This window comes from Diadema antillarum, unplaced genomic scaffold, assembly GCF_040938485.1.
Source record: "Diadema antillarum isolate AM-2024a unplaced genomic scaffold, OU_Dant_1.0 scf00000110, whole genome shotgun sequence".
NCBI classification, from domain to species: Eukaryota; Metazoa; Echinodermata; class Echinoidea; order Diadematoida; family Diadematidae; genus Diadema; species Diadema antillarum.
The window spans coordinates 457,568-565,340 of NW_027270999.1; the positions used below are offsets into that span (position 1 = coordinate 457,568).

General features: G+C 39.4%; 3 protein-coding genes across 3 annotated transcripts; 1 reads left to right on the top strand and 2 right to left on the bottom strand.

The window, feature by feature from the left end:
• Nucleotides 1–24,432: 24,432 nt before the first annotated feature.
• On the top strand, nt 24,433–40,960 carry LOC139719402 (monocarboxylate transporter 13-like). Its single transcript, XM_071630822.1, has 7 exons — nt 24,433–24,794; nt 29,626–29,991; nt 30,244–30,537; nt 30,728–31,134; nt 36,026–36,251; nt 37,682–37,825; nt 39,336–40,960. Exons 2-7 carry the CDS (start codon nt 29,640–29,642, stop codon nt 39,665–39,667), a joined length of 1,755 nt encoding a protein of 584 aa, XP_071486923.1. The 5' UTR covers nt 24,433–24,794; nt 29,626–29,639; the 3' UTR covers nt 39,668–40,960.
• Nucleotides 40,961–46,384: 5,424 nt separating this feature from the next.
• On the bottom strand, nt 46,385–93,282 carry LOC139719390 (bone morphogenetic protein 1 homolog). The gene is made up of 20 exons (XM_071630807.1): nt 92,665–93,282; nt 79,920–80,096; nt 73,126–73,260; nt 68,173–68,289; nt 63,592–63,721; nt 62,257–62,435; nt 59,790–60,023; nt 58,435–58,653; nt 57,954–58,070; nt 57,095–57,240; nt 55,525–55,720; nt 54,890–55,015; nt 54,003–54,163; nt 53,338–53,518; nt 52,772–52,897; nt 52,022–52,149; nt 51,539–51,752; nt 51,010–51,095; nt 49,990–50,154; nt 46,385–47,540 (listed from the first exon to the last, which is right to left on the bottom strand). The coding sequence occupies exons 2-20, from the start codon at nt 80,035–80,037 to the stop codon at nt 47,394–47,396; spliced, it is 2,925 nt and encodes a 974-aa protein (XP_071486908.1). The 5' UTR covers nt 80,038–80,096; nt 92,665–93,282; the 3' UTR covers nt 46,385–47,393.
• Nucleotides 93,283–101,671: 8,389 nt separating this feature from the next.
• LOC139719414 (carbohydrate sulfotransferase 9-like) lies at nt 101,672–102,448 on the bottom strand. Its single transcript, XM_071630830.1, has one exon. It carries the CDS (start codon nt 102,446–102,448, stop codon nt 101,672–101,674), a length of 777 nt encoding a protein of 258 aa, XP_071486931.1.
• Between the last annotated feature and the right edge of the window lie 5,325 nt (nt 102,449–107,773).

A 107,773-nucleotide genomic window follows, 5' to 3' on the forward strand; every position in this document is an offset into this window, starting at 1 on the left:
GATGCTTCATAGTGAACTGCAAGCTTCTGATCCCAAGGAGACATGGAAGCCTACAGAACTATTTTTAGTTTCCCATTTAATTCAATCTACCTTGTAGATGGAGACAGATACTAGAACCAGCATCATTAAACATCTTGCCATTTCATTTTTGAAGGGTTTAGAGACAGATATTCCAGAAATTTTACCTCAGCATTAGTTCTCCAGGATTGGAAGCAAGTGTGGCAGATGGCAGTCGATGTTGATGTCTAACACCACATTGCCATTGGAAGTGGGGGTATGGTTTAATTTGAAGAGAACAATTTGGAGAGTTCCTTCTATTTCCCTTCAATGATCAAGCCACTTTGGAGTTGATGTCAAGAGATGAGAGTGCTCAATTTCCAAGTGATTTTCAAGAATGTCCATTTGAAGAAAGAAAATCTAGAATGCTGGAAAAAATGGGTTATTTTTAAATGAGGTAACCTTTAACTCTTTTCCTTATCAATGCCCCACCCCCACCCTCCCTGTGCAAAGCAAATATTTTACTGAGAATATTGATATTGTTACATGAAGGAACCTCATCATTATGCAAGTACAAGTGTGCTTTACCCCATGTCTTATCTCTTTCTCCTTACCCCCCCCCCCCCCCCCCCCCCCGAAGAGTTCTAAGATGAGTTTTACAATGAAAGCAGATGTTTCATTTGTGGAAACCTGCAATTCATCATTTCAAAGACAATAATCACCATGGGAATGTGAGACATGGCAAAGATTAGACCATGTCATTGCAAATCTCTGTCACTGACTTGTGTTTGTCATTTTCTGAATCAAGTAAAGAAAGATATATTTGCACCATCTTTTTAAGGGGGTTGGGGAGGAGGGGGTTTAAATAAATGTCATCATGGATCATACTTCTCTGGAGTATGCATGAAGCCATTTTCAATCATTACAATTGATTTCATTAATTGATCCAGTATTGTAACTTTTTAGGACAAATTGACCTTGATTAAGACACCATTGCCAATTATGATCTAATTACTGGCCGATCTGCAGACACAGATGTACTGGGGGAGGGCCTTTTAGCTGTTCAAGGCATGTCAACTTCTCTTGAGAGCTGTCGAGCCAGTCAAATCTCTGATGATTTATGTCTGGGACTATGGATGCCGGAAGTCAGTTATCAGAGGAGAGTGTTCAGATTGGGTTTGATGGAGGGATACAAATTTTTTATGAGCTAAGAAGCTGAGAGAGAACAAGGAACATGATATTGAATACAGGCAGAAATGTGTGCATACTGACTACCAGGTATTTGATTTCTTGGGATACTTGTAAAGTGATTCCTGTGATTATCCATGCCATTTTAATTGTACATGGAACGTTTTCTGGAGTGATGTATTTTCTGTTTAATTTAAGTATGGACTATACATTGTATTATATTTGGGTTTATGGACTGATTGACATTCTATGCATTTTCCCCCCTTTTACTTTAAAAATCCCAGTGTGTACATCAATACCAGCTAACCCAACCATGAGTGTCATAACACCTGCTGTAGCCCAGAAATTTATGCTATCTTTGTAGACAATGTATGTGCAATTTAGAAGCCATTGCAAACCAAATGCACGCCAAGGTGTAATTCATAGAAGATGTGCTTCTAGTAATGACATGGTATTTTTTATATTGTAAGCAAACAGCTATTTAAAGACATGTATTGGCCCAAAGTATTCCCTGATTATCTACTCTGCTTTACCCGTGTGTGAGTGTCAGACGTAGTCAGGATTATTGTATTTGCATAATGCACAAGGCTAACCTGACCTGTGTAATGCTAAAGTATGTCTTGCTTTTCATTTTTTTTGCTTTTTGTACTTCACTTGCCAAACTTATGTGTGTCTTTGTCTTCTTGTTGTCGTCAGTACTCTTTCTCTTGAGTAAATATTTAATGTGGACATTAATTACTGTTTCTTTTGAAAATTAGGATTATGCTTCCGTAGATATTTCTGGAACATTCACCATGTTTACAGCTCTACACATAACTTTTTAATGCCAAATTTGTCATTTTATTCATGCAAATACTTCTTCAAACTTGATTGGGATCTCCTTTGCAATCATGTGATGTGATGTGATGTGATGTGATGAATGTATGCTTGGAAAAAAAAAATGTGTACCCACGTTCCCATTTCATGCACAAATATACTGACGGGTGTAGTGTTGGCCTGTGACCCTCGTACTGTATGACCTCTGAAACACAACACACCTAGAAATGTATCATGTCAAGCACTGCTTTGCAGTTTTCATGTTGAACTCATAAAAGCTGAATGATATTATTATCTGTAGGACATTCTTACGTACTATGACATATGCTAAAGTTATGTATCCACTTTGATATATCATGGCACTAGAGAAGATGGTCTTGTAAGATATATACAACATAGCTTGATGTTATACTATTAATATATCTATTATCAGTGTATGAATCCATCATTTTAAAGACAGCAATACTTCACTACTATTATTTTATCTGTAATATATATGTCCTTTTTCCTGTTGAATTTGATTATTTCAAACTATTTCAAGAAAGAATGAAAAATGTGTGCAGTGGTTCAAATAAAGACAAATGTTACTAGAGAAGAGAAAAAAAAAATCCTGAATGTTGTTACAAAGTCTTCATTTGTTGCAGGCTGAAATGTGCAACTTTGTGTGTCTGTGTCTGTCTGTGTGTGTGTGTGGGGGGGGGGGGGGGGGGAGGGAATGGGGGGATGGGGGTAGGTCCTATGCATGATGTTGGTGAGAATGTATGCATGTCTTTGCGTGGTTTAAACCCATTTCCTGGAAGATTCTGAATCTTCACAGCCTTGCTCAGAACTCACAGGCAATGATCATAGTTTCAGTTGGAAGTGATGATTTTGTTTGTAAAGTGTGTTAGCAGCAAATGTGCCTCCCCCAAGCAATAAAAAGAAATGAAAAGTAGAAACAACTAAATGATGTAATATAGCCATATTCACCTGAAGCTACATGACGTATTATGGTGAAGTCAGCGATTCTAAAAATCTGATTATCTTGCTGATTTCATATTACTCTAAGAATAGCTAGAAAAGGAATGACAAAATATGACTGAAACTGTGACATTCGAAGACTGGCTACATCACATTGATGTGGTAGTTATGTTTTGATATCAAAATTAAGTAGGGGAAAATGAGCTATAATTCAAGAGCACGGGATAATTAAAAATTGTTAAAATCAGAGTCACATAATACTATTGAGAACAACCGATCCAATTAGCTACAGTAAATGAGAAACCTAAGATTTTCATGGCATCTGAATACAATGGAAGACGTGCCAGAAAATTGCGGGGAGAATCCGGAGGGATATCCTGTGGTAAATTAGCACAGGAGATATAGGTCAGGATTATATCCAAGATTTACATAAATGGCAAAGTGAAGGTCATTGGAAGGTATTATGTGGGTGTCCCATCATGCGATATTCTTTACCCGAGACAAACACTGCTAGGACCGGTCAACATTGAGAAATATGTTGGGTATCTTTTTTTTTTCTTCTTCTTCTTTTTCTTCTTCTTTTAGCCCTGAACTTTCACATAGATACGAACGTTTGCACACACGCCTACCTGCGTACTACATGTACTAAACATCTTGGCAATGATGTCAATTTTCTCTCCCTCCTTCGCTCTTTCTTTCTCTCTCTCTCACTCTCCTGTCCTCTCTCGCTCTTTCCCTGGCTCCCTTTCTTTTCAATCGGATGGGCTGACCTGTGATAAGTTGTATATGTAGAGAATGATAATATGCCAATCAAATCCGAATCACACAGAATCCATTTGTCGCATGACAAAGCGAAGTATTCACACGAGCAAAAAGAATTTGACAAACAAAGACTCTGCGGCGACTTCAGGGACGTCTCCGAATGAAGACGTGTCCAAAAAAGTGATAATTTCTTCTTCCAGAGTTGCGGAGACGTCTCCAGGGGTTGTTTCATCAACGTTTGTCAGCGCTGACAATTTCAGCAAAATCCTTGGTTTTGATTGGCTGAGACTGACTGTTACTATGGTGATTCAAGTTGTCAGCGCTGACAAACGTTGATGAAACACTCCCCAGGAGGTCGCCAATGGTCGGGTCTCCGCAAAGTCGCGGAGATGTCTTGGAGACTTCGCGAATAAAATTTGTCTCCGCGACGTAGCCGCGACTAGAAGGAGACGTCGCAGAGACGTCTCCGCGACCAGCCCGAAAAAAAAAACAGCCCCAAAAAACAAAAACAAAACAAAACTGAATATGCATCCTCTCCCGACTCCGATGGAGATTCACGGCTACATTCCAGGAGACGTCGCGGAGACATCGCGGAGACGACTCCGTGACTAGGGAGAATCGTGTCGCCACCCCGGTCGCCACCAGGTTGCCAACTCGTCTCCAGCCCAATGAGATACCCACTTTTGTCTGTCTCGTCACTCAAGACTGAAAAGGGAAGGCCAGAAGGGTAAAGCAAGGAAGACCAGCCGAGAGGTGAAAATTGATGACAAAAATGTAAAGGAGAGGAGAAGCAAGCATAAAAAGAATCAAATGGATCAATAAAATGACTTTACATTACACAGTGACAGAGATTGGAAAAGTTAGAATTGATCAAGCGAATTCAAGGTCATTACGGTTGATGGGGCGTTAAGGCAGCCCATACATGGTAACATTTGATTTTTGAGAACAGGGGTTTGTGAAGAACATCACCTGTAGCCCCCCCCCCCCCCCCCAATCCAGTGGGGATGGGAGAGGAAAAGGGGACGGGTATGAAAGGCAACGTGATGAACGTTATAACTAGCTCTCCCTTATAATACCCCCACCATCATCAGCATCAAAAGCGATGTCTGTATAACTGCGTTATTGGCCGCGTGCACTGCCTCGGGCAGCCCGACTTGGGATTGTGTGTTTTTTTTCTTTTGCTTTGTTTTATGGCATTTTCAGTCATAAGTATACTTACATACCAGCTGCTTACCGGATCAAGCCACTGATTTATATTTAATAGTATATTTATATTTAAATTTATGTAGAAATCAGTCATCGAATCAAGCGTACCGTGTCGGCATTTCCTCCGACGTAGGGGGCTCTCGGTAACTCTCGTCTTCTTACTCGGAATTGGCACCACATCCACAGTTTCCAATGTATGTATGATGATACTACCTATGACACTACAGCTCAGTCCCGCTGTCACTGCTACTTGTTACAATGTTGCATTTCTCACCGTACCCTGACTATCAGTGATGCATGATCATCATTTTCACAGCAAACATGCAATTTAGCAGCCTACTACAAACAGTATATTGTAACTTTCCAGTGATAGTGGTGATCTCTCCTGCGAAAGGCTCAAAACGGCGGCACTATACCCAGGCAGGCTTAATGGTCTCACACACCTGTAAATAATCTCCCAAACAGATGTCGTTAGAAATAGATATCGATTTTTTTTCTTAATTTTTTGACACACACACACACACACACACACACACACACACACTCAATTCTAGCTCTTCCTGGTCGGTTTTCAAGTAAATCAACGTGTTTCAATTCAGTCATCAGATTTCCAAAGGAGGTCTTATAAGGGGTCCTAAAAGCTAGACTATAATTACGTGATGTTTCACTCTGAAATTCCTAAGAGGTCTATTTAGTGCACCTAGGACTACGCATAAACAAAATGACTATAGTTTCTCTAACTTTCAAAGAGGGAATTCACCCCAAAAATGAATAAACTTCAAAAGAAAGAGAAAACTTTCTCTACAGCACGACAAAAATGACAAAAATCGGATAAGAAATAAGAAAGATATGAAATTTTGAAATTTCACATTTTTTTCGGAAAACACTTCTCAAACAGACGTTATAAATATTCAAATAAGCAAGTTGGCGATGTCATGCTCATACATTTTTTTGTTCATTACGTATACAGAAATGACCAAAAATATCATATTTCAGGTGTTTAGATATAAAAATTGCCTTAACCCCCCCCCCAAAAAAAAAAACAAAACAAACAAAACAAAACAAAACCAGACGATAACCAGATGATGATAGCTTCAAACAACAATTTTTGCGAATTACATATATAACTTATACATGAAAAAAAAAAATCATCAGCTCACTCATTTGAATATTCCTAAGGACTGGTCAAGAAATGTTTTCCGAAAAAGATGTAAAATTTCAAAATGTCATATTTTCCTTATTTCTTTTCCGATTTTTTGTCATTTTGTATCGTTCTGTAGGAAATATTTTGTCTTTCTGTTGAAGCTTATCTGTTTTGGGGTGAATTTCAGACATTCATATTAGATGCATCCTGTATAGAAAAAAAAATCTCCCTCATTAACCACAACTCAAAAGTTCATCAATGCAGGGAGATATGTTCGTTGTGTTGTGTTGTGTTGTGTTGTGTTGTATTGTTTGTATTGTGTTGTCTTGGTTGTGTGTTCATTTATGCTCCATCGAGCATTGTACTTCCACAGGTATGATATGTACTTTGTTTCATGGCAAATGTTAATAGTTTACATATAAAAACAGAAATACCAAAAAAAAAAGTTCATCAGCCGCTACCCCTAAGTTTGCACATAGCTTATACGCCCCCCTTTTTTAGTGAATTCACATCCTTTTACATTTGATCTTTGGTACGAATTTGTGAGAGCACCAGGGCAAGCCCTTTTTTATATTTACAGATGTGAGACCACGAGGACAGGCATACTAATGGTCTCCGCTGGGTTCATGTCTTCATTTCATTTGACAAATTTCTCTCACCTTAATGCCGTTGTTTGTTTGTTTGTTTGTTTTTTGTACCAACTCACAAGAAGGCACGCATTTCATTGCCATGATTACATGGTGTATTGCGTTAGTAAGATTTCTCTTTGATAATTATTCGTTTTCGAATTGACTTGATTTTATATCTGCATTATGCAAACACAATGAAAAATGCAATGCTTAGATATAATCCGATAGCAAACATCAATAAATTTGTGAAGCATTATAATTTCATTATCTTGGGAAAATGAGGGATTGGTATTTATGCAACTAAAAAAAAATGTAGGAGACCTCCGTCTTTAAGGTATAGTGCTTGATCTTGATGGAGACCTTTATAACATGAATGACACAGGTCACCCCAACGGCTTTACACAAATATTATGCTTTGATAGACAGGAGAAGAGAGGGGGAACACCAGAAAGCGATTCAAGAGGTAGCCTTTTGTCAAGGCCGTCTCGCTGTATGGTGAAGAGAGCCCAGCAAAGTGGGGTTGCGCTCGGCTGGACTCGCTCACAGAACTCATCTGTGGACTCGCTTCGCCCGTTACAGAGAGAGGGCCTTGACAAAAGGCTACTCAAGAGGGCGAACGTGAGTGCAGTGCATGTTGGTATGTGAATATCGGTGAAACATGCGCAACACACGATGTCAATTGCATGTGAATGTGTGCTTGATTTGATGTGTCTGTGTGTGCGCATAACATTATGCGTGAGTGTACGAGTATAGTTTGTGCAAGCATGCATCTGAGTGCTTTGCTTGCGAATGTGTGTATATGCGCTTTTGGAAATTGGTTCATATATGGATACATTTAAGAATCAGAAGGTGGTTCTTTTTTTTTGGGGGGGGGGGGGAGGGACAGAAGGGGGGTGGGGGCAAAGGAGGTGGGATGGCCTCCCCTTATCTCTTTTGAACAAGATTGACAAAATAATGATTTGTCCAGTGTTTGCACAATGGGCTAAGTTCAGTCAGTGAGTCAGCTGAAATCTGATGCCAGATATTTTCGAGCAAACGGCATGCAGGCTTTACATCTCGCTTTCAGGGATTGGCATTCTTTATTTTGTTGTACGAGGAACTTACAAAAGCTGTGACCTTGTCATGCTTTTTATCAGCATTCTGATTCAGATATTTCTTCCCGTTGTTACCCAACCATGCGCCAACTGCAATTTAGTCACATGTGTGACAATGCTCATTTCAACAGGAATCATGCACGCTCGGGGAATTAAGTCAAGCAGTGACAGGGATAGATAGGAGTAAACTAGTTTCTATTCATTGCCAGTTTAAAGGCATATCAAGTCTGTTGCTGTGTGTGTGTGTGTGTGTGTGTGTGTGTGTGTGTGTGTGTGTGTGTGTGTGTGTGTGTAGGTATACGTTAGTAATGGATTTGTCTTTTGAATGGCATTTGTACCGTTTTTATGTTCATATTACACCCAGAATGGGTTGATTTATGATTGATTTGAATGAAATCAATAAAATATCATTGAAAAACAAAAACAAAAAAAGTGTGTGTTTTGGCTGCTTCCATGAGGATTCAAATTCTAACTTTTTCTGAGTTTATTAGAATCCTCTTATATGAAATATCAAAGAGCATATAAAAACATTAAAGAGCTTACATCTAGGAGGCATTATATGTTTACTTGATGAAAATCGGTTTTAGAATGGCTGAGATATCCAAAAACAAAGAGTTCCAAATAAAATGTGGAACCCACCATTTACTAGGACTATGTACTTTGTTTTGTATTGTTTTTGGATATCTCAGCCATTTCAAAACCAATTTTCATCAAATGAACTTTTAATTCATCTTAGAATCTTATGTTCTTTGATATTTTATATAAGAGGTTTATAATTATCTCTCAAAAATGTAAATCCTGATTTCTCAACTCAACCAAACAATACTATCCCTTTAGCAGTGTCCAGATATTTGTGAAAGCAAAGTATGTACAACGCCGCCGGCCGGCTATGACTGTATGTCCAAACTATGAGCGTGTTATTAAACTTTTGTTATACTTTGTACAGATATACCAATTTAGATTACTGTTCTTACATTGTATTTGAAAGAAAATGAAGAAACAGGCCCTACCATTGAAGAAGAAGAAGAAGAATTGTGTGCGTGTGTGTGTGTGTGTGTGTGCGTGGTTTTTACCACAACCAAAAAAGCAAACAAACTCACAATATGGCAACGAAGATGCTAATTCAACGTGGCCGACAAAACCTAAGCAAAGTAAATAAAATGCAATGTTCCCGGATGTCGTCAAATACTGTGTGAAGCCTTTTATTCCTTATAGAGAGTCAGTACCATTTTCATTTTGGGAGAAATTCAAGCAAAAATCCATTCTTTGCAGATTCTTATCCACCACCATATTATATTCGAGTTTAACAGTGAATATATATAAATGTTTATGTATATATATATATATATTTTTTTTTTTTTCAGACAAGACAAAAATTGATGTCTGTTATTTCCTGACATCCAAACATTTCCAATGATCCCTTCCTTGCCTTCGGTGTCCTTTCTTTTATCGTCACTGCAGAAAATACTTGATTCTTCAGTAAACTCTTTTCCGATCAGTTACCCCGAGGAAAAAATGATCCCGATATTTGTAATTTTCGTTTGTAATGTGTGCCGAAGTTCATCGGGTTACGTCCGCATGACAATGAGCAGACCGCAATGTAAACCTTCTTTCCCAACTAGCGTTGTTAAGAAAAATAACATTCTCATGGTTTAAAGGGAAAGTTTAGATTCCAAGTTCAAGTTGCAGCGTGGGGAGACATGCAAGGTTGGCTCTATTAAATCGATATTTCTTCGCTGCCACCGACGCTACAGGTTCTTTAACAAAAATAGTATAATCATTATAATATCATTGGTAAATCTAACATCTATGAGTCTTTCTTTCAACTCACTATCGATTGATTATTACAAATTCACTAAATGTGATGGATACAATTTCTTGTTTTTGAAATCATTTGAAAATTAAAAAGCAAAAGTAGCTGAGATTTCTATGCAAGCTGATTACATTTTCAAAGCTCGAGTTCCGAACAGACACTCCTTTAAAAAGATAAGACTTGCTCTTCACTTCCACGTTTCCTTTGTTCCTTGTTAACAAGTAAAACTAGATTTAACCGGTCTTGTCCGTGTCTGAATCACGAGCTTTTTAATTCCATGCTTTAACGCCCTCACCCTGACAGACCTGTCTGTCTATGTGTTCGATGTGCATGTGTACCACAGTATATGCACTGTATGTGTGTGTATTGATATTACGATATAGATAGATAATATGTATAGTTTGATAGACAGACCCACTGATGCATGTGTAATGAGAGATATAGATATAGATTAGAAAAAAAAAAACAACACACGTACAATGTAGTTCGTGGTTTCATACGTCGGTTTCGTAAGGCCTAAATCTATCGCGTCAAGGGAAGTGGTGTATTTCGTGCCAAGTAGAGTATTATAGGTGATGTTTCCCGGAGCGAATGCTTCAACCTGTTTCGGTATTTTTAATAGGCATGTATTGTGGTTGACCAGTGATATTGAACGTTTGCAGGCAAGAGTAGCCCTTTTTATTATGATCATTTCTAGCTTTTAGGTGTCAATTCCTTCTTGAGTAGTCCCTGGACACTTTAAAAAAAGTAGATTTCGGGAATACTTTGAATAAAAACTACAGAAAATACAATCGGGAGGACTTACAGGTATGGTTTATATGATGGCAGGAATCTATAACTAATAAGATGCAAAGACACTTATTAAAAAGTTTCCAAATTCTTTATTTCCCAATTCTAATTCTGTCCGTTGATGTACAATGAGTTTTCGACAAAATAACCACTCCATAAGCAAAATTAACTTGATAAAAAGTCAAAATTCATATACAAAAAAAGAATGGAAGAATTATGGACAAATTTGTCAGAGTAGTTGAAATGCACAGGGGATCGTTTAACTCAACTTGTCAGTTTAATGCATGTAGAAAGACCACTCAAAAACTCAGTGAAAGTTTCAAGGAAATCATACTATCCGTACAAAAGTCATAGTCCAGTCAAAATAGGGTTTCACCCACCACTAATTGCAACAGTACGAATTCCACTGCAGTGCAACTTGTTATGGGCTCCTAAACACCATACTAAAAGTCCCAAGAAATCCAATGGGGTAAAGTGGCTAAATTTGCATAATATGCAAATTAGCTCCCATAATGATAAAAATACAGTGTTTGCATGAAAACTATGCTTCTAGGTTTCAGATTGGAAACCCGAAAGTGTTTTAACCTATGTTTACAATGTCAGCTAGTGCGATGCAAACATTTTCATATACATAATCTGGGCCTCATTTGCATAATATGCAAATTAGCTAATGATACAAATACAGTGTTTCCATGAAAACTATGCTTCAAGGTTTCAGATCGAAACACCGAAAGTGTTGAAACTTATATTTTCAATGTCAGTTAGTGCGATGCAAGCATTTCCATGTACATATTCTGGGCCTCATTAGCATAATATGCAAATTATCTCCAATAATGATAAAAATACAGTGTTTCCATGAAAACTATGCTTCTAGGTTTCAGATTGGAACACCCAAAATGTTGAAACCTATGTTTGCAATGTAAGTTAGTGCGATGCAAACATTTCAATGTACATATTCTGGGTCTCATTTGCATAATATGCAAATTAGCTCCAATAACTATAAAAATACAGTGTTTCCATGAAAACTATACTTCTAGGTTTCAGATTGGAACACCGAAAGTGTTGAAACCTATGTTTGCAATGTCAGTTAGTGCGATGCAAACATTTCCATGTACATAATCTGGGCCTCATTTGCATAATATGCAAAGGGGTACCGAGCCAACGGAATATCCAAATGCATCAAAGTGCCCGATATCAGCATATCAAGAGTGTTCAAATGTGATATCTCAGTTTCGCTTCACCAAAAACAAACTTTTCAGCATTAGAAACCTAGCATGAATAATTCTAAGCGAATAATAGTTTGTTATCAGACAGATAATGATAGCTTATCCATTAATTACGTAGAATCAAAGTACGAATTTAAACAACTGTCAACATCTATAACTTGTCCAATTTTGTAATTAATGAACTCTATTTGGAGAGTTGCTTATTCGAATCTGGATGAGTCAGCTCTTGCACCCTTGAGGGTTTTGAGATATTGAAGATAGCATAGTCAAAGGAATGCATGGAAAGCATGTCTCAAAAAAGGTCGTTCCCTGAGTTATTTGACTATCACATGAGTTTTATGACTATGTATAATTATCGTAAGGTGCTACAACATTCTTTTCATCCTACATATTTTTACGCACCTCATTCATTTTTTCTGTTACAAAAAAGTAATGTCTATATTATGTTCTTGTCGAAAAATGAAATAAGAATTGAATTGAATTCCTGCCATATCAAGACACTTTTATTTCTATAAAGATTGCCGGAGTAAATATGAAATAACAACATTGATCTACAATATCTATACATTCCAAAGGGTTCACTTGCAGAGACCACCTTGTGGGAGGTGCTCAAAGTAACCCAACACATCCTAAAGGCAATGAAAAACATGCAGTATAATACAACAGCGAAAAAAATGTTCCATGGGTACATGCCTCTGAAAAGTTCTTCCGCCTGTCTAGCACATACTCTTTTATTTTCGTAAAATGCAATTCAGGTAATACAGGAGACGTTGCTTTACAATATCTATATTGCCAAAAAGTTGGACATTCAAACGCAAGCCCTTGGGAAGTGCCCAAATCACCCCTACCCTGACCTTCGTGGTCCCAAAACAGGTTAACAAAACATGCATTAAGTAATGCCAAAGCAAATTCAGTTGTACATGCACGTAGAGAGTCATTTTGCTGGGTTGTAAATAAAAACACTTTACTTTTCATGATTTTTAAATGGTAGAGACACTGCTTTACAATATTCATATAGTCAAAGGGGTGCACACTCAAAGGCCACCGAGTGGGATGTGTTCAAATCATCCAACCCCTGGGGCAATATAGGAAACATGCACTATCATTTAGCACGAATATGTTCCAATTTTCCAACGGTTGTACAGCAAGTGCCCTATTGTTTTCAAGAAATGCAACATAATTACAAGAAGAAAAAATTGCTCTACATTAACTTTATTGTCAAAAGGGTGAACATTAAACAAATTTTAAAAGCAATCCCTTGGGAAGTGTCCAAAATTACATCTCCGCTCAAGCCCCGTAATTACAACACACGGATACTATGAACGCAAATACTGACGTTCTTTGGTGCATGGTCTTAGAAGTAGTTCCGGCACTACAGCTACACTCTTTTATATCAATGAATGTCGTGGAAATGATAGAAGAAGCATTGCTTCACAATATCTATTCAGTAAGAGGATGCACATTAAATGCCAATCCTGTGGGATGTGCCCCAAAGTACCTCACCCTCGTGGCAATATAGAAAACATTGAATATCATTAACGCGAATACATTTTCCAAACGAACATGTTTCAAACTTCGATCATGCCATGCAGCAAGGGCACTTTCGTTTTCAAAGATACATTGTAGTTGATAGAGGAGACATCCCTTAAAAATATTCATATTGTCAAAAGGGTGAAACTTAAAGGACAATCCCTTGGGAATGGTCCAAAGTTACACCTACGCTCACGCCCCCTTGAAACAAAACACAGATATTAGCAACGCAAACACCGTTGCTCTAGCGTGGATGGTTTTAAAAGTAGTCCCGGCAATACAGCAAATACACTATTTATCAATGAAAAGTCATGGAAATGATAGAAGAGGCTTAACTTTACAAGATATATACAGTGAAGAGGATGCACATTAAATGGCAACCCTGTGGAATGTGCCAAAAATATTCAACCCTCACGGCATAAGTAGAAAACATATAATATCATACAACGCGAATATATGTATGTTCTAAACGTACATGTTTTCAAAATTCCATCGTGCTGGATAGCAAAGGCACTTTTGTTTCCAAGAAATACAACTAATTAATAGAGGAGACATTGCTCTACACTAACTATATTGTCAAAAGGGTGAACATTCAAAAGTAATTCCTTGGGAAGTGTATAAATTCACATCTACGCTCACGCCCCTTATTACAAAACACAGATATTAGCAACGCCGGCAAACACTGTTGTTCTAGCGTGGATGGTTTTAAAAGTAGTTCCGGCAATACAGCAAATACACTATTTATCAATGACATGTCATGAAAATGGTAGAAGAAACTTAACTTTACAAGATCTATACACTGAAGAGGGTCCGCATCAAACGGCAACCCTGTGGGATGTGCCAAAAATACTCCACCCTCACGGCAATAATAGAAAACATATAATATCATATAACGCGAATATATATGTGTTCCAAACGTACATGTTTTCGAAATTCCATCGTGCCGTATAGCAAAGGCACTTTTGTTTCCCAAAAAATGCAACTGATTGATAGAGGAAACATTGCTCTACAATAACTACATTGTCAAAAAGGTGGACATGCAAAGGTAATCCCTGGGGAGGCGTCTAAATTTACACCTACGCTCACGCCCTTTATGACAAAATACGGATATTAGCAACGCAAATGCAGTTCTTCTAGCATGAATGGTTTTAAAAGTAGGTCCAGCAATACAGCAAATACACTCTTATATAAATGAAAAGTCATGAAAATTATAGAAGAAGATTTGCTTTACAAGATCTACACAATAAAGAGGGTGCTTATTGAAGGGCGACCCTGTGGCGTGTGCCCCCGAAATGCCCTTCATCCTCTTGGCAATATAGAAAACATATAATATCATACAACGCGAATATATATGTTCCAAACGTACATACTGTCAAAATTCGATCGTGCCTTATAGCAAGGGTATTTTTGTTTTCAAGGAATGCAATGTAATCAATACAGGAGACATTGCTTTACGATACTTATATAGTAAAAAGTGGTGCACATTTAAAGCGGCCCCTTGGGAGGCGCCCAAAGTTACCCCCCTTAACCCCGCGTCCCCATATGCAAAACGTTCATTATGCCAACGTGATTACTGTTGTTATGAATGTGCTCTTACAATTACCGCTAATTTGCATTTTATGTGAATTATTTTTGTACGACCGATTCGAAAAGGCACCTGTCGTGTTCCTTCACTTACAAAATATAAGTTTATACATTTAAATCTTTAAAATTGGACGACGGGAAGCTGAGATCTGTCAATTTCCTCTCATTTCAGGTGCTAATTTGCATATCATGCAAATTTTACTATTTTGCCCCGCTGGATTTTTTGGGACTTTTAGTATGGTGTTCAGGAGGCCTCAACGACTTGCACTGCAGTGAAATTCCTGCTGTTGCAATTAGTGGTGGGTTACCCCCTTAAAATCGCTAGATTGACTGGACTATCATGCATTTTAAGATTTTTGATATTCAAAGTTCCGCCCTGTCTAGATGGGTATTCCAAAACAATGTTTGGGATGTCAAAATCGGTAATAGAACAATGATATGAAGATCTAAAAAGAAATCGCAAAATCTTAGCCTGAATTTTCATGATAAATACGTATGATACCTATAGTATCTTGGACTTATTACTGAGAGATGGAAGGCAAACAATTTGCCACGCCTTTTGGGGAAACTATAGCTCCACTGCTCTTCCGAAGCCCAAGGAAAGTGTTTTTTTTTTCTTCTTGTGAAATGATTTCATGCCTAGCCCATGTATTGCTTCCCAGTTTATATTTTGTGTCAAACGTAAACTGTGTATAATTTTGTTATGTATCACTAATGATAATGATAATAATAACAATAATAATAATGCCTAAGGGTGAATTACCCCGCAAACGTTACTTCAAGTTATCCTTTACGTAGAGCAGAGAAAATGACCGGTGTCACGAAGTGTACTAATAGGCCTACTGCAAACGTGTGGTTAGACCAGGGAGGTGATCATTTTCACATACCAGTACTACTCAAGAGTATTATTTGTATACTATTTCAGTCAGGGTTGGTAAACGAAGAAGATTAGTGTCTCATGGCACGATTCAATATTTGATTTTGGTGATTGCGTGAATTCAACGCCTTTTGACTGGAGAATTTAGCGCATCACAGACGCAATCGCACCATGTAAATCATCAAGCACTGTACATAATACACCATTGCCATAATACACACATACAAACACAAACACACACAATGTATTTGCGTCAGACAAAAACAGGTGAAAGGTCACACCGAAAACTGTGTCAAAAATCACAAAATGAAATACACGTTTAGCGATTCATTTTCCTTTTCATATAGGTGGGTATGGTACGGCTTTGTGGAGATTCGGACAAATATTTATAGGGATCATTCATTATGATGAGAAATGATACAATATTTTATGATTATTTCAGGTCAAACATGAATTCATTATCAAAAGCATTCACTTTCTTTAATAACAGATAAGTAACGTTTGAAACGATCACTTTGATACTTGACAAGAGTTAATCTCACTACAAAGCTGATTATCGAGAGGCATATAGATCGGACAATGATAATTAAATAAACGTTTGCATGAGGAGCGCTAACGACTATAGCTTATGATGCCTTCGTGGGATTATGTCAGCACTTCCATGGCCTAACTAAAGATGGAGAATTTATGCATCATTTGGATAACAAGAATTTGTCTTGACAGCCAGAAAGGTCTATACCCGAGCTAGGGAACAATCTTGTAACAGAAGGCTGCGCACAGAGCATTTTATCTACTTCAGTAAGAACAAATTAATGAGTGGAATAATTCCTTGCGCAACTGGCTACATGGTTGGAGTGGGGGTCATAAAACAAAATCGGCCTTTTGGGCCGTATACTTACTGGCTACCAGCTGGCTACCAGCAAAACTTGACCGACAAGCAGTGACAAGGGTGTCTGTTGCTGGATTATGATGAACGAATGCGTTGACATTTTTATGAAATACTCGTCGAGCCTCACAATATTCATGCTCTCCAGGACATTACATGACATTCTCGTTTTCAGCCCCATGGATCAGATCATAAGCCAATATATATGACAACTCAACATCACACAACTCTATTTTGATTCAAGGGCTGAACTGCAATAAAGAACCAAATTTATGTGGTGTCTAGTTCCCTCTAGAAATGTGGCTAAGATACAAGAATTTGATTTCGTTGTCTGTACCTCTTTTTTTTTTTTTTTTTTGGTATACATTGCATTCATCTTCAAGTGACATCGATTGAATAGACATAATATGAATTAACCCGTCAAATTGTACTATGAAATTGTGTTGTAAATGATGTACTGTTATTTTATCATCAAAGCAGTAATAAAGATGCGTATAGTAATGATAATGGTGATGATGATAAAAATTGAGTTAGAGTTACTTCTACGACGATGCTCATTTTTCATTGTCGTTATTTCGGTATACTGTTGTCTTTGTCATAATCGTCATAGACATTAGTATCTGTAAGTTTATTTGCATAGAGGAACAGGGTATGGTGTATTTGAGCACCGCTCATCACCGAACCGAGAAATTGACATTGCCACTAGCCTCATTCCATTCAAAGTTCACCACGCACAATGCAGTTGACCTTCAAGGCAAAGCGACTTTGACTGCGCGCTGTGTGCGAAGTCTTTGACAGAGACCTTAGGAGACTGCCTGAACTATTTTTGCTCCAATCAGGGACCTACTCCAATCACAACCGGACATAATTGTCAAGATATTTCCTATCACCTGTTCTAGTCCATGTAACAGGCTGCTGTAGTGCTAGACATCTCCATGGAATGGTCCATCAATGCGCGGACATCCAGCACGTGTTTCTACATTTTTATTAGTCTATTATTCAAGCAAATGCAGTATTCAAAGTGCATTAATATATCTAGAACACTAAAGTAATGCATACAAATTCAAACAAAAAGTAATATTTATAAACTTATTCATTAACTTTTCTTTAGTTTTGTCCGCAGAGGTTTGCTCATCCGTACCCACATAGTGAAAAATCACATAAATGTTAGCAAAATAAGACTAGGCATTTCGGACCTCATGCCGCGCCCACAAAGCGCCATGGAGCTTTCAAGTCAATCAAACCCATCCAACGTGTGAGAGTTGTTAGTCTGATTTTCAGACCACTTGGTTGCACTATTTTGCTTACCAGAATATCAACCTTCCTCTAACTACAAAAGAGGCGGTCATAAGCTAGTTGATCTTTTAGTGGTCCCTTCGTCAAACGCTGCGACTTTGTCTAGAAATGTTTTAGGAGGGAGCTAAATTTGGAAAGGGGTCTGGAACCCAGCCTAGAGGGTTGTTTACATTGCCCATGACGCTACAACCACAGTACATATAGTCTGAGAGCTGGCTGCTGGTCAATTTACCCCATCAAGCCCATAAGGTTTGACCCCTGAGAGTTGCTGGGGCCACCCTCCTCATTAAAAAAATGCCCGTCAGCCTGGTCCCTGAGGGCGGGTTCGGCCCCCAGGGACCCCCCGAAAAGGCCCTCCGGCGGGTGTAATTTACCCCATGGAGCCCATGGACCAAACTTGGCCTATATGAATGTCTTATGGGTGTACATAATCAAAATATAAAAACTGACAAAATATCTGGTCGGGAAAGGGGTTGCCAGACCGCTTGTTTGCAGGCATAAAACCTTGTTTTTGGTCAAGGAGTCTGCGCCAAGACTACACTGTCCCATAGGCCCTGTACTGTAGCGTCTCCCAACAGGCTGACGGACACTGCCAGTTAGTGCATGTAGTAGTCTTGGCGCAGACTCCTTTACGCCCAACAAGGGTTTGTGCCTGCAAACTACCCGTTATACCCTGGGACCCAGGGTAGTTTGCATGCACAAATTGACCAAACACACACCCACACCCACACACACACCCACACACACACGCACACACACACACACATACACACACACACACACACACATTCACACATGACTCTATGTATACTAAGAATACCGTAACACAAAACATGACCAGTGGTTTCTCCATACAGCCATGATACCTTGCACATACCTATAATTATTATGTTCATAACTTTTGAATGTTTTACATCGATACTATCAGTGAACCTTCAAGCAGGAACACTGAAGAGATTTTGAAATTTGTGTGAAATTGTATTCTGTTTTACTGGCCACACAACCTGCTTACCCTTTATTATGTATCCACCATATAAGACTCCTATATTTATATTTGGAAAATGCTGAAATAAACCCTTTGTTGTGAGTAGACTTCAGTTTCTCAAATCATGCATTATACTGTATGATAGACTAAAATGTGAAATTATGTTTTATATTATATGAAATAAATTCATGCCAAATACTGGTCAGTTCAGGAATCATAAGACTGCAACTGAAACATGTGCAATGCTTATCATAGGCCTACATTATACGTAATTTATGTAAGCTTTAGTCTTCCATAGAGTGTGATGCATGGTTTGATGTGTAATTGCCATGGTTTTGAATGGCAACTAAATCATAAATATGAACTAGGACCTGCATTGTAACTGTATATGGTATGTGACACCCTGGAAGTATTATCTCTTCTTTTTTTTTGGGGGGGGGGGGGGGGGAGGGGGGTAGACAAAGTATCTCAATGAGGAGTTGACAAAAATTCTAATATAAAAGAGAACACAACATGTAAATGCTCTCAACGTGCATGCTATTGTTAAAGAAAAGAAATTAAGCTAACATTTCATTTAGCTGGTAATTTTATGTTTCACGTTGTGTGTATATGTCCCGGGTTAACGGCAATCATATACTATGATGCGCTCTTTGCAGTGTGTGAAACCGTAGGTTGAGTTTTGTTTGTGTGGGGCTGGGGAACTGAAGATGAAGTACAGTGTATCTCCAGAAATAAGGAGTTGACAAAACTGCTGATATAAAGAGACCACAAGACCAAGTTAATACTTTCAGCCTATATGCTATATAAAAAGAGAGCTATTATGTTTCAACTTGGTGTGTACTGTTCACGGTCATTGGCAGTGTTTGCAGTATGTGACACCATTTGTGTGGGGCTGGGAACTATTATAAATAAAATATATCTCCAGAAATAAGAAGATGACCAAAAAAAAATAAAAAGAAAGCGCTGAAGAGATGAAGAGAACACAAGATCAAAGTAAATGCTTTTGGCCTGTTTATTTCCATTACAGAAAGTTAGCATTCTATTGTGAAGCTTGTTATTTGAGGTTCCAAGGAAGAAATACATGTATATAGAACACCGTAATTACATGTTCATTAGTATTATAGATATGCAGATATTTGTCCAAAACTATGAGGTGACATGCACTACTGAGTATGAAAATTGATCAATATCATTTCCAAAACCATTAAGCTCCTTCCTTATGTTATGCAGTTTATTCTGATTTGGAATTTATTAGAGTCAAATAAAGGAAATGTTGGCATGGATGCTGTAATCCTTGCCTACATCAAAGGGTGGTTTTTATCAGCCAAAAACACAAAAAGTTATTAGTTTGAGGTTTTCAAAGGAATCTTATATTAGGATTGAGACTTGTTATTTGTATCTAAAAGAGGATATCAAGCAGGAGAAAAAGAAGTAATCCAAGCTACATCCCACTTGTTGACATAAACTTTATTAGAGTTATGTTTAATGCACGGTTGATGAAAATGTTTACTTAAATGTGTTATACAACTGGCCTTTAGCGCTGTTGTGGTTGGTCTTAAACTGAAGTTTACTCACAACAAAGGTTTTTCAGCATTTTCTGAAAAGCTCTATTTGAGTCTCATAAGGTGAATACATCATACAGAAAGAGTAGGCTGTGTGGCCAATAAAACCTAATACAACTTCACACAAATTTCAAATTTCTTCAGTGTTCCTTAAAGGTGTATTGATAGTATCCATGTAAAACATTCAAAAGGAATGAACATCTTATAGGTTTGACATTTATTATGTGCAAGGTATTATGGCTGCATTAATGAGAAACCTATTAATTGTAACATGTTTAGTGTTATGGTATATACAGTTATACATAGAGTCATGTGTAAACATAATTGTGTGTGTATGTGTGTGTGTGCGTGTGTGTGTGTGTGTGTGTGTGTGTGTATGTGTGTGTGTGGGGGGGTGGGTGTGTGTGTGGTCAATTTATGCATGCAAACTACCCTGGGTCCCAGGGTATAACGGGTAGTTTGCAGGCAATAACCCTTGTTGCGCGTAAAGGAGTCTGCGCCAAGACTACTACATGCACTAACTGGCACTGTCTGTCAGCCTGTTGGGAGACGCTACAGTACAGGGCCTATGGGACAGTGTAGTCTTGGCGCAGACTCCTTGACCAAAAACAAGGTTTTATGCCTGCAAACAAGCGGTCTGGCAACCCCTTTCCCGACCAGATATTTTGTCAGTTTTTATATTTTGATTATGTACACCCATAGGACATTCATATAGGCCAAGTTTGGTCCATGGGCTCCATGGGGTAAATTACACCCGCCGGAGGGCCTTTTCGGGGGGTCCCTGGGGGCCGAACCCGCCCTCAGGGACCAGGCTGACGGGCATTTTTTTAATGAGGAGGGTGGCCCCAGCAACTCTCAGGGGTCAAACCTTTTGGGCTTGATGGGGTAAATTGACCAGCAGCCAGCTCTCAGACTAATAGGGTATCACTTCAGCATGGACCTGTACTTTTCTAGATCCATGTTTTCAGGCCCTACACATTATTTCTTTCGTTAATTGTTCTCTTTTTCACATTATAATTCAACATTGCAACGTGAGATCATAATCAACAATACGGTTGGTAAAATATGTATCATGATAATCTGTACAGCATTTGTCATGTCTCAGTAGAAATGCATCGAATCTGGCATAGTGAATGTGAGGAAGTTGGATAGAGGCGATCCTCTCCTCCCTGTAAATAAATGAATTAAAAGAAAATCGCTGACGCATCACGGCTTAGACGAACATCAGAGATAGTGCAGGAAATGGATTGAATACGATACATTGTTCACATACAGGTCTACTAGATGTACAAGTGCACTGCACACTTCTGAATTCATTCATTAGTATTGCTTGTTCACGTGACAGGTCTAAAGACAGGGCAGGTTATAACTTTGTATGAATTGCCATGTGATATTACATGAATTTCAAAATCATTACAGTATGCAAAAGGAAAGTACTGTATAAGATATGAGAATTGAGACTGGGAGATTAATGTTTTCCACTTCCCTGACTTGTGTGAAGGTTTAGAAACTTTGCAGCTGTATTAATTTCTATGAAGGTTATATAAAAAACAACAATACAACTACTAACAACAGTTTCCATCTAAGACGTATCGAATGACAATCAAGTAATATTGTGAATCCAACGTCTATAAATGGTACTAAATACATCGTGGAAGGTTGGGATTGCTTTTATCATTCTTTTATCCGTCGTCAGCAATAGTATTGTTGACCGTCATCAATATAATGGGCGGTGCCCTCGTCGAACAACCAAATAATTATCATCTCTTATTCCTGAGACGGTTTATACAGTAGATTGAGCTATTACGCGTCCAGTAGATAGAAGAAGTATACCACTTGTCATTACGAGATTTTCAGTCTCATCTCCCTGGTATATCCAAGGAGGTGGAAGATACCACTTCTCTGGAGGAGACCACCTCCCTGGTAGGCTGCTAGTATATAACTGCAGGTTATCACAATAGCAGTTTCCATAGTGACAGCTGGGGTATTATACTTATTTTTCAGTGGCTGCTGCTCAAGCTGCTAGCACGGAAACTACGTATAATCTTCGTCTGTTGCCTCGATAGTGAGAATAATAATGTTTATGATCGCATACGGTATAACCACCCCCTGGTATAATTATACCCTCTTCATAGTGTTGTATTTTAAGTGCTTTCATTATACGGACCCGGACATTTATAGTGATATAGTGACTTATGAGGAGGTTATCATAATGATACTGATCTCAACAAGGTATACCTCACTCGTGACGGTATGTGAAACAGACAGACAGTATATTGAGAACTAATTGAGAGGAATAACAAACCCGGCGGGGAAACGCAGGCACCAAACGTGAAAGAATTCGAACGGACTGAGAGTATGAGCAGAGACCAAGGATCTGAGCAAGGAGGTGGGAAGAGACTAGTTTGCAGGCACAAACCCTTGTTGGTCGTATAGGAGTCTGCATGCGCCAAGACTAATACACGCACCACTACACTGCAGCCTTCAACACAGGGCCTATGGGACAGTGCCAAAGTGGTGCATGTAGTAGTCTTGGCGCAGACTCCTTTACGACCAACAAGGGTTTGTGCCCGCAAACTAGGAAGAGACCTCCCTGATGTATGGAGAGACTCTCACCTCCCTGGTATGTTTGTGCAGGGAGGTGGTCTCTTTAGGGAGGTGAGAGGAAACTCTCCCTCCCTGGTCTCTTCCACCTCTCTGGTTCATTGTGGCCCAGACCATCGGTTCCATTGATTCAAGGCTTAGACTTCTGATGGGCCAATTGAAAGTGACCACGGTACCAAGGGACAATCATGTAAAACGAAGTGAACATATACTTGAGGGAAATGAAACAATAAAGCCTATAGTTGTGGACGTGTACAGCGTCTCTAAATGAGAACTGTGGGCCGACAGGTTGAGATGTCATGATTACAGAAAGAGACAAAAAATATGAAAAGAACGGCGAAAAATCTTTATATTGGACACCAAGAGAGCTCTTGATCTATCCCTTAAATCATCTCCTCCGAAAGGCACGGTGAATATTAGTAATTGTCTATTATAATAATATCCCTCAGCATTAGGCCAAGGTGAGTCTTGTAATAATAATTAAACAGTATTAGTAATTCTCTTTACTGTTCTCTCTTTTTACAAATTGCAGAGAAGGAGGCACATTGTACTATAACCAGGGCTCGACACTAACGGTGCATGACCCGGTGGCCCGGGGCCACCAAAAACGCACGTCGGGCCACCAAAATTTCAGAAATGAAGAATTTGGTGGCCTGATCGGGCCACCAAAAAAGGTCGGATGTTTGCCTTTGGGCCACCAAAAATAAAAGTTAGTGTGGATCCCTGCTATAACCATAACTTATTTTAAAGTGTGTTTTAAACAAATTATTTGATCTCATCAAACATTTTCTCTGCGTTTCACTAATTTTCTTGCATTTTACTGTATCTACGATACAGTCGTGCAATCGAAACTGGTGTGACTCTTTGGGATACATGTGCATTTGTATTGTTCTGAAATACATTATAGGCCCACTGTGCAGAGAGATGCTGTTACGACACATCCCCACACCCATTATAACTTTGACAATCACACCTAGGAACTAGACTCAAGACAGTATTCAATAGATATTTTATCATAATATATGCTTGCTAAATGGCTATTGTTCAGTAGTATTTGTCGGTTGTGATTTCTGACACGTTGCCAATGATACTGCCAACGAGACGTAGTTTGAGTCGCTGTTTATCACAATCATTTCCTTTCTCTTCGCCAGTGACAGAAGACGTGCACCGGATAAAACTGGCTCTAAAACCGTCTCCAGCTGGTTCCCGGGAGCAAGTCCCTGGCGCGTGCGCGATGATTGTGACGTATCGCTGTTACTACGCAAGCGGATTCAGCTGATTGGCTGTGGCTGAGTAATTATGCGAGAGCGAGGGGACACTGTGGACAATGAACATAAAAATTGTGCAGCAGTCGGGCTTATTAACATATACCGGGTAATTTGCATACCATCAGCTGTTTTACACATGCATGCCTTACGCTTCTCTCTGCATCGATCCATGGACCGCGAGTGTAAACAACATACAGCATACAGGAGAGGCCACAACTCTCGCTGGGGATGATAGCGAGTGGCTAGAATCACATCATTCAGTGATTATGATCAATTTGAACCAGGACTGTTCACGATTGAGAACGCATCTACTGAGGTTTGAAGGCAGTTTAGTGTCTTCGGAAGTCCCATGAGTCGGCGCTCTACGAGTTCATGACATAATACTTCACACTTGCATCTCTAGCTTGTAGTGTGGCATTCACCAAGGGGGTTCAAGGCAAGCTTGCATACATTACTCCCAAGTAAACACACACGAGGAAACACGAACTGCGTTCTCCTCCACACAGGTATCGTGACGTACTTGTGTCAGCCCACAATATTTGAGGACTTCTCGTCTGCATCTCTTCCAGTGTTCAAAAGTAAGTCAGTTCTCTGAATTAATAGGCACTATTTTATAATAATTATGTCGAAAATTAAATGCAGTTGCCAATTATTCCCATCCTAGCTATGTCACAACGTTTTCATGTTCTATATTGCTGACAGCATGTTTGGGAGAAAAGAAATGAAAAGAAATGAAAAGAAAAGTAGCCAAGTATCGGTACTCCTATAATATATTAAAATATCTTTATGTTGCTTTTTTTCAGTTGATTGTATTTGACCTACTCTAAATCAATCATGTGATTTAGATGCCTTTTTTTTTTTCGTCCGAGAGGGAGAGAGTGTAGAGGCGAGTGAGAGATGGAAACAGAAAGACTCAAAAACTCAAAGACAGAAAGAGAGGGAGAGACAGACAGACACACAGACAGACACACAGGAGACAGGGTATAAAATCATGCACTACGTACGGCCCTATATTAAATGATTGCCGTTCATGCGAATTTCGTAGCCAGAGTCACAAACATGAATCATGATTCAAAACGGCGTTTCAAATCACAGTCTCCGGGGAAGAGCGTTTCGCAACGCTGATTCTGGCTCAGCTCATCCTTTGCCATTGCGCAGCGCACTGCGCAGTTTGACCTTGTCTCTCCTGCAACTCGAGCCTGACCATCAACTGATCAGTCAGTTTATTGTATGCCTTTCCGTTTTTATTTCGGTGAATACCTTCCATTAAGGAAGCTGTGGCATTCAGGCTCTGCCCACAGATCGAGGAATGATCTTAATTTTTCGTCTCTCCAATTATTGTTTTCCTTGGCCACACACAGCTGCAGCCATTATCGACTCAATCGGAGAGTAATTGCATGTATTATTATGATAAACAGCTAGATATACTATAGCATAGAATCGGTGTATGACGTTGATGTAAACAAACTAGTGCAGGACTGGTGTGGTACCGAAACACACGATTCATAAGACGTACACAAGCGCGCGAACAGAACCAGGAGATGTATGTGGGATACCCGAGAGACACGCATGCGCACAGCGCACGATGACGCCCAGAATCATGATTGAAATCACGGTTGCGTTCATGCGGTTTCCTGCGATTGTGATTCTGGCAGAATCATGATTCAAAATGCCCCTTTTTCCGCGTTTCAGATCGGCATTTTTAAACGCGTTTAAATGGAAAAATCGCATGAGCCTGCGTTCACATAGAAGTATACTATTCGGGTATTCGGGGCTCGTTTTCGAGGGCACGCGAATAGCTTGAATCGAACGATATATTCGATTTCCTAACACCGGTTCACATATGAGGGCACTATTCGAAAGTACCGAATAGCATAGAATAGTATAGCATAGTGGGAATCGAGCTTCTTCGATTTTGTTGCAGCGTATAGTATACCGACTCTCGTTTATGAAATAATGACAATTTTGGTCTGGATTTCCCCTTTAGCAAAAATAAGCATGTAGACTGACATTCTGATGCAGTTTAGAAATTGTTAATAAGATTTGCTGGGATGTAGGAGGAAGAAATCCTCACTGCATGGGACGGTGAGTTGACGGTGCGGGTGATAGTGTACTGGGCGCTCGAACAGCGAGTAGCGAATAGCGAATACCGAATACCGAATACCGTATACTTCTATGTGAACGCAGCCTGAACGCAACGCAACTTACAACACGTTTAGCGACTACCGGTGAACGCGCGTTCAGAAACGCAATTCTGGTTCCGCATGAACGCAGCCAGAGGGGTTGGGGATGCGTGAGTATAGGCCACATTTTCAGTATAGGCCCATTGAACACTGAGGAAACGATCGAAGAGCCTTGGGAAGAGACAAAAGTGCGAATGTTTCAGCTCGGTGGATCATGGGACATATAGATTTTGAAAACAAGTTATGTCTGCAATTGGTATGTATATTAAAACTGTATGTATATATCTGAAGATTCTGTATACCCCCTGTAGGCCACGTTTTATCCATGACTGCAAAACCATTCTTTTATCATATTCAGTTACCATAGCATTAGCAACTCTTTTTCCCGTCTTTCCCAATCGGTTGTGAAGTGATTGCTTCAGTGGGTTGTATACAGTTTATATTGCGAAGTCTTCTGCGATCAATGCTCTTTATAGCGGGTTTCCAACAACCTTGTCCTGCCCGCCTGTGAAAGCTCACTCCCTGAACTCCATAATCCGACGTCGCATCAGCCCAACCGCGCATGAATTATCATACTGTGTGAGGGTGGGAGAGTTTTCTACCTCCATGGATCTTACCACAGAGAGGACGTGAGGGAGAGAAATGAAAATAAAACCCAACAACCGCATGCATGCAGAGTGTGCCTGAGGGTCTGCAGTCAAAGATCAAGTCCAGTACCACTCCATCTTTAATTTGACTAAACTGTATCTAACTTCATTGTAGTCGGATAGACAAGGGGAAAAAAGAACAGTCGGGGTTTTTCACGAAACAAATATTGATATCGCGAACACGTGGACAACACGCTTTTGTTGAAATCTCCCAAGGTCGGATGCCATTTTGAGCGGTTTTCCGGCATTGCAATCTGCTCGAAAGTTTCGAATTATTGTGAAACATTTTATTTAACCGGATAATATCTCTAATGTCATTTCATAGTTTTTTATGTGAGAGTAAGAAAAGTGATCTAACTATACTGTTATATTGGAAAGACAGATTTGATTTGAGTACTGATTTTGATTGGAATACTGTTTTGAAACAAACATTTCGGAAACTAAGGAACAACAAAGTTAAGCAATGCTACTTCAAGACATTACATCGTATTCTACCTTATAGATATAATCTTTTCAAATGGAAAATTGTAAGTGAAAGTTTGTGTATATTTTGCTCTGAAACAGAAACCTTTAGTCATGTTCTTTTGGAGTGTCCTAAAGTGTCTATGTTTTGGAAAAAGATTACTGATTTTATTCAGTTCGCTTTTAGAGAAACAATCTTATTAAACGAGAAATTATTGATTATTGGAGTGGAATCAAAGAGTCCAAATGTAACGAATATAAATAAGATATTGATATATGCGCAGTATGCAATTTATAAACAATACATGATGCATTTATTTCAAGGGCATTTATACAATAGTTTGAAAATATGGATTAGTTTTAGAAATGAAATATTGTTAGATAATGTATCTGAGATTGTAACAAACATGATGAAATCATTTACTTGATAACCAATGAAGAATCTGTACTTTTTGAGTATGTGCTCATTCATTGTTTAAAAAAAAGAAGAAGAAATCGTTTGATGTAAAGCTTTGGAAATGAATGAATAAAGTACCTCTGTAGAGGTTAAAAAAAATCTCTAATGTCATTTCAAACGACCTTCTGACCAGGTATAAATTTCCTCTATCCTGTTCGAATTGAGTTTACTCTTTGATATCCATCACAATCATGGCCGATCGGGCAGACTTGATTTTTCAATCATTGTCCGCTGATATTTCATTTCCGCACTACTTTTGTTGTTATGGATTGGTCGTGACGTCACAGTTCTCTTTTGCAGCTATTTTTAGGATGCTGAGACAAGTATTAGACCACGGTGGGACTTGTGCTCCCAAGGAGGTACAGTACCTCCTTGGTTCTCCTTGATACTCGATTACTACATTGTAATATGTCGCGAGTTTCCGGAATTTTTATCTGTAGATGTTAAGTCATACAGTAGAAAAAGGCATATACACAGTGATTTCTGTCGTCTCACGGTCTGCAAACTAAAATGAGATAAGATGGAAACATTGCGTACTATCAATACTATCATCAATTGTGCGCTTAGTTTAGGAGAGATTGCGGTATATATTGACTTAAGTTTGAACTGAAACCAACTTTTGCCGGTTTGTATCCGGTATTGAGAAATTCTTTCAGGAAATTCGGCTGTACTTGTACTAGTTATTACGACACACCAGAAAGTAGTGCCGGTACGCAGATGTGTCGCAGGGTGGATTCTCATCAAAGATAAATGAAATGCTAAAAACCAGCGTGCAGCTATCAATTGGTTAATCCGATCGAGGAGTTATCCGACGCTTCTAAACTGCGTCGCTGCCAAGTCTCAGTCTGAAGTTCACCTACCGGCGAGGCCCCTCACAAAAATAGAAATTGTTCTTCCACATTCCTTCGAGTGGACATGTGCCCGAATCGGTCATTGGATTCCTGCCCGCCTTCTCCGTGCGTCATCGGGATTCTCACAGACGCCAAGTTTGAAACTCGCTCGTCTTCTCCTGATTGAAATATCATACAAACACATTCCGAGCAACTTGAATCTCCATTGCAGCTCTGACGTCGCGATGCTCTTGCATTCGTCCACAGACCCCACCCCACCCCAACCGCAACCCCCTTATCATATCTGGATTAACAGACACTTCGGCAGTATAATTGATTCTTAAAATGTTTCTCAATCCCTCTCTCATTCTAGTTTATGACTGCTGTCTCTGCTACAGAAAAAAAAAAAACCCTCTTGTCGCGCACCATTTTGGCGAAATAGTTAATGTGAATGATTTCGAATATTTTTCAAAGAAACATATGTAAGAAGATAATTTCTGTTGTTCCAGAACTAGAGAATTAAGACTGGAATTTCGTTTTAAAAACTATCTATACGCCTGTAGTTTGAGTTCACAGGAAATTTATCGCATCCAGTTATAAGCCTATGTGCAGGTGACAGAGTGTAGGCCTACATGTATGTATGTGTATGTGCGTGTGACAGAAAGAGAGGGAGAGAGAGAGAGAGAGAGAGAGTGTGTGTGTGTGTGTGTGTATCGATATTTTTGAAGAAGAGTAAAACGTCTTTGAAATAAACTATAGTTAATGTATATGTTACCATAATGTGTGGCTGGTAAATTGCTATATTTCTTCGATGGTTGTCTTTACGTCAGGCTTGTAAAACCTTATGGCGCCCTCTCCCAACGAAAACGCGCTCTATGAGTGCGCCCCCATTAGTGGTCAGCTGGAGTCGTGGAAGGAGGACGCCTCGTCAGCAGTCTTCCAGACTGCCTCAATTGACACACCCATGCCGTCTGCCTCTGAAAACTTTCCCTCCAAATTCAACATGAAGGGCGGTCAGGGATCTACGAAAGTGACATCACTCCTGAAGAAATGCTGGAAGAATCCTAAGTACTTCCGGTGGGTCATGACCGTGGTTATCTCGACGTTGTTTGGCATCATCCTTGGCTTCTTCTGCAGCTTCGGGACACTGTACATGTGCCTGAGGAAGGACCTTGAGTCTACAGCTGTTGAAACTGGTATTGCCCTTTCCATAATGTTTTTGGATCTTTTTTTATAGTTTGTTTAATCATGTAATATCAGCACAACTTCTCGCCTAGTAGACATTTAATTTTTTTTTTTTTTTTTTTTTTTTGGCCAAAAACAGTGAAGATGCGATCTTTGCCTATGATATAAGCATGTCTCGATTGAATGAGTGTTGAATTCATGCGATGTGGACAGTGGTAATAATGATTTGAAGAAAAATATTTTCTTGTAATTTCTTTGTACAGGATGGGTTGCATCCCTTGGATGGGCCTTCGGGATTTGCTCGCCGATATTCAACGCCATATACCTACGCTTTGGTCCTCGCAAAGTAGTCATCGTGTCGTCGATTTTGTGTGCCGTTGGCATTCTGTCTTCGTCTTTCGTCCAGACGATTTGGCCGCTCTACATATCATTCAGTGTCATGTTTGGTATCGGCGCAGGCCTGCTCATAGCTGGTTCTATGAATCTAGTGGCGTCCTACTTTGACAGCGACGACTGTGCACTCCCTACCACCCTCCCTGGAGCTGGGTGTGCCATTGGTAAGTTTGACGTGTGGAAAACTCGACATTTCTTTCTTCGTAGCGTGATACTCGTTCTATAAAGAGATAACCAATGTCTGTCTCAGAAAATTTCTTGTTTTTGCTATTTTTTGGAGATAGTATTTTCCTCCTGTGCGTAGTTTTTGTCAATTTTGAAATGATGGATTTAAATGTTTGTTTCTTGAAACAGGAATGTTGATTTGCAGTCCACTGCTTGAGATGGCTTACGAGAGCTATGGCTGGAGGATGACTCTTCGTTGCTATGCAGCATTTATCCTCGTCTCTGGCCTCCTCTCCTCCATCTGGTTCAAGCTTCCTCCTTCCGCATCCCTAAAATCATCCGTGCCGGAGAGTAAATCCCTCGATGCGAACAGGAAGGAAGGGGAATCAGTGACCAATCCTGGTTGCAGCTCTTCATCTTCGGAGAAAAAGTGGGAGGAGGTTGAGAAGAAACGAGCCAAGGAAGAACTCGTTAGGGATCGACGACGCAAGTCCAAGGAAAACTACATTCGACTCCTGAAAGATCCGGCTCACTTTATGCTCTTCATGGGTACTTTGCTGTCCAACGTTGTCATGGTGTTCAACATCATCAACTTGGTGAGTCGGGTTTCTTGTGGTGATACCATCAAAACTTTGGTAAACAGCATGTTATGTTTCGCGAGAGCCTATAGATAACGCGATACAAATTTCATTTTGTAGTAGATAGAATTCTCGCGCGTTATTGTGAGAATACTTAACTGAAGTAGCATCCTGAGCTGACATAGTGACCCCCCATTCTTTCCCGTTTTCCCATAATAAATTTCTGTTTGAATTTCTTATAATCAGTGATGTACAAGCGTACCATACTAACCTAATTTTCCTCCTCGTAGTTAAGTAGAGGCAGTGAATGAGGACGCTTCGGATGACACCTGAACCTAAAGGGTGAAGGGGTCAGGCAACGTGTGGGCAAGACGTCCAGATAGCTGGTGAGCAAGATGCTACAGAGCATCATGCCGGTGGAAATTGAAATGATTGGTACCACTAGGATACCGCTTAGATATCAGGTATCTTATGTGATCGAATAAAGGAGGGTGTAGAGATATGTAGAAACATTCATAAATGGTAGTACCAAAAGCTTAAGATTCGATGATCTAATGATTATTTCATTTTCCCGAGGGCTGTACACCTGGCAAGCTTCTGAGGGTATCTGGTATACTGAGTAGGTAACGCTTCGCAAGGTACTGTCGGGTTGCACGAGGTAGTTTGCAGTGCGAAAGCACAATGTGCTCACCAAAGTATCTTCTTTGAGAAAGAAATTTGTAAGGGTAAGGTTTCTGCAAGCATGTTTTCCTTCCTTTTATCATTTTAGACAGATTCAAAGCAAGTGTTATCTTTCTCAAAATATGTATTCACTTTAGCCGGAATGAGCTTGCACAGTTGCCTCAGTCCAGCCAGTAGAGGTGAAACGGTGGTGCCCAGTGCTCTTGGATGGAGGACAACGAGAACTAGATGGAGAAGAAGAAAAGTTCCAGAAAAAGGAGTTCCAGAAAAAGAGTTCCAGAAAAAAAAAGTTCCAGAAATCGCCGATCCTGTCAACTCGTGCCGCAGGATGTCCGTGCTGTCAGGCAGATTTCGAGTCTTCTGGTTCTTTCGTCACCACTCCAGGCTTTTCACAGAAATGCGTTCCCTAGGTGCAGTTGCCGAGTTCCCGTAAGGCGATGAGACGCAGGTTCTGGAGGCATCCCCGACGGCAGCAGCGGTGAAGACTACGATGATGGCGAGGGAGGGACAAGGTCACCTTGGGCGATAAAAGGCTCTTCAACCCAAGCCAGAAAGTTTTCCTCAGTCCCACGGGGATAGGGCCAAGAAAAAAAGTTTCTCGGGTCTCCATGAGGGTCAGGTCTAGTCTGATAGAATCAGCTCCCCCTGAAAACGACAATCGAAATCTCTCTGCCCTCCTGGCTATCATGCCAAGAACATTTAGTAAGTTTCTCTTTTTAACTTACACCTCTGACTAGCTCTCTTTCTTTCTCTTTACATCGGACAGACAGGCCAGGATGCTCGATTTGTTTTCTTAATTCAGTAGTTTTTACCGACTGAAAAAAAACCCTCCAGCAATATACATTTACATGTCCAGCAATTGGCATATCACGCAGATGATAAAAATTTTATCATCATTAGAGCATCATACAAATTGTTATCCTTGCTGTGACTGACATTACCACCTCACTTGAAAAGAAAACAAGAAGCAAATTATAAAATGAGATGTCACAAAAAAAAAAATGCGTGAAAATGATATAAGATTTGTCGATAATTCTTGGTTTGTCTGGTCCCACCAAAGTTTTGGCACCAGACCATGCTCTTTTGTCTTGAGGTAAGTAAGGATTTCATCTGACCTATCTTTGCCATGGTTCCCCAAAGTGCTGGACTCCTATACAACAGCAACAAATTCTATCCAAATCAAGAAAAAAAAACCAAAAAAACCAAAAAAAAACCAAAAAAAAAAAAAACGTGGAATCACAGCACGTCTTATGACCAGGTAGTTGTCCGTCAGGTCATGCACGCAGCAAGAACTAACGCCACTGTCGATCTGAATTCCTCATTAAAATGCCAACAAACGAATCTGGTGTGCGTGTAAACATATCAGTTGCATATTAAACATATGCAGTATAGTTTGTCTTTGAACTAAGGACTGAAACTCGAAGCGGAAACCACAGGATTTCCACAAACATGACCAAATATTTCGGTCTTGCAAAGACAATTCCATCTGAACTCGAAATCCGATTATCTTTGAAGCTTAAAATTTAAATTTTGACATGCCTGTATGGGGATAATGGCGAAGAAGATCAGACTTCCGATAATAGTATTCCCGCTTTAATTTTTTGTATTTATTTTATATATTCAATAATTTATTAATTTATTTGTTTATTTATTTCTTTTATCAAGCAATTCGCAGCAGTCTTAAATTCCTTAAAAATAAAACGATTATTATATACTGCATGCTTTGTTGCGAGGGGCAACGCGAACGGTATTAGACTGATACAGTGAGTCCACTGTTACCGGCTTTCCAAAGATGCCACTGTAGATGCGTGATTGTTTCAGATGCGTTCCATAACTTTCTGTCATAGTCTCACACAAACTCGGAAGCTCAGTCCGTATTCATAATGCCAGCTGTTATTCACGTCCAGTATGGTCCAACACGAAGTTACGATTTGCTCTCCATGTGCATGCATTTCAGTCATGTGCAATCTACACATCAAATTAGTACCATTCGGACCGTACTGGTAGTACCAGTTTCAGAGAATGGGTAATGCACGTACTTTTACAGACTGCATGTGATAAAGTAGTCGATGATATGCTATGCTGGGTTGCAATTTGATGTGAATAACTTTTTCAAGATTCGAGAACGGGAATAAATTAGTGAAATCGGTCACATTCTTTCGATGAGCAACTTGCGTGTGATTATACTCTGGAAAGCAAACAATTTTGACGGCTATCCCCTTCTGCCCTTGCAAAATTACCAGTATGGCGTAGAGCACTTTATTTCTTGCATTGTCCTCACAGAAATATGAAGTGGGATGACATTCATTAACACTTTTCGAATGTAATGTATAGACGACATAATCTACTTCGAATCCCTACCTTGCGCTCAGCCGTGATCAGCACAAAACTATTTTTTTTCCAAGAGTAAGCAGCAAGTCACCATCTAACCAGAGTAAGCTCATAAAAGGGTGTCAAATTGCGTTACATTGTAATAGTTATTTTGCCTGAAAGGGTTGGATGTACAGGATAGAAGAAATATCTGACTAGATAGGGATAGATAATCAATCATTTAGACTGCCTGTGTTCATATGACGTATAGAGAGTAAGTAGGAATGCATGACGGCACACCATTCCCTATGATAATTTCCGAATGATAATATTACCCATATGACATGGACTTGTCATGTCTGGTAAACGAGCCAGTTAAACTGTAATTAGCAGTGAAGTTATGCGAACAACTATGCGGGCCGTCGTCGTTAGATGTCGATGTTCACGCTTCTACAAGTAAAGGTCACAATATTAAAGATCAGAGAGACCTCAAAAGACGTGGGCTGTACACTTCGCTTCAGTCTTCCGTTCGTGATGACAAGCGTAACCTTTTTTGCATTTTCTGTAACATTCATTCAGTACTAACTTCGTAAGATTATATTTTCTCCTCTTCTCTCCCGTAAGGTGCTTGATTATTAATTGTAGTCATTTATGACGGAGATGAATTTTATTTTGGAATAAAGAAACTTTTCATGATATCAGGATTGTGTTTCATTCACTTTATTGAACTTTATGACAGTGAAAGTGTGACTAGGACCCCCTTTTGTATTTTTCAGAGTGCATTTATTGATTACCTTGTTATTACCAATGATGTTGTTGTTAGACTGGCTTTAATGTCCAAGCTTGTGTCAAGTCGATTAGACCATAATGATTATTAAGTTTCAGAAGAGTCTTCTTTTTTTCTGGATCAGTTTTGTGGATAATTATATAATACAGCCAATCTAGCAGCTACTAAAAAGCTTGGAAACCTGTTTACATTGATTTGTACATAGCGCTTCACTTGTAAGCATTTTATTTTCGAAGAACCAAACATTATTTCCATCGTTAATCATATTTTACATGTATTTCATTTGCAGGAATTAAAAACAAATCTATTTTTTATTGGACCACCTTGAAAGTCAGCGTCTGTTGAAAGGGCTTCCAACTCACAAGAGAAAATAGAATAAATTCACATTTTGATACATTGCATCGTAGTTTTTGTATTCTTGTATAATACTGACAGTAATGATAACAAAGGCAAGACATTTGTTTTTTTCATCCACCGTGTTCATTGAATTTGGCCTACATTTTTGGAGCCCAATAAATGAATGCTATCAAAGACATCAACAGTTTTTGACAGAATATTGCTGACGTCTGTAAAGGGGGAGACTTTTGACATCTTCATTGTTCGAATTAAACTCCCTAGTTTTACGTGACGTACAACAAGGTAGATGTGACGAAAAGTTCTTTATCAAATATATATTTTTAACAAAAATATATAATAATGAGAGCCAAAACGATGGGATTTCACTGAATTCAAGAAGTTAACAGAACTTCAGGAGTGTAAATTGAGCTTCGAGACCTCTGGAAGGGAAAAGATCCTTTTTGAAAAGAATACACTGCCAATTTTTGATGGCTTAAGAATTTCAAAATATATCGAGACCTGTGATGGTAAATTCAAAACCAGGATATCCATGAGAATGCGACAAGAAGTTATGGATGTTTTCTACTACATCCTCTTCTGACAAACTGAAATTTAGATCCTTGGTTAGGAGAGAAAATTGAACTTAATTAACTATGATTTATTAAAAAAAAAAATCTTTCGAGATAATTTACTCCTCCACCCTCGCATGGCGGTCGCGTCTTTTCCTACACCCTTTGTAACCCTTCTATCTTTTCCTCTGGTGTACTCTACCTCATTTTGGTATGTGTCCTACAGGTTGAGCTGATGTCCTCAGCCGGCTACAGCGCGCAGAAGTCGGCCATGTTCATGTCTATCCTAAGCTTCGTGGAGACGGGTTTTCGGTTGCTCACGGGGATCTTTGGAGACCGACTTCCCTGCTCGCGTATCCTCGTGATACCTGTTCTCTGTCTGATTTGTGGGTGTGCCACATTCTCTCTGACCATCAGTACGGCCTCAGCGGTCATCATATGCTACGTTGTTTGTAAGCCTCTTTTGAATATAGTATCAGTTAGTAGTTCATGGGCTATCCATATACTATGTGCATGTAGTGACAACACAGCAGTGTTGTGATACTTGAGTTTACCTATTCCATACATTTTTTTTTACACAATGCCACAAAATGTACGTAATATGTGTAGTTACGTCGAATAGAACTTCCGAACACCAAGAGTCAACAAATTCCCAGCATAATTCGGTAACTTTGGCTTTCCGTCACAAAAACAGCAACAAGAATGATGAACGTGCAACTGTAAACTACATGTACACCGAAGCTAGCTACGATCGTGAGAAGAAGCAATGAAGAATGCAATGAACGAAGTTTATTCATGGCTGAACTCACATTCTTTGAAATTGAATACGGCTAAATCTGAGTTTTTAATGTTTGGTTCGAAGACACAATTGGGTAAAATTGGCATAAATTCCATCTCTTTTTCCGGCATCTCAATTAATGTGTCCCAAACCTGTCGCATCCTGGGTGTAATGTTACATTGTAATATGATTATGTCTCATCAAATTTCTAGCATTTGTAGATCTGTAAGATACCAACTTCGTAATATCGGCTTCATTAGAAAATATTTGAACCGATCTTCTACCGAAAAATTAGTCCATGCTTTGATATCCTCTGGGCTTGATTTTGGAAACTCCGTCTTATTTAACTTACCACAAACTCAGCTCTCCATGCTACAGAGGCTTCAAAATGCGGCAGCACGCATCATTACACTGTCCAAGAAGCACACTCACATCACCCCTATTTTGAGATCACTTCATTGGTTACAAGTCAAAGATCGCATTACAAGGGGTGTATTTTTAAGATTTTGCTTCTGACTTTCCATTGCACTGCTCCTCGGTATACCATTGGCTTACTCCATAATTACATCCCTGTTAGATCTCTACTCTCATCCAACTCCGGTTCTCTTGTAATTCCAAGATTCACTACAATATGGGGCACACATGCCTTTGGCCATGCTGCTCCCACCTTATGGAATAACTTACCTTCAGCCATAAAGAATTGTTCTTCATCAGATTCCTTTAAAAGCAGTCTAAAAACTCACCTGTTTAAGGCCTCCTTTTGATTACTCATTATTTTGAATTTTGTATGTTCTTTCTATACCTCGTTCACTTTCTCTTCCTTCCGCGCCTAGAGCATTCTACAGAGTGGATTTGGCGCTATATGAATCACATCAATTATCATAATTATTAAGAACGCATTGTGCTACATTGTATTTTGTAAAGACCATGGCAGACCGTACATAATCTAGTCGTCCGGCCTATAATTGATTATATTTGTAACAATCAAATGGATGGCCTATATCATTAATTTTGCAAAAACAGAAATGCACTAATCAAAGTCAATATTTAGAATAAAAAGTCATATAGGTATTGGTCAGTTGCCTTTTTATTTGTATTTGTCAGTTGCCGGAATGGGTCGTGCAGTCAACTATTCTATCATATTTGCGGCTACCATCGAGACGTTCGGACATGCTGTTCATCAAGAGTCATTTTCGATCCTCCTCGTCGCCTACGGGATCGGCTGCCTCCTTGCTGCTGTCATTCCAGGTGAGACAAGCTATGTCCAACCTCCGTTAGGTCCAGTTGTGATGTTTGTAGAGTATGTGCCACATACAAGTGGGCATGTTCAGTGGTTGAAGGGTTGTGTTTGTATGCATGTTCAAGGCAATCAAACCGTCCCGATGTTGGCGCTAGCATAGACATTACGGGAGTTCGATATCAGCGATCATTGTTGCTCCATAGAAGACTCCGAAGTATTATCCTTTTTTTTTAACAGCGTTAATTTTGAAATCTTTGCTAACTTTTGTGTGTGTATGAATATCACACCTCTGCTGATTGGCTGTTTTGAGCCACTCGTAAATAAGAGTTGTTTCCTCGTGTTTTGTAACACAACGAGGATGAGGGACACACGAATTTGAGACAAGTCACAACTGTGTGGGTGTCCCAAGCAGACTGCGTGATCCTCCCTGAGTGCATCCACAAAGTTGTACAGGTGTAATGGGTCGAGAAGACGACTTTATCTGAAGGCAGATATCCGTGGAGCAAAGTTAAAACATATCCATTCATATCCAAAAGAATTTTTTTATTATTGTATAATTCTCTAATTTTGCCTTATTTGAATTATTGTGTACAAATCTGGGCAAACTGTAGTGAACAAAATATGTCGAGGCTTTTAAAATTACAAGGAGAAAGCAATCAGAATTGTATCTCATAGCGATTACCGTGCTCATACAATGCCATTATTTGATCGCTTGAAAATTCTTAATATTCATAATATGTATATACACATGTATATCAAAGTGCAATATTTATGTTTTCATGTTCTCATAATATGCTTCCTGGAGTATTAACTAATTATTTTAAGCTCAATAGCCAGGTGCATACATGTGTAACAAGAAACTTTTTAAATCATCACTTGCCATTTGTAAGATTAAGCTCTTATCAAAAGTCAATATTTTATAATGGACCGAAAATATGGAATGAATTACCGGAGGAAATAAAGTCAAGTCAGACTTTTACGGTTTTTAAAACCCATCTTAAGCAGTATTTGAGTGACAGACAATCTTTAGAATAAATGTATCATAGAAAATATTCTTTATAAGATTATATACTTTTGTTTAATGTGTTTGTGTGTCTATGTTTTTGTTTGTTTTTTGTGCTGCTATTTGTAACTTTGTAATTTATATGATATTCGTTTGGTACATGTTAAAGGACTTGGCTTCATATAAGGCACCGCCTTCCTGTCAAGTTCCTAATGCTTCATGATTCCTTATGTTGATGTTTATATTTTGTATCCGTTGCAGTCATATCAGTTACTTTATACACACTTGACGACATGAATTTGAATGTAATGTATTTGTACTTATAAATGTTGTGTATTTTCTCTGTTTGTTTGTATGGTTTTTATGGAGTATTGAATAAATAAATCCAAATCCAAAATCCAAAATAAAAATATCAATGAATCTTAAAGCCACCTTCAGAGCATAATACAGTAATACAATTCCCTTCCTTACGTAAGGATGTAGTAGATCTTCCTTTCACCTTTCATCTTACGAAGGTCTCAGCTTTGATTTGACGGGTTCCTACGACTCTGCAAACTACTGCGGTGCGGCCATGTGGCTGATTTCCGCCGCGTTGTACATCGGCGTGTACCTCCTGAAAAATAGACAGAATCGCCTGCGCTACACCGCCATACACCAGGACGAAGAGGCGCGGCAAGCCCCGACAAAAGTCGATACGTGCCAACCAATTACCATTGTGCAGGAGTTGACGGCGAAGGGGGTAGATCTCGAAGGAGCGCTTGAAGCCCTAAATGCCGACGTCAATGATGTCGACAGGATTGCAGTGAAAGATTACTATGTCATTGTAGATAAAGTTTCAACAGTGTGATGGACTTCGTAGCAAACTGCTGGGAACCAGTGTTAACAGTGAGAGAGAGAATAATAACTACTGACGTAAATGAAAATCGTTATGCATATAAACGATTTGACGCACTTGTTCATGTGAAGTGGTGCTGTCTGTCAGGCACTATGTCAAGCTGTGTATTTCCGTAGACGCCAAAGCAAGACTGCACGCGCAATTTGGGTGTACTCGATTTATTCTTTTAGAGCTGATTCAACTCGTGCAGCGCTACACATAAAATTCCGATATACACTTTTAGACCATTGTGAGAAAGGAGGGATGAAGTCCTACTGGAATACCTTGAAACAAGCAGCATTTCGTAAATTGGTGTCAGTCTCGCTTGGTGTTGGAAAAAAAAAAACATACGCAAGCAAAACAATTGAAAGACATGAGAAACTGCATTATTCATATTTCATGTGAAAACTATATTTACAGTTTTGTGTAAGGAATTTCCACGACAATTGTCCCTTCAAACATCCTTTCAATTGTTGAGTGTGATTTTGGTCTGTAGCTAAGACGCAGCTTTGATAGAAGAATCGTGAATATTGTAATGTATAGTGCGTATTCGTCCAGAGCAATTCTGAGGGTGTGTTTTTTTTTTTCAAAGTGCGTCAAATTCAGTTTACTCACAACTGCTGCGCAGTGATGGTACATAGAGGGCTGTTTACACAACAGCCTCAGCTTGTTATGTGTGTGATGTCTGTCTATATACGATCTTGAAAAACAACATCGTATGTACCAGTGATATTTTAATAATAGTTTTTTTTTTCAGTATTTATTCACATGGAGTGTGTACGTAGGTCCTATAAATGTGGATTAAACACGATCGTTTGAATAAAGCCATCTATGACAGCTCAGATTTTGACTCTGCAGATATTTATTATGGCTTTGAACTCACGCTAAGGAGTGGTTGTGCGATTATAAATACTATTTTTTTTTTTTTTTTTAGTGGTGGTCATTGATTGCAATAATCGACTTCACGCCTTGCCAATGCCCCACTAATGCTGACGTCTTTGTCTAGTTTTGTGTGATGTTTTCCCACTGCGGAACAATGCAATCATAGTCTTCTTGCTGCGCATACCTTCGGTAAGGAAGGTAATGCCGCCATAACGGAGTAATTCTGTGCTTTCTTGCACCTTGACTGTCTCTGCGTCGTTTATACTGATACGTGTTAGAGATGAGTGTGGAGTACAGACTTGTATGAGCAACCTGTGAGCAGATCTAATCAATCTAGCTTTTTTACATAATGAAACGTGTGTAAAGATGGTCAGTGCAAATGAAACAGTGGTTGTAACATTTCGAAAATTACCATGGTGATTTCACCCGTGTAGCTTTCTTATTCGTGTTTTCCCTGAAAAGAGAAGTGACACTTTCATATACTGTAGAGTACAATGTACACTGTATTCCATATAGTTCGACATGTCATGCAAGAAAATGTGTTTGCAATTCTCGACTGTTTCACATGGTCATGTGAATTTTATTCGTATCTTGTCACTATGTGCTTAAGAATATTTCAGATCCGTGCAGGGGTTATCACTTCGTGTTACCTGTGTTACCTTCGTGTTATCACTTCGTGTTACCTGGAAGGAAAATCCCAATTCAGCTGTGTATAAGGGGTATATGGACGATTCTTGTAAAACACGTTCAACTACCTAACATCATGGGTGTGTGTGTCCTTCTAGAGGGGCATTTTTTTTTCCTGAACCAAATATCTCCACATCATGGTCATAATGACATGCCCGTTATGAGGGTATTCTTGCCAGGACACTGATGTGGTGATGTATATCGTGCGTTCACTGTGTAAAACAACTCAAAAGCGCAAGTATAGTCTCGTAGAACAATTGCGTACAGTATCTGTAGGAGATTTTTGAAGAGCTGTTAATACAATGTATCTTATCATTTTTAGTCCGTGGAACTGCTGCAATTTAATGTGAGATCCCTATCCCACAAACTTTAAAGTACTGAGCTAAAGTACTGAATTGAGCTGTTGGATACAAACCGGGTTTTCAAATGATATGGAACATTGATTATTACAAGAATGACGGAATGCAAAACTATATCACAATACACTGTAGTGTAGTGACGTTACTTGAGCAGGCCCGACGTACAAGTCGTGTTTATTATTTCTACATGTATTTGTTGTTTTTTTAAGGAGCGGCCGTTTCTTTTTGTTTGTTTATTATGAGAAAACAGAGAAAGCAAAAGCCTTTGAGAAATCTTTTTATGACAGATTTCTGCTTTGAGCTTTTTAAGTTTGCGATTGTTCTGTTTGTCTGAATGCTATACATGTATCGACATGTTGTATGATGCTGTACGGTGTGTAGGCGATGTGTGTATTTATCAGTGCGTGATGTAATTATAACGTGCGTGTTGCGTGCTTGTTCTGCCATGAAAAACGGTTATAATGAAATGATCAAAAGAAGTGCTGCAACGCCGACTCTTATGACGTGTTTTTAGAAATGAAATATTGTATTATTTCCTTACTTGTGCAGATGTAGAGTTCGTAGCGTCGGGTATACGACATCAGTCTCCAAAGATATTCATGTATGAAAGCGATGACGCAGTACCTACAGCTTTTCTTATGTGACGAATATTTCACGATTTCGTTCTGGAAAAAAAAATAAAACAGAACAGTAAAGACATCTGACTTGGTCGACTTGTTTTTGTTTGTTTGTTTGTTTGTTTGTTTTTGTGCTCGGGTATCAGTTCGCTGTATTTCGCATGTGAGACGACCACCATGGAGAGCATTAAGAACGCGTTTCACTTTTAATCTACCCTCTTCCAAAACGTTATGTTTTTGGAGGTTTATTGTTTGTGTGTTTGCTGGCAAATAAAGGGAAAAATTGCTGACGAATGTGGCGAATGTATACGGGGAAGATCAGACATGAATGGGCCAAAGAACAAACTTGTACTGTAATATGTTTCTAGTGGTGATTCGGATGACCGACCATCTGGATCAAGGACTTAAGAAAAGAGTGACCATTTTATTTAACCAGCCCCCCCCCCCCCCCGGCCTATAATACAATACAATACAATACAATACAATACAATACAATACAATAAGGTACAATACAATACAATACAATGAATGCTTCCCATGAGGCTCAGAGTGCTTTTATACAAAATAACAAATCAAATACATGTATCATCTAGGACAATCTGCCATAAAAATTATGAGTAACAAGCATTCCTGATGTAAGACCTATACATGTACAGTATCTCTTTAATCTGCTATTGTAACATAACTCGCCTCTGCCTCTCATATTCCTTATTTCTTTACTTGTCATGCACTTTATGCACATCGCTGTAAACGTCCTTCACATTTGATCTTTAACCCTATTTTAACTGGGCTATTTGAGACCAAGTTTTTACGGTTTTTACTGGGGGATCAATTTGACCCCCCACCCCCACCCCCACCCCTTTCAGATCTCGGCCGCCGATCGCGCGATCGCCGCAAATTTTTGCCTGAAGATAGAGTCGGATGTCAACTGCAAGATTACATGCTCATACAATAGAAAAATTTTGGCAAGTATAGTCTCGTAGAACAATTGCGTACAGTATCTGTAGGAGATTTTTGAAGAGCTGTTAATACAATGTATCTTATCATTTTTAGTCCGTGGAACTGCTGCAATTTAATGTGAGATCCCTATCCCACAAACTTTAAAGTACATTGATTATTACAAGAATGACGGAATGCAAAACTATATCACAATACACTGTAGTGTAGTGACGTTACTTGAGCAGGCCCGACGTACAAGTCGTGTTTATTATTTCTACATGTATTTGTTGTTTTTTTAAGGAGCGGCCGTTTCTTTTTGTTTGTTTATTATGAGAAAACAGAGAAAGCAAAAGCCTTTGAGAAATCTTTTTATGACAGATTTCTGCTTTGAGCTTTTTAAGTTTGCGATTGTTCTGTTTGTCTGAATGCTATACATGTATCGACATGTTGTATGATGCTGTACGGTGTGTAGGCGATGTGTGTATTTATCAGTGCGTGATGTAATTATAACGTGCGTGTTGCGTGCTTGTTCTGCCATGAAAAACGGTTATAATGAAATGATCAAAAGAAGTGCTGCAACGCCGACTCTTATGACGTGTTTTTAGAAATGAAATATTGTATTATTTCCTTACTTGTGCAGATGTAGAGTTCGTAGCGTCGGGTATACGACATCAGTCTCCAAAGATATTCATGTATGAAAGCGATGACGCAGTACCTACAGCTTTTCTTATGTGACGAATATTTCACGATTTCGTTCTGGAAAAAAAAATAAAACAGAACAGTAAAGACATCTGACTTGGTCGACTTGTTTTTGTTTGTTTGTTTGTTTGTTTGTTTTTGTGCTCGGGTATCAGTTCGCTGTATTTCGCATGTGAGACGACCACCATGGAGAGCATTAAGAACGCGTTTCACTTTTAATCTACCCTCTTCCAAAACGTTATGTTTTTGGAGGTTTATTGTTTGTGTGTTTGCTGGCAAATAAAGGGAAAAATTGCTGACGAATGTGGCGAATGTATACGGGGAAGATCAGACATGAATGGGCCAAAGAACAAACTTGTACTGTAATATGTTTCTAGTGGTGATTCGGATGACCGACCATCTGGATCAAGGACTTAAGAAAAGAGTGACCATTTTATTTAACCAGCCCCCCCCCCCCCCGGCCTATAATACAATACAATACAATACAATACAATACAATACAATAAGGTACAATACAATACAATACAATGAATGCTTCCCATGAGGCTCAGAGTGCTTTTATACAAAATAACAAATCAAATACATGTATCATCTAGGACAATCTGCCATAAAAATTATGAGTAACAAGCATTCCTGATGTAAGACCTATACATGTACAGTATCTCTTTAATCTGCTATTGTAACATAACTCGCCTCTGCCTCTCATATTCCTTATTTCTTTACTTGTCATGCACTTTATGCACATCGCTGTAAACGTCCTTCACATTTGATCTTTAACCCTATTTTAACTGGGCTATTTGAGACCAAGTTTTTACGGTTTTTACTGGGGGATCAATTTGACCCCCCACCCCCACCCCCACCCCTTTCAGATCTCGGCCGCCGATCGCGCGATCGCCGCAAATTTTTGCCTGAAGATAGAGTCGGATGTCAACTGCAAGATTACATGCTCATACAATAGAAAAATTTTGGCTTTCTATTTTCAATGAATTAATTATGCAAATTTCCATGCATGAAATCATATTTTCACCTATAACTCCATTAAAAAGACATGAAGGATTTTTGTGTCAGAGTTCCTCAAGACACATCAAACAACTTTGTTGTAAAAAACAGCACAATCAAAATCAGTTTCTTTTGTTTTTTATTGTTTTGCTAATTTCTTATGTATTTTACTGTTTTTTCGACCTTTTGTTTTCTATTGTTTTTTTGCCAAAATTTGTTGCAGGCGCTTTTTCAAGCTCATCTACATTAGAATTAATTAATTTCAATGGCTAAAAGTTGAAATAATCTAATTTATATCAAATTAACCAAAAAACACAATTTGCATTGGATTTGCACACGATATCATGAAAATGAGCTGTTTTCGGGTTGACATGCATATGCAAAATACAAAAGTAACTTCAGAACGGTGTACCCAGACGTCGCAAATTTGGTCTCAAAATATTTGGGAGATTTCAATGAAAAAAGTCATGAAACGACGCGGCAAAATCTTTGCGCGTTGCGGAATCGTGGCGCGAAATGTCGATGAGGGGGGGGGGGGTCAATTTGACCCCCACCCCCAGTTAAAACAGGGTTAACCTTTTACTTTTATTCTCTTGCCCCACTTGTCCATCCTTCCAGTTCCAGTCTTCATTTCACGATTCTGTCCCATGTCTTTGGGTCGATCTTAACCGCTGACATTCAATGTTTTTGCCCCCCGCCTCCCCCCGCAACCACCATTTATATGACGAGTAACAAATAAAGTGAAACACGGCCCGTCCTTCATCAAAGAAAGGTACATATTAGTGATAAAGTTAAGGGAGATTTTAAAGATGTTGGATACACGGATGGCTGTGGTATACTATACGCAGAGTCAGAAGTTAAACACAAGTCAGACACATTCCACAGAACGTAACTTAAAAAGTGCTGGGTTTAATTTTGCTTGTGGATGGAAATGCCAGAGCGTATCGTGTCATTGTCATCGACTTCACAGAAGCAAAAAAGAGATGAATATTGCTCATCAAAAAATCTACTTTCTTTCGGACTCAAACAATGTATAAACACTAGTTTACAATGTAACAGTTATTAAACTAAAAAAGCTAAAACATTTGGGCTACTTCAATTATTCTAACGAGGAAGTAAGCAGTGTACATGAAGAAGACATAACTTTGAAAAGTATTTTACAATGTGTACATTCACTTAGAATTAGCTAAGTGGAGAAGGCACCTTAGTTTGCAATACACAGAAAAAATGAAACTAACATTACCAAAAGCAATAAATGATAAAGATAATAACAATTATTGAATATAGGCCCTACTGGTAATAATAATAACACCAGCAACAATAATAATAATAATAACAATAATAATAATAATAATGATAATAATGACAATAATTATAATAAATAACAATAATAAAGATAATCAGGGAAATAAAGGAAAAAACAAATTCAAATGAAAACACAATAGTGAAAGATATTGATGAGAATTTGATGAGAAACATGAACAAATGAGTTAAAGAAGACCTTTCTTGATAAGTTAATATCACGAAAAAACTTTCAATCTTTTTGTACAAAATACACGTATAAAGATTTAGCTCATAATTTTAGTGTCAAAGTAGGTATAGTTTAGAAAAACACGTATTCACAAAGTCATACTCTCACCTGAATTGCGCTCGTTATCATAATTAATTGGAGTTTTCTTGCTTCGCTTTCAAGCATACAGCGTCATTGAGCAATCTCTGACACGTGTACTAACTATGGATCGTAGAAATTGTACAAACCAGTCTTCTATGCGTGGCTACCCTATTTGGCTGAATCCATGATATACGTGCTATCACTGAGATTTTCCTACATATTGCAACTATCAGCATAGATGTCTTTTATGTGCAGTGACAGCTATTTACGTACAGAGAATTATTCACAGCTGACGAGTTGAAATCTGCGCATTTGCCAAAATCAATTTCCTATAATCCCCCTAGCTGTCGAAGAGTCCAGGAGGCAGTATTCATTCGTTGAAAACATCATCGGTAAGGCTCGGCTACAAAGAAGAATGACCAAGCAGTAGACACCAAGCGTTGTTCTGTCCCTTGTCATCTAGTGAAGTTTTCACAAGACCTTTAGTGCCATGGTTTGGCCTTGCTGTCATTGCTAAAAGTTAAACACCACTGGTTTCATGCGCTGATATTCCGGCAGCTTGTTCGTACATATTTGCTGGATCCCCAAAGATATCGTGGCTCCAGAACATGGTAGATGGTCGTGTTAGTGTCCCCATGATTTCTTCATCGCACAATTTCTTCTAATAAAACACACCACCTCGGAACTGTTTTACTCCTTTTTTATTGTTTATTGTTGTTTTAAATCACGGATCGAGACATTTTGAAAGGAATGCTAATGTGAGAGTTTTCCTCAGTTCGAAGGCGTGTACATTTTTCTCTTTAAAAATTTTTTCGTCAATATAGAAGACACTCTTTATACGAAGGACAAGAGATTTATCAAACAAGAGAAAAGATGTGTCTCTAGGGTACGTGTCGCGAAGGAATTCAGAAGAAATCTTCTTCCTCCTCCTCCTGTAAAATGTTTCCATCGGTCAGCTTGTAGATGGCCAGAAAGCCTTTCTTGTTTATGGTGTCATCCGAGCGAAATATGATCATCAGAGCGTCTCCGACTGAGACTATGTCGTCCGGTGCCTGTTGATATACGGAAATGAAAAAAGTCAGTATCATTTTAATACTACGTCCAATAACCAGGTAATCTCAGAGGACATCCTTCCTGTTCTTTATATCTATATGGCATCGTTAGTATTACATTGTCGACATATTGCCCTTTATCGACGTAAGTAAGAACCGATTATTCAATGTTTTAGTAGTAAATCTGACTGAAAAAGAAAAAGAAAAATCATGGGCATGCATACCCGGGTTAGACTCGACCTAACGATCTCCGATCTCGAGTCCAACGCGAATATGCAACCAACGATTTTTAGCTCACCTGAGCCAATGGCTCAAGTGAGCTATTGCGATCGCCCTTCGTCCGGCGTCCGTCGTGCGTCGTGCGTCGTGCGTCGTCCGTCGTCCGTCGTGCGTCGTGCGTCGTGCGTCGTGCGTCGTGCGTAAACTTTTTACATTTTCATCTTCTTCTTGAAAACCCCAAGACCGATTTTCATCAAACTTGGCAGGTAGCATCCCTAGGGAGTTAGGAACTCAATTTGTTAAAATGGGCACCATGCCCCACCCAGGGGGCCCCCAGGGGGGCCCAAACCCCCAAAATTAAGGAATCTGTAAAAATCTTCTTCTCTAGAACCAGAAGTGATAGAGCTAAGTTAATACTATGAGTTAGTACATTGATGACTGTAGTTTCAAGTTTGTTCATGGCAGAATCAGGGGTGCCCCCCTTGGGACCCAGGGGAGGGGGTGGGGAGGGATTCTAATGGGGCCTAAATTGTACATTTTCATCTTCTTCTTGAGAACCCCATGACCCATTTTCACCAAACTTGGCAGGTAGCATCCCTAGGGGGTTAGGATCTCAATTTGTTAAAATGAGCACCATGCCCCACCCAGGGGGCCCCCAGGGGGGCCCAAACCCCCAAAATGAAGGAATCTTTAAACATCTTCTCTAGAATCAGAAGTTATAGAGCTAAGATAATACTATGAATGAGTACATTAATGACTGTAGTTTCAAGTTTGTTCATAGGAGATCCAGGGGTGCCCCTCTTGGGGGCAGGGGGGGGGAGGGGATTGGTTGGGAAGGTCCAAATGGGGGCCTTAATTGTACATTTTCATCTTCTTCCTGAAAACCTCATGATGGATTTTCGTCAAACTTGGCAGGTAGCATCCCCAGGGGGTCAGGATCTCAATTTATCAAAATGGGCACCATGCCCCACCCAGAGGGCCCCATGGGGCCCCAATCCCCCAAAATTAAGGAATCTTTAAAAATTTGGGCCCTTATTGTACATTTTCATCTTCTACTTGAGAATGCGTGATCAAATTTGGGTAGAGCTGTGAATAATTTAGATTAGTGACTGCGTGAAAGGTGAACTTGCGATACTCAGGTGAGCGCTAGACCCGCGGGTCTGTTGTTTTGTTAAATCATGGCTTCTACAATTAAAGGCCTACTCGGCGCTTATTTACCTCGATGAAGAGCAATTGGTCAATCAGTTGGGGAAAAAATCGACGCAAGAATTCTTTCATTTTTGAAAAAAAAAATATGACAATGTCGTTTCTATGTGACGAGTTGGTCGAATTGATTCTTCAACTTCAATTCATAGAGAGAGAAAGAGATTACACCTTACTTTCTCTCCCCCCTCTCCTCCATAGAACAGGCAAGCACACAAATTGATCTCCTGGCAATGCTTCATTCCTTGAGACCACCAATACATATAGGTATGCACAGAGATCATTCTCTAATAATCTTTTTAGCTATCGAACAATCGCAACATGATCTCGTTTGTTAATCAAAATGTCATACAGTATGATTACGAAGGCTACTTGTATATATAAAGAATCCACGCCTTCATCAATGTCGCTGTTTACAAGTACAGCACTAAATGTATGGCACTATAACACATATAGGGCTTATCGTGCAAGTAATATTCTTGCCATCTTCCGTAGCAAGCTTTGCCAAATAGCATACACTTCTTTTCCGAATAGCCTAAAACACCACATAAGAGCTTACCCAAAGATAAACTATAGTAGGCGCCTACAGTGTACTTGTCGATAACTAAAACAACTACTTTTGTTTTTTCCTGCTTACCGCGGCCGCAACATTATACAAGTACCAGTATCGTATATAATTTTATCCTTCATCCGACGCTGAACGGAGTAGGCCTAAGACTATTCTTGCACCGGAAAAACAGCTCGAGATATAACACGTGGCTGCCGTCCATTACTGGTAGAGTTCAAACATGAGACTCAACTTGTACACACACTTTGCATGGGCAATCATTAGATTCTTTCCCCTCAACAGTGAACGGAATTTCAGTCTCGGCTGAATTTCACAGAGTTTTCTCACCTGTTAAAGGAGGAGAGAAGCACATCAAATTTTCATTAATTTCTTTTTCACATTTTGCTTTTAATCTAAACAACATTTGGCCGAGGGGATTCGCATCTTGACGTGTTCTTTGATTATTGTGTTTTTCCTTACCCGTTGCCCACAAAATCGTCCATATGACTCGGCCGCATAATTATCTCCGTCTAAGATTTCGACGTAATCGTAGTCGCATTCGGTTTCGTGCTCGATGTCGAATGATCTGAACCACAGATGGACGAGCTGGTTGTTGGGAGAAAGTATGGTCCACTCACAATCTTCCTGTAGCGGTCAGGAAAGACAAAACCAATTTAAAAATCGCTTTACCATACTAGATTCTTCACACGGGATTATAACAGCTTCAGGCAAATAAATGAATGTATAAATAAATATACAAAAACTTAAAAGATCCTCCTTTCACACACTGAAAGAGAAACACCATGTGCCATACTCTCTAGGCACACGTGTCAGAAACCTAACACGAGTAGAAATACAGAATAAATGTACAAACAGGACAAGTGATTAAAAAAACATGAACATGTTCATAGTGCCTCTTCAGTATGTGATACTCGATGAATAATCGTGGTTGACCTCACGGTTCATGGGCCATGCGTTTACAACATTCATCACCGAATACCATCAAGGGAACGGGCTTCTGAAAGGTTCAGTTTTAAGTGTAGGAGAGCAGAAGGCATTGTACTCTGTAATTCTTGCGAATATGGTGGTTCCAGCTTACATGGAGGGCCATATGTTTTACACTGTTCCAATTACAATGGCTATTCATAATTGTGTTGAACGCATTTTATCTACAATATACAATGTGTCTGACGTCCGCTTATTTTTTTTTTAAATATGTAATGCATTTATCAAAATTTATTTATTTATTTATTCATCTATTCATCTATTATACGGTATATATATATATATATATATATATATATATATATGGAGGATGGGCTTTGTTATACCGTTAGGGTATGCCCTAAGGCTATATCCTATAAGGCTATAATTTCTGATTTGTTGCGGTTGATACATAAACCTGAGAAAACTTTCCGTTTATCACTTATACGCACAATTCTGACCGAGAGTTACATCTATCCAATGGCTGCTTTGGCTAATCGATAGCTGACATCTTACCTGATTCCGATAGTTGGTATCGCCGTAGTCTGCATGCGAGTACAGCCGTTGCGAAGTGGTGCTTGCAATGAGACTCCCGCCACACTCTGTATCGAAATTATCATCGACATAGCGGTATTACTGTGTGGTACCCCACAGAGAGAGACTGAAGGACTGATGTCTTCAAGACGTGTTAAACACGTGTTATTTTATATACCCAGGACAAACGACTAGGAAAGTAATTCAAGTGAAAGTAGGAAGAAAATGTCCTCTGATATCAACATAGTGCACATGGGTAGCCTAACTCATGACGAAGTTGAGTTACCATAGCCAAGGGTCTTGAATATACCTGTAAAGAAGACAACACTTCATTTTAAACTCATGCCGTGTACCCAGCAATCGCCTGCTTTCATAATTTGGCTTGGTTTGAGCCATTCTCCCTTAGGCATTCACACTTTTATTATCATAGTCAGAAACAAATAGAGATTTATCATTGAAAGGGATCTAGAAGCAAAAGTTTCAAAAGTACCATTATTCCCTTATAACTCACGTGTGGAGTGAGAGGCGGAGAAACCCTTCCTGGAGACCGAGGCGTCCGAGTAGAAGCTGATAAACATGTGATTGCTGCTTGATATGACAGGGTCAGGAACCACGGCCCCACAGAACCGGCCAAGCACCTGCTCCTCGTCCGTCTCACCATCGTACACAACCAGGCGGTCGTAGGCGCACTCCTGGTGCTGTTCGAGGTCGAACTCAGAGAAGGTCTGCAAGGACACCGAGAAAACAGGGCACATCGGTATGAATCAGAGATTTTTCGTTTCATTTCGATTTCATTCGTTGCTATACATTTCACTTGAATGTTCATAAAATTATAATTGTACAAAATACAGAAACAGTCATTTATCTCCTGTCACACAGTACAACTTCTCGTCACAGATAATTTATAAGATACAACTTCTCGTCATTAATTTGCTTCCCATACTGTTGCCTATGGCTACGCGATCTGAAAAAAAAAAGTGATTTGTGGCCTTACCAGTACTATTTTGTGTCCAGGAGCTGCTGAGATATGCCACGTACATTCCTTCCTCTTGGGGTAATTGTCTGGGTAGTTCGGGCTCGTGATTATCCCACTGGTTGACTGAATTTCCCGTCGACAGCCAGCTAGTGATACAAGACAAAATACGCATTTAGCCACTTCTAACTTTGCTGAAATGGAATAGGAAACAGAATCACAAGTATGTCTGAATGACAAGTGATTGCAAATATTTGACACACGTCGGCATTTCCTTTTTATATCTTTAATTGCTGATGAAGGGAAGAGAATTAGTATGAAGTATTACTCTTCTTTTTCTTTTGGTTAAGTCTGCCTCCTTCAATCGACTGAAGATTCTTGCAGACTCCTCCTACTTCAGTAAAACAGTTTGTTGAATGGATCTTTGTCTTCTATTGTCATCAGTGTTGTTTGCGCTCACACAACAAATTGAAATACCCTTCTTATAACTCAACGTATCCCCCTTATAAAAACAAAGAAAACCTAAAGAAAACCACTGAAGATGAGTGATTCTTTTGAATTAAGATGCTCCTACCTCATGTGAGCATCACAAATCAAACAAATAAATTGCATTTAGTGTGGCATTGAGAGGAATATACAAAACCAAATCAACTGGCAACCCCCCCCCCAAAAAAAAACAAAAACAAAAACAAAAACAAAAAAACTGAAATAAAAGAAGAACGTATCTCATAGAATCAGCCTCGACAATTCGATAGACATAGATACACTTACACTCTTTGCAGTCGTGTTGGTTCTCGTGTAGCGTGAAGCCGTTCTGGCACGAACACGTGTAACTCCCTAACGTGTTCGTGCATATGTGCTGACAATTTCCGTTGCTGTCTTCGCATTCGTCTACGTCTGAAGAACACAATAAATGAACAGATAAAGGGATAACTAAACATATCATATATTGTGACTCATGACTCTACACAAGACTCCATTTGCTACTTCAAAAAATATCATCTTAAAGATGATGAGCCATGATACGGGATAAAAAAGAAACCACCAAATTTCATTTCAGGATGGACCTTGATCAACCTGCATGCAGTTATGATAGGGAGACGCAGTACGTGCCGGTGCCTGTTCACAATGCATAGATACATAAATGATTTCAGAAGCAGCACTTTAGAATTAATACAGTACAAATATAAGAGCCAAGAAACAACTGTACCATAATGGCTAAGACAAAGACGTCTTATTGTCGTTGTTACATGTTTTGACGTTTTTAATACACACATGTACATGTACATCGTTTGGAAATGAAAATAAAAAGGAATGAACGAAAAGAAGAGAGTTACCTGCAAAGAAGTTGGCAAAGAATCCGTCCTTGGCCACCGTGTTGTCGGAACGGAACTCGATCCGAAGGTTATTGAAGCGAGACGTGATGGTTTCCGGAATTTCGTTGCCGCAGTACTTTCCATGAAGGAGGCCCTCTTCTGTCAGACTACTCCTAACTTCAACGTAGTCATACTTGCACACCTGTTTGGGGTTGGGGTTGGGGGGATCAGCAATACATAAACACAAATTGCACCTCGACTCATTACAGATAAATGTTTTTCTTTGTCCTTTAAAAAATCGTAAAAACATTCATCTACATGTAAAGATTAGAGTATAGTACAATAATAACAATAAATATCGAGGAGCTAGGGAACTTATCATTATTCTTTTTTTTTGGCGGGGGTGGGGTCAAGGACAGTGCTCGTGATATTTTCCCTCCTTTTGTTTTTGTTTTTGTTGTTGTTTTTTCACCAAACGTGAGTGTGTGTGTGTGTGTGTGTGTGTGTGTGTGTGGGAGAGGGCATCCAGTCTCCAGACCCACTCCCCATTACCAGGCCCTTACATGTCTGTGAATGTTCCAGGCATTCAAATACATATAGTCCCTTTTTTTTTCTTTTTCACACTAACCATTTTCTTGCAAAGTTTCATAATGTTTAGCATGTTTGCAAAAGTAAATCTGTTGTACCTCGTTGCCTTCAAGGTGAAAGGAGAAAAATTGCAGTGATATCCTGTAGTTGGATGGAGCCACGATTTGCCACACGCAGTTCTTGTCTTGAGGGTAGGGTTCGGGCCATGACGGGCTGGTTATGTTTCCCTGAAGGCTTGTAAACAAACCTCCGCACGCCACTTATGAAATATAAGAGAAAGAGAGGGAGAGACTTTAACACAAAGAGATAGAAGGAGTCACACAGATATTGGTTCAATACATTTGAATCCAATTAAGTATTACATTTGAGGAAATTACGGATATTATGTTTAAAATAGATTACATACGATTCAAAATTAACTATGAACATTACGATCATGCTAATTAAGTAATTCTCGTCCTGTCCTATTTATTCAGATCATAACATCACAAGACCAAGCCGCGCACACGGGAGACATCTTAACACTTATGATAATGCACAATATCTTCATATTCCATTCAGCGTCTGTGACATTCAGATGTAGCCGCATAATACCATAATCGATTTTGAAAACAGAATTCGTTAAAGCTAGGCTGACACTTGCACATTCTTTCTCGGATTCTGCCTATACATATTTGTTACCTCTAATTTCTATATTTGATCCTTTTTCCTCTTTTTTAAGCAAACCGTCAGACTTTCTATATTTGCACTGCTATTCTATTCATCTATATATCTATTCATCCCTGTATCTTAATCTCTCTCTCTCTCTATCTATCTATCTATCTATCTATCTATCTATCTATCTATCTATCTATCTATCTATCTATAACATAGCCAGTATCTAATAACATATCTGTCTGCCTGTCTGTCTGTCTGTCTGTCTTGTCTGTTTGTCTATCTGACTATGTGCCAAAAAGTCCGCTTCTAGATTCCAGCCTCTACCAACCTTCACATCCTAGCCCATCTGAGCTGAGTTCAAAGCCCGGACTACAGTCACATCGGTAGCTGCCGATTGAGTTGATGCAGATATCCGCACAGCCGCCCTGATCTGGTTGGGCGCACTCATCGATCTCTGTTGGACAATGATTGAATAGGAAAGATGTTGGACAGAAATGAGAGGAGGAGGAAGGGGAAAAGGAAGGAAGGTTGCTGGGGTAACGATCGTTACTTTCAGATAACGACAAAACAATAACTCTACTTCATAGTATGGTAATATCATTCTGACAAAATTATGATCATAGAATTTCACAGATATTATCGCATTATCATCATAGACACACACCGTGATCTTTAAGTGAAAGACATAGTTGAAAAGGACAATGATACCCACTTATATTAATAGTTTCGTCATTCTCAGGTACAACGAACCAGAGTTTTGCATGGAAAGCTTCCAACCATGTCTGCATCAGTTTGCCTTTACTTCACTCGATGTGTATCAAGGCTGACAAATCTAATACAATTTCTGACAACCTATGTTTCACTGTGGCTCTCTCACACAAACTGCGAGGTTTGGAATCCATTCATCGTACACTATCCAGCGGCTTTGTCTTTTAATTCCCCAGTAAAACAATGAGGCAATACCTTTGAAGAAGTCGGCAGAGAATCCTCCCTTGTTGACAGAACCGTCAGACACAAACTTGACCATCATCCTGTTACCCGTAGACTTGACGTCGTCTGGTAGGAAATAACCGCAGTATCGACCAATCAGAGGTGAGCTCTCCTCGTGACCATCGCGTACCTCTACGTAATCATAGATACAGGTCTCATGTCGCTCGATCTAGGAGGAACAGGCGTACAGCGATTGACATGAAATTATACTCAAGAATGCAATGCTTCACCTTGACTGATTACAATAGTGAAGCGAATGTAATAAATCAAGGACATTTTCGCCAAATCGCACGTAAAAAAAATGATAGCGAGTTATGACTTCTCAAAAGTAGTCCTACTAGGCAAGTCATGAAAATAGGGCCCTTCTGAGGCATAAGATATATGGTAGGTTACATAGAGGTTTATGACGTTGGTGGGTAAAAATCAGAACTTGTCCATTTGTGTGTCTTTTTTAATGAAACGTCATATATTTAAAATCAATTAAGATGAAACAACATTGAATTCTCCGGTGCAGAAAGATATACATCAAGATACAAAAACAATTATATATTTAATAACATTCTGCGTTTTGTACACAAGACAGGTGGAACTGTACTGAAGTATACTTCCATATGACCAGACCGCCCATACCTAGTATTCACGGGATTGCATATTCGGCTAATTACTATATCAAATCAGGTCAATTTGCCGACGTTTTTCAAAGCTTTAGTGAAGTTTTAATCACCCTCGATTCAATGAAATGAGCTTGCTTGAATGAAAAACTTTTTCCTTTAACAAAGCTCTCTGCACAGTTCAAGCAATCCAATACATTAATTTGCGGTTATGTAATCACACTGGCACATGCCATAAATATATGGTAATGATATGATTGTCACACTGATATGTTTCGTCTCCAGGTTGCTATATGATTCATGAAAAGGTCAGTGATAAAATCGTTTTATATACCATGTAAGGTGTCCTATTTTCTATTTTCTGTGATAGCTTGATTATTTGGGGACATACCATAAGCCATTTTTAACTTGCAGCAATTTAACAATATCAAAGACTGTCAAAGTCTGTAGCACAAAGCGCAGGGAAAGTCTGAGAATATAAAAATAAGCATCAAATACAGATGTGATTGCCCGAGGTTCTCAGCCACTGGGGAATGACAACAAACAGGGTTGGTGTGACCCCCCCCCCCTCCCCCCAATGAAAAATGAAATAAATAAATAGATAGATAGATAAATAAATAAATAAATAAATAAATAAATAAATAATAATAATAATAATAATAATAATAATAATAATGATGATAATAATAATAATAAGATTACAGGTATCGCTTTCGGCTTATGTCGTCAATTTTGTTTTGCTACAATATGTTACAATCTTTGTTTGTTTCTTTCATGAGGGGAAGAAAATGGTTTTGATTGGGACTTTGGAATACATGGCGAAACTCGGTCCTTGAAAGATGTTGTCGTTTTTCGTCGTTCATTAGGTTTTTGGAATGTTCGTGTTAGTCATCATGGGCAGGAGTCGAATATTGGGCCTGACAGGTCATCACCTCGAATGACTGAAAGCTGAGTCCCACGGTATAATTCTCAGGCATGGTGATATGCCAGATACACTCCTTGTTCGGATGGTAGTCGTCTGGGTAGTTCGAGCTCTGCAGAGTACCCGAAATCCGCTCGATGTGACCGCCACATATGGCTGTAGAGAACAAAATATTGATCTCACCACATTCAATTTGACCATAGATTTCCTGTTGGTATCCCTGCACGGTAACACAAAGTATCTATGGTACTGACAACTGGCAAAGGAAATAAGTCTTAACTTCTTCCCAGCTTTACACGGACAAGTGTACAAAATATTCTTGTTTTTCCCCTCGACTAAATTTCATTCTAGTGTTTAATGCGTCTGTAAGCCAATTATTGTGACCATGAGGTTCAAATTTTGTAATATAAGGTGCTTGATGAGTTGTCACTTTTTGGTTTTAATAGATTTACCAATTTTATTTCACAGGCATTCATCAAATCAATCTAGAACCGTAGACATAGAAATTCGATTTTGGTACTAAAAAAAAAAAAATAATAACAAAATCACTTACAATTTGAGCAAGGGTGGCAAAATAGATCAATATCCAATCACACATATTGCATAATTCAGTCATACATTAGAGCTTGGGCGTGTTCTCTATTATACTAAAGTGGGGGGGGGGGGGGAGGAGGGAACAACTTAGAAACATAACCTTTTCGTATTGTCTCATCAGAAAATATGTTATTTAAAAAAAATAATCCTGCAAATAGTATGCGATGCTACACAGTCGGTCGGTAATGCATTAACAAACGACATTCATCCCCAGTGACAATATAATTTAAACCGAAACAGCTCACACCATGAACTATAATTATGGGGACGCTTACCTTCGTAATGCGCTGAAAAGCCCCTGCTGTACCTGTGTGCTGAACTCTTCAGTTCGACCCATAATCGGCTATCGGACGAGAGTATCGGATCGGGTAGAGACGCCCCACAGAATCGACCTGGACACAACGTATACGAGTACATGTATATGATTTGAGGAAAGAGTGCTGTTGAATGTAATGTCAGTACACACATTCTGATTAGCAAATTTTCGAATTCCACGCGCTTGACTTGCGATGTCAGGATGTTTGTTGAAAAGTGACTAGTGTACAGTTTTGTTACAGGATCCATAAGGCCTCAAGGCTTCATCAAATAATTATATTGTCAATTCACATTCATAATAACTTCGGTCATAATTTCTTTTCACACTCAGTAGCACTACACAAAAGCAATAATACTGGATTGATGAATACGAACTGTTTATCACAGTGATACTTTCATATCACGGAAACCTTGAAACTTTGACCTTTGAGAAGTGATTACCAAGCAGCGGCGAGTGTCTCCAGTGACCGTCCCGAACCTCTAGGTAATTATACCAACAGCCGTCGCTCCCCACCAGCTCGAAGCCTGTGAACCTAAGGCTGATCGTCTCTCCTGGTGTCACTGAGATCCGCCACACACACGTCTGGTCGCCGGCGTACCGCCCCGGCCACTCGGGAGAGCTGAAGTTACCCGACGACTCCAGCAGAGTACGACCACACTCTACACAGAGTATAAGACACAGGTGAACGGCCGAAAGAAGTGTCCGGTTATCAAGTTTCTTAAATTGCTAGTGTGCTTGATTCCGTGTATTTTGTTTCTTGTTTACTAGTATTTATCCTCCAAGGTGTTATAAACAGCCTTGCCTTTAAGGCAATGCTGTCTTGGTTCTAATAGAACCAAGACATTGTCATAGTGAAATGCTATCCGTCGAAACATGCATACATGAAATTAAGTGATTTCAAACAATAATCACTTTGATAGAACCCAAGAATGTAAGAGTCACATATCTGAATCTTGGAGTAGCCAAAAACAACAAATTAAAACAAATGTATTTAGGGTAGTATGTAAAACGTTCATCTTAATATTCATTAACGTGTACTGAAAAACGTGCATAAACATCGCGGTCACTCGACAAACGTGAGGTAAAAACACAATCATTACGGTTTATTAAACGTCAAACTGTCTTGTATACAGGGCTATATAGCGTACACAAGTTTGTGAGCAAACTGCAGGAGACAACACGCTACTGTCTGCTCATGTGCTTTGTTCGTTGCCAGGAACTAACTAGAATGGAGAGCAAACAGGAAGACAGCTACGCGTTTTCTCCGTAACGAACATCCTTGACCTCCTACACACGTAACGTATCAGTGTCATCGTGTCTGGGCGGCACAACGTCGAATGAAGGCGTCTAGTACATCAGTTGGCTGCTAAATATCTAACAAGTGTGTACATAAGAACGGACAGGCTCGTAAGCTAGCTCTGCAATGAGTGGGGAACATTGTATTAAGCAATAAATAATATCCATCTTGGCTGATTCATGAAACTTGATGCTTGCGACATGAGCTCGCTTTCTTCTGGTATCGGATGAGTTGTTGTTTAGCCTGTAATTCAACACACACACACATACACACAGCTCACGTAGGAGGTGCGATGCAGTTTGCCAGAGAGCAGGACCAACAAAGTCAAAAGATTTCAGGAACTTATTTAGACTTTGACAAACAATGAGCGATATAAACAAACAAAAGAGAAGGGAACTGTTCTGGCAAAGCCTTTTACCATATCCCACCAGATGTTGAAAATTCCATTAATGATTGCGAACCAACCAAGCTCCAGCATATTTAAAAAAGTGTACTCACTGGGGCATCTGTAGAGTTTATTGGCCTGAATGATGTCCCCTCTGCTCAGGTGCTTTCGTTGACCAATTTCAGGACGGACTCCGGAATCGGGATCCTTTCTAGGAAGAATAGTGTCCAGCCAAATCCCGCGGGAAAACGTGTTCCGGGCATAGTGCATGATGCTAGCAAAGTCGTAGGTCTCTCCAAGCGAGTTCACTTCGGCTGCGTCTAGCACTCGGAAGTTATATTCCTGACCTGGGTTTAAAGATGTTTTGAATAAAAAAAACAGACATGACATTTATTAAAGGTAAAACAACGTTCTCATATGCCTGCAGAGTGCAGAAACTGTCGATTTTTGCTCTGAAATGGACATATGCATAAATCAAGAACATGTACCATCGCCGTTGCTCTCCGTATGTGGTTTAAAGCCCGGTCACACAGCACTTTACGGCTTAATCACGGCCAAAACACGTCAAAAAGTGGTCTCCCGTAAAACCCCGGTCACACAGCGCTTTAAGGCTTAATCACGGCCAAAACACGTCAAAAAGTGGTCTATTACGTCTACTGTGAAGCAGACGATGTTGTTCGCGTTGATGTCGAGTTTAAGACGAGCTACGGTCGATTTATAGACGTGGCAGGACGCGGGGAAAAATCGGAATGGCGTCGGACGCGGTAAAAAGTTTTGAACTGCTCAAAATTTTATTCCGCGGACAACCACGGGCGGCACACGTGGTAAGGACGTGCAACACACTTGAAACACACGTGATAATCCGTGTTCCGGCAGTGATTAAAACTTGGGGAGATGCGGTAAGACGCGAAAGTTTAGCGGTCTGTCACGGGCAGGGCACGGTCATCTGACGCGTGTTACGCGTTGGTATCACGGGAAATAGCGTGTGTTTAGCGGCTTATCACTGACAAATGGATACATACACGTGACTGGACGTGGTTAGCCGTGCTTAGGCAGTGCTTCAGCAGTGGAACAGCCGTCAACGGCCATACCCCGCACAAAGCACGGCCAAACCAAAATTGACCAAAAAATTACCACTTACGACCACGTCCACCAGATTTTCATAACTTTTTGTACGTGATTTGGACATGGAGTGTTGTGTGACTGGGGCAATATACTTGATTATCAATAACCGACAAATCGGGCCATTTATAGCAGTATAGTCATAGTATAGTCATAGGGAAATCGCGTGTAGCTTGTTTGGAATTTTTATTCCTTCTGAGAACTGTGTTTTAGATTGTACATGTATATAGTATTTGTTACAGAACACACACAGTCAAATCTCATTATATATTTTGTATTTCCCGTAAATACAGCTCATCTATGAATATGCAGGCCCGTAATTAGGAATTCGATGGAGAGGGGGTGGGGGTCAACATCGGAAATATAGTTGACGTTTCTGGAGGGTTTGAAGGGTTTGGACAAGTTTATGTTCACTCTTGAGGGGAAACGCGCATGCAAGAGAGCGTATCATTAGCGACGGGGCGGGGGGGGGGGGGGGGAGGGGGATTTCCCCTTCCACACGAAAGACCTTTGCGTATTTAGAATTGAATTTCAACGATCTATCACACACTTTGGATGGAATATTTCGAAAATTCTCAATTAAAACGTAACACGATATATACTTCTTTAATTGTTGCTCGATTTTCTCATTTACTATTCAAATCATTTGAAAATCTAGCATCTTCTAGCATCCGAGTCCTATGAAAAGCCAATTTGATATGAAAATTTCTCTCCCCCCCCCCCCCCCGTATGGTCATGGGGAGGGATCTAGTGACCTTCCATTGATTCTTTGTTTAATCATTGTTTTTCTCTCTCTCTTAAAAGAGGATTGAAGAGAAATTAGTCATGTTCTGTTTTGTTCTGTTCGCCGTCATTTTTACTGTGTTTCTTGAAGACTTCCTGGTTTGTATACCCTGACACCGATGACAGTGTAATATTCCCGGATGTCCGCAGACATTTTTTTCCCATCTACGCGTCCCCGGCGGAACCTGACCAATGACGAAGCCCAGGACTCTCCCCGAGTCTGGAGCTACAAGGCCGATGATCCGATTGTCCAATTACTTCATAGAAAACTTCATAGAAAAACAGTCAACACGTGTTGCATGTTAACTGCAGCTGGTGTACCTGTCTGAGTTCTAGGAATCTAAAATAGCGGGTTCAGTCATCCATTTTCTACAGATAAATCTCTTTCTTTCCTTCTTCCTCTCTTTTTTTCCCCCATCCTTTTGAGTATTCCTCGCTTTTTTCTGTATTTCTCTGTGTCCCCTATGTAATCCTGTCCTTTTATGTCTAGTGGAAATAAAACCTATATGACTTATCACCTGCACATCGATTATCTGCATAGATTACTTTAACTTCTCTACGTGTAATGAAGAGATGACTGTCAAAGTCATAAATCGGTAAACAAAATTCATCCGATCCACAAACAAAATGTAAATCAAAACAAAACAAAAGAAAACAAAAGAAAACTGATCATACCTGGTACGATGTTCTGATTGATGATGCCGACGAAGTCATTCCTGTCCGGTCTTGTGTGTTCGTGCCAAAATCCTACCACGTGACCAAGCTCGTGTACGACGACGCCAAATTTGTCGCAGTTCTTACCCACAGAGACCGCTTGTGCACCGTCGCCTTTCCGCCCGACAAAAGAACAACAGCTGCAGCACAAGGGGAAAAAAAAGGGGGGTGGTGGTGAGCTTCAATCTAACGCTGCTCATCTGCAGTGATATTCACGTAAACATGAACACCGCCGAAACATTACGACCTTATATCCCCTTTACAGACTCGTCATAGATTATCTGATGTACAAATCTCTGGTTGACACTTTCAACTAAACTTTGCTCATCGCTACTAAATTGCAAATGTCTGACATATAGTACTCAAAAGGAAAACACTTAATGGTGCAATACAACAGGGCTTTTTTTTTACTGCCTTACCACAATGTTTACTCATCCATGCAGTTCCATGTTTAAAGTTGTAGTAATTGTACATCATCGCAACCAAACAATTCCGGCAGCTAGGTTTTTGTACTTAAAGGGGAAGGCTAGTAACTGATCAGTGGGAATCAGTGGAAATGCTGGGAGATGATTGTTCCAATCCTTATGGGATTCATTCAAGAGTTCATTGTATATCTATTGTTGTGTGAAAATGATTTGCTTCAGAACGGTCTCATATTCAAGTAATGTGCAGATTAATGCTCCGTCACTGACCAGGGACGCTAACCTGGAAGCATTAAACTGCACATTACTTGAATATGAGACCATTTTGAAGCAAATCATTTTCACACAACAATAGGTATACAATGAACTCTTGAATGAATCCCATAAGGATTGGAACAATCATCTCCCAGCATTTCCACTGATTCCCACTGATCAGTTACTAGCCTTCCCCTTTAAAGACAGAAGAAAACAAGAGAACGCACAGAGAGAATCAGTAAGACGTCTAAAAGGTGAAGGCTTTAGCCCGTTAATCGTATACGGTCAGTATCCTCCACTGGGCAGCATGCCTTCAATTTTGTTTTTGCACTTCCGCCCCCTCTCGTCTTCCCTCGTCACTGTTCCGTTCTGTTTACTTACACGAATATTCGCGCTCACCATGTATGACTACAGTCCTAAATAAGCAATGCTGGCACTAGGCCTAAATCAACGTGAAATCGTCCCCTTTTGCATTAGGTTCCGTAATTTCATATCATTCATTCTGTGCGGGAGGTGACGCTTGTTTAGAAAATGTCTTGGTCTATTAAGCGTTGCTTATGAAGCCTCCGCACGACTCATCGTGAGGTTGCTTATTTATACGCGAAAATAATATACTCACCCGCAGGCCTGGTAAGTGAAGACTATGTAGTTGTCATGGTTACTGTCCAGTGGGTTCCTCTCTACGAAGGTAATGCAGGTATAATTCTCCCAGTGCCTCATTGCTTGTTTAAACATAGCACGCTGAGAACCTGCGTGAGGTGTCGGTGGAGAAAGAGTAGATATGTGGAGAGATAACATAGAGAATATGAAGATGGGCCAGGAGTAGAGAAAAGTCTAACACAAATATCAGAGGTGGCTTGTCGGTTGGGCAGATAGATGGAAAAGGAATTGGAAGTGCATCTAGAAACAGCTACATAATAATGTATTGTTACCAACAAGACGTCACAACGAGTTCTTTGGTGAATCCTAAAATGAAAAAAAAAAGAGATAGAAAATCTGTCCATTTCACGTGGTCGTAATAGATAAATAAAAGGGAAGGGAGAGTTATGAGGAAAAGTACAAAATCATTCAGTGGTCACAAGATGGGATGTTCTTCACTGTGAGGCAACCTTGTCTGACTACCAAAGCTTTTGTTATGGAAACATCAGTTTCATATCGTTTCTACGTGAATTTGGTCGTTGAGAGAGAAAATTATCATGTACACTAATGTGCCCACGGCACATATTGTAGAGCAGGCCTGCCATCATTATTCATCCAAGAATATCTGATAGATTCCATATAGAGCAATCAGGTACGGTACGCTATTTAAATGCATCTCGGTGGGCAAAAACAGTTCCCAAATCAGGGAAAAGGTTTATATAGACTTGAAGAGATTATTGGAGTTGTCAGGAAGCCTTCTGTAGAATCAGAGAGACTTAGCAGCTGTGACATAGTGTGGAACTACATTCCATGACATGCTCTATGTCAACAGAACAGTCACGGGTGTGCGTATAGCTGGGTAACCCCGTGCAACACTCTGGAGATATGCGATGACACCAGCTTGCCCATTTCTCACTTGTAAACTAACAACTGAGGTAGCATGTACTTGCAGGTCCGCCATGGGCATTTGGGAAAGCTTCGCAGAACGATTGAAGTAAAATGCAAGGACAGTGGACGCTTTCCTCTGGTCCGGAAGTAAAGACACAAACGTTCTGATTACGGTCGTATGCATACCCAGAAGACCACTGACGTTGCCGGTTTGTAGTAGCAACAAGCACCCCGAATCTCAGAAAATGCGCAGACTGTAAAGACGAGCGGAGGGTAGCAATCATATCGTCACAATTAACTCATTTGACACGACCGCTCTCCGTCTTTTATTTTCCTATATCTTTTCATGTGTCTTTTTTGTTTTCGTTTTACTTTATGTTTTGTTTTGCCTTGTCTTATTTCATTTTGTTGTTTCTTTGTTTATTTTGTTCTTTAGTTTTATTTTATTTTGTTTTGTTTTTGTTTTTGTTTTTTAGTGTGAAAGGGCTTGGCCGTTTGAGCATCATGCACTGGTCGGAATGTATCCTTGCAATGATGAAAGACACGAAGACGCAGTATAGAGGGTGGAGTGTCTCCCCGGACGAGGGAATAAGGGGAAGAAGGTCAGAGGTTTTCGACACAGCTCTCTACCAAATATCCTTTCATAGTTCACAAAGCCCTTACCAGGCAGAGAAACATTGTCTTCGTTTAACCTCCAGCAAGGGAAATCCAACGGTTGACTCCAAAAGTATCATTAAACATCCGATCACCCCAATGGAGGTGAAAATCTTGACTTAAACAATCTTTTAAAAAGTCTTTAATACTTCATGGCAAATGCCTTATTCGCAACTTGTCCTATATACTCGTCAGCTGACTTCAATTATCACACTGACTTTCAATACTGGTGAATTTATAGACTCAAAAGTGGTATTCAGTACAATTCCCAGGAGAGAGGTAATGTTGCATTACCTTTGCATAAAACGTAAATGGAAACGTATTTCTTTTATTGACATTCCTTGTTATTTTCGTGTTCTTTTTCACTGCAGACATTTGACAAACTAATACTCATCCAAGTGAAGGTGGAAGGCAAAATGACAAATTAGGCAACAGAAAGGTAAGGTTGGAGTAAGCTCATCCATGTCACAGCAGCACATATTTTGCATTATTTGTGCTAACTGAAATGATGATGATAATACTCATTCTTGCATACATTGCTGGTGTTGTTCCTAGAATTTCTTCCAACGTAAATATTAAAGGAAGAAATAGCATCCCAAGATGCTATGTCAGTAAAGATGACGCATCTGAAACTAAAGTTTAGTCTGTGTATCCACAAATCAAAAGGAGCCTTCGAGGAAATAATCATGGTAATGTTATTGCCTGGGTTGCGCCACAAAAAAAAGAAAAAAAAAAGAAGTACGAGCAAGGCACATTCGCAGAGCTCTTTGTCATCTATGGAGACACACAGCAAGAAATATTACCATGAAATGACGACTTCGTAAGCAACCCTCACAAAGTGATTGATTTGAATGCCGAGCTCTGTATTTATGCGCAGATAATACTTAGTTTATAGACATAACATTATCTAAAGCGTTTATAATTTTTATCTCTTTTCCACATTACTTTCATTGCACTTTACTAACATCTCATCTCTTCGAATGTACAAATATAACATACAAAATTCAAGAAAACAAATACACACGTAGAGCAGACGTGCATGAATTCCTAAGTTGGTTACTGAAAAAGATGGTGCTATGATGATAGATAGCTTGAGCTTCGTCTGTACGAGTAACCACGAGAAATACCGATTTGATCCAGGAAGTTCTTGGAGTTCCTATGAAATTGTGCCGATGAACTGGAGCCAAGCCCGGGACCAATCTGCTGTTTAGCACGTTTAACGATCCCCTTACTGATGGTGAAATCCTCGGAATATCAAACACACGGTGACTTCAGGGTATAGAATGTCAGTTTGGCATTGAAATCTCGTGGCAGGAACCCATTGTTATTTTCTATACACGAAAACAAGATCGCTGCGTAGATGAAAAATGGGTATTTGCATCTAATAACATCATTTTACAGAGATTGGTTAATGAAGAGCAGCATTTGGGGAGCAAAATTTGTGGAGAGTATAGAAACCATGACGCAGGTGGTACATCCTCTCTATTTCCGGTTCTTCTATATATCAATGTCACCTGTGCAGACAATAAGGATGAATATTTTGTTGTTTCTTTTTTGTTTCAATATTAAGTTGTTGTTGCTGTTGTTGCTGTTTGTCTCTTGCAACGTGAACGGTAATCTTTTTCACTAAATGGCTCAATTGAGGGTTAGCTTATTCGAGGGCATATTTGTTTATGTGTTGATAAACCTTCCACTTAAATGCAACGTTTTCATTCACACTTTGTGTCCACAAGGCAAAGTTTAATTACCGGCGAATTCTTCACTTTTCTTACAAAACTAACGTATGTATTTTTGCATGAATACAACTAAATCATGGACCTGTGTAAGCCTACTTCTGCCTTTATGTATGAACACATACATGTGCGAAAGTATTTGTATAACATTCTTTTTTTTATAATCAATAAGTACACTTTCTACCTACGTGATGTTTATAAATCAGACAGAAAGTTCCGCAGGAAAAGGGATATTTACGTATGGTATTTCAAAAGATGATTCAAAGGCAAGAAATTAGTGATCAGTAGCTATAGCGCCTTGTGTAGCAATTCCATTCACGTCAATGAGCGCTGAACAGTGCTTTCTCGGCGCTTGTGGCGGACCAGACGGGAAATTTGCTGAGTGATGTCTTGCGGGTTTGCTGATTTCTGGCGAACACTACTGTGTATTATCAGCACACTCCCCGTTTTGTTTTGTTTTTTGAGATAATAATAATGATGATGATGATAGTAGTAGTAGTAGTAGTAGTAATAACAATAATAATAATAATAATGATAATAATAATAATAATAATAATGATAATAATGATAATGATAATAATAATAATGATAATAATAATAATAATAACAATAACAATAATAATAACAATAATGATATACAATTAATAATACAGGGTACTTGTAATACCCCTTACCATTCTGTCTGAGTGCTCAAAATTAACGAGAAATTCCTTACACACATAAACAGGAAAGAGAACATTTATAAAGAACTTATAGTTGGGATTTTTTCTTAAATTATATAACCATGTTGGGCAAAGATCCTGTAATGATAGGAACACTGTGGTAGAGTGGATGATTATCCGGTCTCGTAAACAGGAAATCCTGGGTTCGACTCCTAGCCAGCGCGCTTTTATCTATGGACAGGAAGTTTTGTCTCTTGTGCCACAGACTATAACAGAATACCTAGCAACGCTATAGGATAACGGCATGGTCCTGTATGAAAGAACAGTACGCACACTGAAGAGTCTACTCCGGGCAAATTCAAAGCCGTTTCATTAGTAATCAATCGGCTAATCTGCCAATCTGGTAGACCTAATCAATCTGCTAATAACAATTAATATCATGAGTATTGGATGACTGGTATCGTTATCATCATCATGACAACGATTCGTAGTGCTAGGAGTACAGTCAGACTACACAGTAGCATGCTAGCTCTGAGAGCGGGGTGAAAGAGAAAGGGGCGGGGTCAAAGTATCCGTAAAACACTGTGATTGACAAAGCAGATTCGTTGTTGAGCGTAAACCCACCTGTGAAGTTCCCATCTATCTCGTAAGGTATGACTGCATCTGTCCACTTTCGCTCCGCCCTTGCCGTCACTGCCCTTGTGTGTCGACGGTGAATTTCATCTATCGATCGCCTTTTTACTGGAAAGTAATCATTCGGAATATTGAAAAAAAAAAGAAAGAGAAATTATCAATCCGTCACATCTCAATGAACAGTCGGGATACACATGCAGTCAACTATAAAGCGTATATGACATGATATTAAGTTGTCAATAAAGGTGTCAATACGTGTCAATACTATAGACCTCTAGTTTATCACTTAATGTCAAACGCTATCGGTAGGAAGTTGTTGGAAGTGATGAGAAATGGGAGAATATCTTAAAGTGCAATTCCACTCATCAATACTCCAATTATTCATTTAGAAGGATACAAGCTAATCTCACTTATTTCTGCAAGTTTCGTGCAGGTCAAAGGAAGACTTTTGAGGCCAATGATAATCATCATCTTCTTTGCAAAAATCGCTGCGACTAATATCCTCGTTGCTTGAAAACATCTCAGACTTTGAACTGCCAACAGCTTTTTTTTTTTTTTAATCGAATGTGCCGATGAAACTTTGACCATTTCGTTTGTTTTATTTCACTCTTTTATCAAACTAAAATATACAGTAGTACAAGGCAGTAAGAAACGTGCGTGTATTTCAGCTGACACATTGGCCCTTTCACCCACCGTATGGAGAAATGTCGTTCTGTAGTTCTATTGACGCTTGGAAGAACATTATAGAATAACCTTCTTGCGTTGGGGCTCTCGAAAACCGTATCTTACGGTGAAATGTAATTAGATGTGTAGTTGTTTTCAACAGTATTTATAATTGAAATAATCAATGTCTGGAAGACCTCTAAGTGACTAACATCATGTGATTATTCCTCTAAATATTGTCTAGTGATGTGCTGCTGTCATGGAACCGAGTAAATTTCTTGCAAGATTCTCCTCTAGGCAAATACTCCTTAAATAATATAAAATAAATGGAGTCATCCCACGAGCCCGACACCGACGAGTCATACGGCCCACGATCTCGCCACTAAAAAAAAAAAGGTCCATAAGTCATACAACCCATGAGCTCAACACTGCAGGCAAAAAGGCCCATGAGTCCGACAGTACGCAAACAAGGCACACGAGTCTCACACTAGGCATAAAAAGACACGTGAGTCCGACACTAGGCAGACAAGGCCCACGAGTACGACCCTAGGCACAAAAAAAAGGCCCGAGAGACCGACATTGCATACATTATGTACATTAAGCCCGTGATGCAGTGTGTCGGACTCGTGGGCCTTGTTTACCTACAGTCGGATTTATATCCTTTTTTTGCCAGTGTGGTATACTCTTTGGCCTTGTTTGCCTATCATATCATAGTATCGGACTCATGGGCCTTGTTTGCCTATAGTGTCGAGCTCTTGGGCTGTGTGACTTCGTGGGCTGTGTACCTCGTGGGCAGTGTGACTCGTGGTATGTATAACTCGTGGGCTGCATGACAAGTGGATATCGGACCCGTGACCTGCACCCATATAAATAAGCGAGTCACACTCATTCTCAGTAATTCTGACTCAAGTCAGGAAAGAGTCATACGAAGCTTTTGCTTCAGTTATTATAATGTGACTATGAACGCCTTATAACAAATGACAAGAGTCTGTCACCATCACAATGTCAGGAAGCAGTGTGACAAATTCTCGTCCTTGTTATTAGTTTGCTTTCATGGAAAAAAGGACGCTGTTGTAACTGTTAAGTCGACACCTGTCTCTCTAACAAGGCACGTAATTACCATGCCAGAACATCAACAGCAATGTGACAAAAACAAAACAAAACAACACAAAACAAAATAAAATAAGATAAAACAAAACGAAACGAAACGAAACAAAAAAAATATTTTAACTTCTTACTGCCTCCAACACTTTCCCAGCCATTTCAGGGTGGTATACAATCTCTTGTTTACTATAACAATTCAGAATGTCTAAGGTCTTCTTGTTCAGCTTTTCTATTCCAAACAAGACTGATATACTAAAATTATATAACATGTACATTAGATAATCGAAGAAAAAAATTTACAGCTTGGAAAAAAAAAACTCATTGAAAAGATGTAAATTCTGCACTATATAGAAAAGAAATGCATGTCTAAGCAAACATAAGAATTATGCAGTCATGCAGTAGGAAATCATTTCACATATTGAAACTATCATCCATAATTCATCAAGTTTGTGGGCAGAATCAGAGCAATTTGCCATTTATTTTTGTTCTCCACTGGCATCTTCTCTCTCCTGAAATTTTCGGGGAAGCGGCAAAAAGCAGCTGAGGGCTCTGCGTTGGTCTGAGTCGCCATGAAGGAAGTGACACATATGTTTAATTCGGCAATTCTCTGTGCGGCTCACCAGACACATGAAGAAATGGAGTGGTTGCTGAAATCACTTAGCTGTTCACCTGTCAAAACCGCCATTATCACCTCATTTTTGTTTTGAAGGGGCCCGCGTGAAAGGGACTCTTGAGTGTATTAACATTGTAGTGAGGACTCTACGAAAAGGCAGTAGTGGTACACAATGTTCCAAATACGAGTTACACGTCTGTTAGTTGCCTTATTATTTTAAAGGCTTTGAACCCTTTTCTCAGGGCATTCCCTAATGACCTAACTACTAATATTATGACGCTGTGACGATTGCAACCTTTGGCATGGAATGTTTTCCATCTCTCCTTTCATTTCAATGTCACGTTTAAAAATCTTGAAGTCAACTCATTCTCATGTCGCATCTCACATAGCTGAAGTTGTAGAAACGAGAGATTTTACCTATATCTCACACCATCACACAGCCACATCAACTATACGATAGCGGAAAAGATCAAGAGAAATCATCTTTCCTCCAGAGGTTGCATCTGGTTCCGATGTTTGGCAGAACGGGACATATCCAGAGTTCTGAAAACACCAGAAGGTTGTGCTTGACGAAAAAAGCCATCCCTACAACCCATATGGTGTAACAGACATTAGTTGACCAAAGTGTTCTGACACAAGTAGTTTTACATGCGCGAAGCGCATTAATTGTACCTGATTTCAATTAAGAAGGCATAAAGTCGAGGCGCTTTGTGCCGCTCTAACGATGAGTTCTGCATTTGTCATTCAACGAAATAATTCCTTACTTATGCCGGTTGAATAGGTCTAATGATATGGCAGTAGATTTTCTCTTGCAAACGTCTAAATAATTTTCGAGAAACTGTCCTGCATTGTAAGACATCGTGAAACAATCACTTGGAGAGATGGGTATTCCTCGATTTTAAAGGAGTAGGCCCTATTTATCAATTTCGAAAGAGTAATTTATAGCGTATGCGCATAGCGGAAAAAAAAATGAGATAAAAATTGTGAATGGGGTACACTGTATATAAGAAAGTCGTGGTTATCCAAAACAAACAAACAAGAAAAAAAAACAAACAGCTGTCCGTAGGTCATTTAACATGTCATGGTCATTCAATGCGTATTCCTAAGCTGTTGTCCTGGTCACGTATTGCTGAAGACATGGCACGATATTGCTTATTAAACGTTTGTGGCTGATTTATAATTCACTTCTTTATCTTCTTCTACAAGTATGTTTGTTTGAAGACTCTGCCGTTGTTATACCAGGGAGGTGCTAGAGAAGGAGAGACAACTACTGCTCTCCTTTGAAGTCACCGCCGAGAAGTTATGCGTTCAACTATACAGGTGTTACCCATGTGCTTTGACAAAAGAGAGCATCAATAATCGGGACTAGCGCTCTCACATCTAGAAATACTTGCCCCTACTGCAATTCGCTCTCTCTTTCAATGTGATGGCAACAATGAATTTGTGTGCCTTGAATCGGAGCAGCGAATCAAAATGCAGTGCAAAACGGACAATTTTAACAGCAAATAGTTTAAAAGCACGCTGGAACACGCTTTAGCGGAGTACTTTATTTGAAATATCAAAATATACCAGATTAAAAGATAGAAAACTAACATGCGGAAATGTGCGCATTATAGAAAAATATTAGGTTTTTAAGAGGGCCTAATTTTCATTTCATTTCGATTTGCGCTTTACGAAGAAACTAGAAATACATGTTAATAATATTGAATTCTTTCCTAAACTATTCTAAATCAATTCGAGTATTTCCTTTAAAATTTTACGGTGAAATAAAGCTTGTAATTCAACGAAAGGTGAAATGCGCTCTTCGTCTTCGAACTTCGTCTTGCAACTAGAGCGGTGCCGAGCATGTAAAAAGCGTAGTGGAATGCTAGACATCCCATTGTAACGCCTTGAACCCAAGCATGTGTTTGCATGAATTATAAAGAGTTGCCACTCCATCTCTGTAACACCTCCCTGGTTATACCAACGAAATTTTGTTCTCGGCCTACGTATAGGGGTAAGAGTACACACAGTTGTTAATATAATGTTATATCAATCTGATAATTTTGTGTCAAATATGATGATTTTTGTGCAAACGACGTCTCAATAAGTAACATGGACCTCCCAAGACACTGGCAACCATATACGAGGTTGAATAGGGACCTACTGACGTTCTGACGGTCGTATTATGCGACCTCGGCGTTCATTTTCTGCTCGTAAGCATTACTGTCCAAGATAGCTAACAGAAGTGGGGTCTGTTTCATGAAGTCATCACATAAGAGCCTTTACGTTTACAAATCTCAGAATGGCCAAAGACGCTCACATGTAGCTATGAGAGACTCTCGAATCCATTTCACGAAGTCTCTCATATTAGATTGTCTAATGAGCGTAAAGTCTCTCATAAGACTTTCATGAAACAAACAACTGGCCTGGCGGCTTACTCACTATATAATCGTTGCAGTATCATAAGATCGGTGAACGCACCCCTTGTGTTTCCAGCTATCACATTTTGATCCTGTGAACATACTCCACTTACGTGTCCTTGAGGTGACAGGAATGACAGACGAAAGAAGTATATGGCTCACCATGATGATTTGCTTCTCTATTTCTGTGCCGCTCCTGTAATATCCTCCTCTGTAAGTGTGCCCTCGATGTTCTAGCGTACATCATCTCTCGGGCGTAGTCCTCGTCCGTGAGTGCCGCATCACCGAGGAAACCAGCTGGCAAGGGAAGAAATCAAGGTGGGTCACTTCTCAGCATAAAAGATGGTATATCTTTACAGATTTAAGTGAATCGTCGGCTCTAACAATGAAACGCTATCACAGCCTATACTAAGCATCAAGATTTGTAAGAAACTTTGTAAATCAGAAGTATTTGATAATTGTGGTGAGACGTTCTTCTTGGAGAGCAAATAGAAGCATACGTAACATGCATGTGCGCTCATCTCCAACATAGCGTTATACTTACGCAGCTTCCAAACCGTGGACTCACTTCCATTAAAAATCAGGAAATCCCCAACTGTAGCATTCTCTAAACTCACGCAACTGTTCATTACTGTTAATCATTAAATCAGAGGCTCTTGCAGCGCAGAGAAATCAGGCCTATATAGGTTTTGCGCTTTACAAATTGATAAATAACGGTATCATTATTGTGTTTATTAGCTTTATTATTATCATTGTCATTGAGTGATTGATATAAATTGTGGTCAAATATCTGTCATGGACATGAATTATTTGATTGTGGTCCATGTTCACGGGGCAAGCTTGCTATAAAGCAACTCACAGCCCCTAAATGAAGCCCGCATTCCATCTACGTAAATTTTCTCACAAAAATACCCATCTCATTCAGTGTTTCAAATACTGTATGATTCTGGTACAAAATTCTCATAACCTCTTCATCAGGAATCAGCATGTAGATCAAGTCTAGCAATATTCTTCCCTGCTCACTTCAGGAAAAAGCAATGATGTCACACCAATGTGCCAGAGAGCGACCCAGTCGATTTGTTTATAATCGAGCTGTCATATCCGTTTGATGATTTGCGACTATCAATAGTGAGCAGACGATATCGACATCTTGTTTTCGCACGACGTGTAAATTGGGAATTGAGAGTTCCCTAACTCATCGTATAGAGGGGAACTGCACTTACTTAGGATCTTTCACAAGTATCAGCAATGGAAGACTCCACATAGTCTACAGTATCAACATGTGCCAATTGAACGGACACGTGGGAGGGGGGGGGGGTAATCATCATGAGGTGCCGTTTTTCAATAACGAATTTCAGATGAGATTGACCTTGGTCTTCATCAGTCTTTCTGAAAAGTGTGTATTGTTAATTAATGGCCAATAATGGCGCAATGAGTTGTTGTACGCGAAATGTCTAACATTGTCGGAATTACTGAAATGTAATCACCGATTCGAAAGCTCATTTCCAGATTGATTGATTGATTTTTATGTAGCAGTTAGCAAAAAGTGACTCTCAGTGGAGCGTGATTCTACAGGAATTTGAAGAGATTTAAACCAAATTTTACCCTTAACCCATGACGAACAGATGTTTTAATGTGTTAACGCAGCAATATTCTTTTCTAGAGCAAGATGCAAACTTATAGCATATTTTGCGCATCAACACGATACCGTGGAAGTTTATGGGATGTTGACATTATGACGGTATTCAGTGGACAAGATGGTGAAATTCAATATTAAAGGCGGCTGAATGCAAAATAAGAAGGACTACGCACGTGCAGAGTTTACGCTGCCACAAATTCCAACCGCCGTCTAGGCCGGTGGGGTTCTGGGTCCGGCTCCTTGGCCGGCCCCACTTGGGGGAGTACTTAAAGCCACACCAAGAGGTGGCGGCAGGGAAATTAGTCTCCTTTGGTTTGACAAATTGTCTCCATTGGGGCTGCTGGTAAAGCAGTGTAAGAGGTAGGAGGTCCGAGAAGTCCTAGGCGCGCTAGTAGGCCTATACGCTGACACTTCCTTGGTCGAACAGGGTCGTCTACTCCGTACCACTGAGAGCCGTCAAATTCCACCAAATTCAGTGTGGTACACATTTAGTCCGTAATACGTCACATCACGTAAAATCAAGACCACCATTACCATCACCACCACCACCACAAAAGACAAAAACAAACAAGCAAACAAACAAACAAACAAACAAACAAACAACAACAACATGTTTTTACAGTTGACGTTCTATGGACTTACATCAGGTGCCAGTGTACGCTCTTCTAATTTTCCAAACAAAGTATTAATGACATGAATTTAACATGCCGTTTTTCAATAAGAATAATGACGTCAGCCCATAATTGAACTTATTTTGTGTAGACTTCAAAGGTGTTCATACATTAAAAGCATTTTCACACACAGCTATCATCTATAAGGCATCGTAATTTGGACTGCCACAAAAAACAACAACGAACAAACAAACAAACACACAAACACACAAACAAAGCCCACGGCTTCAAGTGATATTACAACTCGTTGGGAAAGGACAAAATTAAATAGTGAGATGACCTTTGGGATGATAATGATGGATTGGCCGGGCCTTTCATTGTCGCCACCATCAAGATGATGATATCAAAGTTAGCCCTATTAGAATATATTAGTAAAAGACACTCGTGTCTTTATTCGCGTACTCTCAAAACAATTAGACAAGACTAAGAGTACAGGAAAGGAATTTGCCATAAACATGAAATTATGTGGATTCGATAAATGTAGAAATAGTTTAACACATTCGTGAAGTTTGAGGAAATTTGGCCTCACCGTTCAAAGGTTATGAATTTCTGAAATTTGATGAATTCCATGTTACTGTCAATATGCCGTCATCGCCGGATTGGAAGTCTACAACATTATACGGAAGATGTCACGATAGCACAACGATATGAAGAAAATACTGTACACCATGTACACAGAGAACTGCAAAAAATTAAAATATATTTTTAGGAGGAAAGTACACCTTCCCCTTAGGGCTTTACTTGCTAGTGACATAATGTTAAAGGTAACAATATTCTTCCTGTCTTCTGAATGACGTAAGTCAAGTTCTATTCTATTATGTTAAAAAAAAACCAAAAAAAAAAATCACTCGTGTGTTCAACAGCTCTTTCTGCACTCAGAGGATCCATTTATTATGTTCGGGGTAAATTCCCCTCAAGAGTTTGAATGGTTCTCATTCATGTCTTTCTGATTATGAATGATAACGTTGATAAAGGAAGACGTGAATCATCAATCTTGCTTTCCCCTTTGTTCAAAATGCATTTCGAGTTTGAGTATACAAGGTAAAACTCAGAATAGTTCCGATGCTTTACCAGTGACAGTGAAAAATAGCGATTGTTTTCATTTCCTTTCTCCTCTCTGGAAAAGTTGTCGGGTGTAAATGTCAAAAACATGTAAACCAAGTCGACCGGAAGCTACAGAATGTGGCTATATTCAACTGAATACTGAACCTTGCAGCATTTCTGGTGAGGCAGTATTTAACTTCTTGTCATTCTTTCAATAGGTTTTTGGGTTTGTTCTGTTTTCCATTTTTCCACTATCAATTTTGTGATCATCATCAGAGATATAGCTACAGCATAAACTACCTGTACATTCTAATCAATTGCCTTTCCTGAAAATTCCACGTTTCCACCACCTACTCATCACAATAAAAGCAAACAACGTAAATCCACGAGATTTTGACTACCGGTCGAGCAACTTGTTTTGATTAAAAACAACGTCATTGTGAGAAATCATATTTTCACTACACTTTACATTACACTTCTTTGCATATCTGCTAAAGCAGACTGACACGACTGTGCGTGACGTAACAGAATGGTTGTACGTCATGTGACTTAGAATGATAAGGTGACGCGCATCTGGTTCAAAAGTTCTATTGTCTCCAGCTCACTGTCAAAAAAATCGTGATATAGGATGGTTTACTAGGGTGATAGTGTCCTTATCTACGGGACCATGGTTCAAGTTTTTGGTATACTAATCATCTTAACAACGTCAAGACTTAGCCATAATCCCTTTACTGTGTGTGAATATCCTCATTATTTCACATCAGTATTATCATCATCACATTGAAATATTTTAATGTTAACTTGGAAATCGATAGGCCCTAACTGATTTGTAAAAGAAAAACAAAATCTACGGCCGATTCCCACTTTGGGTGTGCACTAAGATAGTGAATCATGTGACTATCTGGGAATTCCCCTGAGCTAGTAGAAATCATTTGCATGACTATTTTGCTATACTTTTGTTTCTCTGTCAGTGAGTGATATTCTGAGCCCAATGACAGCTGTTTACGGAGGTTACCATAGGCGAAGTCTCTCTTTCCATCTTTCATGATATTAATAACACTTTAAAGAGGACCATCCTCCTATTGCCCTTTATGATAATCAAGTTGGCCAGTGATTGAACAGTACTAAAGTATCCAGCTTACAAAGTTCTGCTCATGATGTGCTCCTTGAAATATAGAGGTCTCCAATCAAAGACTAACGAACCGAGTATGAAAATTGTATCGAAGCTCCATCTGGTTTCTGGCACTGTTTACGAACTTGACCTTTGACCTCAACATGACACCTGGGGCCATGGTTGCCATTCATGCAGAATCGTTCACTCGTGGGTTTCTATCTGCGTGAAATGAGAGCGGGACGCCGCTGGCTTGCCCGCCCCGTTCACCTGTACAACGGTTACCAGGAACAGCCGGGAGAGAGAGGGCGATGCTCAAGATCTGAGATCGGGTCATGGCCCGCTGGAAGTCGTATGTCATCTCCAATCTGCCATCACATACTCTTCCTTATTTTCCTTAGCCAGTCGTCGTCCCAGAATGTGCCCGTGCGGAAGTGCAGCCCACCTGTACTTTGATGGCTGACCCCAATCGCTTTACAACATTTTGCTGATTAGACCCCATTTCCTCTGCTGTTGTCGACACCTGAAGTAACTTTCCATCAGCTATCACCCTGGTGTCCCAACGGAGACCCAGCACTCTGCACATGGTTCGTGCTCGTCACGCCGTATGGCATCTCTAAAAAATAAATTGGGAGTTCATGTTTTCTTTGATCGCGGAAAGAAGCTGAGATAATCCTTTTTTTTTCTCGAAAAATGATACAATGTATTGTCTTGTCTCGAGCTTCGCCCTCCCGCTTCTGTATTGGTTTGGTTTTGGTTTCCTCATTTCAGTCTTTAGTGTACATAACGAGAAGCCGTCACATAACTAGAAGCCGTCAGGTTCAGATACCATAATATTGGCCAATCATAATGTGTGCGCATGTCCGTGCGTAGGATCGAGTGCATGGATATGGATATGGATTATGGATATGGATTACGGATATGGATATGGATATGGATATGGATATGGATATGGATATGGATATGGACATGGATATGGATACGGATATGGACATGGATATGTAATGTATATTATGGATATGGATATGGATATGGATATGGACATGGATATGGATATGGATATGGAAATTGGACATGTCAAGAGTTTCATTGTTAAGATAAATATCGACGGGAGGGGGGGGGGGGAATAAAAAGTCATCACTGTTCAAATTCACCTCTGACACCACAATACCACTGGTACCAGAGCAGAGTGGCGAAAGGGTTTTAGCTTTCTATTCATCATAGGAACATCCTGTTGATAAAATCTTTCTATTTTAACATTAACTGCAATCAAACCAAACAGATCTGTCATGACAGATGTATCTCCCGATTCTTCCGAGTCACATCTCCTAACGTTGATAGGAATAAAATCGAATGATACGAGCACGTCAGTTTCGTGGTTTGTCATTGTTCGTGGCTGGCGTTATCGCCGATCAAAAGTGCACAGGTACATTGTAATCACTTATAGTCCGGGCACCACAGCTACAGGAATCCTTTCCTTTCGCACCTGATGTCATGAACCACAGAGATATAATTCTGAGGACAAATTACTGCACTAATGTTAGAATAAAGGGTTTTGTTTTTTGTTTTTATTTGTTTTTACTCTTTTTTATTCATTTATTTATCTATCTATTTATTTATTTATTTATTTTTTTTTTGGGGGGGTATTTCTAAAGAAACCGATGAAAAGGTAATACGCTGCTTCTCACTCAGTCTACATATAGGGAAACACAAGAGGGACGAAGGCCTCTAGAAAAGAGGAAGAGAGAGGCAAGAGGCTAATAGTCAAAGTCAAAAAGAACAATGACAGCCATATTTGAAGAATCAGCACCATCATTACCTCAACCACGCTAATGACTTATACATTTTCGAACCTTCCCACAATGCATTGACATATATAAATACGTATAGGTAAGGAGGAAAGCATGACAGTAAACGAACAAACACAATAAAACAGTAACAACAGGGACAATCACAGACAACAGTTTTGAATTATTGAAAATTGACGCTCTCATAATGTATCACTTTGAGAAAGCCACTAACGCTGTTACCCAGGCTTTTGTTTTCGTATTTTTCCCCTACAGTAAGAGTGCATAGTACATGTAGCTCCGCTGCTGATGGAAAGATGACCGTGCTATGACATGTGAATGTTTATAATTCCTCAAAACGAAGTAATTATGTAATCAAATGTGGAAAAAGCCCAAGTTGTGTGTGTAGAAGAAGGTTCGTATGTTTGTTAAAGGTACTGTTTACCATTGGGAGCAATGATTTAAAAAATGTTCGAGTTATCACATTAGATGCATATGTGTAGGTCAGTTGTATCACAAAACATTCAAGCATATAAAAATTTTGAATTAAAGCCTAAAATATAAAGAGATATCACTATTTATCTCACTAAACCATAACTGTAGACGGTTTAGTCTAGACACAATTTCATTATAACTGTATTAATGATCAGTCTACATAATGCATATTTGAGTGTCATTCTCCTTTAAATAGTATGTATACATACCCGCTTTACATGGATTTGCGATGTCATCTGAAAGAACGCGTGTTGTTTCTCCGATGTAAGTCACAAGACTGAGAATGAAGCCGAGAAGACATAGCGACACCATGGATAAAATATCCATATTAGAGCCTGTCGGGAGGAGTCTAGCTCACGTCCCTTCTCGTCGCTGTACTCGCCTACCTAGAAGATACATCAAGAGGATGAGGTAAGAGAGGAAAATGAAACGTCAAAACATTGTGTGTGTGTGTGTCGTGTGTATATATATATATATATATATATATATATATATATATATATGTGTGTGTGTGTGTGTGTGTGTGTGTGTGTGGATTCAGCGAATACTCTGCTGCAGAAGCTAGTATAGGGTTCACACCCGTAAATACAATGGACTGTCCCAGACCCCTTCCCAAATTCGTACCAAAGATACCAAAATAAATGAAGAAAAAAAATAATTAAAAATCAATGATGTAGTTTGGCAAAAAACCGAATAGCTGTAGATATTGTATGAATTCCTCTACAAATTGCATTTTGGTTGGAAGATGAAAGCTTTTCTGGTGGAATTTGAAGGGACTATATTTCATTGGGTACGTGTACGGAAAATGGGTGATTTTTTGAGTGACAAGAACTCGTAGTCTGGCTTTGCGGACCCCTGGACAGAATTTGGACTGAAGAATCCACCCTGAAAATTTGATGGATGAAAGGATATATCTCACTTATCCAGGTTAGTGAAGCTGAAATACCTCATTTCTCCCAGCTATTTTACAGAATTTTTTGAAATTTGATTTTTAACACATATCCCTATGGGGAAATATTTATGGGTGTGAGCCCTATAGATGTATTTGACCTGTAGACAACACACGGACATTTCCGGGTTTAGTGATTTTCTAGATTCATTTCTTTTTTCTTGCTGTCTGTCAGTATCTATCCATATCCGTCTCTCACTCTGTCTCTGTCTCATGGCCCAAAACCTTCCTTAGATAATCAATTGCAGTAAAGCGCATATAAACACAAGGTTTAAAGGGATGGTATAGTACTGGTTGAGCTGATAATTCATCAGCTTTTAACTTTTTGAGAGATACTTAAAAATGGCTTCATGAAATATGAAAGAGCATGTTGGAAATTCCAAGAGGCATTCAAAGTTTATTTGATGAAAATCGATTTTCAAATGGCTGAGATATATAAAAAACAAAAACAAAGTCAAACAAGCTATCCTGATAAAAGGTGGGTCCCACCTTTTGTTAGGATCGCTTTGTTTTAGATATCTCGGCCATTTCAAAACCAATTTCCATCAAATAAACTTTGAATTCTTTTAAGAATTATACGCTCTTTCATATTTCATATAAGAGGCTTCTCATTATCTAAAAAATCATTAAAAAATGTTGGAAACCTGAAGCCCCATCTCATCCGAAACTGTGTACTATCCCTTTAAAGACACTGTAAGCATATATTCATTTACTAATTTCAGGGTTTTGATATGATGAAAATAAAGTAACTTCAGCATGAAATAGTGCAATTAATTTTTAGCCTATCAACCTGATTTGTGACCCTCGTACTAAGACATCCTGACCCAAAATTTCCATAGAGTATCAATGTCAGGCAATACAAAGATATGTATAATGTACTAAGTTTCATGAACATACCTCGAGCTATTTCAGAGATATGCCGGGGAAAAGAGAATTTTTAACATTTTTAGTACTTGACCATTGACCTTATGGCCCAAAACTTTCCTATGAGAATCTTAATCTGATATACATGTATACACAAGGTTTCGTGGAAATATATTTCAGTATTGCAGATATATGGGGGAAATGATGAAATTTTAGCATTAAGCGTGTGGTCCAAAAATGGCACAGCTTCGTCCTCTCATACATTCAATAATGCCAAGTTTCATTTGAATACCTCGAACGGTTAATTTACGTCGTCGACAAAATCGATTACGACAGACGAACAGACCTACGGACAACCTGACGACACTTCGTGGCAGATGTACTAAAAAAAAAAGACTTTTTTCTCATTTTCCATTATTTAGTGGTTAGATACAGAAAAAAGGTTCATTACAATGTATCGAAGAAATCAAACAATCATTCATTCAAATCAACAATTCTTTAAACTAAATTGCAAGATTTTGAATACTTAATCATACATCTTATAATTCCTTTTCAAAGTACTTTAATGTAAAGTTATCCATCACCTATCCTACTTTCTTTACTGTACTTCTCGCTATCGCTTTATTCTATTTTTTCATGCCATCAAAAACGATCTTCTTCTTTCTCTATTCCCCTCTCTTCCATATTGCATCCCGTAATCTCCCCACAGCATCACTCAACACTTGATCACCACAATATTGTGACAAAGAAATGCTCCACCGAACAAAAGACCTTTCAAGAGATCTCTCAGAAAAAAAATTCAGTATCCACCCCTCAAAGTCCTTTTCAGTCACCAGCAAAAAGACGAGGGTAGTACTACAAAACGACAGATTTGTGGTCAACAATCCGATAACATCATCATCGCCCACTTATTGCAGTTAAGAACAGACGTTGCAGCTGCAAATATTGGCAACGTTGTCTTCGTTGTATTTTTCCCCTTTCTCGGTTACAGACACTGATTCTGGCTCTGGGGAATATACCCCAAACATGTGGGTAGGTTCAGTGAATTTCGAAGTGAAGTTCGAAGGAACTTCACTTCGAAGAAAATCGGACAGTATGTTCAAAAGTTTTGGATAAATCACCTCAGGATAGGGCTTCAACAATTAGTGATGTCACAGCAGTTGAACAATGCCAAGAAAATATAAAAAAATTCCACAAATTGTATATTTTGGTGGAAAAGTACCTATTCCCTCGACTTCTTATTGACAATAAGTCAAGAGTAACACTATTCCTCATACCCTCTGAAGGAGGGACGTCAAGTGCTCTTTCATTGTGCTAAAAAATTGCATTTGATCAGTTCTATTTTTATGTTCTTCGATTAGTGTGACATTACTGTCGTGAGCTGTAGCCATCTTAAGTCATATAGTGCAATAACCACACTTCATTGACAAAAACGCGCTTTCCGATATTTCTCAAACTTCACTGGTGTGTTCTATTGACAATAATGTGTCTAACTTCACAGACTCCACATGATATATTCGGAGGTTAATGAAATAAATAGAAACAGAGGTTTTCAACGATAAAGGTTCTTTCACTCAAAAGTGGAAAGATATGATCTGTGAGTGACTTTCTACATAGTTTCAAGACAGGCAAACGCTATGTTCCAACAAAGCTCTTCTCTATGCTTTTATTTTGGTTTAGTCTACATATTGGCCCTCTCGACCAGTTTTCAACATCATATCGGCCTTCCAGCTGGCCGGAGATTTTGATCGACACACCAGAACTCTGCCTCGGTGAACAATATGCATCTCTCAGTAATGACAACGGCCTGTGATTGAGATACAATATGTCTATTTGTTCGACATTCAGGATCGCAAAGACAGCCACGAGTTCTACGTCATCCATCCCGTGCACTTCACTGAAAGCTGCAGAAAAATATCTTGGGGACATCTTCCCACATAACGTAACAGATCGTAGCATGACATCACGCATGCCCTATAACACTAATGCGGTGAGCCAATATCTTAGCCTCATTAAACGTGACAATCATGTGACATAACAAACACATGACACTGAAATATGATAGTTGAATAAAATCAAAGTCATTAAAATTAGATTGAATAAAACCAAAGACATTTCTCCTGAATCTCCAGGTGTATTTATTTAAGTAATGATGATTTTACCTTGGACTTCATTGATTAATTGCTCTACACGCAACGTAATTATGTCCAATCTCGGAATTGCCAAATGCTTCATAAGCAATGGCAGACATGATTATGTGCTTTTTGTCATGGTGATCATTATATCCTTTACGATTGTAACTGCTGAAATTATCTTTGAAGCACGGCTTGTCCATCAATCCTAGCAGATTTCATATGTACGGTGGTACAATACCAACTCTTCATTGGAGTCGTCTTGGTCCTTAACTTGGATGATTACAACCTTAGCTGGCAAAACAACATGAAATCTCTAACAAAGTAGAACCCTTCAAAGCCTCATGTACCGTAGGGCCTACTTCTTCGTATGGCCAAGGAGGTACTAGGCGAGCCTGCAGTATAGGCCTACCTCCTTGGTACGGCACAATGCGTTGGTTGATACTGTTTGCTAACTATTACCAAGGAGCTTCAAGCTATTACTAGTCACCTGGGGTGAACCACCAGGGGTCGGCATCATTCCCGTTTTCTGGAATGGGTAGGCCTATGTCGGAAAGACAATTTCACTGGAATTCGCAGGCACCCTGCTCTTTGCGAGCAGGAAGGTGAATACTCACATTCCTGTTGCAAGGAAGTCGGTATAGGACCTTATACACGAGTGAGTTGTGACTCCCTCGCACACCGGACCTTCATTTTGTGTTTTGGCCTCTTTACTACTCGAGGGAACAGTATGATTACACCATGGATCTGTGTTGCAGCTCCATGATTACTCACAACTTTGCTCAGCCGGAGTCAAGGGTACTTGAACCCGAGTCATTTGATTGCAAGGCAGACGCACTATACTAGTACCGACTGAGCCACCTCACTGGCCCAGCCCAAAGAAGTACATACAGGTGCGAAATACATCCTTGCCAAGTTTAACGTAGAATCACTTGATTCCTTGTCTAGGTGTGAGGTGAGATTTGCCGTGGGATTAATTACTGCTTTAAAAGACGACTGCATGACGCATTGAACATTCTGGAATAAAAAGGTCAAGAATAATAATGGTTTCAAGATATTGTCGATATACGCTGAGACATCCGTTTGTTTGTTTGATCTTTCCATCTGAGAAGCTGATTGGATAGCCCATATTCAGCTGCCCTAGCTGATCTTCAGTGAAATCCCATTGCATGCGAGGCGGGATTACTTCACCTGGTTATGCACCCTGCTCTTTGCGATGAATGAATGAAGTGGGATCTTTTTCGAGCATGAGTTGTGAATCTCTCACACACGGGGCCTCCAGTTTATGTCCTATCCGAGGGACACCAAGGGGACGGTATGATTACGCTCAGTTTCAGACTTGGGTATCGAACCCGGGTTCTTTGGATCTGGACGCAGACGCGCTAACAACTGAGCCAAATTACCGGTTGTTTGAAGTGCAGTGAAATCTTGATACTAAATTTCATCTGTGTACCAAAAATCTGGTAGACTCATGGGGAAGCTAACATATCAAAGGCTTACACATCTTTAACAAGGTGAGTCATATTTTCTTCATGTGACCAACCTCCACAATTTCAGGAGCAAGCTGCAAGCTCGGGCTGCAAGCGAATGACAAGGGCTAAAACACTGAACTAAATGATACGTGAGACGTAAAGACAAGTAGGAGTGTTACTGTTAGCAGGAGTAAGATTACTAAGAACAAGACAAGAGCATCACATAGCGCGTTGCTTGAAGGTTGGCGGAGGTTCATATCACCCGTATCCAATCGTTATGAATCCTGCTTCATGTAGGTACACTATATGGAGAAGGCAACTTGAAATAGCACAATGGTTGTACAACATGCTGCCATTTCGACAGCACTTCAATTTCTCAGCATCGCTATTCGCTACCGAGGCGAGGAATGCAAGAATAAACATGAATTGTTGTTTCGTCTGAGAAGAATAAACTGCCAGAGCAGCTGCCCCCAAAATCCTGCTCTTCAGAGGTCAATGCTGAAAGAATCCCGACTGAACGATCAGACAGTTTCGGGTCGCATGCATCTTCCTTTAAGTTAATATTCCCATGGAATTCAAGAAGGTGGACGTAGTCTGTTCAATCCCCTCCAACCATTGCTTTGATTTCACCGATAATCAACGTCATGCTCTAAAAGGGGAAACAGTGTCGGTCGAAATTCAATGGAAATAGTGAGCATTCGCGTCAAAACAAAAAACAAACAAACAAACAAACAAAAATGTATGATCATATTTAAGAGAGTGACAGGTGCTAGTCCTATTCAACATTCTATAATGTCCCATTCCGAATGAAAGAGTGTCCCGGAGCTCCAAGCGATTGAATCAGTCTACTGTCTACTGGAGTAACTGGTCTGAAATTGAAAAAAAAAAAAAAAAAAAAAAAAATCTCAAAAAACTGCGTGACATTTCTGGTGTGGACACGGCGCAACTGGTGTAGGAACTATTAACGGACCTGTATAGACATCTACATCTTCCATCACTCTCCACCAGAGCTTGTAGGAGTTTGACCGAGGAGGGTATGACCATGGAGCTACCACCAAGCAGTTAGTAGCTCAAGGGTATGGCAGTTTCACCGGCAGACCTCACATCAGCAGGGAGATTCAACGGAGGGCAATGACCAGTGTTTTCAGGTACTGTAACTGTTTTATGAGTGATTTCGAGCTTACGGGAAAGTTGGTGATCAAATCTCACAGCAGACAAAATGCGAAAATCTCAAGAATCGCACATATCTAGAACTTTTTGACATGTTTCACTGGCATGACTGGAAACACATAGGGACGAATGAACATCAGCATAATGGGTTTCTCAAAAAATCCGGTGTACCACACAAAAAGTATTGTTGCTCATCATACTGTGGACAGGTCAGAATATAAATTGATTATGAATTTTGAATATTAGCACAGTATTACAAAATGACGAGGGGGTGATGTCACACCTTACTGTTCCCATTAGTTTGTTTAAAATCATATTTTGGTTGATAGTTTAGCAACTACACTCCTCCGCCTCAAGCTGGACACTAAAAAGAACTTAACAATTAACAGAATAAGATAATCTGTTTTTTTTTTTACAGTTCCACTAAAAAAAAAACGACAGATAAGTAAGCTACTTGTGAGGAAAGGGCATTATGATCATGATCTACACTAACCTTTGTAATTTGCGAGTAACCGAAAACTCCATGGTTTTCTTACCTTACGTCTGAATTCAAGTAGACTTCATCTCTCTCTCCTGGTGATCTGATTTACTCAAATTTTAAGGAAGTCAAGTTGAGCATGGACTGGCATATCAAATCTATGCGAGCAGAGAGGTGAGACTCACCTGGTACTGCACGGGTAAATGCACGACCTCTCTGTGCACGACAAGAGATCACATCGCTGTTCATGGGAGGCAGAATAAGACGAGGTACAGTAATTGTATTCACTTGTTCGTCACTATGTCTCTCCCTTTTCTCTCTCCCTCCACCCCTTCTAGTTCTACATGTAGTTGCCTCCTCCAATATCTTCCGATTCTTAGGTGACCAAAAGTTCTAGCTTGAGATCCCTTAATCTTCAACATTAGGTGGGATTATTTAATCTGTTAAAGGCTAGCGAAGTCAAGGCGGGATTATAAGCTTTTGTTTTGCTACGCAAAAGAGAATTAATACAAACTTTATGCAGGGAGGTGGAGTTCTCTCTTCCACCTCCCTGCTTTATGCAACAAGTTTAATACATTGTATGTTTCCTTTTTTTTTTTTTTTTTTAAAGAAGCACATGTTACAAATTTGAATGTCCAATGTTGGTTCTGGCACGGTCGACTCCTTGCTAACTGCAACTAGCTCACACACAGTCATGTTACCCGATGTCTTTTTTCACGATCATGAGTAAAGGGTAGAGTTTCTCCCCCCCCCCCCCCCCCCCCCCCCTCTCTCTCTCTCTCTCTCTCTCTCTGGTTTCTTTTCGTCTTGATGGGTTCCTAAACTCACATTCGGGCTTTGACCTGGATTTTTATACCCCGGGCTGTTGTTGTTGTGTTTTTTTTTTTCTCTGGAATGCCGCTGGTAATAGTGATGGAGAGAGCTTATGAGAAAACCGCAACAGAAATCGCGATGGCTTTTCTGGTTATAGGGTTAAGTAGCTCATCGGAAGGGGTGTGCCAGGTTCTATCATATCGTATGTGCGATCACACTGTTGAGGTGACACTGGGGTAAGACGGACAAAGACAAGTTTAAGGTGAACAATTTATAAAATGTATTGGACGTTTGAATGCCCATTCACAAATAAAAGAAGAAGAAAAAAGCATCGGAACCATTGAGCTATATTATTGCTATCCTTCCTAAACATCTTTTTTTTTCACCTGTGGCGCGGTATCTCTCGATCTGTCTGTGTGTAATTTTTCTCATCTCATTGTACTGTCGAGGTGATGATACACAACTTTGGTCATAAAGTTTTTCTCCTACATGTACTTGTAAAAAAGATTAACTTTTGAAAGTGCTCTCCGTGAGAAGATCTTCATTAGGACATAACACGGTACCATTAACCAGCGAGAAACCCGACAAAAGGCAAGGGTACTACTATACGAAAAAGGTCCTGCGAAAGGAGATGAACAATGTAGGCCTAATATACTCTCACACAGGCTAAATGACTCTGCTAGAACGCTGTGGCATGTTGATCACATTCGTATGGTTTATTTGACCTTTGAATGTATAATGACTTTGAGATTTACATACCCATTAAAATATCGTGTAGAAATGGTTTAACCTTTGCAAATTAAAGATCATTAAATTGCAAACATACTGAAAACTTTTCATTTTTTTTAAGGTAACATATTTCATCAGTATGGAAGTGCCTACACCGCTCCCCATAACACTCAAATCCGAAAATATATTGACAATTGCTTTCGATATTGCACTGTGATTTTTCACACACATTAGATCCTATTAGGTGAAAAACACGTTTCTTGCTTTGATCGTATACATTCAAACGTGAAGAGCATACCATCCACAGAGTGTTGTATGGTTTGGACTGCAGAACGAGGAAAAACAGAGCGGTTTATCCTGCCAAACATTTCCGTCTTTTCTATTTCACTCCGCTCCATCTGTGTCTCTTCTTGACTTTGTTGGCAATTAGAGGCCTTCCTGTATTACTTGCGGCTTTTCAGTCATGACCTTTTGTGGATAGGAAACATGGAGGACAGCGAAAGCCCAATAGCGAGGCAAATATTTGGGACAGAGCAAAAGTTGTAAACATTGACGAGGCAGACGTTTATTATTTGAGGAAAGGCTAACTTTTTGTGACATTGTCACTCCAGTCTACAGACTAAGATATTAATGTTCGCATCAAGTCACATAAACAGGATGTTCTTGTGAGTGTTAAAGACTTAGGAGACTACACACATAATTACAGGTGAATTCAACTCGATCATTTATGAATACAAGATAGTCCTGTATAGAGGTCCTATTAAACACGCAGCTTCACCTTTAATGGGAAGCATTACTAAATGTTAAGGTTGAAATCACACAAAAATGAATTTTCAGAAGTCGCATGCATTTATATTCAGTCACGGCGGTCAACATGTAGAAAGGCAACGAACTTAAAATGTAATAACACGTATACCACCCCTCACTTTATACCATTTCCAAAGCTATGCAAACAATCTAGAAAATATATATTGTTAACAATTCAGCAGATCTACCACACGTCCTACAAAACAATCTTTTTTTTTTAGTCATTGTGACTCTACATTGTCAAGTTATTCATATCTCGATAATCATGACTTCTTTTCAGATTTGGTTAAATGAAGAGAGGTGGTAAAGATTTGTGCGCAGGTCAAGGAGTGACTAATGACGAAATAACATCATCTCATCATCAAACTGGTGTTGTGAGTATGACCGATATTAATGTTTGGTGGGGATATTTGCTTTTGACAGATAGGGAAATGTGTTGATGCAACACTCTAATTTTCTTCTTCCGATTTCATCAAAATTTGATTGTTCTTTTGATTAATTTAATATATCATGACAGTCAAATCAAACATGGAACTTCCCTTTGAAGAAAAATGTGGATTGAGTTAAAGCAGCAGCATTAGTAGAGCACATCAGTGAAAGTTTGAGGAAAATCGGACAATTGATGCAAAAGTTATGAATTTTAGAAGTTTTGGTGTTGGAACCACTAGCTAAGAAAACTACTTGAGTTTATGACATCATGTTGTGTGGACAATATAAAGAAAATATTTAAAAAAAAATCAACATGCTTTCACTTTTCTAGCGTAATGAAAGGGCACTTCACTAATCGCTTTCAGAAAGCAGGGGGAATGATTGCTATCCTTAACATATTTTATGTCAATATCAAGTTGATGGAAGGTGTCATTTTCATAAAAAAATGAATTTTTTAAAAATTCTCTTTATATTCTCTTTATATTGTTGTCAAATCATTAACTTTTGCATCCATTGTCCGATTTTCCTCAAACTTTCACTGGTGTGTTCTACTAATGTTGCTGCCTTCATTCAATCCACATTGCTCTTTGGGTTTTGGCTTCCTTTGAAGTCCGCATGATCCGTGGATGCATTTAACACATTTCGATCAGTGGATGCCTTCAAAGTCTGCATGATCGCTCTTCAAAACTTTATCAATTTCATAAGATAGAGAAAACAGTCATTGAAGAACAGTGCAAAAAAATGATCAAAATCAGATAAGAAATAAGAAAGTTATGGCATTCTGAAATTTCTTTTTTTTCGGGGGGGGGGGGGAGGGGAATGCTTCTTGACCAGTCATGAATATTCAAATCAGCGAGTTGATGATGTAATGCTCTAACAATTTCAAATATAGAAATGGAATAAATCTCGTATTTCAGCTGTATAAATTTGAAACTTGCCTTCCAACCACCCAAAATGCCTAAAACCTGAAATACCTAAAAACAAAATTTATTTAGAATTCCATACATAAAATACATGAAAAATCGTGAAGGTAGGACATCATTAACTCGTTCATTTGGGTACCTATTTATAAGGACCGGTCAAGAAGTGTTTTCTGAAAAAAAAATCTGAAATTTCAAAATATAATATCTTCACTATTTCTTATACGATTTTTATCCTTTTTGTATCGTTCTGTAAGGACTTTTTTCCCTCTTTCTATTGCAGCTCATTATTTTTTGGGTGGATTTCCTCTTTCAGGAATGCATGATTAGTGGATGCTTTTAAAGTCTGCATAATGATCAGTGGATGGAGAAGGCGTAGTCGTGAAACCGGAGACACACCAACACCATGGCGGAACGGAGAGGAAAGTCCTTGGTAGAAAAGAGGCTTGTCATACTGTATTTATTTCAGTGCAAATTCGCTTACTAAGTACTACATGTACTTCCTTGGTCAGTCTAGAACGTTTCGCTCGTCATCATTTACAGGGCAATAAAACATCTTAAGACTGATCATATAGAGGCATTGAGCTTAAATCGTAATAAACGCGGTGTCATCAATGGTATTATTTGAGACTTCTATCCCATTTACCTCCCAAGAGATAACTCAGACAACATCAAATATCAATGATATATTGGGCGTAAGATTTAGATGATAAATAAAATGACACTTGGTATATTGCGGTAACATTTCTTTAGTCAATGTATTGGTATTGATTTCATTTCAATTTGTTTTAATTTCACTTCCATACTTGGTAGGGATAAAATCATAGTCCTGTATAGTGAGAGGAAAAAAAAAAGAAGTTGATGTAGTTTTCCCTTCCGGTTCAATGACTTGCTCATCGAATGTGGGCTTCGAAAGATTGCATGAGCTGCCAAAACAACTATGGGGTCTTAGACATTATAGAGGGGTCATTGCAACCACGTCATGCAGCTTGTTATGTGGAGAAATCGGGATATCTAATTCATCATAAAAATTATGCGCAACAGCCACAAGCATGTCCTGATAAACACGTAATATGGTAGTTTCTTTGAACAAATTTACGTCAATCCAAGCATTCGAACAAACAGAAGGATTAGTTTCATTAGACATTTGCTTTCAAGTAATATTGTAAGAAAAAAAAACACACACACACACTTATGTGGGCCTGTCACGAAATTGTCAAGGAAGAGAGGGTGGCCAAGAACGATGTGAATTCATGAGCATTTTCGCACAAGTGGAATTTGGAAGCAGACTTTTATTTCACTATATTCTGTACGACGAGTATACAGTCCTATACAACGAGGTGGAACCCCCCCCCCCCCTCCCTATCTGTGGGTGTTCACTGTTCTCCTCGGAGGTAGAGAGGTAAACATTGATCTCTGCATCCTTCAATGTCTGTGGGAAGAAGGGATCCGACATCGCTGTCATTATGATGTCCTGCATTTCCAAATACTTTCATTTAGTGGAACATCTTCCTGGCATGTCCACAGCACTATCAACATCCAACGGTTATTTTCAGAACGCTCACTTCTCTGAAAGCTTTAAAAGATATTGAATCACCGTAAGAGTTTTAGAGCCTAAAGGGATAGGAGAAAATTTTCGCATTTTGTACTCCTGTGTCTTTCCTCTTGTTTCTTTCTTTGATCTGTTTCCTTCCTCTCTCTCTCTCTCTCTCTCTCTCTATGTCTACACATATAGGCCCTCCTGCAACAGTACACTTTTGATAAACATGTAGGCCCTATAATATGCGAAGCAAAATGGTAGTAAAAAGAGGAATTAAATTCTTTATAGTTCGAGATTTTGCGGTCACAGTCATTGCTATTGTAGGAGGACAGTTAAGTTCTTTGATTAGCAAAAGAAACAGGGAGTCCCATACCACAAGACAACTTCTCAATAAGCAAATGTTTTCCAATTAAGAGTGGACTTCAGAGCACAAGAACTAAAGATTTTATAACAAGTTGGAGGATGATGTAAAAAGAAGAATAAGAAGTAAAAGAACAAGGCGGTGAAAGGAAAACACATAAAAATAAGTGTTGAGCTATGAAATAACGAGGTCAAAACGCCTGAGATTTGTAATCGTGTATCCACCCGTAACAGCTCTAGCTATTGGTTCATGTTACCACCATCACAATGCAAACTATGTTTCACACAAACCTGAAAGTGGTCTTGACGTCTTCGCTGCCTCCACAAGTGGACTTATCAAGACGAAAAACTCCAGCTCGTCAAAGGGCTGCGGACCACTGCATCTAACAAGGTCATTCAACGTTTGTTACTGGAATCTGTTAACATCATCAAATATGAGAAGGAAAATAAGTGGAACGAACGTCGACTTCAATGTTATTACTTCCTCGCATAAATCTGTGACTTCTGATCTAAGCAACGACAGACGGCCAGAAAATAACCCCGTAAGTTCCCCGGTGACGGCTGTGTGCAATCCCGCTATGACACACTAACTTCGTTTCTTCTCGTTCCTCTATGCATGCGATCACAAGCTTGGAAAAAGCTGAGCAGACACAAAAAAAGGCGATGGTTAGACCCTATTCCGTACAATCCCAGGAGCTTTGTCACTCGCTCCAAGACACTCAAGATGCAAGTGTATCCAGTCAGCTAGGGCCAATAGTGAGAGAAAGAGCTGCAGAAGAAAGAGGCTTTTCACACCTCCGCGATTGAGTTTCGATCTCTGTAACGAAAAGCCCCTCAATTGTTTCCAATCTCCGCGGCTGGAGGATCATCGGACAAAGGCAGCGGTGTGACGCAGGCACTTTTTTTATTGCGAACTTTGGGAGTGAAGTTATCAAGCCGCTTTTGTTCCTACCCACCCCTCTACAGCGTCAGATGGCTATCGCCCGTAATAACACCAGCACCGTGCGCTACCTTCCTGTGCGTAGCCTTTATTCCAGTCATAGTGTTTAACTTTTATAGAAACCACGGACCTACGCAAAATGTTTCAGGAGAAATTATATAAAACCTTAAGTACAAATTGTAATTAATGATCTCTTCACATTGCGTCATATTTGTGTTTCCGTGTCTAGATATTAACCTTGATTGTATCTTTCTTATATCTTTGCGGAAAATGGAGAAAATACAACTTGGCTTTGATTATTATCACAAATTTAGAATCCAAATTGGAACACATACTTGACAGCAGCGACCAGACAACAGACTATTGGAACACCTGCCACGCAGTACAGCTGCATAAAGACATACGGCACCCAAAATTGAATCTCCCATTATAATAAAAAAGAGGAAGAAAAAGGGGAAAAAAAAGAAAACGTGAGAATATTTTGAACTCTGATTTTTGCCCTGTGTCAGGATGATACCATGTGGTTTCTCCCTCTCTCCTCTTCTCTCTCCCTATCTCCCCCCTCTCTCCCTCTCTTCTCGATTTGTGTACGCTCCATCCATCGATTCGTGTCATCTATCTATTAATTTGTGATAATAATGACAATGCCGTGGCAACATTTTTCTTCGTTTTCTTCTCCCTATTCTTTCTTTTTCCTTGTATCATTCTTCTCCTCTTCTTTTCCTTATTCGCCTGCCTTTTCTTTTCTGACTCCTCCCCCTTTTCTTTCAATCTCCGCCTTTTATCTCCCCTATACACTGTACATCTCTCCTTCTTCTTTTTCTTCATTTTTTTCATACTTCTTTTTTCTAGTATGTGTGGGATTTTCTCTGTCGTATCAGGGAGGTGGAATCAATTCCTGGTCGTATGACACTATCAATAGTATTAGTAGTAGTGGCAGTGTTAAAGAAATGCACTTAAAGAGGAAATCACCACCACCCCCCCCCCAAGAAAAAACCAATGACATCCAAAAGAAAGAGGAAAATCCTTACAGAACGTTCCAAATATGAAAAAAAAAATGGATAAGAAATAAGGAAGATATGACATTTTTAAATTTCATATTTTTTCGGAAAGCATTTCTTGACCAATCCTTATGAATATTCAAATGAGCAAGTTGATGATGTCATGCGCTCACAATATTTTTCATGTATATTTTATATGAAATTAAGGAAACAATTATTTCTATAGCTAATACAAGTAAAAGCATATTCCCATACCAAAATATATCACAAGTAAAATTTGGGGTTTTTTTTCCTTGGGGTGGTTTTAAGGCAAGTTTTATATTACTTGTATACAGCTGAATTTTGAGATTTTTGTCCCTTCTGTATGTGAAATTAATAAGAAACTGTTAGAGCATGACATCATCAACTCGCTGACTTGAATATTCATAACGACAGGTCAAGAAGTGTTTTCCGAAAAATTTTGAGATTTCAAAATGTCATAACTACCAAGTCTTATCCGATTTTGATAATATTTGCATTGTTCTGAGAGGCATTTATTTCACCTTTCTTGTGAATTGATATGTTTTGGAGCAGTGGCAGTAGTGGTTTGATACCGCGTATTACATAAGTAGCAATGGTAGGTAGGTAGGTAGGTAGGTAGGTAGGTAGGTAGGTAGGTAGTAGTAGTAGTAGTAGTAGTAGTAGTAGTAGCAGCAGTAGCAGTTGTAGTAGTAGTGATAGTGATGGTGGTAATGGTAGAAGTAGTAGTTGCAATTATACTGAAAGTACCAATAGTACTGTCGTCGTTCTCGTTGAAAGGACTGTTGTATTGCTTGATAGTTGCAGAATTGGCAGAAGTAACACAAATTGTGGTGGAATTATGTGAAATTCTTTGTGCTCTAATTGCAGTATAGCAGCAGTATTTGTATTATCAGTAATGAGAAAATGATGATACTAAGTTATTAGAAACATGGTAAATAATCAAAATGTAAAAGCCTTTCTAACTACAAATTATGTCACAATTAATACTGCTACTAATACATCAATGTGTAATATCGTATAAATGAGAAACTTTGAGGATTTCATGACTAAAATTCTTTAGAAAGATTGACCACTGGCTGTAGAAGTGATAAAAAGAAGTTAAAGAGGTAAAGGGTAAGACATTACCGTTTACTAGGGGGTGAGGTATCCTGTCAAAAACCAGTTTTACCATTGACAATATACGATAATGAATGTGGTTTCCACTGTTGCATTTTAGCATACCGGCCTAGCACCAGCTAGTAACTTGTAAATTTCCAAGATACATTGTGTTAGTGTGGCTACTTCCATTATCTTATAACTTCCAAAATGTTTGTAAATCTTTTCATGAAATTAGACAGAGACGTGTTGAAATAGGTGCTCCGAGGATGAAGGTTTATTGCCATGGATACTCCCCACCATTAGAGGGCGGTAGAACTAATTTATGTCGGTACTCTGTTGCGAGGGAACAGTGAAAGAACTCGCTGATCTACATAAAGGTCAGTGGAAAAACGGGATCATCCCACGAGACCGACACTCACGAGTCATACGGCCCACGTGTTCGTCATAGTACAGCACACCATTTGTTTGTAATAATGAGAATAATAATAATAATAATAATAATAATAATTACATCTATATGGTGCTTCATACTGGTGTTTCTAAGCGCACTTGTGATATTCATACAAAAAGACTAGACGACACAATAACATTAACAAAACCAGCATATGAACAGTAACAAAAGAAGAAGAAAAAGAAGAAAAATACATATGATACAATGATACAATAATTAATAACTGACTGTGTGCGCCTCCAGGAAAAAAATACAACTGATTAAACAGGTGAGTTTTGAGAAGAATTTTAAATGATTCAACATGCAGATGGGGCATTCTGAATATACTGAGGGAGTTTATTCCAAAGAGTGGGGGCAATGGAAGAGAAGGCTCGGTCACCACAACGGGTTTTTGTACGTGGGCCATGAAGTAATTGGAGAGAGGAAGGTGAACGGAGGGGTCTGGCAGAAGAGGAGGAGCGAAGAGAGACTAGGTTTTGAAGATATGTGGGTGCAAGATTACGTGTGATTTTGTACGTCAGAAGTAGGATCTTGAAAGTAATTCGGGAATGGAATGAGCGGAGAACAGGAGATATATGTCATGTCGCCTATTAAGGGAGACTAATCTAGCGGTTGAATTTTGGATACGTTGGAGAGGGGATATGTGAGAAAGAGGGAGGCCGGCAAGGAGGGAGTTGCAGTAGTCCAGATAAGAGGAGACGAAGGCATGGACGAGCCGCTCAGCTGATGATTGATCAAGCAGACGCCTGATCTTCCCTATTTTGAAAATACCCCAAGATGCAGACTTACAGATGTTTGTGATATGGTGTTTAAGAGTTAAGTGTTTGTCCAAAGTAAAGCCAAGGCCTCTAACACAGTCAGAGACCTTTATAACTCCATCCTGAGTAGTTAGATCTGATAGAGGAACACTGCTCCTAAACTGTGATGAGGAATGGATCAGTTCAGACTTGTTTTCGTTCAGACGGAGTCTGTTGGCAGTGGACCAGGCTTTGATGTCGTTTAGACATTCTCTCAGTGAGTTAACAGCAGCAATCCTATCGCCAGGTGACATAGTTATGTAAATTTGAGTGTCGTCAGCGTACATAGCGTAGTTGACTCCATGATGACAATTGATGATTCTGGTGAGCGGACCTGTATAGAGGAGAAAGAGAAGGGGGCCGGTAACGGATCCTTGTGGAACTCCGCAGCTGATAGAACTGGGACGTGAACAGGTCCCATTGATTATCACCCTCTGTGTGCGATCTTGAAGATATGACTGGATCCATTGGATGGCAGTGCCTGTGATGGAATAGTCATCACTAAGTCGTTGGAGTAGCAACGTGTGGTCGAGCGTGTCAAACGCAGCCGAATAGTCAAGAAGAAGAAGAGCCGCCGATGCCCTTGTCGACAGCAAGAAGGAGATCTTCAAGCACTTTCAACAAGGCAGTTTCTGTTGAGTGGAGGTTGCGGTATGCTGACTGGTTTGTAGGAAGCAGATGATTACTGTCAACATAAGACATCAGCTGTGTAGACCCAATCCTTTCAAGGAGCTTACTCACAAATGGCAGATTAGCAATTGGCCGGTAATAATATTGCTCAGGACATCGGGATGTAGGTTCTGTTTCTTCAACAGAGGGGAAACAAGAGATGTCTTGAATGGTATTGGAACTATACCCGATGACAATGATGTGTTAATGATGTTTTTAGAACCGGAAGCAGCTCATCAAGGCACTCTTTGAGCAGCGAAGTTGGAAGAGGGTCCAGACAGCAAGATTTTGGTGGAGATAGCATGATGAGACGTTGAAGCTGAGCATCAGTAACCGGCCTAAACTCGCTCAGGTTACAGTTCAAAGAGTTCTCAGGAGACTGGACGGATAACTTCATTATGGCTAACGTCAGAGGCAAAGGAAGACACAATATCATCGATTTTCTTCATGAAGAATATACTGAACCTGTGCGCCAGTTCAGAATCGGATGAATGCTCAGGATAAATAGAAGACCCAGAAGGGGTGGACAGTTTCTTCACGAAGTTGAATAGTCGCTTGGAGTCAGCATTGGCGATCTCTTTTCTCAGGTAATGGGACTTTGCATCAGTGATGATCGTAGTAAAATTCACATTCTTGACGATACAGGTCCATGTCAATCTACATGCCGGACTTCAACATGCGACGTTCAGCACGACGCCTACGCCTCCTGGCCTCCCTCCTAATCTCATCAGAGAACCAAGGGGCATTGGGTCTAATTGTCACAGTCACGGTTTTAACAGGGGCATGCTTGTCCATCAGATTACTCAGCATGTCATTATACATTGAAATTGCTTCTGTAGGACAAAATGTACACTGGGAAATCAACACAGCCTGTTTAATATCATGGCGGAAAGAGTTGGTGTCTATATTGCGAAGCTTTCTAAAGCTTACTTTCCCTCTAGGATTTGGTGGGCCTTTAAGATTAATGGCGGAAAGAATGGCAAAGTGATCAGATGGCAAAGATGGCAATACAGTAATAGGGAAAATAATATTTTCACATTTCCTACTGAAGGCTAAATCAAGTGTGTGGCCTGCTTGGTGAGTGGCACCCTGAACATGTTGATGAAACCTAAAGGCTTCAACGGCATTGAGAAAAGACTGAGTGAAACTATCAGCAAAATCATCTACATGTATATTAAAGTCACCAAGAAGAATGGTTGGATGAACATCAACAGCAGCACTCTCAAGGAGAGTTAAAAACTCATCAAGAAAGCCGTTGCTGGTAAAGGTGTGGTAGAGGAATGGGGTAGGCGATAAATGCAATAAACCCGAACAGTAGATGAAGAAGTGAGATAGATCGTGAGATCTAACATTTCGAAAGACAAAATTTTGTGAATGTCATTGACAACAGCACAGCAGACCTATACAGGACGCAGATACCACCTCCTCTAGATGTCTTTCTGGGATGATTGATAATATTGAAATTTGGAAGGGATAATTTCAATTCAGCAAGGGTAGGCTCATCCCTCTGGTCACCTGAAAGCCATGACTCAGTGATGACTAACATATCAATATCATTATCTATGATCAGAGTTGACACTGCATCAACTTTATTCGTCAAGGATCTTGCGTTCCATAAACCAAATTGAGACCCACTGGAAGTATCACAGAGGGATTGTGACCTTGGATCCTCCGCCTGCGGCGTCCCCTGTGAGTACGCCGCTGCTGCGTAATCCCAAGATCACATACCCTTCTCCGAACAGTCAAAGGAAGTAGATGACTGGGCTTCCTATTTGGAGGGCATGTACATCATATGTAATACGATTCGGTTGAAAACTACTGCAGTACTCATTAGCATGTTGCGTTACATCAACTTCAGTACATGTTTGAATGACACCGGACAGTAGGATGGCTAACTGAAAACATGCACATGTGTTGCTATAGTATGCAATAGGTTTAGCACAGTGTCTGACAAGCCTGTGAACAGGGGAAAGTAGACTGTGATTACAGTTACAAGCATCAATTGGCAGCATGAATACATGGTTCACGTTCAAGAGAGATACAATCAGAGGTATACAAAAGAAGAGATTCCAGAGACGCCAGATCTTAATCCCCTCCATTGCTGTGGAGGTGATGCTATTGACATACACATGTGAAGGGTGTGGCAACAAAAGGTGCCATTGAAAGTACAAAGCAAGTACACATACAAGATGCACGAAGCAAGTGTACAACACTGGACACTGAAAATGGCAATACAGAGTAGTCTACAGTATCAAGATACAAAATTCAACTGCTTAAATATACAGCTAACTTACCAACAAATTGACTGGAAATGGTCTAGCAAGACCCTTGACACAAACAGAATACGATATAAACAACCAGACTGCAAAAATCCAGCAAAAACCTGGTAAAAGAGAAAACATAATCAGAGCCCTAAATGAGTGGGATGTTTTTTGTTTGTTTATTCGTTTTTGTTTTGTTTTGTTTTTTGTTTGTTTTTTTAGCTCGACACTATAGGTAAATATAAGAAGGCCCATGAAACCCTGGCCATGAGTTCGACATTAGGCAAACAAGACACACGAGTTCAAAACTAGGCAAAGAATGCCCGGGTCCGAAACTTTAGATATAAAGCTAACGAGTCCGACACAACTTGCAAAAGGCCCACGAGACGATAGATAAGGCCCACACGTCCGACACGAGTAAAAAAAAAAGGGTCTACGAGTTCGACAGGACGAATAGCACCATCCATATGCCAACTACAAGGATGTATTGGTATGGGATGTTGCATTAATGACATATAAGAGGTGAAATGATAGGAGAGGGCAGTTCCGTCTCGCTACTGGTTCGTGAGAGATTGTTACAAATTATTATTCTTTCTTTTTTCATTACAACATTGTACCCTTCATGGACTCCCCCCTCCCCCCTCCCCCTCCAAAAAAAAGTAAATAAATGAATAAAAAATAAATAAAGAAAGAAAAAATAATGAAAAAGACAAGACAATTGCTATTTTTAATGGGCTGGCTCCATTTCCAGCTTTTTCCCCTTTTCTCTCTCGTTTCACAAGTTGAATAACACAAGACTTTCCCTACTGTTGAAAAGTATTAGCGAACCAGTTTGTCACAATCTCTGTCACAACAATATATGAAATTAAATCAGTTGATGAAAACTTTTGATATCGCAGTGATCCATCCTCGATTTGTGGTTCTTGTTTGTAATGATTTTCTCAAAACGGTAATTTTTTTCTAAGGAATTGGATAGCTGTTATACATGGTTGCATCGTCTTTTCCTGAATCATTACAAATACTTTGATAGAACTTGTGTTATTTGCTGTGAATTCATACTAAATCCACACCTTCGCTAGTGACTTCACTCCGTCCAGATTATGTAAAGCTGTTGTGCACTTCGACTTGGACCATGTTGTGAAACATTTCCTGCTCATTTCAGTTCCTAAGACATAATAGTACACATTGAAGACACGCACACGGACATATACCACAATTTAGCCATTCGTAATGTACTTGAATAATAGTTTTTCTTATTTTTAATGAAAATTCGCAAAATATGTTCCCCAAAGAGTGCACCAGATTGTAGAATTTCAGTCTTAAAATGCAAAATCTCCCTTGTGTGCAAGGAGGGGTACCCCCCCCCCCCGCTTCGCTTCCTCGCTTGACGATCTCTCGCCCAATGTAACAATCATTCTTGCCCCTTTCATTGACCATAGTTATTCGATCCCGCTGCTTTTCCTGCATACGGCCATGTGTATGTGTGTATGTGTGTGTGTGTGTGTGTGTGTGTGTGTGTGTGTGTGTGTGTGTGTGTGTGTGTGTGTGTGTGTGTGATATTGTTGAACATACATTATGATTGGCTCCCGGTCGCAAATCATACATTTATCACTTGTCTGTGAACGAAAGTCATACAGCTATTCTCCTCACGGCCAAAATAATTGTAAGGAAAATGTAGATAATTTCGGGAGGTCCTCAAATTAACCTGTCGTAGTCAAATCGAGTGTTTAACATGTGTGCTGCACAATTAGCAATAAAACCGTGAACAGAAGCGAGAATTTTCAGCTGATGTGAAGGGATACGACAAAGGAGTTTTAATGCTGTCATGTAGAGGGATGATTATTCCCTCTGGATCACGTGTAAGCTGCAAAATTCCAAAGTGAAGTAGCAGCTGCCTTTCGGTGATGATTTATGTCATTATAATTATACTCTGCACAAATTAGTGGTCCTTATTTTAATACAGTCGTATCTAAAGTAATCAGTCATCGTGATCATAACACCAACACTAAGATGACATTAGACGTATTCATAGAAAGAGCAGGACCATTTATTGTTTCATCCTATGGAAGTAGCTCTTTGATGACTTCCGGAACGTCGTAACCAAAAATCTTCATGTCCGTCACAATACCGCCATCAACGACCAGTTTCTGCAGAAGATCGACAGGAAGCTGAGAGTAGTACTCATGGAGCTCTGCTGGTTTTGAGCTGTTTGTTTTCTTCTGTAGACGGGGCAGCTGCATTGAGACGTTTATCGATCTTAAGAAGTGTGTGGTTTCCTCTTCTGAGGTCTCAAACGCACCAATAAAGTCGTAGTGAAGCAAGCAAGGAGAGCATAGTTTATGCATTTCCCGCCAGTGTTCATCCTTTTCCTGGGAAGACAGATAAAATTTTACAAACTGTGTGAATGTGAAGTTTTTAAACTTCGCGTTGTAGGTAGCTGCAACGACAGGATCTGACTTTTGTAGCCACGCTAGTAGCAACCACCGCCAATGACAGTTATTGTCCATGGTGATCTTGTCACGATAGGCAGATAGCAGTCTAGAGAAAGGGTTCCGCGCAAACATGAAGCTGCGATGCGTCCTGAAGAGCGCCCTCACTCCTTCACTATCAAAAGTTGAGAGGCTCCGGAAAGCGGTCCTCACTGCTTTATGAGAATCCCCAGTTGCGTCCAGCCCTTCCATTTGGAGGAGAAGTGATTTCCAACTGGTGCAGCCCACTTTAGGCACATAGCAGTAGATGAGTTTGGATTTGGGTACTGCAAGCACAGTTTGTAGGCTGGAGAGCTGGCTTGGACTCAATAGGTCTCTTTTTGGAATGAATGTAGTGTTGAGTCCCATGGCTGCACAGGCCGCCAGAAGGTTTTCCTTTCGTCTTTTCTGAATTTCATCCAGGGAAGGGTTTGGACTATGAAACCTAGGTGACTGAAAGATAAAAATGTAAAGAAAAGTAATAATAAAGATATATATGTATTTTTTTTTTGTAATAATACTTCAAGATGCTTTTATTACGCAGGCCCTATTTTCTACAAAAGATAAAAAGTAATTGTGTTATGCATATATATATATTTTTTTTTTTTGTAGACGAGTGGATATACACGTCAATTGAACTTAAATTGAACTGAAAAAAAAAAATCTTCATGGGTTATCGAATGTAATAGTAGCTACCCACCTCATCTGAAAGGCACAGTTTGTTTCAATTTCATTCAACTTTTCACTTTAACAACTACATGCACGAGACTAAGTAAGTATACTTGGAAGACGTTGATGAAGGTAAAGTTGTCTATTAGAAGTGTGAAGTCAGGCAACGCAATGAACAGAACAATGATATGTCGCTGCGACTGGGTGGCGATCATGCGTACCAACAAGTAGTATGTGATTATTATTGCAATGGTGAGTGATGTGCGTGTGTATAAAAGCCATTATTTTGTGGAGAGTTGTGTAGTTTTGTAGTGTGTAGAAGTTCAGTTCAATTCAGTTTCATTCAAATTTATATCCATTTTCGAAAAATGCATCAAATTTTCATTCTGACAGAAAAAAAAATATTCAAGACAATGTGGATTGAACAGAGTAAACAATAATCACAACCTTATGGTAACGATACATTGTAATGAGTACTGAAGTAATAAACATGAAGTAAACAATAGGCCATTGCATCGTGCGAGAAATGGAGGAAGTCACTGAGAAGATAATGCTGGTATAATGTGGGCCCCTCTTGATAAAAGGATCAATAAAATAGGTTAAAAAGGGTTTGGAAGTCCACTAAAAGACAAGAGTAAGAAACAGACGCACAAACAAAGCAACAACAAGTAAATCCAATGATTTCCATCAAAAAAACTGTACTACAGGATACAAGGTGTACATCTTTTGTCAAATTATACTGTTAAAGATGTGAAAGATAGTAAACTACAAGTCATAAAATGTAATACAGCTGTATGTTTGCTTCCTTAGTCAATTGTCAATGATCATTGGTGTAATATGTAAAGAGCTTGTACATGTATAGAATAAGGTGTTTCACTGGTTTAAAGGTAGGCCTAGCACCGTAATTTATTTTGAATTAGATTTCATACAGCCAATACTATCAACTCCAACGCACATTATAGCATATCATTTGCACAGGCTTATAATAACATAATGATTTTCTTGAGCAGGAGCTGGTCATGAACAATTCCTTGGCTATTTACTTACCCTAATTGTCGCTTGCCGCAGTAACTTCTCTTTCTGCGGTAGATCTGGAGAGAGGTCTATTAGAAATGATAAGTGTGTGAGCTTATGAGAATCCCACATTCTTATGAGTTGGGAATTATCAATAAACTCGTTAAGTAGAATTACACATAATGCTAGTCAAAGGGTTATGATCGATGACGTCACTGGTAATCGATTAACTGTTCTTTTATGAGTGAAGGGGGTGTTCCGGCTTCCGGGAAACATCAAGTGGTATCAATGTAAATACACAAATGTGACCATTGAAATGTTCATCTGGTTTCCAAATAAGGCAAAAACCCCATAGTTATCTCGATCATAAACAGTCATCTCGATCATAATAACAGTCAGATACAGAAATTCACATTTGAGTGGAGGAATCTCAAAGAGCACATAACAGGCTTCAATAGTGATTCTTGGACACTAGAAACAAAGGTTTCTAACAGCATCGTCAATAAGAATTATGCGAAAAACATACAAAATACGAAGGATGAAAAGAAGACTTAATTTCATACACTATAAATCTCGTGATTTTCATCAAGTATTCGAGTTTATCAAATAATGATTTATACAAAATCTCTTGAAAGTCTGATTAAAAGTCTGTTATACGACTAATTAGATTTGATAATCATAGGATTTGTCTTGAATAGTATAGAAGGTGACACGTGCTGACACGAACTGTAGTACAGTGTATCTGCGGCTTTCTCATTCTGTCATGTACGTCAATCCACGTTATTCCTTAAATACACCTAAACTCCGTCTCCGAATAACGTTATTTCATGTTCCGTCTTGCTTCAGAATACATCTTCTCGAACGCAGACATACACTTGATAACATGCCCTCATCATGGCAACGCTAAGAATGAAAATGGCGATAAGAGTAGGATAAAAACGATAAGGAAGTGAATCTCCGAAAATGATTTTTATCGTATACTATAATGTATTAAATTTATATTTCCAAGCAAGGATTCTTTTGGTCTAGTTTGTAGCGTTTATCATGATAATTATTTCTTTTTTTTTGGGGGGGGGGGGGGTATTACAAAAATTGGTGGTCACACAGCACTCTGCACATCTCGATGTATCTAAATACCAGTTGTAGAATTATTTTATCATCAGATACTTAAACCCATTGGGCCACTCGAATCTTTACACCATCAAGAATACTCAGGCTTTACCTCGCAGTTATCAAATTATACTAGAACGCATCACTTACTTGTCAATATATACATGATACCTTTTTGAAATAAACGAAACACCTACCAGTCTTTGTAGAGAATATCCCCCGTGAGAGTGAAGCATATGCAACAAAGGCAGCGAGACCTATTCCTATAAGGAGAGCGAACACTCGTCTCACCATTTTGTTGTGGTATAATACGCAGGTTGATTCAGTAAAGCTTATACACACTGAATAGTCGTCGGTCGTGATTCGACCTGCTTCGTTTCTTAGCAGAAATGCGATGAGCATGTCAGGGAGATAAATAAAGATAAAGAGAGAAGCGGAGAGGGAGAGAGAGAGAGAGATGGAGAGAGAATAGGAGAGGGAGATCAAGAAAAAAAAGCATATCTGGCATGGAGAAAATGAACCCGACTTTGAATAATCATTGATTTTCTAGGCGAAAGTGGCGATGATGGATTGTGATGAAGAGCAAACAGGACCACATGGCTCCAGGTCGTGAACACCACAACTGTTTAAACATTGAAGCTGATTAATGCAAACTTCATAAACGCGAACACCACCTCCTGAACTCGACCCACTGACTATCCAACGAATTGACGCCATACTTAAGACTTTGTACAGGAATATTAAAGGAAGTGATTTAGTGTCAGCATGGCCTCATTTTATTTTTATTTCTTTAAATCAACAAGCTCCACATCCACTTTAATCATCAGTGTACAAACGTTATACTATACAGCCATAACAATAACCTCGTATTCATAACTAAAATAATCTCTTTGATAGGCTATGCTTGAATGCTACACACCGCACAAACAAACGGATGCGCGCTACGAATCCTACATCCACGACTTAGGGCCTGTTATAGAATCCTACGAGTCATACAGCCAACGATCTCGACACTAGACAAATAAAGCACACGAGTCCAACACTAGCCAAGCAGAGCCCACTAGTCTGACACTAGGCAAAAGGTCCATGAGTCCGACACTGGGCAAACGAGAACTACGAGTCCGACACTTCTTACAACATGGAGTTTAATGTATACGCTGTGTCAGTCTCGTGGACTTCTTTTTTTTTTCCTAGTGTCGGACTCGTGGGCCTTGTTTGCCTATAATGCCGAACCAGCGGGCCTTATTTGCCAAGTGTCGAGCTCATGCGCTGTGTGAATTGTGACTCATGGACCTTTTTTCAATGTCAAGCTCGCGGGCAGTGCATGTATCATACTCGTAGGAGGACCAGAATACATATACAGATACATTGCTTGATATTATTCCAAGTGATGCCATGTTGGCTACACCGAGTAATTCACTGAATGTAACTTCCCTGAAGAAAGGAGAAAGGAAACGAAAAAGGAGCAAACTTTCGCGAAATTATTGTTTACGTCCAACTTTTGGAACACATGGATTACAAAGAGCAACACGTGGCAAATCTCATTTCACTTCATCCAGTGCATGATAGATCAACATCTAATTTGGATTCCAGATGACGTCAAACTAAACAGGAGAAAGGAAGCCATTCGGACGAACGGACAAACAAAACTAAGAAACTGCATAAATTAAAGAAAAACACATTACAATTAAAATGAGCATGTAGGACCTATCAAAGGCCCATCCAAGTTATGATTGATATCAGTAACTGTTACCTAGACAAAATAGAGAAGCACTCTGAGAGCGCAGACCTCCACCAAGCGTACAAATCATTTTCAACACTGATCTTGTTCTTCCAAAAGCCCTCTTGGCGAAAATTCGTTAAAACAACGTCTTTCACGGAGTTTCCTTAATTACTACTGTTGTGAACTATACACTGTACACACTCAACCAAAAAATAAATAAATAAATAAATAAGTTCCCCCAGCATTTTTGGATAGATCTCAAAAAGTAATTTACCGATTTTCATACTTCAAACGGGAATGGATAGGGAATTTTATTGCTCATAACATGAATGGCATATCATTGCCACCAGATTCATTATTGGTGTGGAAAAATATGCATTTTATGTCAAAATGCACGAAAAAAAGTTGCACCTTAGTGATTTGCATTGACTTTTACACAAATAATCAAACAATCACTCATGATTATGAATTTTTAAGCATGGTTTATTGCACATTTTTTCTATCTCTTTCTTTTCATGAGCATACAGTAAAGTATTTAATAATTCATATGTCCACCATCCGCTTCAATAACCAGCCGGCATCTCTTCCTCATACTGTTAACCCGTTCCACACTGAATTCTGAAATGCCCATAGACTTAATACTGCAGACCACCAGGCTCCCGTACGGAATGGGTTAATTAAAGTTTGTACTTGGCGCTGCTCAATGTTGGCCCATGCTCTCTGCAAGATGCACTGAAATTCTTGTAGTGAAGTGTCATCTTTCACCTTCTTGCTCGCTTTCCGCTTAATGATATCCCAAAGATTCTCTATTGGATTTTTATACAGTCAGGGGATCTTGCAGGCCACTTTGCCACTCCATACGTTCGCCATTTCCCTCAAGAAACTGATCTACAACTTGAGCGCGATGAGGTCTAGCATTATCATCCATGAAGATGAAATCGTCTCCCATAGCTGCTGCATACGAAATGACGTGCGGTTCCAAATAAGCACATGGCTTTGACCAAAATTTTCATATTGAAAAGACCTATTGTTTAAAAAGTATACATAACATTTTGTTTAATAGGGAAGCACATTGTACCAGAAGAAATTCCTGAGAATTACATAACAATTTAAAAAGGTCATTTGCTAACTTGCATATTGGAAATGTACACAATATGCTTCATATAACCTTAAGTGCA

Excerpts from the sequence above, each read along its gene's own strand:
- LOC139719402 (XM_071630822.1), top strand. The coding sequence starts at position 29,640 with ATGGCGCCCTCTCCCAACGAAAACGCGCTCTATGAGTGCGCCCCCATT. Across the intron at positions 30,538-30,727 it reads TGGAGCTGGGTGTGCCATTG|GAATGTTGATTTGCAGTCCA; the intron begins GTAAGTTTGACG and ends TTCTTGAAACAG. Across the intron at positions 37,826-39,335 it reads CCTTGCTGCTGTCATTCCAG|GTCTCAGCTTTGATTTGACG; the intron begins GTGAGACAAGCT and ends CATCTTACGAAG.
- LOC139719390 (XM_071630807.1), bottom strand. The coding sequence starts at position 80,037 with ATGGATATTTTATCCATGGTGTCGCTATGTCTTCTCGGCTTCATTCTC. Across the intron at positions 52,898-53,337 it reads CTTTGCCAACTTCTTTGCAG|ACGTAGACGAATGCGAAGAC; the intron begins GTAACTCTCTTC and ends TGTGTTCTTCAG. Across the intron at positions 51,096-51,538 it reads CTCCGCCTCTCACTCCACAC|AGTGTGGCGGGAGTCTCATT; the intron begins GTGAGTTATAAG and ends ATTTCGATACAG.
- LOC139719414 (XM_071630830.1), bottom strand. The coding sequence starts at position 102,448 with ATGGGACTCAACACTACATTCATTCCAAAAAGAGACCTATTGAGTCCA.